The sequence below is a fragment of the Tachypleus tridentatus genome, chromosome 3, assembly GCF_004210375.1.
Source record: "Tachypleus tridentatus isolate NWPU-2018 chromosome 3, ASM421037v1, whole genome shotgun sequence".
Lineage (NCBI taxonomy): Eukaryota > Metazoa > Arthropoda > Merostomata > Xiphosura > Limulidae > Tachypleus > Tachypleus tridentatus.
In genome coordinates, this window is record NC_134827.1 from 86,098,833 (window position 1) to 86,237,569 (window position 138,737).

The 138,737-nt window shown below is 33.8% G+C and overlaps 2 protein-coding genes across 8 annotated transcripts; both read left to right on the forward strand.

Annotated features, from left to right (window-relative positions):
• The first annotated feature begins 7,774 nt into the window (after nucleotides 1-7,774).
• Nucleotides 7,775-48,393, forward strand: LOC143247398 (uncharacterized). 2 transcript variants are annotated; one of them, XM_076495410.1, is made up of 8 exons: nucleotides 7,775-8,043; nucleotides 11,433-11,502; nucleotides 21,238-21,707; nucleotides 23,668-23,820; nucleotides 27,340-27,504; nucleotides 31,224-31,359; nucleotides 43,641-43,744; nucleotides 45,663-48,393. In XM_076495410.1, exons 3-8 carry the CDS (start codon nucleotides 21,243-21,245, stop codon nucleotides 45,852-45,854), a joined length of 1,215 nt encoding a protein of 404 aa, XP_076351525.1. In that variant the 5' UTR covers nucleotides 7,775-8,043; nucleotides 11,433-11,502; nucleotides 21,238-21,242; the 3' UTR covers nucleotides 45,855-48,393. The 2 variants fall into 2 exon arrangements, with proteins under 2 accessions (XP_076351525.1, XP_076351524.1); XM_076495409.1 differs by lacking the exon at nucleotides 11,433-11,502 and having other exon boundaries at nucleotides 7,777-8,043.
• A 16,763-nt stretch (nucleotides 48,394-65,156) lies between these two features.
• Nucleotides 65,157-103,569, forward strand: LOC143247399 (FYVE, RhoGEF and PH domain-containing protein 4-like). 6 transcript variants are annotated; one of them, XM_076495412.1, is made up of 7 exons: nucleotides 65,157-65,249; nucleotides 65,989-66,080; nucleotides 71,254-71,396; nucleotides 80,197-80,403; nucleotides 82,127-82,209; nucleotides 88,575-88,646; nucleotides 93,338-93,503. In XM_076495412.1, the coding sequence occupies exons 1-6, from the start codon at nucleotides 65,218-65,220 to the stop codon at nucleotides 88,630-88,632; spliced, it is 615 nt and encodes a 204-aa protein (XP_076351527.1). In that variant the 5' UTR covers nucleotides 65,157-65,217; the 3' UTR covers nucleotides 88,633-88,646; nucleotides 93,338-93,503. The 6 variants fall into 6 exon arrangements, with proteins under 6 accessions (XP_076351527.1, XP_076351529.1, XP_076351526.1 ...); XM_076495414.1 differs by having other exon boundaries at nucleotides 65,225-65,271; XM_076495411.1 differs by lacking the exon at nucleotides 65,157-65,249 and adding an exon at nucleotides 65,458-65,644.
• Nucleotides 103,570-138,737: the final 35,168 nt, after the last annotated feature.

The following is a 138,737-nucleotide window of genomic DNA, read 5'->3' on the forward strand; positions in this document are numbered from 1 at the left end:
TCTTCTCTTCTGATACTGAATTCGTTTCAAATTTACATAAAACATTATGTATTGAAAAACAAACTTTCGTGAAATAGTTCACCGGTTTTACAATAAAAGTGTAAAGAGAATATCAATCGTTCTTATTATGCCTGGAGAGGTTTGTTTGTTTGTTTTTCAGTTTCGCGCGAAGCTACACGTGGGCTATTTGTGCTAGCCGTTCCTAATTTAGCAGTGTAAGACTAGATGGAAGGCAGCTAGTTATCACCACACACGGCCACTCTTGGGCTGCTTTTTTATTAACAAATAGTGGGATTGACCGTAACATTACAACGCCCCACGGCTGAAAGGGTGAGCATGTTTGATGTGACGGGATTTCGACCCTGCGACTTTCAGATTACGAATCGAGTGCCTTATTCAATCATCTGGCCATGCCGGGCCTGCTAAAGATGTCGCTGTTTGGTTTAGTAGAACTCTGCTTTATTTAATCACAAAAGGAGAAGAGAAAGGATCTGTAGAGATATCTCTTAAACTGTGAAGTGATTAACAAAACTAGTAAACCTGTGCAATGAATAACAAAACTAGTAAAACTGTGTGGTGATTAAAAAAACTGGTAAAACTGTGTAGTGATTAATAAAACTAGTAAAACTATGTAGTGATTAACAAAACTAGAAAACCTGTGAAGTGATTAACAAAACTAGTAAACCTGTGTAGTGATTAACAAAACTAGTAAACCTGTGTAGTGATTAACAAAACTAGTAAACCTGTGTAGTGATTAACAAAACTAGTAAACCTGTGAAGTGATTAACAAAACTAGTAAACCTGTGTAGTGATTAACAAAACTAGTAAACCTGTGTAGTGATTAACAAAACTAGTAAACCTGTGTAGTGATTAACAAAACTGGTAAAACTGTGTGGTGATTAAAAAAAACTGGTAAAACTGTGTAGTGATTAATAAAACTAGTAAACCTGTGTAGTGATTAACAAAACTAGTAAACCTGTGAAGTGATTAACAAAACTAGTAAACCTGTGTAGTGATTAACAAAACTAGTAAACCTGTGTAGTGATTAACAAAACTAGTAAACCTGTGTAGTGATTAACAAAACTAGTAAACCTGTGTAGTGATTAACAAAACTAGTAAAACTGTGCAATGAATAACAAAACTAGTAAAACTGTGCAATGAATAACAAAACTAGTAAAACTGTGTGGTGATTATAAAAACTGGTAAAACTGTGTGGTGATTAAAAAAAACTAGTAAAACTATGTAGTGATTAACAAAACTAGTAAACCTGTGAAGTGATTAACAAAACTAGTAAACCTGTGTAGTGATTAACAAAACTAGTAAACCTGTGTAGTGATTAACAAAACTAGTAAACCTGTGTAGTGATTAACAAAACTAGTAAACCTGTGTAGTGATTAACAAAACTAGTAAAACTGTGTAGTGATTAACAAATTGTCGTATTCACCAAATCATCCTGAACTGAGAAAAAAAATAGTGCTTTGCGGAAAAACAAATAGGTCAGGTCCATTACAATAAAAACAGAAACAAATGTAAATTAAATATGTTATATAAAAAACTAAATAAATAGCAGCTTAGTTTCTCGAGAAATAAAAAATCACCTAGAAGATGTTTTCTGTCGCATATTAAGAGATTAAAATATAAAGATAAACGCATTGCATTCACACAACACACATATATAACATACATATATAAAGAGAGTGAGAGATGTGTATGTTTACGTCTCTTCAAAGTCCAGATAATACTGAGAGAATTATTATATTAATAGCCACTTCTAAATTCGTTAGAGGTGTAATGTTATTTGTTACATAGGGTGATATGAACACGGTGGACTGGTACTTAACAAACTGTAAAACATTGAAGTTTACAGTTGAAAATACTCATTATGAAAACCTACATCTACCATTTTATGAATCATGGTTTTCATATTTATCGATATTTCAATATTATAACGTTTTCTTATGTACTTCACTTAGGCATGTATGTTTATTCTACTTTCCATAAACCAACAAATAAAATTGAAAGCTGACGTGCTATCCAATGGAAAATAACTATTTTATTTTATATGAGGCATGATTTTTATTAATAGATTTATATATTCTCAATAGGTTGTTTCAATCACTGAAGTTAGTTTGGAAGATAAGTAACAGATATAATTTTCCAGTTTGGTTAAGCATGATGTGATTAGTTTAATGTAATTTTTCATGCATAGTTGAGTAACGAGAAAGTGAAATAAACGAGTAGGTTTGTATACTCAAGTTGTTTGTATACGAAATAGAAAAACGTTTGTAAAGCTCAACTAATTGTCTAATGCTTAAAGTTTTGTTTTGTTAATCACTACACAGTTTTACTAGTTTTGTTAATCACTACACAGTTTTACTAGTTTTGTTAATCACTTCACAGTTTTCTAGTTTTGTTAAAGGAGACGAAATACATGATTTAAATTGCAAGATTTTTGAAGTAAATTTTAGAAAACGAAATTAGATACTTTATCAATGCCTGAGAAAACCTAGATTTATTCAGCAGGATGATAAAGTCAATAGTTTCAACCCGAGCATACAGGAAGACGACAGTGGCGGCGCATATAAGAGGGTTGGGGATACTTGGCTTCTCAAATACACAGCACCTCACGTAGAATTAACCTCACTAACTCTAGAAGCATTATATGTAGAAAGAGAGAGTATATGTGGGAGAAGATGAAAAGAGTTTATTCGTTTAAAACCACGAACTGATTCTTCCCAATTATGCAACCCTCCACACGTCAAAGAACAAAAACTCAGTCGCCCTCTATGGAAGACAATGAATCACGAAAACATTTTAACGACCTATCTATATAATAAGAATACTTACATGAAGTTATACATTCACGGCGACGTCTCAAACTAATTAAATAAATGAAGACATTCACGAAGTTACAGATTACGGATTCAATAATAAGTTTGTTTTGTTAAAAGAAACGTCATTAGGTTTCACAAAATACAGGTTTCTTCTTTCTACTACAGATAAGACACAGTAAGTTTATACAGGTTTCTTCTTTCTACTACAGATAAGACACAGTAAGTTGAAGCTTAAAAACCTTGAAGCATGCTTGTTATCATATCATGAAATACTGCGGCAAGTGCAGAGTGAAATTTAAATACAACATAAGAAATATTAATCACGACCTAAAAAATATCCATATTAAGATGATGAGTCATTTTATTGTCAGTACTACCCAACAATGTCACTGACAACAAATCAGAGAGCAAAATTATAGTGAAATTAGTCTAAATCGTTAAGATAATTTTTCATCTGAGAAGTAATGTGAATGTTTATTTGTGCTATTGTGTGTTTACCAAAAACAAATATTGTACTAATGAAAACAATTTTGTCAATGTTAGTACCGCCTTGCTCATTTATTTGAGAAACTGCTGAAACTGTCTTCCTCTTGTAGACGTTTCTTGAAGCAAAATGCCCAGCCGTGGGGGCGTTATAATGTGACGGTCAATCCCACTATTCGTTGGTAAAAGAGTAGCCCAAGAGTTGGTGGTGGGTGGTGTAACTAGCTGCCTTCCCTCTAGTCTTACACTGCTAAATTAGGAACGGCTAGCGCAGATAGCCCTTGAGTAACTTTGCGCGAAATTAAAAACAACAAATCTTTGAAACAAAATATTGATTAGGCCAGGATTCATGAATTAATCAAGTTAGTACACTAAATGAATAAACTAATATTAAGAGTTATATCATATAAACTATTTGTTTCATACGAACTACATTTTACAGATGATTATAAAAGAGTCCGACTCATAATGACACGAAACACTTGAAATAAAAATGTGTCTAAGGATGGCTGGTATAGATATTAACACTTTTACTAAAATAAAGCAGGGAACAATGTTTCAATCTTCTTAGGTCATATTCAGGTTTCTTAATGTTGTTCTCTGCTTTATGTTGGTGTTAATACCCGTAACAGCCATCCTGAGAGTAAAACTATAATAATGAAAAAGAACAAAAGACATGACGTATAGTTAAAAATAAGCTACTGTTAACGTCTTGATACTCTTCAGACTGTCGGTATACGACAGCAATAAGATACAAATCAGGAGCTATGTAAGTGTTACATTCTGGTACTGTTCAGTCTATCGGTGTGTTTCAACAATAAGATACAAATCAGGAGCTATGTAAGTGTTACATTCTAGTACTGTTCAGTCTGTCGGTGTGTTTCAACAATAAGATACAAATCAGGAGCTATGTAAGTGTTACATTCTGGTACTGTTCAGTCTGTCGGTGTGTTTCAACAATAAGATACAAATCAGGAGCTATGTAAGTGTTACATTCTGGTACTGTTCAGTCTATCGGTGTGTTTCAACAATAAGATACAAATCAGGAGCTATGTAAGTGTTACATTCTGGTACTGTTCAGTCTATCGGTGTGTTTCAACAATAAGATACAAATCAGGAGCTATGTAAGTGTTACATTCTAGTACTGTTCAGTCTGTCGGTGTATGTCAACAATAAGATACAAATAAATAATTATATAAGCGTTACATTCTAGTACTGTTCAGTCTGTCGGTGTATGTCAACAATAAGATACAAATCAGGAGCTATGTAAGTGTTACATTCTAGTACTGTTCAGTCTGTCGGTGTATGTCAACAATAAGAAAAAAAATCAGGAGTTATGTAAGTGTTACATTCTGGTACTGTTCAGTCTATCGGTGTGTTTCAACAATAAGATACAAATCAGGAGCTATGTAAGTGTTGCATTCTGGTACTGTTCAGTCTGTCGGTGTGTTTCAACAATAAGATACAAATCAGGAGCTATGTAAGTGTTACATTCTAGTACTGTTCAGTCTGTCGGTGTGTTTCAACAATAAGATACAAATCAGGAGCTATGTAAGTGTTACATTCTGGTACTGTTCAGTCTATTGGTGTATGTCAACAATAAGATACAAATAAATAATTATATAAGCGTTACATTCTAGTACTGTTAAGTCTGTCGGTGTATGTCAACAACAAGATACAAATAAATAATTATATAAGCGTTACATTCTAGTACTTTTCAGTCTGTCGGTGTATGTCAACAATAAGATACAAATCAGGAGCTATGTAAGTGTTACATTCTGGTACTGTTCAGTCTGTCGGTGTATGTCAACAATAAGATACAAATCAGTAGCTGTATAAGTGTTACATTCTGGTACTGTTCAGTCTGTCGGTGTATGTCAACAATAAGATACAAATCAATAATTATGTAAGTGTTACCTTCTGGTACTGTTCAGTCTGTCGGTGTATGTCAACAATAAGATACAAATCAATAATTATGTAAGTGTTACCTTCTGGTACTGTTCAGTCTGTCGGTGTATGTCAACAATAAGATACAAGTCAGTAGCTGTATAAGTGTTACTTTTTGGTACTCTTCAGTCTGTCAGTGTATCTCAACAATAAGATACAAACCAATAATTATGTAAGTGTTACCTTCTGCTACTGTTCAGTCTGTCGGGGTATAACGACAATAAGAAACAAATCAGGAGTTATGTAAGTGTTGCATTCTAGTACAGTTCAGTCTGTCGGTGTATGTCAACAATAAGAAACAAATCAGGAGTTATGTAAGTGTTGCATTCTAGTATTATTCAGTCTGTCGGTGTATGTCAACAATAAGAAAAAAAATCAGGAGTTATGTAAGTGTTACATTCTGGTACAGTTCAGTCTGTAGGTGTTGTCGGTCTTGTATAGTGACCTGGTGGATTGTGGAGAGCGTGTATGATTGGTTGGATTATCACTGTTTCTGATTGGAGGAGAGATTTCCTGCAGATTCAACCAATGTCAGCTATAGGTTACTCACCTCTAATCCGGAATCTCTGTTTTGTGAAGGTTTAATAGTGTTAATATAAAATGATTCTTTGATTTTTGTTGTCTTCCAGAATGTGTCTGTGTCGATGATTCTAGTTTTGTCCCAGTTATTCTATGTCCAATTAACGTGGCATTCTCTGCAATGGCTAAATTTTGTGTTTTCATGGGTTTTGTACTATCTTTCTGTTCTTTTATTTTTGTCGTGAGTTTTATTCCTGTTTCTTCAATGTGTGTATCATTAGAGGAACACGGAATTTCATAGATGACGTTTTTGATATTCTCTTCAGTAAATTGCCGTTTGTTTTTTACCAGAATGGACCTTAAGGTATTGTAGGATTTCCACCAGACTTCTATGTTGAATTTCTTGGCTATGTGTTTGAGTTTTTCACTGAAATTTTGTAGATATGGTAGGTAAATGGTAGTAGGGGTAGTGACTTTATGATCTTTTCTTTCTGTCATGGTCTTCAAGGAGTTTTTGATGAAGGAGGAGGTGTAACCTTTATGTTTAAAACTCTCTATGATCTTTTGGCATTCTGCTTTGATGGATGTCTTATCACAAATGTTTTCTGCTCTCTTGTTTAGGCATTGGATTATACCATGTTTTATCTAAGTTGTATGATAGGACTGGAAGTGTAGGTATCTGCCCGTGTGGGTGGGTTTTCTGTATACAGTTGTGGTGATTTGTCTTGCTTGTTTGCTGATGAGTATTTCAAGAAACGCTAGACTGTTTTGTTTCTCTATTTCCATAGTGAAGTGGATTCTTTTGTCAACAAAATTGAGATGTTCTAAGAAAACTGGTAAGTTTTCATGACCGTGGTGCCAAATAACAAAGGTGTCGTCAACATAACGTCTGTAGAAACTTGGTTTTTTCGGTGTGGATAAAAGGTCTCTTTCTTCAAAGTCTTCCATGAAAATGTCTGCTAGGATTGGAGAAAGTGGTCATCCCATGGCTAGACCATCTGTTTGTTCGTAGAAATCCTCGTTGATTGGAAATTAGGTTGATTGTAGGCAAATGGTTGTTAGTTTCATTATGGCATCTATTTTCATATCTGTTCTATGTAAGTGTTACTTTCTGGTACTGTTCAGTCTGTCGGTGTATGTCAATAGTAAGATACAAATAAATAATTATGTGTGTGTTACATTATGGTACTGTTCAATCTGTCGGTGTATGTCAATAGTAAGATACAAATAAATAATTATGTATGTGTTACATTATGATACTGTTCAATCTGTCGGTGTATGCTAACAATAAGCTACAAATCAGAAACTAAATAGACAGAAGACGTGAATCGATTTGTGATTGCTCATAATTTTGTTTTAACACATTAAACTTCTAAAACTTATACTAGATTTCAAGTAGATTGTTGAAATTTGATCACATTCTTTCATCTGGTTCATTATCAAGTCCTCATGTCTGGTAGTTATCTCTCAAAATCAGAGTATTTCGAAAACCCAGTACAAAAGCATTGTTGTGTCTCATGTCGAAGGCTAAGATAGCTTCTGTTTGACTTAAAAAAGAAGATAAAACACAAATCTACTTGTGTTTAAAACACAACTATAACTGATCTACTTAGAGCAGGAATACTGTATTTGTGAATTATTTCAGTTTTCGTTTCCTTAATCGAGGAATATTCTGGCCTAGTTATTCAAGTATTTGGAAAATCAGTGCTGAAACCCGTTCAGATTATAAGTTATTTTCCCTGTTTGTTTGACAAGAGTTGCCATAGTAACTCTTAGACAATCTCCACAACATTTCTTTCCAAACACACATGCATATATGTATACATATGTTGATTTCCTACGTACATTCAGTACGTACATACATAAATAAAAGCTCACCAAGGTACACACATACATATATATTGATTAATACTGCTAGGGAACCAAGGGAACGGGTCAGCAAGCCACTCAACAAATGTTAGACCACACTTACTATCGCTACAACGCCGGTACACCAACATGTCACGTTACGATACACTAACACGAGAGGTCGTACGTCAAAGGAACGCAGTCCAGTTCGTTGCCATGGGTAACTAAACGCAGAGGACGTAACAATCAACAGACTTTTTCCGGGGCAACCAGTTACCAACTGAGGTTAAACCGTTACAGGGAGAGAAGCATAGAAAGTTTAAACAGCAGATTTCCTGTCCAGAACTTTTCTGTTTGTCTCTTTTAGTTTCTCCTTATTTTGTGACAGACACAGTTAAACGAGGTCAGACAGGTAAAACATTATTATGCTAATCAGTAATCGTATAACATGTGTATACGTTTTTTTTTAATTCATGCTAATATTTAGGGCTTTGAAAATATTACTTTACGCGTGCTGTATTATCTTGCTAAATTAACTTTAAGATAAAATGAAAAAGTCTATAGTTTTTGTAAAAATTAAATTTCTTATAGATGAAACTGTAAAAATCACATATATATTGAGAAACGTCTGAAAAATGCAATAAGAGTTACTTAATTTTTCATATATATATATAATTAATAAGATGACATTCGTGCAACATTTGAAGACGTAAAACTATTCAATCTAATATTTCTGTTTCATTTTTCTTTCTATAATTCATAGAAAGAAAGATGCATTATATGCACCTATATGCATTATACGTATTTTGAAGTAGCGAGCTTCAATCATATCATGAGAAACGCTAAGCGCGATTTCACGACATATGGAATTATGTAATAGTCCGGTAATCAGTATTTTTTACACACAAAAAAGAAAGAGATAAATTGTAGCATCCAGATTTTGGTGTTTTTTTCATACTTGACTTTATATCACTGTTGTACCTACTAACTATTTAACTTTCTCCTCAGCTACCTTGTTGACAAGTGATGAGATTATTATTCTAAGATTATTCTTTCATTTAAATGTTGTCAAGCCATTCGTCGTTGTACATTATTAATTCTGGGGTTCTTTTTCCCAGTAAAGGTATCAGTGACATGTATAATGACGACATAATGTTAAACATCTTTCGTAGATTAAATTAAGGTAGAAGAAAGGATGAGTAGAAACCCATTAATATACTTAATGTCACGATTCTGAAACTTTACCGTTTAACAGCCTTGTTTGCATGACTTGTCTGTTACTTCGATTTGCGCTTTAATTATCTACACAAGTAAGACACTTGCTTTAATCTGACAGGAACTATCTCAATCGAACTCTACAAATCTCACATCGTTATCAAAGCCTTTGGCCGAGGAGTCCTGATTCCATATTTGCTTTATAATTTAAACTAACCTTACGCGTTTTATTGCTTCGTTAAACTTTTCAGTGCAACGAGAATGGCATATGATGACACAATGTCGTTGTTGTCACAAGATGCTTGTTATCGATTTCAAATTTAAATTTTATTCGCAAAATATTTCACACAAACAACGCCTATCCCGCGTCAAACTTAATGCAACTGCTATGGGTTTTCTCGACTGAGTTAGGTCTAAAATACGCATGCTCACTTCATTCAAAGCCACATGTTTATCGCGCTGCATTCAGACGTTTCTGCATATTCAGCTAATTTTACCTTCATTATAACATTAGATTTACTTTACTTTGCAGTAATTTATCTTCAGGTCTTTTCATAGACTGATATAAATACCTCTTAACTACTTTTATCTTTACTGCAAATTATATTCATTTATTTTGTGAGTTTCTTTGTTTCAACAAAAACCTGAACGCTCTTAAATATTTTATACTCTGTACGCTATTATAAGTACCTTTATTGCTTATTTACCTAGTAATTTTATTTAAAAAAGCAACGTGCGTGTAGTTATATTAAATAAAGTTACATCTACATAAGTTTGTTTATATTATCGTGTAAAGTTTTTTTTTAAATAGGCTAGGAGTTAACGATCTAGCACGTAATGCCTACATGAAAGTATAGCTTAATGTGTTTTAAAAGCAGTTACTATGTTTAAAAAAATAGGCCGTAGGCGAGCAAACACTTCTAGATTCAGAGTAGCATTATAGAGAAATTATATTTCTTTTGGATTGTTTCGTTTACAGTCATTCTGCAGGTGATTCCACCTTTTCATTAAAAAATTCAGCACAAAGTTTTGTAGAATACTTTTTATAGAATGAAGAGTACAATCAAGTTTATCTTACACTCGATGTTTTATGTCATTAATTTTTAACATATCTGATATATAAACATACAGGGGCCGGCATGACCAGGTGGGTTAAGGCGTTCGACTCGTAATCCGAAGGTCGCGGGTTCGTATTCCTGTCGCACCAAACATGCTCGCTCTTTCAGCCGTTGTGGCATTATGATGTGACGGTTAATCCCACTATTCGTTGGTAAAAGAGTAGCCCAAGAGTTGGCAGTGGATGGTGATGACTAGCTGCCTTCCCTCTAGTCTTACACTGCTAAATTAGGAACGGCTAGCGCAGATAGCCCTTGAGTAACTTTGCGCGAAATTCAAAAAACAAACAAATAATAAACACTCAGTCAATATGATTAATAATAAAAATAACATTATAAGACAAGTCTATAAAGAATAACCAACAGATGGCGTTTCAAAGACGATCTTTGTAATGTTCAGATACATTTTCAGATTTTTTTTTTACTGTTAATTTGTTCACTTCTGTAATGTTTTTCTGTTTGACATTCACGCCATCTACTTTTAAAATTTTGTCTCTACATTCATCAATCCAGAAAAAAAAAGGCATGATTTCAAGATAATCACGTTTCAGATCGCTTTAATTAATTTAAATCCTTTTTGAATCAAATTATCTCATTTTCATTAATTATTCAACAATTACGGATGAGAAAAAGTGTTGTTGTTGTTCTTTTTCCATAATACACCTCAGCATTTTATAGAGGTTAGGATTTGTCAAATTGACAACTTAATGTTTAAAACAAATAAACCATAAAAGTCATTATGGCCTGGCATGGCCGAGCGCGTAAGGCGTGCGACTCATAATTCGCGGATTCGCGCTCACGTCGCGCTAAACATGCTCGCCCTCCCAGCCGTGGGGGCGTTATAATGTTTCGATCAATCCCACTATTCGTTGGTAAAAGAGTAGCCCAAGAGTTGGCGGTGGGTAGTGATGACTTAGCTACCTTTCCTCTGGTTTTACACTGCTAAATTAGGGACGGCTAGCGCAGATAGCCCTCGAGTAGCTTCGTGCGAAATTCCAAAACAATAAAAGTCATTACACTGATTTTTTTTGTAAATTTTGTTTAATTATTTTTGGCATAAAAAACAGTAGCAACACACTGAGAGCTTTTTTTCCGTACCTGAAAAACGTATTAAAGCAAAATCAATGAATATTAATAAGACATGCGGAGAAACGAGTTATAACTGTAAATGTAACTATGTAAATGTCTTCTCATAGGCTTTGTTTTATGACTGTTATGACTATTTGTTTTTTTTAGGGTATTGCTAACTTATGGGGATCCACATACTATAAAATATCGAATAATTTTATCTTTTTGCCTGATAAAAGTGTTAAGAGGACCTGTTGTAATCTAGAATAGTGAGTAAAAAATCTGATAAACACAATAATTAATTTTAAAATAAACCAACCAATACAGTGGGTTAAGTTCTAAATTCTTGTAATTACATCATATCGATTTTTTTAATTAACCTTTGTCCTTTTTTTATTTTAAGGAAAGGGTAACTGGTATTTGGCATAAAAGTGACAGTCAATCACGGTATTTGGTTCCAGGAGATAGATAAAGTAAGTGCTACCGAGTGACTGGTCAGTTGTTTAAAATTAGGAACGGCTAACTAGTTTCACATCGATCCAGAGAATGTTTGAATTAACCTTTTCTTTGTACCATTATAATAGCCGGTATAATTTTGTTTTCCACATAATGAATTAATTTGAAAATAATTAATCGAACACATAATACTTTCATCTTTGGTTAGATATGCACACACGAAATGTAATAATAAACAAAATGTACTTGAGCAATGTCCCCCCAAAAAGGGTTCTGTTTCAAAAGTAAATAAAACAAAAATGGTGAGTAACAAATATTTTTATATATTGCTTTTCAAGTTCATATGTCATACTGTGTTGCAGTCTACAAATTGTATAATTCTTCTCGTATGTGCACCTTTTATTCACGTCACAACGTTAAGCGCCCCTTTGTGACATCATTTTAGTGTCTACTAACTGACTGGCAGTATATTGATGCGAATTGTTAAAACGTGATTTCTCCAGGCTGTCTTCGGCTCCCTTTTCATGTGGATAAGAAGTTGCTTACCATTGAAGTTTCTGATTCTGCCATGAGCTATAAACAAAATTCCAAATGATTTTTATGGGAAGACTTCCTGACCTCCACTACTTGTGAGCCATCCTCACTAATCACAAGCATTTGACCCTAAACGTTATCAGTGTGGGGCATGATAGTATCCTCTGATTTGAGGTGACTGAATTGTAGTTTGATACTTCATGTGGAAACAATAAATGTCGTGAATGTAGATATTATTGTTTCTCTTCTATACTAACATGAACTAAAAATTTAAAATATTCAATTAATTTTACGCCACACTGATGATAGTAACAAACATTAAAATTACAACACGGTTGTTGTTAAAAGAAATTCCACAAACCTAAATGATATATTAACTCCATACAAGTAAAACTTTGGTATGAAATAGACATTCCGAATGTTAAGTTCGAAATCACTGATTATCCAAAAGGCATGATAAATGATCAAACATATTGCATTATTTATATATTTGAAAAGTACGTTACTTTAAAACAGATCTTTAATAATATTAAACTTTAACATTACTTTACGCTTATTATCTTCTAATAAGATAAGCCAGCAGTACTGAGTGGTTAGCGTGCACGGTTACGGGTCATAGTGTTCGAAGTTCTAACCCCATTTCAGCTAAACACAGTCCCTACTTTCAGCTGTGCTTGCGTTATAAGAGTGACAGTCGGTCGTGTTATTTGGTTCCAGAAGACAGATAAAGGTTCTTATGTTAGTTGGTGCTGCTGAGTGGCTGGTAAATTGTTTAAAATTAGAAACAACTGACTGGTCTCTGACTTGCCATTTAGCCAGAGTATTTGTTTTGTTTTGAATTTCACGCAAAGCTACACGAGGGCTATCTGCGCTAGCAGTCCCTAATTGTAAGACTATAGAGAAGGCTGTTGTGAGACTATAATCATCACCACCCACCACCAACTCTTGAGCTACTCTTTTACCAACGAATAATGCGATTGACCATTACATTATAACACTCCCACGGCTGTAAGGACGAGCATGTTTGGTGTGATAAGGATTCGAACCTGAGAAGTCGAGCGCCTTAAACACCTGGCCATGCCAGGCCTATCCCAAGTGAGCATACGATACCTATCAGGTTGAATATATCAGTATGGATTTACCGAGAGACTTTTCAAAAAGGTTTAAAAACTTGAAGACTCTCAGCGTTTATTCGGAAAAACAATATTTATGTGTGAGTGTATGGCAGCTTGAAATGAAACCTAAACCAACCATATTAAATGTATATTAAACGTTCAAGTTAATCCAGACAGTCTCATTAAAAATGTTGTCTCAGATCATTGGTTCTTTGTAAAAGACCATTGAAATAATAGTAGATCCACTTTGTGAATAAAATAACTACTACTGTTTTCTGTTTTCAAAATTAGAGCACACATTATTTCTCAAAACTTGTTATTCATGTAACATTCTACAAGTAGAAAATCTCAAATATAAACTAAAACTTATAGGTGACACGAACTTGTTTTTTACAGACAGTGCTAGAACTCGGAATTTAATCCCAACTGCAGACTCTGTACTTTATTGCCTAGCTTTGCTTTGAAGTTCAAAAAATAGGTCTACTATTTTGTTATCTATCCCTCACTAGTACAGCGGTAAGTCTACGGATTTACAACGCTAAAATCAGGGCCTCGATTCCTCTCGGTGGACTCAGCGCATAGGCCCATGTGGCTTTGCTATATGAAAACACACACACACATTTTATCTGAAAACATCAAATTATTTATTGTTTATACAAATGGCGTGCGAAAATCTCATTTAATATGAAACTTGTGTTTATTTGTTCTTGAGATATTGGGATATTTATGTTATTTATGGACATATCTATATAAACTGTACGAAAGGTCAAAACCATCCCAACCTAACATATATATAGTGATCCTAACACTCTATACGTATGGATTTCAAAAACGTGAAATAATATTTTTTTCGGTTATTTTTCTCGATTAAACTTTCATCAAAAATTATTACCAAATGACATTATTTGCTAAAATAACACAAATAACACTAGTAACACAAATTTTGTTCCTGGATAGTATGTGTTATTTCTTAATTGCTTATGTTGTAAAAGTACAGAATATGGCCATTATTCCCTTCAAACTTTGCTTTTGTGACCTGGATAATGAAATTTAGAAATTAACCTATTTTCTATGTAAAAATGGGCAGATTTGCACATTTTCATTTACATGAGGTCTGAATAAAACAACATATGAATAAAGATTTACATATATTTATACTACATTTTTCTAAAGTTATACAAAAATGTTTAGAAGTGAGTAGTTTTTCGAGATTTATGACTGTAATGTAAATAACTTTCACATGTCAACTCCCAAATATAATCTCCCATCATGTTTTCGTTATATGCTTCCATGTCACAAAAGCAAGGTTTGAATAAAAAATAGTTTTTTTTTCATTTATTTTAAGCATAAGCAGTTGGGAAATCACACTTTCTACCCAGGAACAAAAAAAAAAGTAAAATTTTGTTACATTGTGTTAATGGCATTATGCTGTTAAATGTATTAACATTAAACTTCACGTATGCTAAATTAATTAAAAGAGTTTTGTTCTTTATCATTAAACTAGTTCAAAACTTAAGAATATCGATGGAAAGTATGAAATTTCACCTGCCTCGTGTTACCAAAGAAGATTTTAAAATACAATATCAGAAAACGCGCTAAGCCAATTACCACCACAATAGCAAGTCAATAGGTATATTTTTACAAACTTACTGCTGATATACCAGGGAACATTTACTAGCAAGTAAATAAATATTTTTTTTAATTGCCTTACTGCTGATTTACAATGGAACATTCAATTTACCATTGTTACAACCCAAAGATACTAATGCCATATAGGAAACTTTTGTTGTTGTTTTGAATTAAGCACAAAGCTACACACTGGGCTATCTGTGCTCTGCCCACCACGGGTATTGAAACCCGGATTTTAGCGTTGTAAGTCCGCAGACATACCGCTGAGCCACTGGGGGCGTATACAGGAAACATATTACTCAGTTTAAGAATTATATCATACTTTGTTTTAAGCCCACAAGGTTGAGATGCAAGCAATTAAATGATTCACACTTTATCCACTTTATGCGATAAAATAAAATAACGACTGAATTAAGGCATACATCCTGTTTAATGAAGTCTAACACTTAGAGCATTTTGTTAATGATGTACGTTTTCACAGGAGCAATTCATAGAGAACGAACTACAGCAAGAGTGTGGAAGTTTCTCCATCAATATCCACAGCACATAGTGTTTAATATAGATACTTCGTTTTGCTCAAAATAGTTGTATTCGTGTTCTGGAAGGATCATGCGACATTTGTAGTTCAGGTCCAGTAATTAGATCACGATAAGAATGAATGTTGAATGACAAAAAACTTGGACTTACAGAAAATAAATCAAGATATGATAACGTAAAAATGGTTGAACATATAAAGAACGATTATTTTTATATCCTTTAGAACTTTATTTAATCTTACGTTAATACACCCAAATAATTCCAGAATGAAACTTTCTTAAAGGTGAATTTTACAGAAAAATTAACACTTTGCAGTAAAAATAACTACTCATACTGATTAATTTTGCAGGTTCATATTTTTTTATAAAAATATGTGCTAATAAATGAAACATAGAACTTGGTGCAGAAAGAGCCCTTTCCGAGCGGCAATCCAACGTTTCAGTTTTTACGTTTGCCGCGAAGAAAAGTACTGTGTCGTAATAGTTGCCAAACAAACAGCCAACGCCGACGCGTTGAATGTAAATAAACGTGACCAATGCATACAGAGAAACAGAGGCGGAGTCTGTTTTGACTTTGTGTTCTGAACAGTGTCGAGTAGTGCCATGTCAATTCAAACCTACTCTGAACGAACCTAGAACAGTTACTTTTGACACAGATCTGACAAGTTCTAGTGATGGGGACAGTTCCACAAGCGAGAGTAGCGGAACTGTGGGTGATACTGATAGCGCCCAGGCCGGTTGCGAGTTGGTCTTACCTCCAGTGGAAGAATAGTAAGCCCAAGTCATGACAAAAAATATGGTCTGTAATATTTCACGTGCAATTTTAAGCATCTCAAAACCTCTCTGGTGTTTATAAGTTATTGGTATCACAGACTGGGTTTTATTTGTTTATACTTTGCAGACTATGGTAACTAATACTCGGCCCTTCCACAATAAATACCGGGTATTTATGACTCGTAACAAAATGAATTTCAATTATACGTCATAATTATGTCTATAAAATCAAACTAGATGTAGCAGTCTGAATAGTTAATATTTACCATAAATATATAATTTATGTGACATATTCCGTATGTTTGTGCAAGGTGTAGGTGTGGTTTATGCGAGCAGATGCCAACCAGGAGAGAGTGCGTTTGTTGCCGCTCATATGACAAGGTGTCAAAACAATTAAAAGATGAAGAGTGCATTACCCAGACACGAGACTTTGATGGAAATTGCCTGAATATCGATGTCTTGTAAGCATCATACTATGGATTTGTTGACTTGAATGATGAGGAGCCAAGTCACGAGTATGTATTTTTCAAGATGCAGTTAAACCTAAAACAGTATATTTGAGGTCAACCTACAATTAAAGATACTGTTTATCCAAAACTATGATCCTACTTAGTCATCTCAAATCATCTAAAACAGCGGGATCCGACACAAAACATGAGCGTTCAAAGTGATTTTGACAAAGCTTTGCATGGTGTGAAGGAGTCCAGTTCTTCCTATTGACCATTTGCACCCAGTCGCCACCTTGCCGGTTCCTTCTCCTTGCACGAAAACAAAAAGAAGCTTTTGCTCGATGTTTTTACAACCATAAGCAACGCAGTAAACTCTGTTATCATAACACAAACATAAAATAGCAATATCGAGACAAAAGATAGTCTCACAAAGTATGTAATCCGAAAAAATCACCGATTGATTTACATAAAACACCAACACTGAAAGGAACAAAATGATCGGAGCGCAAGGAAGCGTGTTTGGCAACTATTACGTCATAGTTGTAAAACGTCACGGAAACAGCCAAACGATCGAGAGGAACTTGAGTTCAAGAACCCGCATATTTTGTTTCATTTTTACTCAAAAACTAAAGGGTTTAAAAATATAGCAACCACACAGGAATTATACTCTACCAAAGTACAGTTTCTAGGGCAATTATTAAATTTGTTGAAAATTCACCTTTAATGGATAAGCGATTTCCCAACATGCCGATCGAATGAAATATCTCTCTGTTTTTAAAGTTGAATTTTGGGAATTTAACTTAAAAAACAGGTCATCAGATAATATTCGAAAATATTATATGAAAATAACACTTAAAACACAAACTGAAAATTTGCTCTAAACAGATGTTTACCACCTTCAGAAACAAAATCAAATATTTAATATTTCATTAATTTTATTTCACACGAAGCAGATGCCCAATGGATACTAGGATATTTATAAGTTACTAAAAGAATACATTTTCTATGTTCCAAAGTAGAATTCTTATGACAACGATAAATCAAGTGTGGTTAGTCGTCCTACAGAAAATCAATCCACAACTTGTACGTGGTTTCTCTGCATGTAAACGTTCATATATTCATGACTATCACGATTTAAATTCAAAGAAAACGTCATAACTAAACGAAGCACGACATGTAAAAGTTTCCTATTAATCATAAAGGGATTTGCACAAAAATTTAACACTGCAAAACCTGTCCGCTTCAAACTTTCATCTACCATAGTACATCTGGACACAACTTATCATTTTCGTATATGAAAAGTGTATTTAAACGCTTTAAAATTAGATTTTATATTCTAAGGATTTATTGTTTCCGTAGAAACGAAAACAGTATTCATGTTCCAATAATTATATATATATATATATCTTGCTTTAGTGAGTGTACATAGTTATTATAGATTTGATTTTATTTTTTTTTTTTTTCCCTGTTTGCCTGTTTGTAGACTGAAAACTGAACATCAGGTTTTTATATTATCTCATTTGTTCATCAACTATAAATTATAGTTCTTTATTAGTTAATTTTTAATTATTGTTTGTTTCTTTGTTTAGAATTAAGCACAAAGCTACTCAATGGGCTATCTGTGCTCTGCCCACCACGGGTATCGAAACCCGGTTTTTAGTGTGTAAGTCCGCAGACATACCACTGTGCCACTGGTGGGCATTTTTTTAAATTATGGATGTAAGAATAGGCCAATAAACTTTGTAATAGTTCTCGTCACACCAAATATGCTCGCCATTTCAACCATGGAAGCGTTATAATGTGACTGTCAAACCCATCCCTGCCATCCCTCTAGTTTTACACTGCTTAATTAAAGACGGCTAACGCAGATAATCCTCATGTAGCTTTGCGCGAAATTCAAAACAAACTAAACTATAATAACCCTATACATATAAATTTGCTTACCAGTTGAATTACAATTCTGGAGCTTCCTGGTGTCACTGCGGCATGTTTGCGTATACTTAATTCTGAACAAACAGTTCTGGAACACAATAACTGAAGATAATATTAAATAACGGTTATTAAATGTATATGTTGTTTATTTACTTTGTGGCTTTGCGGATTAAATAGCGTTATTTATTTGAAAATTAATAACTAATCGGAGAGGAGAATTTGCTAAAATCTTTAACTTTCTCTAAGTTAGCGTTTTTAATTAAGTCTATTTGTTTTACAGACAACTCAATTTTTGTTTAACTTACATGTAAATGTACAAGTTAATATTCTACATTATCTTAAAGGAAGGTGCATTGAAGAGCAGGAGTACAATTATTGTTTCAAATTCAGTTTAGATTAGAAAAGATTAATAATGAGCTATTCCTACATTCATCATTTACATAATTTGAAACAAACACACAGTTAACTGTCTAAAATATTAATGCATTCACTGTCAAAATAGCATTTGATGTAAGGATGACTTGCGGACACTGTCGAATGCCTTCTTACAGCAAATACTTGTAAGCTTCCACAAAAAGAAAAAGGTCCTAAGTGTGGATTTCATTGTTTTGTATATTTACACAAAGCTAAACGAAGGCTATCTGCTCTAGCTGTCCCTTATTTTTAATTGAAATCCTATACGTAAGTCGCTAGTCAGCATCACCCAAGGTCAGTTTTTGAGGTAATTTCTCCCGACTGAATAGTAAGATCTGAACCATGGCCCCAAAGCAAAGAATAGTTAACGTCATATTCTCACAGAATATACAATTCATTTGCTTCTCTTTGTTTCTTTCAGAATTTTAGCACAAAAATATATAAGTATTATCCCTGATTTTAAGTTAACAGACAAGAAAGACAGCTAGCTCACAAGCCCAACCGCCAACCTGCAGACTACTTTTATTAAATAGCGAAATTTGGCAGGCACTCTCACAACGCACCCACAGCCTCAAAATGAGGACCTCGCTTAGTTTTGCGATGGCTGGACACGAACCAAAAACCCTCGAATCCACAGTTTGTCATGCTAACCAATTACAGAGCCTGTACTTGTAATAATTCTGTCTTTTTAACTTAGAAAAACAATTAAGTAAAGACCAGATTTAAATACACGCAATCGGAATAAAAGTAATTAATTCAGAAAAAGTCATAGTTACAGATAACAATAGTATATGGAAAAATTTGGTGGAAATAGTGAGAACTTTCATCAAATAGGTTATTACCATGCCGATCACCAGAGATATGGTGAAATGTTCTGTCTATAAAACAAAAAACGTCTGTAAAAAATTAAAAGTACTGGAAATTTTATAAAGTCTTTAGGAACTTAACATTCCCATGAGGTTTCTTATGAAAACCAGCTTAGACCGTCAAAATTTTGCCCACGTAGTTAAGGCCCTAGAATCGTAATCCTAGGGTCGCGGGTTCGAATGCCCGTCACACCAAACATGCTTGCCCTTTCAGCCGTGAGGGCGTTATACAGTCATGATCAATCCCACTATTCTTTAGTAAAGGAGTAGCTCAAGAGTTGGCGGTGAGTGATGATGAGGGTTGCCTTCCCTCTAGTATTACACTACTAAATTAGGGAAGGCTAGCGCAAATATCCTTCGTGTAGCTTTGCGCGAAACTCAAAAACAAACAAACAAACCGTCAAAATTGTTGTGAAAACAGAAAAACGTGGGCTTTGGGTAAAATCTGTCCTCGGTGACTTACCCAAACACTCAAATGAAAAATCTTTAAAGCAAGTATAGAGATGTAAAGTTCAAATGTTACCTTTACCTTGCAAGAACAGATGTTGCTCAACCATGAATTTCATATAATCAAAGCTCTAAAATGCAAGACGAGAATCCTACAAATAAGTCTACTTTTCTTGTGTTCAAGTTTGTTGATATTTGCTGTCAGCAGATGTTTGTGGGGTACACTGTACCTTCCTATGAAAGAACGTCCAACCATACCATGAATGTATTTTACTTGATAACAGCGCCATCTTTTCTTAGATTGCTACTGATAACGTACTTCACATGATAAAGGGTCGCGCATTATTCATATTTTCAAACCTAAACTTACTTTATATCTGTTCTCATATCCATTAATGATACGAATATGTAAGTCTCGACTGTTTAAGCTAATATTCCTTGATAGTAAAATTATTTTTTAATCCACCAAGATCCATAACTGTTGAAGCTAATATTTCTTGTTAATAAAGTTATTTATTAATCCACCAAAACCTTTTACTATTGAAGCTAGTATTCCTTGTTAATAAAGTTATTTGTTAATCCACCAAGATCCACAATTATTGAAGCTAATGTTCGTTTTTAGCATAATTACGATATTTTAATAAATATAGGTTGCATCTTGACAAGCGGTGTTCTTTATTCCAATAGTAAAATAATGATAGGATTTTCTTCATTTTATATCATACAATATGCAAAATATCACATTCAGGTTTGCCCTGTTATCAAACAGCGATAGAAAAGTTTCGAAAAATGAAAGTAATTATGGTGATTTTCAGTACTCAACGTTGAAACTAAGCCATTACTTAAATATATCATAAATTTGTTGAGTATACTTCAGTAAACTGTCTGTAACTAATTAAAAGTAAACATTTATTTGTTAATGGTATTCAAAGTTTATTTGATCAAACGTTAGACAACAGATATGGTGCAAACTGCATGCATTGATTACTGTTAAGTCTTAAATTTGTTCTGTAACATTACAAGTTATTAAAATAAATTCCATTTTTCTGTTGAAAGTTACCATGGGATGTGGTCAGTCCAAGGATATGCACCCTTCTGCAGCCAAGGGTTATTTATTGGAAAAGATAGTGGAACACAAAGAAGGAATCAACTGCATGGCTCTCAGCGAGGACGGTTCGCTGCTTGTTACTGGGAGTGAGGATAAGACTGCTAAGATGTGGAGCACCCAGTCTAATCCCATCGAACTCCTCGGGACCTTGGAAGGCCATACTGGCTACATCACGTGCTGTGCTGTCCACGAGCAGTTTGTGGTCACCGGTTCCTCGGACAACACCCTCAGGAAGTGGTCAATAGCGACAAGCGAGTGTCTCTACGTTTATGAGGGGCATGAGTCACGAATAAGTCGAGTAATATGCACAGGAGATTTTATATTCTCTACGTCTTATGACAAGACTGCTCGATCCTGGCTATTTGACATCAACGATATAGGCGATGGTCAGAACGATGCTTGTATTAAAGTCTTTGAAGTAAGTATAAGGACACACATCAGGACCTTAGATAGATACTGGATGCTTCCAAGCTATTATTTACAAGACTGACTTTGATAAACTATTTACGTCTTTCATCCTGCACTTCTAGAATGTGCGTGTGATAAGCACTCAGCTTCGTAACGTAATTATTCCAACATTATTCTAAATAAAATTTTCTCAGTATTTCAACATAAAATAAATTAGCAAAACTTGATTCCAAGTTTTTTAAGAATTCGCCATTTTTAGCATATATGCGTGGTTCAGAGAAATGTCTTAAGGTTCACAATGCTAAAAATCGGGTTTCGATATTCGTAGTGTGCAAAGCACAGAGAGCTCGTTATGTAGCTTTGTGCTTAACCGAACTAATAAACAACGCATAATATAATCTGTGACGTCAACCTTAATTATTTTGAGCTGGCGAATACGTTGGTTTTTGTATCAATAGCCTTATGTGACCCTTTGTTTAAGATAATGGTAAATTTGTAGAATTAACTTAAATTCTTTTTTTTGCCAGTGCAAATGTCCATAATCACATGATTTACATATTCTTCCTGAATTGGTTAAACATTGTTTAAAAATCGTGTTTAATGAAACTTCATTTGCAACACAACTGGAATACATGTGACAATTTTTTTATAAGTCATTCTATTATAACACGAACATAATTCGATTTCAGTCACAGGTATTGATTGTATCATACACTTCTGTATCATGTTTATCAGCTAGACATCCATATACTCTTTTCCATATTTTGTTGGTAGTTCATAAGAACAATTATTCAAAACACTGTTCACTTTTTCTTTTATCAAATTGTTGTATAAGGTTATTGTATCTTGTTTTCTTACTGATGGTTCTGCTTTAATAGATGCACCCCCGGAACGATGAGCAGTATGTTTCAGTTATCTTGTAATAACAGTCACTAACGAACAGTGTGTTTAAGTTGCGTTGTGACCACAGTCACTAACGATCAATGTGTTTCAGTTGCGTTGTGACCACAGTCACTAACGATCAATGTGTTTCAGTTATGTTGTAATAACAGTCACCAACGAGTAATGTGTTTCAGTTATCTTGTAATAACAGTCACTAACGAGCAACGTGTTTCACTTATGTTGTAATAACAGTCACCAACGAGTAATGTGTTTCAGTTATCTTGTAATAACAGTCACTAACGAGCAACGTGTTTCACTTATGTTGTAATAACAGTCACTAACGAACAGTGTGTTTAAGTTGCGTTGTGACCACAGTCACTAACGATCAATGTGTTTCAGTTGCGTTGTAACCACAGTCACTAACGATCAATGTGTTTCAGTTGCGTTGTAACCACAGTCACTAACGATCAATGTGTTTAGTTGTGTTGTAATAAAATTGATTTGTTTCCTCTATGTGTTGTATACTTTAGTGTAATACTACCTTGGTTTAGACAGTCATATCCGGTGAAGATCGAGTTACAAATCGGTGTCATGTACTGTTTATAAAAACAAGTGTTTGAAAAATCAAATTTCAGTGAACCTTACTTCAACAATTACTTTTATTCTAGATTTGCCTTGAAGGTGTTTTTAAGTAAGTTTAGTTGTTTGTTTGGAAATACAGGACCTCAGCAGTGTGTCCGTATTCAACATGTTATTTTATAGAGTCCAAGTTCGTGTTCAACTTGTGGAGTGAGTATTCTACAGACTAATCCAGCCTCTTATCTTGGTTTCGAGATCAGTTTAAGGATATATAGCGCAAACTCGAAACATCATCTGGAAACCAGGAAAAGCACAGGAGAAGACTATAGATAACTCAGTCCACATGTTTAATTTTGCAGTGTTTAAATTTATATTTTCATGTAAAGTAAATATTGATAAAATGTTAATAAATACATCAACATTTTCTTAACAGTGTAAATAATTTATTTCTATAGATATTTGTACACTAAAAGTTTATCTACTGAAAAGTATATCGAAAAATCTTTCAGGGTCACAATAGAGGCGTCTATCCTATTATATTCATCCCTGCCGAAGACAACCCACTTGTCGGACAAAGTATCTGTGTCGGAGACATCTTAATAACTGGTTCCGCAGACTGCACTGCTCGATCATGGTCCTTTGATACTGGAACCTGTCTTCAGGTATGTAGAACTTTAAAAACACTAAGGAATAGTTTGCCATTCAACCACACTATTTATGTAATCGCCCACAGTTTCTCACCCCCCCCCCCCAATCCGTTGGAACATTAAATTAAAAAGTACATTGAACTTGTCAGCGAGTTATGTTAGAATACCTTCATCAGGTATGTTATAATGATACATTGTTTTCATCCTGTTTGTTATCCTTTCCAACTTTCCCATCTCAAACGAGCTTCTTTAGAAAATTATTTAAAATTCTTATTAACTGCTCATCAGAACAAACTACCTACATACAGCAGAACTAAAATTCAACCTACTAATAATTATAGGTAATTAACAATGCTAATCTTACGTTTTTACTAACACAAATATTGGAATGTTTTGTTTCATTAACTGGTAACCTTTTTTCAGCGATATTTTCAGCCTTAATCCCATTAATATCTTGCGAGATGACCTGCTTAGGAAATTTAGGCTAGTTCTAAATCCATATGCAAAGCTGAATGTACAAAATAATCTTTATAACAAAAATATAGTTATAACAGATAATAAAATTATATGCATTAAGCATTTTAGTCAATGTTGTGAATGAATTACAGTAAGTTACATGAAGAAAATAATACAAATTACAGGCGAAACATATAAGTAGTTCTAAAACAGCTCACGTGTTTTAAATTGAATTATGACACTGTTGGATAAAAGAGGCCCTGAAACTGAAAATAACTCAGAAGAAATATTTTATAAATAAGCTAAACATCATATGGTATATCATATAAAATATGTGACCTTCAAAAGTACCGCGGCTCCTCTAACTTTATAATACATATAAAGGGTAGTTTAGCATGTGAAGAGATACGTAGCAGTTTCAGCTTTTGTAGAACTGTACCGTGTAATGTATCCTGAGATGTGTAAGTGTTACCTATAAAATTAACTAACATCATAAAATTAGTTGTTATAGAGTACCAAAAATACTAACACATTTTGGTGTTGGTGTTCTTTCCTTAGTAAAGAGTTACTCAAGTATTATCATTAAGGCTTTATGGTTCGCGTCCCAGTGTTGTCAAGTCGCGATCCGCTCTTTCATTTTTTGCGGGTGTGGGTACGTTATAAGAGCGACAGTGAAATCGTACTGTTCGATCAGAGTAGCCCAATAGTTGACAAAAGGTGTTGTTGTTAGCTGCCTTCCCTCTAGTCTGAGCTGGAATTCCATTACCCGTTCAGCTCTGAGAGTGCTATAATGTGTGTCGGTCAGTCCCACTTTGGGTTTGTAAAAGAGCAACCCAAGAGTTGGTGGTGGATGGTGTTAACTAGCTGCCTTCCCTCTATCATTCAAGTAGCTTTGCGCGAAATTCACAAAACAGCACCTCCTGTCTATCAATTCAAAATTAAGGATGGCTATAGCGCAGGCAGCTCATGCAGAGCTAGTTTTGTGCGATTATCTGAAAACAAAACAAGCTTGTGAGTACTGTTACAAAAACTGAACTTAACATACGCCGTACCTGCCATTGGCATATGAAATTATTCTCAGCTGTAAAATAGGGTTAAGAGTAAACTTTGTACAAGTTTATTCAGTGATGATACCAAACTTGTTAATACACAACACCTATAGGCCTATCTCTATTGTGAACTTGTATTTCATGAAAAGGCATATTGAATCTTAATTATTTTCTGGTCTTTCAGAAGGAAAAAAAAATGTTTGTTTTGCCGGTAACTTACTATTGTAAATGCACTGAAGTCAGATGCATCACATAAAAACAAAATCGACGTCATTTATTCAAGTTTACAGATACCTAACGAGCCTGAAAATTTCAATTTACAGACTTTTTAGAAAAACGATACTTTAATTTAGGATATAATTACAAGTCTTCCTATCTTTAAATCAATTATTAATATAGTGCGCTGCTTAATATAGGAAACATGTCCTTTTATTTTTAATTCATTTTATGCAAGAATTCAGAGCCTTCTGAAAAAAAAACTACTGTAATTATTTTTAAAACTTCTATTACCATAATTATGCGACATAATTTTATAAAAAGATAAAAACATTGCATCAATCACCTAAACACAACACTGACTCAAGATTAGAAACCAGACTTTGATTCCAATAGAGGAAAACACAAGCTAACATTAAGTTTACTAATAATTACTTTTAATCGATTTACAGAAAATACAAGCTAACATTAAGTCTACTAATAATTACTTTTATCGATTTACAGAAAACACGAGCTAACCTTACTTCTGGTCCTACATGGCCAGGTGGTTGAGGCAATTGGCTCGTAATCGGAGGGTCGCGAGTTCGAATCCCAGTCACACCAAATATGCTCGCTCTTTCAGTCGGGAGGGGTGTTATAATGTGACGGTCAATCACAATATTCGTTGGTAAGAGTAGTCCAAGAGTTGGCGGGGGCTGATGATGACCAGCTGCCTTCCCTTTAATCTTACACTGCTAAATTAGGGACGCCTAGCGCAAATAGTCCTCGAGTAGCTTTGCCCGAAATTCAGAACAAACAAATATCACTTCTACTGATTACAGATTTGCATGATACATTACTTCTAATGACAGTGGTTTCTACAGATTTACATGATACATTACTTCTAATGACAGTAGTTTCTACAGATTTACATGATACATTACTTCTAATGACAGTGGTTTCTACAGATTTACATGATACATTACTTCTAATGACAGTAGTTTCTACAGATTTACATGATACATTACTTCTAATGACAGTGGTTTTGCCAGTTTACATGATACGCAAGCTGTTTAGTGATATTCTCCCTTTTTGATTACAATAAATGTTTTCCTACTGATTATCTACTATTTATATTTGTTTATAAGAAGCAGAATCTACATTATTTTTAAAGATATTTTCATTTGTTGTTTTATAGATAATACAAACTAGCATTATGTTACTTATATTTTCACGGGTTGATTTACACAACACAAGTTAACATTAATTTTACGGACACTATCATATTTATAGAAAAACAATTGAACATTATTTTAGCTGAAATAGTCACTGTTTTTTGTTGTTGTTTTTTTCGTGGAAGCACGAGCTATCATTTTCCCAAAAGACAGCTGAAAGTCGTCTGGAGGGGTAACCAGTTTTTACCACTCGCTCCCTATTCAGTAGTGTATTGTCTGTCTGTCAATCATTCAATACACAGTAAAATGACGTCACATAAGTGACATCTACAATTGCAATTTGTCAGTAAAGCGTGCGTATGCCATGAATCTCGTGAAGATTATGGATTCCGTAGGCTACAACACAGAATGGAATATGAACTTTAAAAACAAGAAACAAAAATATTTGTTACTCTTAATTTTGATTCTATTTCTTCTTGAAACAGAACGCTTTCGGAGACCCTGCGGAAGTACATGTTATTTATACTTTAAATTATTTCTGTTGGTTACCAAGAAACAAGTGAAAATTATTTTTACTAGTGACGTCCTCAATCCGCTACCGTTCATTGATTAAAATGAGGCCTCGCTATTTAATTCTATAAAATATTATGTATTTCAAGGTTTTCAAGGGACATAAGCTGCCAGTCAACGCTTTGGTCACAGATACAAATGCTAAATGTCTCTACACTGGTGGCGGAGATGGTATGATATGTTGCTGGAGCATTTCAACAGGGGAACTACTGCAGGAATTGAGGGGACATGAAGGCCCGATTTTCAGCCTGCTGGTAAGTACATATTATCCACTAACTTGCTTTATCATAAGTACATGGTAGTGCATTATTAAGTATTGTCTTGTTTTGCTTACCTCAACAGAATGAAGAAAAGGGGGGTAGTGCTAAATATTTTCTGTCCTCCCCTTCGCTTCCTGAACTTTGTCCCTGCTTTTATTTCTTCAGCTAAAAATTGTTCAAACAATGAAAAAGTAACACTTTAATCAACAAAAGAACTGACTTCAACTCTTACAGTCTCATACTGCAAATTAGATAATTTATAATTCACGCCCCGTTGCTCTGGAAACAAGTCCTCACTCAAGGGTGTTGGGGGCTTTATCAAGACTCACCTCTTCTGCCAAATAAGAATAACCCCAAAGTTGAGGTGAGTACTGTTGACCAAAATTGTCTTCCCTAATTCAAACCGATATATCATTGGAAATACTGTTGTTGTTTGTTAAGCACAAAGCTACACAAAGAGCTGTGTTCTGTTCAACACGGATATCGAAACCAGATTTCTAGTAACATCAGTCCGCAGACATATCACTGTGCCACTGGGGAATGGGGTTAGAAGGAATGTAACTGCTAACTAGCTGTTTTCAGTCTAGTCCATCAATTGCAAATTAGAAGGAGCTAAGTGCAAATAGGCCTTGTGTAGCTTTGGGCGAAAGTTTTAATGCAAATAAACAAGTAACTTTCAAAAATAATTAATTTAACTTTATTTGCACTGCGTTCTGTTACAAAAAAACTCTTACTGTTTGTTTATTCTTCAACAGCTTTTATCTCTCTTTTAATTCTTACTGAAGGATGTATTGCCTAACAAAAATAACCAGTTTAAGAACACAGGTGAGAACAAATAAGGACAAAAACATACATTATAAATACGAAGGGGGAAAGTAAGGTAAGACGGTCCATTTCGATAAAACAGACACCCGTGTATGTCATTACTTATGACATACTGTCATCTAGAGAAAACTGTATGTAGCTATTTTGATTTATGAAAAAATATACTAGTGGACAGGCAAAAATGTGAATAATGAAAGAGCAGTGTGTTTTATCTTCTTTTCAACAACTTTAATATAAGGTAATGAATTAGTAAATTGTTCAGAGAATCGCACTTTTTATATTTTGAACAATGAAATTATAAATAATGAAATATTCCCTGACAGATCACTTAGGGCGAAACACACAGACATACATCTATATAGAGACGTCTCACTCAGCATCAGTGTAGTATATTTCCAACAAACGCTTCGTAACTGTCCGTCATCAATATGATGGCACTTAGTCTTCTCAATCACTGCAAGAGACCATTAAATAATGATTTAAAATATTTAGACGCAGTTGCCGAATGCAACATTTATTTCCAACTGAAGTTGTTGTCAGTTCGATTGGGCCATTTTACTCCATCTTAGGAGGCTGTTTTTTTCAACCATATTAATAAAACGTACCTGAAACAGAAGAAGTGCATTTTTCAATATCTAAAACGGTTTGTGTACAACTTTTGCTTCAGCTAAAAATGACTTTTTAATAAATACGTTTCTGTTGAAAACCTTTAAGTTTTCATTAAAATGTGGTAAAAAACCACATTCAAAGTTAATGTGACTTTTATGCTACCTTTCCCATCAGCCAGTGACTCACGCCCGCGTTAGGAATAAATATCATTCCTTTCTATTTTTCTCGATACGAGTATACACTAAATAGCACTTTTAAACCTTCATACTGCCGAGACGAGTATTCACCAAGACTAAATTAGCACTCGTACTGCCATACGCTTTACATAGATTAATAAATAAAGAATTTGAGAACTTCTATGCTGCACCAACATTATTATTTTTTATACATTTACAGGTCTTCGATAATAATAGTTACAACTTGTACAGTATATCCTGTTAATAGCAGAGTGCCCGTCGCATCAAACATGCTCGCCCTTTCAGCCGTGGGTGGGTTATAACGTGACGTCAATCTCACTATTCGTTGGCAAAAGCGTAGCCCAAGAGTTGGCGGTGGGTGGTGATGACTACCTGCCTTCCCTCTAGTCTTGCACTACTCAATTAGGTATGGCTAGCGCAGATAACTCTCGAAATTCAAAAACAACAAACAACTTTCCAAGTGTTAGGAGTAAGTATTTATTTTCCATTGTACTCTTAGTGTAATCAAGTGTATTGGTGTTCGTACAGAAGTATCAGTACACGTAGCATCCTGTACACGTGTACAGGATTTTGACTGATGTAATAAACATTTTCAAGTACAGTTAAATAAATAAATTTCATTAAAATAATTAATTTCTACCATATTCCAGATTGTCATAACTGTTTACTGAGTGTAACTGGCGCAGGAACATATTTTGTTACCTGAAAAAGTAGACCAGGATGGTCTAAGTTGGCGTAAGAAACCCTAAATTATCAGCTCCGGAACTTAAAAGTGAGAACAAAGAATAGTTTGTGGTATGCCAACTTCACACATCTGACATCTAAGGGCCAGACGGTTGGGGCCCTCGAGACGCAGTCCGAGCGTCGCATGTTCGAATCCCCGTCACAACAAATGTGCTCGTCCTTTCAGTTTGGGAGCGCTATAATGTGATGGTCAATCCTCTATTCGTTGGTAAAAGAGTACCCCAAGGTGGGTAGTGATGATTAGCTGCCTTGCTCCTACTCTTACACTGCTAAATTAAAGACGGTTAACGCAGATAGCCCTCGAATAGCTTTGCGCGAAATTTTAAAAAACACGACAAAACTGGCATCTACAGAGCTGATGAAGCCTTTCGGCAGATGCCATCACTTCACCTTTTGTGCTTTATTAATATTTCATTAATTTTGTAAAATAATCAGTGAAAGATAATTATAATCACAGTTTCTTTTAGCCTTAAATTAACACACAGTTTTGTATATCGTCCGATACAAATGATATTTCTTTTAGTTTCAGTAAAATGTTGAAAAAGGAAGAACATAATTTGTTAGAAATTAAAACAACATGAAAGAGACTCATTACCGAATATTAATATTTAATTCAGAAATAATATTATAATAATATTCGGTTCGCTGGAAATATATAGAACTTAGAATTTACGTAGGATTTTAATTTATTTGTCTGTTTTTCGTTTTTTTTTTGTATTTTCATGAAACATTTGATGATAATACACTTTGCGACCGGGATTCGAACACGCGACCCTCGGATTACGAGTCGAACGTCTTAACCCACCTGGCTATGCCCGGGCCCAAGTCTGATGGAAGCCAAAAAAGCGATTTTGTCTGTTATTGTAAATAAATAAATATATAATAGATTTTATCATGTTTTAACATTTAACATTCAGCAAATATGATAATTAACGTATAACATTCTGTGAAAATGACAATTTAGAGTTTCATTTCTTTAGACATTAAACAATGTTTCTTAGTCACTTTTACAAACGAAAGAAATACATTTACTCTGCTTTCACTTGATAATAAATTAATTCACTAATTACTTTTTCTTCTTGCATATGTGATCGTTTTCGTAGAATGTTATTAGCATTATAATATTTTACTCTGTCACGTGGCCTGATAATTCATAAGATTTTGTATTTAGTGACATCTGTAGGAAAAAAAAATAGCAACAATATTTATCCATAAATACTGTTCATCTTTAAGTTACTATGGCTGTTTTTGATTGAATACATGCAAAATGTTAAAAACCAGCCATCTTTAAATGGTTTAACGTAAATACACATTAAATGTTTTACTTTGTTTTTACAGGTTCATAATCGAATGATGTACTCGTGCAGTTCGGATCAAACTGCGCGTGCGTGGGTAATGGAGTTTGGAGAGTGCACCAGGATATACCGCAATCACAAACACACAGTATCAAGTATCCGCTACCTAGACGGAATATGTGAGTCATTTAGTATGTGTGTTTGTGTGTGTGTGTTTTCTTATAGCAAAGCCACATGGGGCTATCTGCTGAGCCCACCGAGGGGAATCGAACCCTGATTTTGCGTTGTAAATCCGAAGACATACCGCTGTACGTCATTTAGTATATAGAAATGTCAAATATTTTAGTATCTGCCGCCATAGCTAACTAATGGAATATGTGAGTCAGTTAGTAGATAGCAATGTGATATTTTAAGTTTCTGAAACCCTAGCAAGCTTATGGAATATGTTAGTGTCCTAACAGGTGTGATATTCGATAGCTTCTAAAGTAGATGATGGAAGGTGTAATTATTGTAACATGTACTAGTGTGTGATTTTAAGTATCCGATAATTTAATAGAACATGTAAATAACCTCTGTGTTAGTAAGTATTCAGTGTCTGATTTATGGTGTACACATTTCAGTAGACAGTAATTTTCAGTATTTGGTATCTAGTATTCCGATGCGTTGCATAAATATCCTATGAACACAACGATGTTAGGTGTCCAGTACTTTAATGGAATGGCTAAATATTCCAGTCGATACAATGATAAAAACTGAGTTGTTGTTGGCTATTCTTTTTATTTTTGCTTTCGTTAGAGGGAGTTCTGACGTCCCGTTCTGAGCGCTATCTCTACGTTTGGAATGTTCTTGAAAGTTTAATTAAGAAATGATTTGAAACTATGCAAAGTATATCGTTTAACCAGTTAGTACTGGTATGTACTATGTTATGTTATGTTCAGTACTGTAAATGTATGCGTATGTTGAATATGTGTTTTCGACGAAACAGCAGAGATACGACAAATACAATTATTTATATATATATACATACAAGAAAATTAGCGAAAACGTGAAACTTCTGCTGGTACATTACTTGTTAGACACATAAAAGTTGCACTTATAAAACTTCTAGCCAGATAAATAGACCACTTTTGTTCTCATTACTAATTGGCTTTCAATTATCTTTCTTACTGAATAATCTAAACAGAACTTGTCCAATGACAGAAAGTGTTACACCAAAGGAGAGCGACCCGACATAACCAGGTGGTTAAGGCACTCGACTTGCAATCCGTGAGTCGCGTGTTCGAATCCCAGTCACACAAAACGTGCTCGCCCTTTCAACCATGGTAGCGTTATAACGTGACGGTCAATCCCACTATTCGTTGATAAAAAGTAGCCCAGAAGTTGGCGGTGGGTGGTGATGACTAGCTGCCTTCTATCTAGTCTTACACTACTAAATTAGGGACGGCTAGCGCAGATAGCCCTCGAGTAGCTTTGCGCGAAATTCAAAACAAACCAAAGGAAAGCACCAGATTTCGAAATCCTAATAAACACTGGAAATGGGTAAAAAAACAGGCGAATTCCGTTATTTTTTATAACGAGTTACAATAAACTGTGAATAAATATATTATTGTATCCAGAACCGAAGGAGCAGGGTTTCTGAATTCAGGTATAAAAATTACGAAGAAGCAAAACAAAAACTATTTATTGATCAAATATTCCAATTGAACTCTTATCTTTTGAACCATGCTAAAGATGTCACGAGTATGAAATATTTAACATCTAACTACGTGTCTACTGAGTATATAATATGTGCTTTTCATAAAATGTTATTAAGTTCTACTCTAAGCATAAACGAGTATATTTGTTGAAAACAATGTATCAGGTTGGTTGAAAGACTGTAAATGCTAAAAGATAGTAAACTGAATCCCAAAAGTCAGATAACCTGTCTCTGGAATAATATTCTTTTTTTATTCACATTTTTATTTAATTAAATAAACAAGTTAATAATATATGTTTCTATGAACATTTTTGTTGTTCTTTGTATTTTTAAAACCTGGTCATGTGTTTCTTGTCCCTTCAGTGGCACAGCAATGTCTGCGGAATCACGCCGCAAGAAATTGGGTTTCGATATCTGTGGGGGACAGAGCAAAGATAGCCCATTGAGTTGTTTTGTGCTCAATTTAAATCAATCACTCAGTTGTGTTTCTTGTAAGGTAACCAAAACTTGAGAGTTGTATTTTTGGGATTATTGCCAAAATTTTCGATAACAACCTAAATGATGAATCAATATCTTCTAATCATAATAACCTTGTATTTTTTATCACATGACATGCTCTTGTTCAGTCATATGTACAGATGAATGCATTATCTATTAAATTTTTATTTCGTTTTCTTATATGTAGTTACATATACTACTGATAACACACACCTTCAAATTTATAATTTCAAATTCATAAAAGTTGTTTTGGTTTTAGTAACGAATTTTTTATAAATCAGCTGCATATATTTCGAAAATAATATTTTTTTCATCTAACACGTATTCTTTTTACAAATCTGGAAGAAAACTCTTACTTAGATCAAATTTACAACAAAGTTGCCACAAACAGAACAGAATATGTCTGAGTCAATTACACTAACTCTTGCTGTCATAACGACAGATAAATTATAATCAAAAGAAAAAATAATGTCAAAGTCCACGGACAAGCAATCTCTATCTAGAAATAACGCATCATATTACCTGTTGTGATAGTTTATATCACTTTATAAACTAGTGATGTATTTCTCCTGGGTTCTAGAACAATCGATAAGACTTTTAGGTCGCGATTGGTCAAGAGAAATCTATAGCCAATGGTTGTCAACATTTTAAGAATCACAAAATGTAACCCGAATTCAGTGAAAATGATTTACTTATGTAAAAGTACACATGGCAAGTGATGTAGAAAATGGACATTATTTTCGGATTCAGTGTTCAGAAATTACTGTAGAATATGCAAAAATTCAATACAACTAAACCGTATAGGCCTGTGTTATTAGAAGTCACATCTTCTGTAAGAATAAGTCTAATGTAACTAAGTGTATACTTTGTTTGAAAAGATCAAATATCTTATGGCCAACATTTATCCATTTTGTGTATAACGTGTTCAAAATTCCAAACGATACCGCCATCAAGTTGATATTTGAATTCCTCAATGAAAAAGGAAAATTGACTGTTAATTGTTCAAATAAACAAAACATTGTAAAAAGAATGTTAATTTCAATATATTGTTTCTTCAAGATATAAACAACGCAATTTCCCGTTGTGAGAATTTATGCTTAAAAACAGAAAAAAAAAACAGTTATATCACAATAAGAAAAAATCCACATTGTATCGCGGGTATGTATTTAATTTAACGAAAGTTGTTGCCACGAATTTATTAATAGGCACTTACCTCACGACCTACAGATAGGGTTTTAAGCATTACCGGGGAAATGAACCTATTCAATTTTGTATCGGTTAAGTGCAGGAGTCTTTGATTGCTCCAAAATCATTTTCTGCTCCCCACCCACATCACCAAAAACAAATTAAAAAAAAAAACATTAATGAGAAAAATTAGTTTCAAAATGTAAAGCACTTAACACAGAAGTATTTCCGTCCTCTCTAAAACAACAAAATAAGAAAATTCAGATCTTCTCTGAACCAACACAAACTGAGAACTTAGTTACTCTCTGAACCAACACAACCTAAAAACTCAGTTCCTTTCTGAAACAACACAGCCTAAGAACTCAGTTCCTCTCTTAACCAGTACCCTCTGTGTGGAATGCTGTACGTAGAGAGGGGACCTCCCAGGGAAGGTTTTGTGCTTTCAGTTTACCTCCTCTGTGATCTAAACATCCATCCACGTCTTTGCCGTGCGTGGTGACCCGTGAAGGAGAGGGAGGATCCTGGTGGTTGAAGGGTCCAACCCTAACACACCACTTTGGTCTATAATGGTATAGGTATAGTGCTCACGATACCCTGGCGTTGATGCAGTGTTCTTGGTTGGCATTGTAGTGCATCCCCTCGTAGGGTTCCATGATGGTCAGTGGGCACCGAAATATTCCTTTTTTATTATGGATCTTCCAAATAAAAACTTTTTTAAATAAAATAAAATAATGAAAAACTGTCCATAGGTAAACGAGCACGTCTTGAAGATTCTGAGCAGCAATCTTCAACATCTGTAACACATTTTATACCTCATTTTCTGATACAGCATTCTCTTTCAGACAAACCTTTAAGGCAGATGACTCCCTTTTTCATTCAGAAGAGACTAGAGGGACTTGTTGACTCTCCAAAGTCAGTAAAGAAGCTTCGCCCTGGTGACATATTAGTGAAAACATCCACATCTCAACACATTTAATTCCTCTTGCATTCAAAGGCGATTGGGGATATATTTATTGAGGTTACACCTCAAGCTACTTTGAATTCATCACGAGAAGCTATTGTTGAGAGAAATTTGAAGAACATCCCCGAGTCAGAGATTCTTCCTGGTTTCTCCCCCCAAGGATTTTCTGCAGTGAGGCGTATTCCCACTCGCAAAGATGGAATTATGTTGCCGACCAATGTCGTCATTCTGACATTTGCATCACCACGTCCACCTGCTTTGATGACTGAACCGCAGACACTGGAAGACATCATATCGTGGTTCCTCAATGTGTGAAACAGTCCTTCATTGCGTCAATTGCAATGACTCTCACCCGTCCTACTTTTGTTCTAGCCCTAAATGGTTGGAATAAAAAGAGGTGCTGCGTTTGAAAACGATTTAAACATTACTTACCCTGAGGCTCGAAAGTTACTGTCCACCACTTCATCTCAGACATATGCTGTTGCACTTTGTTCCAATACTACAGTGGGAGCGCAGACGGATCTCTCTGTACCTCCAAAAGAATTGTTCTCAAACCAAATGAAAAGTATTTTGACCTCCATGGTTAAAAAAGTTGATAAATCAACTTCAACACCCATCTCTGTCTCTAACACACATTCCAGCAAATTCCGAAATCCACATCCTTTGGTTCCGGATATAGCATTTCCTTGGGTACATCTTCTTCTCCCACTCCAAGATGCAAAACGATCATTCGTTTACGTCCTCAGTCACTGGAATCCTCTTCCAACAGCAAAGATCTGCCCAATTGACCAAGGACAGGATCCATGGAGGTCGATAGACCTCCCTCGAATAAAGGCAGTAAAGAGAAACATGGTTGTAAACAGAAGGGCTCTCCACCCAATTCGCCTACACATTAATAAAAATGGTCACATCCATACAATGGAACTGTCGAGGTTTACGTTCTAATGTGGATGACATTAAAGCACTGATTACTTCCTACCATCCTGTATGTCTTTCCTTAAAGGCAACACTTCTGAAATCTTTGTACAGAAATGACAGGTTGTTTGAAGGACGAGTGCATTGAGGGGTGGCATTGCTGGTCGATCACCTTGTGCCCACTCTGTCTTTGCCACTTGACACACCATTGGAGGCCGTAGCCATCCGTGTTTCATTGGGTCATACTATCACTATTTGTCTCTCTACCTACTGTCTGAAGGAACCTGTGATCAATCAGCCTTTGATGCTTTTATTGAACAGTTGCCATTTCCCTTTTTTAATCCTGGGGGACTTTAATGAACATCATCCACTCTGGGGAAGTGCTGATATTGATAGTAGGGGTCGCTCTGTAGAGCGTATGCTCTCTAATGACAACCTTTCTCTTTTCAATACTGGTTTTCTACTTATTTTCATGCACCTAGTCAGTCCTTTACTGCTATTGATCTCTCAATTTGATCCCCTTCACTATTTTCCCATTTTTCATGGAAGGTTGACAATAGTTTACAAGGTAGTGATCATTTTCCTATAATTTTGAGAGAGACTGGCCGTGGTCGATGCCATCCGACACGCGTGCCCCAGTCGAAGCTGGATCAAGCAAACTGGTCCTCTTTCACTGCTCCTGCAGAACTTGATCCTACATCGTCTGCAAGCCATCAATAGACGACTGTGTGGTAGCAGTAACTGACTGTATTATACAGGCAACTGCTCAATGTATTCCTAAAATCTCGATACGTTTTCTACGATATCCTCGTTCGTAGTGGAATCCTGCCTGCTACATGACACGGAAAGCTCAAAACGGGCCTGGGATTCTTTTCGTAGGCATCCCACACTCTCACAACGCATCGCTTTCGAGCAGGCCCATGCACATGCTCGGTTGGTAAGATGTCAAAACCAGAAGAAATCTTGGATTAAGTTCACAACCAGCATACCTTCTTTCACCAGCTCCAAAGTCATACGGGACAAGATTCTGCTCCCCTCTGATGGCAAGGAAGTAGCTTAACTCAGGGCATCGCCAGTACTCTAGGTGAAAGCTGTTGTCGGGTATCTAGCACTTCTGCTTCTTCCACCACCTTCTTCGACATCAAGGATCGAGCAGAGCGATCACCTTTTTCCTTTCAAGCTGATTGTCTCTATTACTATAATCGTCTCTTTACACTGGTGGAACTCAAACTGGCCCTTCATCAGTCGGACCTGATAATGTACACTACGAAATGCTGCGCCATCTATCTCCAACTTCTCTTGCTATTCTTCTGATTGTTTTTACCAGATCTGGCAGGAGATTGTTTTTCCTGATGCTTGATGCCAGGCTATTGTTCCACCTTTCTCTAAGCCTAGAAAGGATCTTGATGAGCTGTCTCTGTAAGACCTTCGAGAGAATGGTTAATGCTCGTCTTTTTTGGTTCCTCGAATCAAACAACCTTCTCTCACCCATCCGACTTGAAACGTTAATCAGAAAAGCTTTTCTCAAATGACAACATCTTATATCAATAATCTTTTACATTGAGAAGGCTTATGATACAACATGGAGGTATGGCATTTTGTAAGACCTGCATATATATGGGTTACGTGACCATTTGCCCATTTTCATTAAAATTCTTAAATGGACAGGCGATTCCAAGTTCATGTGGGCTTGAAACTTTCCCGTTCTCTTCTACAGGAACTTGGAGTCCCTCAGGGCTGTGTTTTGAGTATCACGCTTTTCATTTTAAAGATTAATGCCATCACTGAACAACTCCCTCTTACTGTTTCAAATGGGCTCTATGTGGACGACTTTTACATCTCATGTCAGTCGTCGAACATGAGGTATATTGAGCGACCGCTACAGACTGTTTTCAATCATTTACTGAAGTGGACCACAGCGAATGGCTTTAACTTCTTTCTCTCGAAAACCATTTGCATGCACTTTTGCCGCCAACGTAGTATTCGTCTTGACCCTGAACTCCGTATTGGTGAAGTTGTGCTGCCTGTTGTCCCTGAGACAAATATCTTAGGACTTATGTTTGACCGTAAGCTGAACTTTATACCACCCATCAAGCAGCTACGGGTCAAATGTACAAGAGCATTGAACATCCTCTGTGTCCTTTTTTCCACCACTTGGGAAGCGGATCGATGTTCTGAGCTAAAGATGTATTGTGCTCTCATTCGATCAAAACTAGACTATGGATCACTCTGGTCTATGGCTCTGCCTGGACCTCGGTTTTGAAAATGCTGGACCCCATTCATCATCAGAGACTTTGGCTCTAAACAAGGGCCTTTTGCACTTCCCCAGTCCATGGTTTGGACACCTAGTATCACGAACCTCATCTACACCTTTGCCGTTTGCAGCTGTTTTTATTGTATGCTTCGAAACTTTCTTCCTTACCAAAGCATCCCACCTGGGGTTGAATTATCCTTCCTCGGTGAGCCATACTTTTTTAAAACAGATGATCAGCCATTGCTCCTTTTGGCCTTCATATCCAGGCTCATTTGGATGAATTGGGTTTGTCCTTGGATAACATTGCTGTATCCACTGGTCAGCCCATCCCACGATGGCTTCTTACAGTACCCAAATGTGACCTATCTTTAAGTCATCTGAGAAAAGCAGACATTGCTGATTGGAAATACTGTCTGTTATTTGCTGAACATCTTTCGAACGATTCCTATTTACACATATGGTTCGAAGTCAGGTGACTGTGTGGGCTCTGCCATGGTTTGTTGTGGGTCGATGGTTGCGTGCAGAATCCCCTCTACAGCTTCTGTGTTCACTGCTGAACTGTACGCCATTTCTCTTGCCCTGGATCACATAGAAGCTAAGCAGTACTCAAACTGCACTATTTATACTGACTCGCTTAGTTCTCTACTGGCCCTGGAATCGCTTAACATTAGTTCTCACCGATATTCAAAACAAACTGGCCCATTTTTATTTAACATCTACTTTTTTCCAGTTTTTCTGTATACCGGGCCACTTTGGTATTCGCGGGAACAAGCTCGGCGACACCGCAGCTAAATCTATCTGCTCTGGCACTATCACTGCTGTGACTGTTCCATACGTGGACTATGGGGCTGTATTCAAGGCTCGGCTCCGTACCAGTTGGCAGTCGACTCAGAGTGAGCAACGTGAAAACAAGCTTTTCCAGATAAAACCCTCTATTGGACTTTGACCATCTTGCTTCCGTCAAGATCAGAAAGAGGAAGCTGTTCTAGCTAGACTACGCATTAGTCACAGTTTTTCAACTCGTCGTTTTCATTTATTTGAGACTGATACACGAATGTGTTGTCTGTATAACACTCAGGTCACAATAAGCCACATTTTATTGTCTTGCCGTCGTTATGACTCTCAACAACGGCACCATTTTAAACATGTTCTGTCCCAAGGTTTGTCCATAACATTAGACTGTTATTTGTGATGGTGACATTTTTCACCTTGGAAATGTTTTCAGTTTCTTAAAGGCCATTAATCTTTTTAATGCTATTTAAGTTTTTTTTAATTTATACATTAGACCTTTTTTAATGGGATTCCCTTTTAAGAATCAAAGTCCATCTAGTTCGATTTGAAATTAGAAAATGACTGCAAGGTCCAATAACTCTAAACCAGCACTGGAAAGACCAACTTCTTGTGACTAACGCTACTGTTTGAATAACCCGTTAGTCATCCTGGCAGGTTGTAATTAAAATTTTGCCACAAATCTTTTAAAACTTTTATTACTTTATTTTCTTAAACTATCCATAACGTCAAATAATTCGGAATCAGGACTGGAAAAGCCAACTTCAGGCGACTAACGGTAGTTTTTGAACTTACCTGGCGAGTTATGATAATTACAATTATGCTACAGAAAGTCCTTTACAACTTGTATTACTGTAGTTTTTCTCTTACTGCTGTTGACTAGATGTAAAAATTGGTTTCAATGCTATTTATGTTTTTCTTTTAATTCAAAAATTAAACTTTTTTTACCTTAATTTTCTTTTACGAATTTTACTTTAATTTTAACTTTTTACCGGATATTTGGCGCAGATAGCCTAGTTACTTTGCGCCATAAAATACTCTTAACCAACACAACCCAAGAACTCAGTTCCTCTCTGAATTAACACAACCCAAGAACTCAGTTCCCTTCTGAATTAACACAACTTAAGAACTTAGTTCCTCCCTGAACAAACACAACCTAAGAACTTAGTTTCTCTCTGAATTAACACAACCCAAGAACTCAGTTCCTCTCTGAATTAACACAACCTAAGAACTTAGTTTCTCTCTGAATTAACACAACCCAGGAACTCAGTTCCTCTCTGAATTAACACAACCTAAGAACTTAGTTCCTCCCTGAACAAACACAACCTGAGAACTCACTTTCCTATCCATATCGATCGATATCATTGGAAACTATTACGATGTATTGAGGTTTTGTCTTGTTCGATTTTAATTGTCTAAAGACGGAATGGTAAAATATTTTAAAGCTAAGTCAAGAATCCAAGTGTTACATATTAAAATTTGTTTCGAACGAGTCTCCGATTTATTATGTTACATACTTAACGTATTACTATTTTAAAACCCGGAAAGTTTAGCTTCTGTGTCTTTTCTTATAGCAAAGCGATATCGGGCTATCTTTTCAGCCTACAGAAATGAACCGAACCCCTTATTTTAGCGTTGTAGATCCGTAGACTTACCGCTGTATCAGCGAGGGACATTTGAATTTGAATTTAGAGGTTAATTTGATGTAAATATGTATCCTATAGCACACTGACTGTAGTTGACCAATAATAATACATAACTGTCTCTCGATACGGTGGCCTTATATACCATTCACGCGAGATTCTCGAGCTTTCAACAATATTCGAAAATACATAAACTACACCTTGTTGATTCTTGCTCTCGAGATTCTTCTACAGATTTAGAGAACAAGTGGGCGTTGCGCAGTACATGTCCAACAATACACGTCACATGCATCAAACTAAAACACACGTAGGTATTTAGATAAACATATAACTGTAACTCCGGTACACTAAGCAATTATTTGAAAGAAAATAAACAACTGGATTATAGATTAACCAATTCAACTCTTGCTAAGCTATCCCATTGCATTTTGTTTCTTATTCATGATATATAGCAAAAAAAAACGTTCAGAAACACAAAGAAAAGGCGCTTTTACATTTCTGAAAACAGCTGTGTAATTTCTAAAGCTACATCAAATGATCTTTCATGTAAAAATAGCATACACGTCAAAAGCCGTTTCTTCTTTGTTTCAATAACTTTTTCTAGAAATACCAACCTTTATTTGCGCCTTAAATTAAAAATAAAAATGAAACACCTTATTTCAAAACCGGGCTTTACGTGCTTGTAGATTAGCTGGTCAGCCTAGTCCAAAATTGTTGAATTGAAGCTTGCTGATTTATTGTCTTTAACAAAGATAATACTCAATAAAATAATGCTAATTATTCATCGCTGTAGGACTGACTACCTGACAATTAGCATAATATATAAATAACTAGTAGTAAATTAGAAATACATTCAGCTTCCCTGCTTAACTCAAAACCAAGAAATTGGATGTCAGTCAGGATTGTTTGTTTGTTTTCGAATTTCGCACAAAGCTACTCGAGGGCTATCTGCGCTAGCCATCCCTAATTTAGCAGTGTAAGGTTAGAGGGAAGGCAGATAGTCATCATCACCCACTGTCAAATCTTGGACTACTCTTTTACCAACGATTGGTGAAACTGACCACTTTGGTTTCTCATGCCGTATATTTTAGTGTGTGTAAACTTCACGTGGCTTATTTATCATAGACATATTTGATTTTAAATTACTTCCTGGTTCGAAATTAACATTAGAAGACTAGCAGACTGTTGGTTAGTATTTTACGTTTGTTAGTAAAACATAGGAAGCTTTAGAGGAGCTTTATTTTTAGTGTGCATTTCAAAAATAATATTTTTATGTTCTTAATGTTGAGAATCAATAAACCCGTGATATACAAATTTCAGTTATATGTATTTTTATATATACTATAAAATTACGCAGCCTTTTTCTGCATTAGTTTGTTGTATAAAGAAATTTCCAAACCACGATATGATCAACAGATTTCTTAAGAGAACAAGTATTATAATCTCTCAATTTCATATTAAGTCATGTTTCTTTGATGCGCTAGTTCAGATAAATATTCTTTCAATCAACGTATTATCCTACTATATGTATTACAACTGCAATAACCAAGGTTGTTTCACTTGTCATGTCAATCTGCGATTCCCGATGGCGCTGCATAACATATCCAGGTTTACGTATCAGGAAAAATAGATAACAAAACCTCGGATTCAACCTTGGGAAATAACACATGGGCCAATCAGTTGGGCTTGCACCTGTCTCTGCAGAACAACTTTGTTGGTAGCTTGGTCAGACATACTTTGTTCAGGTGGTTGTTGTTGGAAGCCCTGATATAATATTATATTAATTAAACTGCAAATGTGTTTTTTTTAATTACTTTTCTTCTAATTTGTCAAAGATTAACACAAACGGGTATTCTCTTTCAGGATTTAAATTGTAGTCTCTGTGGTACTGTACACCTCGGCGATCCAGGAACTAGACGCCTATATACACCAGTTTTACACCCAAACGAGTATCTTTTCAACTTTCATGAAAGAGTTGAAAGTTACAATACTGTTAGGTGTAATTTAAAATAAGTTTTAGTGTTTGAAAGGAAAACACAACATAAAAGTTATACATATAAATAAGGTATAAACATACCTATTTACATATAGTGCATGAAATGGTTAATTATGATATAGTTAAAACAAATGACTAAAAAATAATGCTCTTGCAATGAGCAACCCTAAATTTGCTTTGGAAAAAAAATAACTAGGAAGCTAGCAACCATGTGCTAATGCCATCAAAAATTAAGGTTGAAGCCAATACGTTTTGACTCTATGTTTGACATACTACTGCTCAGACTATTCCGATGAATTATTTCCTGTTATTTCATACGCAGGTTCTCAGAATTAATTAATAATGCTCAGACTATTCCAAGAAATTGTTTCCTCTGTTATTTCATACGCAGGTTCTCAGAATTGTCTAATAATACTCAGACTATTCTGGTAAATCGTTTCCATACATTTATGTTTTATTTACCATTATATGGAAATCTTTCTCGTTAGTTTTAACTAGGGTTTATTTATTCTTGTCTTTGCAGTGTACACTGGATGTGGAGACAAGCTGGCCAGAATGTTTGAGGCTAAATCAGGCACGTTAAAGCGCACATTCCGTGGACACATACACGCGATCATGTGCATGGAAGTGAGTTATGTTTATTTTATATATTACATTCAGCAGAATGAGTGGGATAAATACAGTGGTTGTTTTGAATCGTAGAATATACATGAGAAGAAACGAAAGTTATGGGAAAACTGTATCACACAAGAACAGTGAGTGTGTTTTGAATAACAAGAGTAGCACGTTTGAAGAAAGCTATTCAACGCTACCAAAAAAAAATCCATAAGATACGAAAGCAGAAAAACATTTAGTGGAAATACATCAGGACAATTCTGTGTTTGTTGTTGTTGTCAGTGTGACGGTGTCTTCAAAATACGACTATGGACGACATACTTTAACAGATGATAGGTTCAAGCACTGAAAAATGTTTCCAGTTAATTATTACACGATTTGTAAAAAAGAAATGTACTTCTGATATTTTCAGTGTTGTTTTTTAAACCAAGAACTTTGTTAAATATACAAACCTATCGATTTAATTAACATACAAACGTAATTAAAAATAATTAATTCTCCAATACGAAACTTGATAAACAGTTTAAAACTCAGATATGCTACTTTATATCTTTTTGAAAGAAAGCACGACCGTATGTTTACCATTATGTTTTATAACAGTATCAAAATGTTATACCAAAAACACAGAGATGTTTGAAAAAATGCCCGGCGTGGCCAGGTGGATAAGGCGCTCGACTCGTAATCTGAGGGTTACACGTTCTAATCTCCGTCGCACCAAACATGATCGCCCTTTCAGCCGTAGGAGAGTTAGTATGGTACGATTAATTTCACTATTCGTTGGTAAAAAGTAGCATAAAATTGGCGGTGAGTGGTGATGACTAGCTGCCTTCCCTCTAGTCTTACACTGCTAAATTAGGAACGGCTCGCGCAGATAGCCCTCATGTAACTTTGCACGAAATCCAAAAACAAACAAACAAAACTTATAAAAAAACATAGATATACTGAAAATTTACCTAACTCGAACAAAAGACAGTTTCATTAATGTTTAATAGGTATGTCAATAAGTGTTCTTAATAGTCAATGTATTATATTAAATTGAAATGCATCGATATTACTGTTGGTAACGCATAATGAAGATTTGATATTATTCTATTGAAAAACAAACAACACTATCTCTAGAAACCTGTGTTGAGCTTTCTAATGTCTAAAGTTTCGTTTTAATACCCCCCCCCGAAAATCCATCTTATTACACATACATACAGTCGAAAATGGTTTAATCATAAAACTTAATATATTAAATTGAGATCATTCATGAAATTTTAAGGCAAAAGTCACTTGATTATGTAAATACAGGATAAGGCTAAAGAGAAATAACGTTATATAGTTTTGAATAAAGAGAAACTATATCAAAACACGAGATCCGTAGAGCTTTTGTTTGTGTGTATATATATATATGTTTTTCGCTTGTCTGTAATTAACCCCGCAAAGCTAGTAATATAATCTAATTTTTTCCGCAAAATAAATTCAAAGTTAAAAGGGTCCTCGGGTTACTAAAAATGAGAATCGCTGGTCTGGGAAGTAACGGATAAAATATTCGTTTTCTCTTTTGTGGACAGAATATTATAACGAGTTTCGATAACTGTAGTATGCAAAGCACACGTAACCCATTGTGTAGCTTTGTGTTTAACTACAAACAACCAGAGATTCAGGATACGATTTGGGATCTTCCATTAATAAACACCGATTAATATGTGAGCACTAAGCCTTTTTTCCAGTTATAATGACGGCAAACTAAAAAGAATGAATATCTTTTACGGATCTGGATGAAGATCATAATTATGTCGGAAGTTTTGACAGTAACTGATAAATATTCGTGAGTTTCGGGATATGATAGTAATTATAGCTGGTTTATTGATAACCGAAGACAAATTTTCTCTAACTTAGAATAACCATGAGATAAAACTGTTTATGGTTTGTTTGTTTTTTTCAGGTAATAAAGGGTAAGCTGTTTACTGGCTCATATGACGGAACTATTCGGGTATGGGACACGACCGGTGTGAAGGATGAGACAGTTTTTGGAGCTGACTACGATGAAAATGATACAATTGAACCACAAATCGAAGATGACAGCGAAGATATACAAAATGCCATGAAATCTTTAGATCCATATATCCGTGAATGAGGTTCGTGATTTTTACAGCTATGTTCTGTAAAATACAAAGACACTAACCATTATTTATCAATAATTTCAGTTGAACAAACTCTAGAAATATAGTAACTTAAGCGAACTAAGTTAAACATAGTTTATAACGTTTTTTTTCATGGAAATGGACGTAATAATAAAAAAGTCAAATGTTGTTAAATTTCACCAACTTGACCAATGTAAACAAATTATAAATCATCCTCTCGTTGTTATGGAAACATTTATAGTTAATATTCGTTAATTTTTTTAGAAAATATAATTACAGTTTTCAACAAAAAAAAACGAGAGAAAAGCAATCTTACTATTGCGTGATAGCATTTCATGACATAAAATTATTTTCTTGCTCAATATTTAATTTGTAATGGGCCCTGAAGATGGTAGTATAAACAAATAATAATCAGTGGAAACAAAAATCTGAAAATTGAGAAAAATTCTTTAACAAACATGTGGTAAGTTTGAAAATATTTGTAAACTAACATCCTCGGAGAAGGAAGTTAATGGCTATAAATGTCATAAAAAATATTACAAGTTTCTGTAATTATGTTTTATGATTTTATCTAACTGTAAAAATAATCAATTATGAATATTATTAAGTCGCTTAATAAGTATTTGTGATAAATGTTTATGAAAAATATTGCTTGTTTAAATTGTTAAATAGTGAACTATTTGTGAAGTTATAATGTGTTATTCAGTAAATAATGTTACATTTATAACCCAACACATTTTAATAAGAAGCTATAAAAATTATGACGCATTTTGTATTTTTAATTTGCTTTCCAAAGTGTTTTTACTTTTGTTTACTTACATATTATTAGATCATAAGTTACTTATTTTCGTGTAAAACGATATAAATAGTTCTTGTGCCTATTTTGTACATTATTTGTTTGAACATAACAATAGTAAGTGCACCAAGTACTTACTAAGTTCTTGTACATAAATTTATCTTTTGAAATCGGAAATTGCCACAGAGCGTCATTAAATAGTAACTGTAGTTTCTCCTGGACAACTTGAGCTTGATTTCAAGTATAAAATTTTGAGTTTTAATTGAGATTATTACAGTTTCTTTTGTTTTCATGTGTGTGCTTACAGATGACGCTGTGTGACAATAGAAATGATTTTACTTTATTTAAAATCGAACAAGTTTCACACAAACGTATCGAATACTCGTGTTGCTTTCTCATCTATCCTGTGTGAGATATAGAACATACTTGGTGAAAGCTAAGTATAGGTCAGAAATAGTAAGCTTATGTTTTAGAGAATTATTGTAATTACAAAATACCCTAAATGTTTTAGGACTTATCCTGTACTGTGTTCTGTTGTAGGCACAGGTGGATGTACACGTGTGATCGCACAGCTTGATATCAGAACCCCATGATCTTTGTATTGGAGCTTTTCGGACAAATTTGATGAATATAAAAAAAAAGTAAAAACCTCCATAGATGTTTTGGTATGCAGCGCCAGTAAAACTTTCCCCTGGTGCGACACCAGTAACTTTACGAACTAAAATACGGTGTTCGATTCCCCGCATTAGACACAACAAAGAACCCAATATGGCTCTAAAACCAGTGAAGCTATTGCCACACAAAACAAACTATACGCTCAAAGTTCATAGGGTTTTGTAGGAAGATGTTGGCTTGGTTTGTACACTCCACTGCACCACGTGAGGGCGCTAAGAGCCGCGCGGCATTCACCTACAAGTGCCTCGATGGATTGGACGTAAAACTGAAAGCTTCTTAAAATTTCTGAATAGATAATTCCAACCAGACATAAAAAAGTGACATAGTGCCTTAGCAAAGTAATTATTGCTGTTTTCTTATAAAACACGGTGTGAATTGTTTTACTGTTTGTTTGCACAGAGTGAAATTTATAAGGTATTACAATCATTTCTTTTAACCTAAAATGAGACGTGTTTTACTATAACGACAGCGCTCGACAAGATAGAAAAGCGTTCACTTTAAAGACGGCATTTAAAATTAGGTATATATTTGAACTAAGATGTCGCTTTGTTGCTTTTTCCGTAGCGTGTAAAACTGTAGTAATTTTATCTTTCTGACTGTAAGTACAATTTATAGTATTATAAGCGGAAATTATCATAGCTGGCAAACGTTCTTTTGCCAAGTGTTTAGTTGCTTAAGGATCGGGTACTGTTAAACAGATACATATAAGGTTTTTGCTGGACCAAGGTAAGTCGAAGGGTTATCTCTCGATCCTCGCGGTTGTGAATTTGGTTCTTTAAACAAAGCAGGCTTCCTCCACTTCCCCGAGAGGTTTCGAGATTAACCTTTGTGAGTGTTTAAATAATTGCATGTTTCTATATATCGATGTACGTGAAATCTGTTTCACGTAACTGGAGTAAGACGTTGGTGACATGTAAAACGTATTTTTAATCGTTTCTAGAGTTTATTCACAAAGGTTTTATCTGAGTGCTTTTATGTAAAAACATATATATATGCATTATTAGTATTAAAAACAGATTGATGTGTTTGAAAACGTGTGTAAATAAAGCGTCGTTTCAGAAGCAATCTGATAGTTGTGTTTTGTTTTACATGTGGACAAATTTATTTTCGGTCTTACAAAAATATTGACTTGTTAGGATAACACTGAAATAGGAACATTTGGTAAATAAAACAAAAAATGGATTAATTTCTTTTTATACCAACGAACAGATTCTGTGACGGGGAAGTTAAATGCTAATATTTTATTTAAATAGTAGTATTTAAAACAAGTTGAAGGAGATTCCTGACTATTATAACATTGACCGAAAAAAGTAAAGGAATTTATACAATTCACTTAAAAATGCAGGTGAACCATTTGTCGCGGATTTCAGTATGGGAAAAAGTGGGTTTTTTGTACATTAAATGCTTGGAAATTAAATACTTAAGACTGTAAATCAAATAACGCAAAATAAATAATTTAGAACTCTGATAAAGTGTGGTTCAATTCTGTTGAATAACAAATCGTGTTCACATTTATTTTTTATGTGTTTCTTATTAGTTTTTGTTGTTGTTTTTCTGAAATACATCGCTTTCTTCGAAAAAATATGTCATTACTACAAAAGTTACAGAATCTTTGTAGATGTAATTATTATTTACTGTTTAGTTAATTACTTTTGAAACTTCACATAAAATTACTATTTTGTCCAACATTTTTTGAAAGATTGATAAAAATATATCATTTGATGAACCTAAAAATAAAACCATTATAGAATAAAATATCACGTCAGAACACGCGCTCGTCACAGGTTGTCATTGTCACCTTTTTTTTTTTTACCTAACAAGATAGTTTCTTAGCTGAATAATTACATATCTTTCAAAAACCTACGATCCCGAAAATGATGAATAATGGAAATATATTTCCATTCTGTTGGTTAGAGATTTCATATTAGGTTCGTAACGATTTATAATTATCGCTTGAGGAAAGAAGCCAGCTTTGTTTGCTCGACATACATTAAGGAGCTCTTGTAGGCATGATTGTAGGGCTGCTGCTATTGGCAATCAGCCAATAAACTCGGATATTGCTTTAGCTGTGGACATTCGTTTCGGGCTAAAAGAAAGACAGCAAGGAATAAATGAGCGATAAAACACAACTAAAATTTTTATTCGGATAATACACATAAACAGAGGATATTCTCTTTTTTTTCGTAATTAAAATCATCGATACGTAGTTTAAACAAATTATTACATAATATAATTTATTCCGGACGAATCTCCGTTATATATCACGATTCATCCCTGACGAGGTACCAGTTTATTATGTTACTTATTATAATTTATCCCGGACAAACCTCCAGTTTCTTATGTTAGGTATTAAAATTTGAAATAACTTAAGTCAGTTAAATTGTAATTTTAAAGTTAATTAAATGTAGAGATATTTCAAGGTTGTGATATGTGCCAGCAAGATTGACACACACAGTTTTCTTTCTTAATACAAATACATTTTAAAATAGAGACAACAATACAATTTATAATAACGATTATTACAAATAATGATTTGTATACAAAGGTTTCACAAATTTATAAGCAATATTGAGTCTTTTATTTGATCCAGAACTTCCTTGATATCCTATTGATTGTTCACGATGATTGAATTAATTTCGAGTTGATATCGGTACATTTCACTTAACGGGAGCTAGCTAGCTCTTCACTGATCACCGCTGAAGTTATCTAATGTTTTCGTAGTGATACTAACGTCCGATACTAATTTACTGAAGTTGAATGGTTCGTAATGTTCGAAATCTATAAACGTTCCTGGTCACATGTCTAGTAGTTTCCTGATTAATAAGCATTTATCGCAGTTATAAACTGTCTTTCGGCGCGTCTGTTTGTAAACGTTAAGGCGGAGTTCTAGAAATTTCAGTTATCTCAATAATACGCTAGTGCTTTCGGAAAACATATATTGTTGATTCTTAAACTCGAGAATCTTCTACAATACACATTTAACAGTATAAAGTACATGTATTTCTAAATATAAATTTAACTTATACAACGTCAGTATTAACATGAATATATAATAATAAATCCTTCATATAATTCACCCTTTCTAGAATATATTCCCATTTTTTCTTAATTAAGTTATTAATTAAAGTTATCAGTATTAAGTTTAAACTAATTTATCCTTTTTTAGATCACCCGTTTATTGCAAGAGTCAAAACAATAAATTCTAGAACAAAGAAAAAGTAACTAAAAGTTTTTAAAAGTAAAATTTTCTTTCATGAGTCTATTACTGTATCTACAAAGACGAAATGCGTGTTTGTTTGCACCCTAACTCTTCCAACCCTATTGGGCCAATCTAAACCAAATTTTTTATGTAAGCACTATGAATTATGGGGAAATATTCTAAGAGGTAAAACTGAATTATACCTATTTCTGTTTTGTAAAGCCTGTTGATTAATTGCTAACAGTCTCTTGAGTCAATTTCAAACAGTCTTGGAAAGTTGACGCTTTAGACAACGTTAAATATTCTAAAGGTATTCAGGTTCAAAGTATAAAAGTTTCTGGAGTGTTTTTCAAATAACCTTGTTTTTCCCATGACCAATGATATGTAAGGTGAATACATATATATATATGTATTCCGTGGGAATACCTCAAAATCTTTTTTTTTTTTTTTTGTTGTAGATGGAAAGCAAACTGTAAGTGTTGTTTATAAAAACGTTTTATTAAAATATTGACACCTTAAGACATTTCCCACAGTCCGTAATATTTACATACAAATTTTGGTTCAGGTTGGTCCAATATGCTCAGAGGAGTTAGGGTGCAAACAAACACACATTTCGCCTTTATAGATTCAAACTGCATGCCATTAGAAGCCACACACATATCAATTCTTGGCATACTGTGTCAGCAATATAATTTCTTTCCTGAAATATGTACAACTGGCAATATAAATGTGTTAGTTTAACTTTAAGAATATAACGTCTATTTTCCCTACGGATCCAGACTCCTTGAACAGCCAATTCATTATAATTAAAATGTAAGAGATGTTCCAATCACTGTGACAACAAACTTAATAAATCTTTATTCAGTTCACACACTGCTAAAAACAAAAACAAGTTAGTTGTGGGGGAGTTTAAGGGTAAGTTAATTCAAAACTATTTTATGAAATAAATTCACAGAGTACGCATTCACAAGTTTTTATCAGTGTGCTTACATTGCATATAAAATTTCAGTATAAATTTAATCGTTTTCTATAAAATTAAAATAACTGCCTGAAAGTCCTGTTTTGTTTATTTTGTTGTTGTTGTTTTTCTGAAGAATCGTGTTATGATGCAAACAACTTTATCTAAGAAAGCAAATTGCTCTTTACACAGAAAAGTAACAACTTTATCTAATAAAACAACTCTTTCACACCAAAGAGTAACACCTTTTTCTAAGAAAACAAATAACTCTTCCACACAGAAAAGTAACAGCTTTGTCGTCGAAAGTTGTACAGTAAGTGTAGAAAACTGTGGTGAGTATAGTACAAAATAAAAAAATGTCATTAGAGTTGAAAAAGAAATGGCCCGGCATGGCCAGGTTGGTTGAGGTGTTTGGCTCGTAATCTGAGCGTCGCGGATTCAAATCCCCATCGCCCCAAACATGCTCGCCCTTTCAGCCGTGGGGGCGTTATAATGTCACGGTCAGTCCCACTATTCGTTGGTAAAAGAGTAGCCCAAGAGTTGGCGGTGAGTGATGATGACTACCTGCCTTCCCTGTAGTCTTACACTGCTAAATTAGGGACGGCTAGCGCAGATAGCCCTCGTGTAGCTTTATGTAAAATTCAACAAACAGATTAAAAATAATTTTTCATTGGTAATGTGAACGCTTCAGATAATTGTTACGAAAGGTACGTTTTTGTGCTGTGTTTCACCTTTTTAAATGCATATTTTAACACTATTTAAGTGACATTTTAAACTTTATGCAGCCATAAAGCCATCCTGAATAGGTTTAGTGCTTAATATATTAAGAGGCATGTTTTTAATCATCTGGTGGTACAGTGGTAAGTCTACGGAGTTGCAACCCTAAAATTTGGGATTTGATTCAGCACAGTGGACATGGAAGATACTCCTACGTGGCTTTTCTCTCAAACAAACCCAACCACAAAACAGAATTAGTTTGTTATGTTAAAAATAATCGAATGCATCTCATATTTAGTTTTGATGGTATAGACACTTACCTGATTGGTAAATTTTTTTTATCTATCACAAACGAACGCACTGTGAAATGTTTAAAGCTACTAACATTAATTGAAATACTTTTTTGAAATAATCACATTTCATAATTACTTACCACTAGAGGGTTTGTCCTAGGTTATCAGCTGTATAACCTATGTTTAACGTCCAGAAATCCTCAACTGAGCTCGAGATGTGTGCAGATCATCTCGTGACTTCCGAAGCCCTGAGAGTATTAAAGTTGGATTAAATTTCTTCAGTCTTGTGTCTAAAACCCACTAGACTGACAAGCATATGAGTGGGCCCTTGAACTATACAATTATTCTTTTATTAGATTCATTGAATACCCGTTGTATAGAACAAGGTTAGCGCATTTGTTGCCTCTAGCTACAGTTACGACAGAAAGTATTTGTACCCCTGTGTCCTGAGTAGTTTTTTGCTTATAACTTAAAAAGTATCACGATTAGGCTAATAAACATATTGTGTATTATAAATATTATACTGACACACATCTACATAAATTTTTATGTAATTTAAACGACAAATAAACTGCTTATAAACAAATAACTAAAAATAGGAGAGCAGAAAGTGTTCGTACAGTTCAGAACGTGTGAAAAACTGATATTCCCGTAAAGATTTTGTTTAGTTTGGCGAATAAACTACATTACACCATTCCAGAACTAGACACTGTGTTCATAATTATTGGAATTTAGCCAGCAAACAAATGTACTTCAGGCAATTTAGCGCCGTCTCCGTCATTATCTGATTGGTCATCATGGCGATGGCGAACAGGAAACAACTGTCCAATGATTTAAAAAACCGAATTATTGTAAAATACAAGTCTCATGTGTCTCTTTTCGGTATTGCTAAACAACTTAATGTGCTGAAATATACTGTTCAAAGCATAATTGCCAAGTTTAAGTTTACAGGATCAACTGCTAACTTCCCTCGCTCCGGACGCCCCACCAAAATTCCAGAGAAAACCAACAGGAAGGTTCTCAGAGAAGTTAGTAGGACCCCTCGTTTAACACATAATGACATACAGAAACTGGTAAGGGAAACTGGGTTTGAAGTAAGCACCTCTACAGTTACGAACAAGTTACGCTCTTTTGGGTTCAAAGCATGCCGTCCTAGTAGAACTCCATATTTAAAGCCTATTCATGTAGAAGCACGATTCAGGTATGCAAGAAAGCATGTATATAAGCCCTTTACCTATTGGAAGAGTATTCTTTGGTCAGACAAGAATAAAACGAGCTTTTCGGCCACAATGATGTTCGCTATATTTTCCGTAAGAAGGGGAACGAAATCGTCCAAAGAATACCGTCCCTACAGTTAAACACAGAGATGTCTCGATCTTGCTATGGGGTTCCTTCAGCTCTTCTGGTGTAAGTAGCCTTCACCGCGTCAAAGGAATCATGAAAAAAAGGGTGCGTTGATATATTAGGCACTTATATCAAGAATGATGCTCGGAAATTGCGGCTTGGGCGTCGTTGAATCTTCCAGCACGACAATGACCCCAAGCACACATCGAAATATGTGCAATCTTGGTTTCAGAGGAACCATATAAGCGTTCTGGAGTGGCTATCGCAGTCACCCGATCTCAACCCAACTGAAAACGTTTGGCATGAGCTGAAGCCCAGGGTTCATCAGCGTCATCCGAAAAATGTGCAAGAGTTGGAGGTATTTTGTAAAGAAGAATGGAAGAAAATACCAGTTGAGTACTGTCAAACGATCATGGAAAGCTATGAGGAGAGAGTGAGTCAAGTAATTCAGCTGAAAGGCTGCACAACTGACCATTAAAGTAGACGCACGAACACTTTCTGCCCCTCCTATGTTTGGTTATTTGTTTATAAACAGTTTATTTATCTTTCAATTTACATAAAAATTTATGTAGATGTGTGTTAGTATAATATTTACAATATACAATGCTTTCATTATCCTAATCATGATACTTTTTTTAAGTTATGAGGGAAAACAACTCACGACGCAGGGGTACGAACACTTTCTGTCGTAACTGTATATTTAATAGGAAAATAAGCAACATATGTTTAAATCTTTTCAACTAGATAATGTGTAATTGTTATTCAAAACCTTCTTAGTGGACCACAAGTAAATGGATTAGATGAATTGATTTTTTTCGGTTTAGTAAAGTAACAAGCAGTCTTACTGCCTACCTTGAAACTGTACTGAAGGGTTCGGCACTTCGTAAAAACAAACAATGCCTAAACATAACTTACAAGACATATCGAATCATCCCCACTCCTCGTTTTATTATTATGCAAATTACACATCTAATGATAAACATTCACATATCTGAAATACAAGTGATTGGCTGCTTAGCCTGTGCTATGTATATATTTATGTATATAGTGATATAACAAAATCATATTATGTCATTTTAAGGTGAATCACAAAGCTCAAAGTGAGTCGTGGGATCGAAACCCGTCGCTAAGTGTGTTCCCTCTTTTAGTCGTGAGAGCGTTATGACATAACGATCAGTTCCCACTATTCGTTGGTAAAAAGAGTTGCCCAAGAGCTGACGGTGATGACTAGCTGCCTTCTCTTTAGTTTATCACTGCTACGTCAGGGACGGCAAACCTCGAGCAAACAAACTCGTACCTCTGATCATGGTTGTCCACATTCCAACGATCCTGGGATCATACCCTGTCTTTACGTAAACATGCTTCTCTTCAACCAATTGATGTGTTTATTTTTCACGGCTTGCTTTCTTTTCAACTGGTACCCTGTCGTGATTGCGTTTTCATCTATTGCACTGGTAGCACATCGCAGATTTTGTTCTACTTGTACCTTGCACTTGTAAGTAAGCTTTACATTTGACATTATCCTCACAGCCATGTGCAATCTTAAGATGAAAATCACAGCTGAGGTTTATCTTTACAGTTCCCGATTATTTTTCGCTTCGCGAAAACCTTTAAATATATTTGTATAATCAATAACACCATAACCTAAGGTAAAGTTTAGTTTAAAAAATATATTCGACATCTTCCAAAAGAGTAAAATATTGTATTTTGTATACAGTTCTTTGTCTTTATATAAAAAATCTCCAGTTTTCTCCAGCTTTTAGTTTGAAGATTGACGAATTTGTTACACGACAGATTATATCCTGTAAAACTTGCAAGAGCATTGAGGAAATATTGAGTGTGCGCCTCCTGAAGGTGAAATATAATACATGATCTCGTTGACTCGGGGATTCGTTGTCAGAATAATTTGTTAATAATCGCATCCACATAATTTTGAAAAACAATATAAGAGTTGACAAACTAGTATTACTCTTATTATGTTTAAATCATCGTATAAATGACAATTTAAGATTAGTTTTAGATCAGAAAATTCTAAAATTGTAAACTAATTCGTATTGATATTGACCTCAATATAGAGGAATATATGAAACTAAATAGCTATTTATCATAGAAATGAATTGGGTTGTTTGTTCTGAATTTCGCGCAAAGGTACACGAGGGATGTCTGTCTCTAATTTAGCAGTGATAGACAAGTGAGAAGAGAGCTAGTGAACACCGAACTCTTGTGCTACATTTTTACTAACGAATTACTATTGGATTCATCGACATATTATAATGTCCTCATGTTTGGTAAGACAGGGATTCGAACTCGCAGACTGCGAGTCTAACGCCTCAAACCCTAACCTGTGCAGTCTGAAAATAAATAAAGCTGCATTGGTTATGCATTTCTTTTATATTATTCATATTATGTTACACACTGAATGTATGATTTTACCTCATTTATATTGTGTTTTACACTGAATGTATATTTTTTTGCAAGTAATAAACGATATTGTTATGTATAAATATTGAAATCAACCAAATGGGTAGCATCATCCACTCTTCTTTCATCCCCGTTGCGCCAAACATGCTCGCCCTTTCAGCTGTGGGGGCGTTATAATGTGACGGTCTATCCCACGATTTGTTGGTAAAAGAGTAGCCCAAGAGTTTGCGGTGGGTGGTCTTACACTGCTAAATTAGGGACGGCTAGCACAGATAGCCCTCGAGTAGCTTTGTGCGAAATTCAAAAACAAACAAACAACCAGTAATCTTAAAAATTAAAAAAAATCTTTTTATACATCAATTTGGTCCGGCATGGCCAGGTGGGTTAAGGCGTTCGATTCGTAATCCGAGGGTCGCGGGTTCGAATCCCAAACACACCCAACATGTTCTCCCTTTCAGTTGTGGAGGCTTTATAATGTAACGGTCAATCCCACTATTCGTTGGTAAAAGAGTAGCCCAAGAATTGGCGGTGGGTGGTGATGACTAGCTGCCTTCCCTCTAGCCTTAGACTACTAAATTAGGGACAGCTAGCGTAAATGGCGCACTTGTAGTTTTGCGCAAAATTTAAAACAAACAAAAGTAAGTGAACCAACTACAGAATACATTTAAAACACATACAGATCCAGATATAAATGCTTATTTTTACAACAAAGTCACAAAATATATAGTAAACAACACAGAACAATTTGAACCAATTTTCTCAACAAGTATATCAGAGGCAAATACAAGACACATAACAAGCTACGAAGACGTGATGCAAACGAAAGAAATATCTATACATGAACTTCATGAAACAATAAAAGACACAAAAAACAAATCTCTGGGTGAAGATGAGACACAAGCCATCCTCCTAAAAAAAGGGCACTCCGAAATTGTTTGACCATCTAAAAGCACTTTTAACTTATCACTATCCTCAGGACACATACTAGTTTCTTGGAAGCTTGCTAACATATTAATGTTCCACAAGGAAAAAAAAAGCCAGCAAATAAATCTAATAGCTACCGACCAATCAGCCTAACCAGCTGTGTAGGCAAAATTTTAGAATGCATTATTAGCAATAGACCCTCCACATATTTGGAAATAACCTCTAAACTGCCAAAAAACAAAATGGCTTCAGAAAATTTAGACAAACAACTGACCACTTAGTCAGACTAACTGAAGAGTTTTAACAAAAAACAATACACTCTCTCCTGCTTTCTTGACATTGAGAAAGCATTTGACACTGTATGGTACGATGGTCTACGGTTCCGTACGTACAAAATTGGACTACCACGTGGAATTATTCGCTGGTTATCTAACTTTTTGGAAAACAGTGTAGAATAAATGTAAAAGGAACCTTTTCTGAGTACTTTACTCCAGAAGCTGGTGTCCCTCAGAGAGGGGTGGTTAGCTCTATACTCTTCATTATGTATGTAAACAATTTGCCATTGAAGTATCCTAATCATGGATTCTCCTCACAGTTCGCTGATGATGTGGCAGTCTGGAAAGGTGCTCCAACACCAGCAATGGCAGCCACAAACATACAACCACAATTAAATAGAATACGTGAATACTGTCACAAATACAGAATAAAAGTAAATACGGCGAAAACACAACTTGTCGTCTTAACCAAGCTGACAAAACACAAAAATCTACAGTCTGAAATATATATGACTGGAACATTACTTCAAACTGCCTCATTCGCAAAATTTCTAGATCTAACCTATGACTCAAAATGAGCATAATTAACCTTCTAAATGAAATTAAAAGTAAAGTCTGGCGAAGAACCAACTATGCTTGGAGACTAACTAGCAAGAATAGTGGAGCATCAACAGACAACATAATAAAAATTTACAAAACATATATTAGACCAGTACATAGCTATGCAACTCCAGCATGGATAACTGTAAGTAACAAGACAAGTGAAACGAAGTTACAGACAATCCAAAACACTCCTCACAACAGCATACAGAGTTCCCAGAGTAACATCATCTAAATTCATACACAAATATTCAAACATACTGATGATACCAGATAGACTCCGACATAGTACAATAAAGTATTTTGATAAAAATTGGATGGAAAATGAATTATTATGCGAACTAGAGAGGTATCTCATACATTATGAAGATAGTCCTAAACACTTCTACCCGATCAACATATATTTTAAATATAAAATAAATAAATAAATAATATTTATTTTATATATATTATTATATATAAAAGGGAGGGAAAAAGCCACCATCAAATTAGACTTCCTACTGATAACGCAAATAATATCTATAAATGTATGAAACCAGTACATGGGCATTGCCCTGAAAAAAGTCGGAGGAACTCAGACCACTCTGACCCTAAAGCAGTAGCCATTCCAACCAACACTGCATGATCATATAAGGAAAGGAAGGAGGAAAAGGTCAAAGCGCACCTGACCCTCCAGAGTACATAAGATTACCCAAATCCCGAAAGAGAGAACGATTCTTCAAAGTGTATAGTTACCAAACAATGGCAGTATAGAAATGTCTCTCTCTAAAGTGTATAATTACCAAACAATGGAAGTATCAAACAGCGTTACTAGTTGATGCTTCAGTGCAATACGTGTATAAGTCTTAATACACTTTTTTGCTGTATATGTAATTGCAACACAACACGTAGCAAGTATGTTGCTTACTTTAAAACAAAGTCTTTTAACTCGATATTTTTTCTTAATTAGATCATAAGAATTATCGTGTTGTTGTTGTTCTTGTTACTATTTTAAAATAGCAAAAGATGAAGCCATACAGTAATTTTACACCTCGAGGCACTATAATGGTTTCTCAAAATATCAGGCCCTACTAACCTTATTAATGACGCATAGAAGTTTGAAACTATATAAGCTAAAACCTGCATATAACAAACCCAAGCTCTCGTGTGTATATGCGTTGTCTCCTATACTAGATTAAATCTTTTTTGTCCTGAAAGTGCTTTACTGCATAATAAGCTACCTTTCAAATAGGATATTAGAAAACAAAATAAAGATGAGCCATACCATAATCAAACAGAAAACATCTGATGTTTCAGATGATGCCAACTGCGCCCGAGAAGATCTTGGCAAAGATGGCGGTCCACGTCAAGCCTTAGAAATACCATTAGATGAACACTGGATGAATCAGTTTTCTCTTCTTCGGAAAATGTCTGTGGATTCTGTTGCCTTTTACGTTCAACCTAACGTGAAGAAAAGCTCTGTTAATGCTACAAAACGTGGATCAGCAGTCTGCTTATAATTCTCCAAGAAGCAGTTAGCTTTATAGATTTCTTGAAGGTGTCGTTTTCTTAAGATTACTCAATTTTTTTCCAAAATGAAACTAACTTTCGTATTCCGATTGTCTTGTTCCCCAAGATAGGATTTACTTCTATACTATTGTTCCACTTCTTGAGATAGAAATTACTTCTGTATTATTGCTTCATTCTCCAAGGTATAAGTTACTTCTATATTTTTGTCCGTTCTCCAAGATAGAACTTACTTTTTGTATTATTGTTCCATTCCCCAATATAGATTTTATTTCTGTACTCTTTGTTTGTTTTGGTTATCAAGAGTTGCAAAAAAGAAAGATTTGTAAAGATGTTGGAAGTGTTAGGACAGCGCAGAAGCCTTATAAAATCCAATTTATCCATCTAAATATGATTTAGACGAACAGAACGTGCAACAAATATTTATAACTAGTTGGTGCTTACGCAAGGTGAGAAGAAACCAATAGGAGGTCAAGAATTAACACTGCTTTTTTCAGACAACATTTTCTTTGTTTAGTACAGAGATGTACTCTTTTGAAAAACTGTTACACATATAGAACAAACACTTCAATACCTTAAGTAAAGAATATTGATGAAGATCTCGTGTAATACGACGAGTATTAAAGTTTCGCAAAACTTACAGCGTTCTGTTACATGTACTACAGGTGGATGGTCAGCCACGTTGTGTTATAGTCATTACCTGCTCGATAATACCAATAGAAATAAATTATCAAAATTAACATGTAGTATTTAAGGTTAATATAGCAACTTTGAATTAACGAGACCTAGAAGTAATAATTCTCATTATAAATAACAACTAACATAGATACATATCCTTGCTGCCACTGCCTGAACATTGATCTACATAAGAAATTCTGAATGAAATTTGGCAGTGGGCTTAATCTGTTTTGAATATGGTAAATATCCTTTATAATGTGTTTTATGGATATTTTGACGTCGTAAATATTCTTTATGATGGATTCGAAGTGTGTTATTTTAGCATAGTAACTAGTTTCTATGAGTTTGAAGTACGTTTTGAGCTTGATAAATATCCTTTAATTTAATCAATACTTTGCAGTAATAGTTATTCAGAGTGGTATTTTATAAATAGACGAAGTTCTAGAAAAACGTTTACTGACAAGGTTAGTTTTATATGAATGCAATTAAAATCGGATAAACGGTCAGTGAAGGAACCTTTACAGGTAATGAAACGAAGCCTAAATAATCCTCGCTTTAGTTTGAATATTTGATCATATTTAACATATTGTAAAAGTGACAAGTTAATGTAAAGTTTAAGCTTTTTGAATCTCTTCATTATTATGCATTATTATCTTCATATATCCATATACTGTAAATGAGAAGTTAGATCACTAGAAATGATTTAACTTCTCGTTTCGCAGTATATAGATGTACAAAATAATTTGAAAACGTTACTTAAGGCCGTAGAAAATTTGTCATTCTTGTAATAGAATGCTTGCTAATAAGTGATGCAAGATTTTTAATGTTATTCATTTTTACAATATTGTTTCATTTTACTGTGTACAAAAATTAATGAAATCGAAAATTTTATGATATCTCAAAATTGTGAGCCAAAGTGTTTATTATTATTACTGCAAGAAATTAAAATTCCAATACATTATTAATATTATACATATTTTACAAATATAAGGTTAAATAATAAATAAAATATTTAATCACTAAGAAAATATTATTAATGTATCTATCTAAGTTCTTTCTTATTTTATTTTAGACAAAGGGATAATGGTGGGAGAACAAAAATTGTAATTCATATTTTTCCTGCTGTTTTGCGTTCACTATTCAAATAAAACTTTGGATCACGATAATATAAAACAGGTTGATTATAACAGTAATTGGAACCATTAGTTGTGAAATATTTTATTCTATCTGCAAGTAATTAAGTTAGGTTTTAAGATGTTACATGAGATTCCTCTACACGATATTATTTTAAATAAATGTAAAAGTTATCTTCCTTCTAATATAACCATATAAAATATTTTAAATACGGCAAAATGAATGAATTTCTTGAAATATGTATAATATAGCCCTTTTTGAAGGTGAGGAAATTATTAAATCAAATAAAATTGCTTTGTGTTATACAAAAATACTGTTGTAGTCAAATATTGTACTTCATTTTTGGCAAATATAAAAACAAAACTAAGACGTGAAACGCAAGTTCTTACGAAGTTCTGACTATCTGTTCAAATCTTATTGTATCGTTTGTTGTATCTCATATAATATTTATTTTGAAGCAGAATTTTCATTTTGTATTCGACATCATAAAGTAACATTTTATTCTACTTTTCATAGATTACGTGACGTAATTATGTAAGTCCTCCTAAATACTCATAACAAATAATGTATTCTTCGTAAATATTCTAATTTATTTCCACGAAACGCAATTCTTCTAACCCTAATGTAATATAGTTACTATGTGAGAATAGATTATTAATAATTTATCGTAGATTTGCATGTGCTATCTAGCTTAAACCTCAGGTTACGTAACAATTAATTGCAATTTGCATGTGGTAGCATTATATATTTAAAAATTTGAAAAGACAGACGCATATAATAAACAGCAATAATGATCATGTATGTATTAGGGATAGGTACGGACTTGAATGATAGAAGCATTGAAATACATAACATAGACAGAATTTAATTGCACGTGAAAGAATTAACTATATTTTCTTCCTTGAAGTTACTGTCGCAAACGAGGGCTTGAGTTTGATACCAAGATCAGCTCTTTCCATTCTTTCTTCAAAAGAAAAATTTAGTTTCTTTATATAACATAGCCTTTCCATCCTGTAATCACACTAGTAATTTAACTCTGAACTTCCACTACATCATTATCAGTTTTCTTTAAAGATCAAAGCTGTACACATTATTCTAAATGAAGCCTAACTAGTGATTTGAATAATATGTCTATAAATACATCATAAGGTTATATTAATTTCAATACTAACAACAAAGCACTTCTTCGAAGGTCTAACATCTTCAGTCACGCTATAAAAGAGGTTCCCATCTATATTAAAAAGTGTGATCCAAATCATAATAACACAAATTCATTATCTTACACTTATTATAATCAAATTTCATTAGCCAGATATTCGTCTGAATTACTAATCAATCCAAATCTTTCTATAATGTCACAACATCCTCATTACAGTTACAAATACCCAAAAGTTTAATGTTGTTAACAAAAAAGTTAAAAAACGTAATTAATTGTCCTTATCATTATCATAAATAAGAAAACACCGAACCTTGAAGTAATCGGCCACTAGTAAGGGTCCAGTATGAATGGACTCTATTAATCTCAACTTTTTGTTTTATCTCATCCAACTACCCTACAGTCCAATTAGTCAGTGTTTTCCAAACGCCTATCATTATTGGTTAGTTAAATTTCTGAATAGCAATTTATCAACAGCTTTTTGAACATCTAAGTACAAGCCTATATCTTTTCCATCCTCGAAAAAAATAAATGATTGGTTAAGGCAGTATTTCCCTTTGGTAAATCCCTGTCGACTTTCATGATATCCTGCTTCGCTAAATGACATTCTTAACAAAGTAATAAGTTGGTAAAGCAAGAACTCTCTTTACTAAATCACTTTTGACTTTCATTATATCATATCATATTGAATAATTTAATAAAGTTTCTTTTATAGAACTCTAGAATTCTTCCCACTACACAACAACAAATAACTGGCCCTTAATTTTTAGGACAACCTATATTAGTTATTTTAAAATGGGAATAACATTAAAAAGTAGCCGATCTTCAAGTACCTGCCCGCTTCTTGTTAAACTAAAAGATGAAAGACTGAGATTCGGATATTTTTTATATCTGACTTTAAGCCCTGGGTAAAACCTTGTCTGGTCCTGGTTCTTCAGCTATTTTTAACTTCTCAATCTCTCTACTTACAACCAACGCCTAAGTTATTTTAAGTTATTAGTGATCATTAAAGGACGTTACATCTAAACCAAATTGATTACGTTTGTTTGTTTGTTTTTGAATTTCGCACAAAGCTACTCGAGGGCTATCTGTGCTAGCCATCCCTAATTTAGCAGTGTAAGACTAGAGGAAAGGCAGCTAGTCATCACCACCCACCGCCAACTCTTGGGCTACTCTTTTACCAACGAATAGTGGGATTGATCGTAACATTATAACACCCCCACGGCTGAAAGGGCGAGCATGTTTGGCGCGACGGGGATGCGAACCCGCGACCCTCAGATTACGAGTCGCACGCCTTAACACGCTTGGCCATGCCGGACCTTCAAATTGATTACATTTCGTTACTAGATAAATCGATCGATTTGTCATTCTTGATCAGACCATTCTGCTCAAAGTGTCTTTTGCTTAGTTTAATAGAAATGGCTTCATCTTGTGCAGAAGATCTAGAAACTAAAGTAAATGGAATTTTGGAAATACTTCAGAAGGGTGTAATGCTTCTAAGACTAATTCTAGCCACTGAAGTGATGGAAAAATTGAAGTGTCTGATTACCTCCTTGTAACAGATAACACAAACTACTGCCAGAATGCTGCAGCAGAATGTGTCAAAACCTCACTTCAAGAAAAAGGAACAGAGAAAATGTTTAGCAAGACATGCGATAAATCAGTAGCAAACAAAAATAAAGGATGGTAAGATATAATCAAATTTAATACTGGTATACAGATTTATGACGAATGAAAAATATAACACTTTTACAACAATATTCTATACTTACAGTTAAATGTCATTGAGCAAAAAGATACACAATGGTCTAGTTATGTGCTCATTACAAGCATCAAATCCCGAATTTTAATGTTATAAGCACTTAAGTTTCCCGCAAAGATAACAGGGGCACATACTTCTAGAGAGAAGTCGCTTTTCAAGAGAGGAGCTAGAAGTTTTCTCAGTATTGAACTTAATATAAGAACTCGATTTTTTAATGTTCTGTAAGAACTTAAAAATGACCATAATAATGCTGCATTCAGGAAAAACATTCTTACAGATATTAGAATAGTTAGTTAGTTATCACCATTAGATTCCACCAAGAAACATAGGGCTTGCGAATTCTTCAACAGGTATTTTAAGTGAGTAGGTTGTTAGCCCGTTGCACCGAGCCGTCCCTAATTTAGTAGTGTAAGACAAGAGGGAAGACAGCTAGTCATCACCACCCACCGCCAACTCTTGGGCTACTCTTGTACCAACGAATAGTGGGATTGACCGTCACATTATAACGCCTCCATGGCTGGGAGGGCGAGCATGTTTAGCGCGTCGCGAGCGCGAACCCGCGACCCTCGGATTACAAGTCGCACGCCTTACGCGCTTGGCCATGCCAGGCCCAGATATTAGAATAGTACTAACTATCACCATAATTGAATCCTAAACATTTTAAAATTGTCATATAATTTACTGTTTACATTTTATTTCATATATTACAATATTAGATGACAGAAAATGGACAGAATAAATGAAAATAATTATGGTTGATTGCTTACGTATTTATATATTTTTGTATATAACGTAAAGAAATGAAATAAATAATAAAAACATTAATAAACCGTCAATTGTCATACATCTAACGTCAACTCTGTAGGGGAGAACGTTTTATATGTTTAAGCGTACATATAGAGCAGGGGGCGCCTTCACATGAATCAAAATTTAAATTGCACTAAGACTGTGTAAGAGGCGTGTTTTACCAGAGTAAAATATTGTTATCAAATTAATAAGCTAGCATGATGTATATTTAATTGTATTTTAAACCAACTGTTTTACAGAATTCTCTGTTATAATATTTTAAATTTAATTTAATGTGTTTTTAATCGTTAATTTACTAAGGTTTTTGCTGATCGTTACCTATTACTATTAGTCTAGTTACGTTACTAAATCTAGATTATTATATTACGTCACCTGTGATTTTCAAATTAGTAATGTTATTATATTATATTAATTTAAGCAACAACTACTGGAATGATTCAACTAATCAGCACAGTTGGTTTAGCATGTCACTAAATTATGTAATAAATTATGGTGTTCTTTGGACATTGTGGATGTTAGGTATAATTTTTTATAACTTGTAAGTTAAATCTTTGAAATATAAATTGGTATAAAATATATTATTTTGAAGCAGAACTATCATGATGATTTATATTTACACTCTCTCACCCCAAGTTGATTTTATTGAATTATTATGACAAGTAATTTACATAAATATTAAAAGATTCTTATGTAATATAATAGATGAGAAATGAAATTTCTTTCTCGCAACTTGCCCAAACCTTTAAAATTAAAAGTTTGCATTAATCTTATACAAGCAACATTTTTTACAATTATGAGTTAAATGTAAGAGAAACATGTTAAATAATGTTTGTGAATTGAAATTGTATTTTCTTTCTTTTCTTTTTAATATTTACAATATAGATTGCCAGTGATACTCTGTAAAATGAATTTTGCACCAGTTACCAAACCCATGGCTGAAGAAAAAGTTCTTACCACACGAACAAAAATGCGTAGTACGTTTCATACTGAAGTGAGAAATGAAATCACAGTTTTTTTCTCCCATTAAGTTTCACAGAATATTTTAAAAAGTAGTATATAATAAGAGTATTTAGCCAATATATAGCTATATATTTGTAATAGTTATAATGGATATACTTTGTTGTTTTTTTTGAAACAGGGATTCATGCAAAAAAGGAACTAATGTGGTAATTTAAACTTAATATTTGATAATCAAGTTATGGAAAACTATGGAAATTGCACTTAATTTTCATGTGGTAACATGGTGCTATTTGGTCAGTCTTAAGCTATTTCTTTTTACACCACACTACTACAAACTCTAACAACTCCTTTTTCTATCACTATAGGTTCAAATCCACATCCCTCCAAAAATGCTCACCCTTTTATCCATGGAACACATTATAATGTAACAGTCAATTCCACTCTTCATTGGTAAAAGAGTAGTCTAAGAGTTGGTGGTGAGTGCTGATGGCTAGCTGCCTTCACTGGTAAATTAGGGTCAGCTAGTGAAAATAGCCTTCATATAGCTTTGTGCAAAATTCAAAACAAACTAAACCTATCACCACATTATTACAACTACATATACTCTGTTTCTAACCCTTCTTTCCAAGATATCCATCCAATTACCTAAAATATTTCAGCTTCTACCACATTTGAAGGCAAATTGTGTTAGAAAAGTAACAAAGTTTAATTAAAGTTTATTTTGGTTCTATATATCTTAAACATCTGCCATCTGGTCTTACTTCTTGCAAAAGTTGAATTTCTATATTCCAAAGCTCTTTGAAAAGAAACGGGAGTGAGTCATGTTCCTTCTTTAAGCCCTTCTCTCTAGCAAACATTTGTTTAGAAACTTCAGTTTATCTCTGTATAATATGGAAAATATTGGCTTGAATCATATAGATATACATGGGTGTCCAGAGGAAGGAGAAAGAGTGGTCATTTGTCTCCCTTACATGTATTATGATGTGAACTTAACATCGTAGTTGAACTAAATATTTCTAGCAATTTTTGTTACAGTTGTAAATTTGTGTTTTGAATTTGAGCACAAATAACACATTCTTTTAGTCTTTTAACTTACACTGTAAAAGCTGATCCTATACATAAGTTTTACTGCTCCTTGAAAATATTTCTGTGGGTGCCCATCTAATAAACATATCTTGGTGATGAAAGAGGTTAAAAGACCAAACGTAAGTGAAGCACCAATGTTTTACGGCATGTTAAAGCTGCTGCTTTCTCTTTGACTTAAGTTCGTTTACAGACAGTAGTCAAATGCTTGAGAATTGTTAATATTGCTTCTTTTTTATAAAGTAGATAAGTTACCTCACCCCTAGAAATTGTAAATTAGTTAGTTAGAGCTGGACAGTTAGTGAAATTTACTAATTGGTTAAGTATCTAATTATTTAACTGGTTACATTTAATTAATTAGTTATTCTTTAAAGATGACCATAACCCTGCTGAAACAGCAATAAGGCTACAGATTTACCACACTAAAATCTGAGGCTCATTTACATGCAGAATACACAGCAGATAGTCCAATGTGGCTTTGCTATAAGGAAAATGCACAGACACTCAAGATGACTAGGACAAAGTTATAGCACCACAAATTTGGTTTTGATACTTTAAACAAACTACTTGAATAAACCAAAAATAATAATGAAAATCATGATTGCAATATTTCTATTAATCAGTTGCTAGAATAATTTAAAACACTTCTTTTTTTTATTGATTTTGTGAAATTACTAGATTTAACTTTAATTCTACTTAACTGATTATTAACTGTTTTCAGTTAGTTTTACTTCTGTAGTGTGAAAAATTATAGTGTCTGATAGAAACAGTTTTACAAAACCTTATGAAGTATAAAAGAAACTCAATATAAATTTAGTAAAAGGAATTTTTCTCATACATGTTAATTTTATTTAGGATTTTATATGTTTTGTGAATTGTGATAAGTATGGGTACTTGGTTTACTTAAATTTTCAGAAAGCTTCTGATAGTGTGCAAAGAAAATATTAACTAATAAAATCAACACCATCATAAGTTAGGGAGAGACCAGTAAGTTGTTCTGCAGGTAGCTTAGATGAGATAAAAAATGTAATTGTTATTAAGTCCAGTCAAAGTAGTTTACTTTCTTTGGGATCACTGCTTGACATGGATAGATACACACTCAAATAATTAAATGAATTAGTGGAATTTATTAATGACACAACAAACTATTGAGTATATCAAACTGTCTCACAGTTATTTATGTATTACAGAATGACATCAGTCAGTTGGACAAATATTTGACAGATGGCTTTTAACTATAGTATTTGGATTATCATAATGGGGATCACACATTTCATATAGATGAAACCCTCTGTACATCTGACTAAAGAAAGAATCTTATCAGGTGGAGATTAATGTACTGACTATAGCTGTTCTAAACAAAGGCAGGGTTTTTGCAAACTATACATTATATGTGGCATACTTGCATTCAACTGCCAGAAGTGTACTGCACCATATAAATTGAATCAAGTTTTACTGATGAAGATTCCTTGTTTTGAGTAGTTGCTAAATAGAAACAAGATAATGACATCAATTCTGAGATTATTAAGAAAAAATTGGAAAATTTAAAGAATAGTAAAGCCTCAGAAGTCTGATTATATTTCCTCAAGAGTTCTGAAGGAAACCAGGGATTGGATGTGTAAGCCACTTGCTACTTTTTAGTGAGATTTAAATTGGATTGAAATTTAACTGTTACTTCTCTTTTTCCAGGGAAACGATAGTGTCTAGATAATTATAGTTGTATTGTATTAGTCTTACATCAGCAGTGGGAAAAGTTTTTGAAAATCTAATAAAAAATACTTTGCAAAGCTTTTCACAAAGTTTAAAATTTTGTTAGATAGCCAACATGGCTTCACTATGGGAAAATCTTGCCTTGTTAGTTTTTTGACATTTCTTGAATGGGTTACTACTTATATACTTGAAGGTAAAGGAATGGATTTAGTGCATCTGACTTTTCAGAAAACATATATCAAGGTATTACAAAAATCTTATTATTATCTTTCTAGAAGTGTGTAAGGTAAATTGTCTTCTTTGTTATGAAAGTTGCTGTATAGAAGAAAGCATAGAGAATCCAGTGAAACTGGATTAATGACACAAATGGGGTACATTGGGGTCCATTGTTAGGACGTTGGATCATTTTTTATTTTCCTTAATTGCATAAATAAATACATTTATCAATAAGTCACTTAAATTTACTGATATTAAGGTCTTGTGTGTTGCTGGCTATGAAGAGGATGAAACTCCAATGAATGCACTGTTTTTAGTAACAATTTTAAATTTATGTAATTTTGTTGATAATTATGAAAGAATCCCATGCATCAACCTAATGAAAAGTTGTATATAACTCTCCAATTCTTGCAATTATTCTGAATTTTCATAATATCTGGATTTGTAACTGGCAAAAAATGCCAATTCCTTTTATTGCCATACTAAAGATCCAGGATTCAATTCTCCTCTGTGGACACTACAGATAGCCTGATGTGGCTTTGCTATAAGAAAAGCATGCCACCACTAATACAAGTCCTGGAATACCAATTTAAAACTTACTTCTGAAAAAGAAAAGTTTTATGATGAAACTGTTGTATGAAATCTAGTAAACTATCTTTTTCTTGTCCAAATAATTTGTATCGTTTTATGTGTTTTCTAAAACTAAAAAGACAACCTTTTATTTGCAATGTTTACTTGTAGTCTTGAAATTTCTACAATTGAAATAGAGAAATGAATTTAAAAAAACTTTGGTACAATTTTGCATGCTAAGTTGTAAAGAGTTTTTTCAAATCTTTTGTAGGATAGTGTAAAATTAAACAAATTAATTAGTTTTAAAAAAAGTGTATGCTGCTTGACAACAATATCATGCACCCTTAAAACCAATAAAGTTATCTGCACCACTATAACAATCTTCCTGAGAAAAATCTGTATTATTCTCCCTAAGAAAAAATTTCCTCACAATTTACATTAAGTATTTGTTCCATATAAGGAAAGGAAACCTTCCTATGTAATTTCCTTAAAATTCAACACTTTAATAACAAACTTTGATTTCAAACAGAAAGTTAAGGATTAAAATGTCTAGTAATTGAATATTCAGAACCAATATTATTTCTAGTAATATATATATGCACACATGAAGTATTTTATATAAATTTGTTTAAAAAATTAGATGTTTTTGTCGTGTAAAAATAAATATTCATATACTGGCTAGAATTCAGAGTAAACTTACAAGCTGCATAAGTGTATTTACCTTTATTTCTCACTTAGTGTAAAGTGTGTATGATATATGATAGTGCACTTTTTAAAGTAATACAGTACATGTTATTTTTATTCTGGAAATTAAAATAACCTACTTAGTGTATTCTGTTGTTGGAAAAAAACTTGAAAAGGTTTGTTTATAAAAGATTTGAAACTAGGAGCAAAAAGGCTATTGTAATCTGGTATAAGACTAATTAGACCTATTAGGGTATTGTGGTTTAGCGATGGTCTTCCTAATGTGAGAACTTACTGAGGTGTGGGAGAGAATATAAACAGAACATAGGAGAGAGACTAAAGCTTTTCCTTTGTGTGTGTGTGTGTGTGTGTGGAAACATTAGAGGTGGTTTAATGGCATAAGTAGAATATTTAACAAAGGTTTTAGTTTTTTATCTCTTGGCTAACATATAAAGCATGGCTTGGTCATGTTATAGACATTAAATGTAAGTATTGGTAGTCTGGACTCATATTTGTATATTGTATCCAATCATTCCTATACATGTTTCTGATAACCTGCTGTATGCTTAATGTTACTGTACACATACATAGGTACAGGAGGTTGTAGATAGTACAGTTTGTTTTTGTCATGTTATTTGAAAACCACAGATTAAATAATGTTCTGTTTTCTTCCATTTTTGGACTGAATGTTCAAATTTTTTAATGTATTGTTATTTCGTTAATAACTTGAATATGTCCACTAAAACTCAGGTTTTTGTATATATTTTGTGTGATGGGTACATACATTTGTGTTTATGAGCAACTGATAAAACAATAAAAATGACCCTCATTTCTGCTCTTAATAAATTTCTTATTATGGCTTCTACTTACACATTATATGCATCAGAGTTTAATGTATCTTCTGTTTTTTTTTTCATTTATCAGTTTTAGCAGCCCTTAGTTCAAGAAATGGATCACCTAAACGGTCACAAGACAAAACTTCGGAAATAAGCATGGCTTTACAACAGTGTATTAGTACTGAAGATGAACATATCAAAAAACTAGATGCCTTGTTGCAGAAACTTGAGGCAAGCACAGATTTATTTTACAACTCGGTAAACTCTAATGAGTTTCAAAGAGCCCTAAGAAATGTTTAATTACCCAATTTTGGTGTTTAATGTTTTTCTAAAACAAGTTCACATATTCTTCACATTAATAATTTTTCAAGCAAGAGGAAGAAAAATTGATATGAAAATGAAAAGAATTCTACATTAAAATGAAATTGTCTTTGTGGGAAGATTGTTGTAAGTTTAAAAAAAAAACTTGTGGGAAAGCTGTGACAAGTTATGTTACTGTGTAATACAAGGTAATATAAAGATAAAGTGAAAAGGTTTATTTTCAGGCTTTTCCTTCAGTAACAGACTAACAAAAGCATTTATTAATTCATAGTATAAAACTTAATGTGCAGTTGTATCACAAATTCTGTATTTAAACAAGTCCATTAAGTACCAGTAGTTAGTGAAATAATCAAATATTCCATGATATAATACTCCAGAAAGGAAGTTTCTTGCTTTTTGAGTATGAAAGATTGTTGTTCATTGAGAATGAGGATCTAATGTAAATCAAAGCTAAACTGAAACTCTTTTCATTATGTTTTAAATTTATGAAGGAGTAAATAACAATTCACTTAATTATTTTCTTTGAGAATTCAGTGTAATTTAGTGCTAAAGTTGAATTTTTTTTTAAGTTTACAAAGAATTAAGCATTGTTTCACTCACCTCTTTTCTACTTCTTTTTATATCATTACAAAATATGATGATCAGTCCCTCTTTTTGTTGGTAATCAGTAGCTCAAGAGTTTATTATGGGTGGATTTGACTAACTACCTTTCCTCTAGTCTGTCACTTCCAAATTAAGCTAGCACAAATAGCCCTCAAATAACTTTGCACAAAAGTCAATTAAACAAAGCACACTTGACAAAACTTATATTTCCATTTTTAATTATTTAATTAAAGGCTCAGTACCTGGGACCAATCTCCTAACCATTTTCTGCTCATAGTTTTCATTCTGTAACTTTTAATATCAATCTTTTATTATTATTAAATCTTAAGGTTTGTTAAGTAATGTTTTTCATCCATTTTTTTTTTTTGCATTTTGTCTATCCAACATCCAGAGTAATTTTCATTTCAAAACTAAAAATACTTTTATGCATTAGAAAATTTTGAAATTTCACATTCAAAATTTTTATAACATTCAGATAGTTATATTTTATCTGTTATTTTCACTAATAAACCTCTGTACAGGTTTAGTTGATTTAACTTGTAACCACCATAATAAAAATTAGGAGATAAATATAATTTATTCTTTAGGTTACTGTTGTAACTTGCAGGAACTACAGGACGTGTAGTTCTAGTATAACTACAGACTGTAACAAGAAAACATGAATGTTTAGATTAAATAGTTTAAATCTTATAACATTATATATTAATATATATTTATTATATTGATACTTCACCCGTGTTTGGCTAATAATACAGAAGTTACAGAGATGTGCCACACGTACACTCATGTTACTTTGTTCAGTAATATAAAACTGACCTTTAGTCTTTACAAAGTGACCTGTCTTGGTTGTGTTTTAGTGGACTAGTATTTTGTAAAATACAGTCACATTTCCATTATTATATATGTATAGAGATTATTACTATTTACAAATAAGTTCTTAAAACACAGAATAGTAAATAAAGAAGTAGAACAAACACTTATCATTTTTTAGGTACGACTTGTTTGCTATTTGTCATAGGTTGCTAAGCTTTATAAAATTTCACATGTAGAGTATATGAAAATAAATGTTTTTTTAGGTTTTATACCTTTGAAATAACCAAAACATTCATAACTACTCTATCAATACCACAGATCTCCACTATAATTTATGAAACTTAGTAACTAAGCTGTATTTGAGTCTAAAAAATACAAAATTTTGAGCAGACCCAAGACTCAACTTACCAGCTTCAAGTTTTGCATTGAAAGAACGAAATGATGTAATACTTAAAAATGGCTGAGAAAGCCAAAATGGGGACATTCTGAGCTTTTGATTGGTTATTCATATGTCATTGACAAAAGTAAGGGTATATAAGGAAAAGTTTCCAAAAATAGAAAGGTGAATAGAGCTGGTTGTTTCATTCAGTACACGAACAATATTTCAGCAAATGTAAAATATAGGATATTTTTGTTTTATATTTTCTTTCCAATATTGATAATTTGAGTTCCTAATTTGTATGAAACTATAGATTTCATATTTTGGCATTGCAAACATCTGACTTGAACCAGTACTGCATTGAACATACCGTGTGACACAGAAATTTTTTTTTTTAATATTTCCTTTAAAATTAAATAATATACGATACCAAACTTTGAAGTATTTTAATGGTTGATACCAATATATTTAAGTTCATAAAATTAGTTCAATAAAGTTTTAAATGCAAGTCAAAAAACATGATGACATGGCCTTTGACCTGTGGCCTATGTGAAGAGGGTTAATTCAAATATTGCAATTTTAGCTTCATTTTCATATTTAAGTAAAATATGCTAATATAATTATCATAGCCTTTTGTTTCTTTTATATTGCTATATAATTGATGGTGCTTTACAATAAAATTAATTTAAAGGGTATTATTTTCAATTTCTCTTCACTGTTTATGGATACTAAATGCACTTTTAATACTAGAAATAGAGAATTATATCAAGTTTCAGTTGAATAATGGAAAAATAGGAGAGAAAAATTAGTTATATTGAGATTACAATTTTATTTATACAGGAACTTGTGGTAGTATTATATGTACTTTTTTGTAAATTTTGATTTTAATCAGGTAGACTTGCCTTTCAAATATTTAGTGGCCTTCCTTGTTGAGTTTGAACTCATGCTATCAACAAAATGTGTGACTAAAAATTTCTTAATGTCTTTTATGCATTGCAAAGCATACATTACCTTCCCATAATTCTCACTCTCATACTTTCCACATGACTTATTGCACAAGCCTCGAGGGATAGTACAGAAGATCTGCCTTTCCATCATAAATTAGGTTTTCTTGTTGATAGAGTTAATGTTCACTTTACTATGATGTTGTCCCAGACAAAATTGTACCCTCCTTGCAGGAGCTTTGTGAAAGTATGTTACCTTGTAGAAATTTACAGAGGCTGCCATCTTGGGCCAGGTGGTTAAGGCACTCAACACGTAATCTGAGGGTTGCAGGTTCAAATCCCTGTCACACCAAACATGCTCACCCTTTCAGCTGTTGGAGCATTATAATGTGATGGTCAGTCCCACTATTAGCCCAATAGTTGGCAGTGAGTGGTAATGACTTGCTGCCTTCCCACTAGTCTTACATTGCTAAATTCAGGATGGCTAGTGCAGATAGCCCTGGTGTAGCTTTGCACAAAATTCAAAACAAACCAAACCTGACATCTTGTGGCTGATGATGCCTTAGTGGATACCTTTCCCACCTCCACATGCACATTCTTGTGTGACATTAGAGATGTCAGAAATAGGAACTACTGTTGTAGCAAGAATTCCATTCAGGATGTGGATCATCTAGGTTTATATATTTTTTACATTGTTTTGATTTTTATTTTTCATTTACATTGTTGATCTCTTCTTTGGAAACTACTTTTGTCTTTGGTTCTCCATGAGCACCCACTGATTACACCAGTTGTGTACCTCACTTGATATGGATGAAAAGGGACGATAACCTCTGAAGCATGTTATTTCATAATAAGTTTCTAGGCTGTTCCACAAAGAACCTTCCACTGCAGGAGCAGGATATGGTATTTTTCCTACCTGTTTATACCATCCCTGTATCCCACTGCTCACTTCATGGGTTCTGTACACCCTTACTGTTCATAAAACTGACCTTTGCCTGAACTAAAGGGCTTTATGGACAAAGAGAAGTTCCATGCTGTGAAGAAAGCATTTTTCCTGAATGTCATTTAAGTTTAGTCTTTTTAATATAGCCAATATGCTCCACTAATTTGTTTTTGAATCAGATTATTTTCTGTTTCTGCAGTCTTCTCAAACTCTACTTGGCTATGTTTCTCTTGTAACCTAGATTATTAATGCCCCCCTATCCTTTATAGTTTTATATTTCAGTTTCTTTTCATGTTAGTTTGCTCCCACTTCCTTTACAGTGTCTGTCAGGATTTCAGAAGTTAGTCTACCTAATTTGAATTTGGTGTTTGGAACATGTGCATACTTGTCAAGTATCTTCTTTCCCCACAACTGAAGTTTTCAATGAAATCTAAATTATGAATAGAAAATGGAGCTTATGTCTTTGGCAGAAAGGTGGGAGAGTGAAGAAGTAATGACAGATGATACATGCTCTACAATAAGTAAAGGATATTCATAATTCTGTAATTTTTCATCACTTTTTTTTAAAACATGAGTTTAAACTCAACAAGGAAAGGCTTTCACTGTTTCTGTGGTTATAGTACTAGTTATTAACATAAATACATTTGAAGGTTTTAGTGTTATATTTATATACAATTATCTGTAAACTGTGAAATAAATTAATTTTAGTTAAATCAATAAATATTGTGTAGCTAGATTGCTGAAAGAGAACTGAGCATAGCAAAATTTTGCTGTGATTAGAGGCTGTACCGGAATAAGTGTAGTGGAATTTATTTAATGCAGTAGGTGACTCTCAGGAATGGGTCATATTTGAGAAATGTGGGCTTGATTGCAGATTTTAGAAAGTTCATAAAAATGAAGTACATTTCAGTTGCATAGATTATTTGAAATAATTGTTGAGACAGCTTTGAGAAAGATTGTTATATTAGAGATGTAGAATAACAAATGAAGAGCAGAATTAAAGGAAACAAGTCAGGAAAGGGATGAGAGCCTTAGAGGTAGGGGAAAATGGAAGTACTCAATTTACAAAGGTGTGCACTATTAGAACTTGATGCTACAGAGTTAGATTCAGTTAGCATTTAGGTACCAGTCCCTAATAGGTTTGAAATTTGTTGCTTGTAATCACGAAAAAGATTATTAAGAGACATACATACTGGAAAATCTCAATAAATATACTGAAAGATATTCATGGTGGAGGTGTGGAATGTCTACAACTAGAAACTGCTAAGTTCTAAACTAGAAAACATTAAAGAGTATGTTCACAGTTTAGTTGCTGGTATCGAGAAGCAAACACTTTTTGTGCTTCTAAAAGTGTCATGATATAAAAGAACTGTTTAATATAGATATTAGTTTATTTTGTGAATGAATGCTTTATGTTTAAGTTTGCTGTTGTTGTTTTTTTTACTTTAAGAAAGTTAAAAGCATACTCTTCCAGGAAGTTGTGTTTGTAACTCATTGATGTTGAGAGTATAGCAAGCAAGTGATTTAGAAATAAAGATATACATAGTATGAGATGAACAGGAAAATCAGATGGGCAGGTACAGACAGTAGCAGAAGATAGTAAAGTCATGGTCAGGGAAAAGTTGAACAAGTGGAGTGCATGATGTTAATTTATCATTGAATTTATCATCAACAAATCACAGACACATACTGTAGAAAAACCCTAAGCCCAACAATACAGTATGCACTGCTGGCCAAAATCTTAAGGCCAATGAACATAAAGAAAAAATCTGCATTTTGTATTGTTAGACTCAACCACTTATTTGAATAGAGCTTCAAAAGATGAAAATAAGAAAAGGGAAAATAAAAATAAAAATCATTTTAACCATTTAATAGGGAAAATGTAAACACTATGAAATTAGCCTAAATACTAGCTTGTCAAAAGTTTAAGACCATACCAAAAAGAAGTCCTAAACAGGGTAGGAAATGCCCAACAAGAAGTCTCAGTAGTGAGTTACATGGCTGTTATTGCGAATAACTTCAAACATTCACTTTGGCATGGTCGATATAAGCGTTTGCAGAAGGCTGGCTGGAATGTTATTCCAAGTGGTGAAAATGGCTTCACAAAGATCATGCACTGTTTGGAATTGATGTCCATTTTTACAGACTTTCCTTGCCATCCACCCTCAAACGTTTTCAATGGGGTTCAGTTTAGGCAAACACACTGGATGGTCCAAAAGAATCACGTTACTGGCCATTAAAAAGTCCTTTGTCCTGCAGGCATTGTGGATTGCAGCATTGTCCTGCTGAAAGATCCAGTCATTTCCACACAAGCGAGGGCTTTTAGTCAATAAGGATGCTCTTTCCAACATGCCAGTGTAGCCAGTTGCTGTTTGATGCTCCTGTATAACCTGAAGTTCCATTGTTCGATGGAAGGAGAAAGCACCCCAGATCATGATGAAACCTCCTTCACTGCGTCATATAGAAAATTTCTCCAGTGGGATATCCTTATGGTGCCAGTAATGTTGAAAGCCATCTGGACCATCCAGGTTAAATTTTTTCTCATCAGAGCAAAACCTTTTTCCACTTTTCTGCATCCCATGTTTGGTGCTTCTCAGCAAAGTTTTAACCGAGCTGTTTTGTGATGTGGAAGGAGACGTGGCCTTTGAAGACGTTTACGGTTTTTAAAGCCTTTCTCTCGTAGATGTCGTCTTATTGTTCTTGAGCTGCATTCTGCATCCGTAAGGGCCTTAATCTGGTTCGACGAACAGCTGGTGTCTTGTCAACAACCCATCGAATCCTCCTGCTCAACGCCAGCAAAAGTTTTTGGGTACAACCACTTGAAATTCTCGTTTCCTATCCTTCAGGGTCTTTTAAAAAATTTGCAACAGCAGTTTCATCATGCCCAATCTCACCAATGATGGCACATTGATAGAGAGCTTGCTTTTGCAGCTCGACAATTCTGCCATGTTCAAACTCTCTCAACTTTTTAGCCCTTGCCATGTTTTTACCCAATGTAACATAGGAGATGTCAGTGGGAGATGTTGAAAACACTAAAACACTAATGACTAAATTTCATTACATGTTTACCGATTAAAGCTTCGTTTCAGTATTGTCTTAAACTTTTGACCAACTAATATTTAGGCTAATTTCATAGTGCATGAGGATTGGAATTCATTCCTGTTGTAATGAGAAAATTCTATAGATTATGATAAAAGAAGCTCAAAATCTTTTAATGAAATGTTATATAGTAAGAAAATGAACATGGATTCATTTAAGGGAAGCGTTATCTTGCTAGTATATTGACATTTTTGAAGACGTTACTTTTTATCTGGATTATGTAAAGCATGTGGACTTTGCACTTAAACTTTTAAAAGACTTTTGATAAGTTTTCACAAAGATGATTAGGAAGGAAAAATCACAAGTATTGGGGAAGACTGGTTAATTGAATTGTACTGTGGCTGGATGAGACAGAAAAAAATTGTTAAAAATGGAATCCAGTGAAACTATACCTTTGTTACTAATGGTTTACCTAAGAGGTCAGTGATTGTGGTTTTGTTTTTCTTACCTATATTAATTGTATTGGTTGTCATAATTTGTGAATTATTAATGTTTGATGACTTTAAACTCTAGGGGTATTTCTGGCTGTATTAGGTGTGCTGCAGTATTACAGAATGACATGGGTCACTTAGTAAGTTAAACAAATATTTGACAAATGAACTGTAATTATAGTAAGTGTGAGATAATGTGTTTATAATATGATTTGGACCACACATTTAATGTAGATGAGAACCCACTCAGCATTGGGACTGAAGAAAATAATCTTGGCATATTGGTAGAGAAATTGTTCATTTTATTGTTAATGGTGAAAAGCTAATTAAATTTTAGGATTTAATTATTTATTTATAGACACCAGTTAGCCCTCACTTCAACTATTCTATATAGTTTCTTTCTGACAAAGGATATTGATTTATTGGAGAAGACTCGGAGGATTGCTACTAACATTCAGAGAACAGAAGGATTTCTTTGAGGACTGGTTAAAATGTCTTAACTTATTTTATTTAGACAAAAGAATAGTTATAGGAGATCTTATTTAAGTATGCAAGATTTTCTGGTGATAGGATAAGAGTCTAATTTCTTTGTACTGAATCCTGAAGATGTTAGGATGGAGGGACCAAACTTCAATAAGTTTGGCTAGGTGCAGTTAATACAGTTTTTTATAACAGGTTAATTCGCTTATGAAATGAGTTGCCGTCAGTAGTAATGAAGGTCAGCATGCTATGAAAATAGATAAAAAAAATCTTAGGTCTATAGGTGTTTCATTTTTGAGCTACAATACAGTTGTGTAACTTACATTGCTCAGAGTAGTGAGTAGCAGTTGCTTCTCTGTGTGACAGTATTGTTTTTCATTTAATTTATAAATCCTGACTGGACTTGAGTCAGCATTTCAAAGTAAATACTAACCTAAGACTTCAATCAAAGTGTAATTTGATTGTATTTTGATCTGAATTGTTTAGTTGATACATTTATTAATGTTATTTAAGTCTGTAGTTTGTAACTTTGTAATAACTTGAATATTTTACTTTTTTCATTGAATCCTACATATAGAAAAAGTTATATGTCTAGTCTTGTTCAGAACTTCAGTATGGTCAACTATTCCAGACTATTTCATGTAAAAATACAGTTAATTCAGAATGGCACCATGAAGATGGTGTATTTCACTGAAGTATTTCAACTTGTAACAGTGACAAATTTATCAGTCACCCTGGAGGGATAATTTGGTGGAAAACATGAGGGTTTGTAATACTGAAAATCAGTTTTAGTTATCATAGGTAGGCAAAGCATTGACATCTTTTTATGTAGCTTTGTGTTTAACAACAAACAGAAAAAACAAAAGAAATGAATGTATAGCTATTTTACTTAAATGTTAAAAGATGGCTTTTTTACACTTTTGTTACTTAGTTGAGCTCAGGTCCCTTGTGGACAAAGGATTATTTTTACCTTAAGAATTCATGCTAAAACATTATATAACTGTTGTTTAACAAGCAGGTCTTGAAGTCAGAAACAGGGAATTTAGAGGAAGTTTATTTGACCCTTAACCAACTGTGTAATTTCCACAAGAATCTCTTAAACCAGCTGGAGAGATGTGGTTCTCAGTTAGCAGATATTGGAGCTGTTTTCCTGAAATATGCTCCAGAATTCCAAGTCTATATTCAGTGGGCCAAACGTTGGCAAGAAGCTACTATATTCATGAAGGTAAGGACTCTGAATAAATCAAAAGTAAAAGGATTTTCACATTCTAGTCAATTAATGATATGTTATGACCAAACCACAAAAATGGTAAAGTCTGGTGCATGGAAATGGGAAACATTGAGATTAGGATAGATGTAAACCCAAATTCATTAACATGTTTTATATACTTCACAAAAGGTCACCAACTGATAGGGTACCTTAACAATGACCAATATATGCATGAATGACAGTGTTATAAGATGCCAATGAAAATTATGGATTTTTATTGCTTACAAACTACATTAGTGACAATAACAATGCATTAGTGTTTCAAAAGTGAACCATTGTTAAAATTCTGGATACATATGTATGGATGTGTACACACTCATGAACAATAATTTAAGATGGCTACACACATGCAGACAGTAGTCCAAAGATGGCACTGGATGTACGTACACATTCATGCAGCAGTCCAAGATGGTATAGGATATCTATATATGCTCATTAAAATAGTCCAAGATGGCTATGGATATACATACATATATACACATTCATAAACAGTAGTCCGAGATTACTGTATAAACACACACACACACACACACACACACACACACACTTGTAAAAAGTAGATCAGAGTGGTATGGAAAGATAGCATGTGTGAAAATAATATGTAGTTTAAATAAAAATTTTCGCATAAAAGTATCTCAAAACTACTGGAAAAAGAAGAGTCAAAAGTCTTTTTGTTGTCTGGTTTACAGTATGGACCAATAGATTTTGAGTTAAAAGCAGCTGAAGGTACTGAAAACAAGAGCTGCAGTATAACCTCAAAACAGAATGAATGTTATGACCATTGGCAGTTATAGAAATAATTAATGCAATGTAGGCAAGTAAGAACTGTAAGGGTCATCAAGTGTTACTGTCACATCAGTGAATCTTAAATTGATATCAACCATATTGCACATACAACTGTGTGTCAAAAAATAAAAGTAGAAAAGTGAATATTTTGTTTGTAGAAGGCTACGTTATTACTGTTTAATGCCATAGGCTGTCAGTAAAAAAACAAAAAAGAAACCTCGTGTAGATGCATTTACCTCCTGACAGAGGCTTTGAGAAGGAGTACTTTTGTAAGTTCATGAAACCTAAATATGTCAGTGTCTATATAGCTTTTTAATGAAGGTAACATATTTTCATATTACTGTTCTGTATAATATCCAGTCAGTTTAGATGAAGTAAAAGGAAAACAATATGAAGTGTCTACATATAACATCATCGTTATTCTTGTAACACCTCTTATTTCTGAAGCATCTAAACTCTACCAAATAAATGTATAATTTTTCAATCATTTTAGATTATTCACATAACGTGTTGTTAGTTTTGAAGTCGTACATCTATATCTAAAAGTAATGATATTCTATTTCTGTTACATCTATATCTAAAAGTAAGGATATTCTATTTCTGTTACATCTATATCTAAAAGTAATATTATATTTCTGTATAACTGCCAGTGTAAAGTAAATCAGAAAACTCAGTAACATTAACTCATTAGGCTAAGTTGCAGTTCCAATACTGAGAATATTCAAAATAAAGCTCACCTCATTCTTTTAAAATACTCCTTCATTCATAGTTAAGTGTAGTATCTTAGTTAAGTGTCAAGAAAGTAACTTTGCATGTTCTTATTGTAGTTGAGCTTTAAGTGGCTGTTTTCAAGAGTGAAAAGGTTTTATAAAACTAATGACTTATTTTTCAGCAACAAGCAGAATTTCAAACAACAAAAGGAGCTGATTGTACATCTCTAAAAGATCTTCAGAATTTGTCACTGAATATTGATAGGTATGTTCAGGTAAAAGACGTGCTTGTTCTTACTGTTATGTGGTAACAGGTAAGTTTAGATCAGTAATGTTATATTTGTGTTGTGATAATTCGGTTCTTACTGAACAGCTAAATTTAAATTTGAAAATATATTATTATTATACATAATAGAGCTGACAGTGGCATACATACACTGAAATATTTTACACTATTTTAATTACTTGATTTTCAAGGACACTTCAAACTTTTATAAACATTTTCATTTTGGTGATATAATTAAACTGAAGATGACCCTACCAACTCCTAATTTATTCCTTCCTTTTTGTGATTTACATAGTTTTTGAATAAGCCTCAGTTCTTAATCAACACTTTCTACCAATTTTAGTAAGAATGCCTTTTAGATAGCCTTTCAAGTGAAATATTTTTGGAAATTGCTTGTCAGACTGCAGTAAGTATTGGAAGGTTAAGTTGTTCATGCAGGTCAAGGTCATAAGTCATGTTTCTTTTGTTGCTTTTTTTATATAATTTTTATGCAAAGTGTGTTTAAAGATGAACAGTGAAGATCATGTGGTCTTTCCCCTCATTTTGGATTCCTTTACGTGGTGAGGGGACCTCTCAGAGAAGGTTTTGTTCTTTCAGTTTATCTTTTCTGGGATCTAAACATCCACCCTCATATTTGCTGTGCATGGCAACCCATGAAGGAGAGATCCGACTCTAACACACCACTTTGGCCTTGAATTCCTGTAGATGGGCAGCCTTGGGGTGCCCTCCCAGGGTCATTCAGCTGGGCCATTTGAACTAAGGTCGACCAAGTACCTGTGTTGGACATTCTCAACAACTATTGTGGACATTGTGTCTGTTGTTGGTATTTGGGTATAGTGCTCACAAAGCCTTTGTGTTGCTGCATTGTCTTTGTTTGTCATTGTAATGTATACCCTTATATGGCTCCATGGAGGGTGGAGTCACTGGCACCCCAATATTCTTTCTTTATTATGGATCCCCCAAATAAAAATCAAAATAAAATAGTGAAAAAGCAGACCATTGATAAATGACCTCGTCTTGAAGATTCTGAGCAGCAATCTTCAACTTCTTCAACACCTGTACCTTATTTTCTTATATTACATTCTCTTTCAGACAAATCTTTAGGGCAAATGTCTACCTTTTTTTATTCAGAAGGGACTAGAAGGACTAGCTGGCTGTCCTAAGTCAATCAAAGAGCTTTGTTCTGGTGACATATTGGTGGAAATGTCCATTCCTAAACACAGTGAACACCTCCTGCATTCAAAGACCATTGGAGATATACACTTTGTGGTTACTCCCCATGCTACTTTGAATTCATCACAAGGAATTATTGTTGAGAGGGGTTTGAAGAACATCCTAGAGTCTGTGATCCTTGCTGGTTTCTACACCTAAGGAGTTTCTGCAATGAAGCATATCTCCATTTGCAAAGATGGAATTATGATGCCAACCAATGTCCTAATTTTGATGCTTACTTCACCATGTCCACTTGCCACCATCAGGGCAGGTTATCTAAATTGCAAGGTATAGCCATATGTTCCAAACTCTCAGATATTTCCAGTGTCAACAGTTCAGTCACTCAAAAACATCATGTTATGGTTCCTTGATGTGTGTTTCTTGTGGTGGCAGGGATCACAGTGTTAATGAGTGTGAAATAGACCCTTATTTTGTTAATTTTAGTGGCTCTCATCCATCTTACTTTCATGCTCTAGATGAGTAGAAGGAAAAGAGGTATGGTGTTTGAAAAGGGTTCACAACATTTCTTACTCTGAGGCTCAAAAGTTAATGGCCACCACTCCATCTCGGATATATGCTGCTGCACTTTGTTCCACTGCTAAAGTGGCAGTGCAAATGGATCTCTTTGTGCCTCTGAAGAAATTGTTCTCAAACCACATGAAAAATCTTTTGCCTTCCATGGTTAAGAAAGTTAATGAATCAGTGTCAACACTCATCTCTGTCCTTACCATTCCTTCCAGTAGATCCCCGGATCCACTTCCTTTGGTTTCAGGTTTGAGCATTTCCTTGGGTCCACATTCTTCGAGATGCAGAACAATCATTTGTTCACGCTCTCAGCCACTGGAATCTTCTGAGGACACAGACCTGCCCAATCAACCCAGAGCAGGATCCATGGAGGTCAACATACCTCCTTCGAGTAAAGAAAAAACTAGTTGAAAACAGAAGGGCTCTCCACCCAATTTGCCCATACATAAGTAAAAATGGCCACTTTGATACAGTAGAACTGTGAAGGTTTACATTCTAATCTGGATGGCATCAAAGTGCTGATAGCTTCTTACCATCCCCTGTGTCTTTTCTTACAGGAAACATTTCTGAAACCTGCCTATACAGTCATACAGAAATGGCAGGCTGTGGGATGAACGAGCATAGAGGGGTGGCATTGCTGATTGATCAGCTTGTATCCACCCTGTCTTTGCCTCTTGACTCACCCTTAGAGGCCATAGCCATCTGTGTTTCTTTTGGTTATACCATCACTGTTTATTCTCTCTACCTGTTTCCTGGAGAGACTTATGATCAATCAGACCTTGATGCTCCCATTGAACAGTTGCCATCTCCTTTTTAATCATGGGGGACTTTAATGGACATCATCCCACCTGGGTAAGTGCTGATATTGATAGGAGGGGTCATTCTGTAGAGTGTATGCTCTCTGATGACAACCTTTCTCTTTCAGTACTGGTTTTCTACTTATTTTCATACACCTATTCAATCCTTTACTGCTATAGATCTCTCAATTTGCTTCCCCTCACTATTCTCTTATTTTTTATGGAGGGTTGACAATAATCCACAATGAAGTGATCATTTTCCTGTAAGTTTGAGAGAGACTGACTGTGGTTGATGCCAACCTACCCGTGTGCTTTGGTGGAAGCTGGATTAAGCAAACTAACCCTCTTTCACTGCTCTTGCAGAACTTGATCCTGCCATCGTCTGTAAACCATCAATAGACAACTATGTGGCAGCAATGACTGACTGTATTGTACAGGTAGCTGCTCAATATATTCCTAAAACCTCGACACATTTTCCATGATATCCTTCTCCTCAGTGGAATCCTGCCTGCCACATGGTACGGAAGGCTCAAAAACATTTCTTTGATATCCCACACACTCACACCGCATCGCTTTCTACGAGGCCCGTGCACATGCTTGATGGGTAAGATGTCAAAGCCAGAATAAGTTTACAACTAGCATATTTCTACCACCAGTTCCAAAGTCATATCGGACAAGATTCAAAAGGTCAGTGGGCAATATAATTCTGTTCCCCTCTGATGACAAGGAAGTAGCTGATACCCAGGACATTACCAATACTCTAGGTGAATGCTTTTGTTGGGTATCTAGCCCTTCTACTTCTTCCTCCACCTCCTTAACCATCAAGACTCGGGCAGAGCGATCACCTCATTCTTTTTGGACTGATTGTCTCTATGACTGTAATTGTCCCTTAACACTGGTGGAACTTAAACTGGCCCTTCATCTGTCTGGCAATACATTGGTTGGACCTGATGATGTACACTATGAAATGCTGCACCATCTATCTCCTGCTTGTCTTGCTATTCTTCTGATTATTTTTAACCAGATCTGGCAGGAGAATGGTTTTCCTGTTCCCTGGCACTGGGCTATCATTCTACCTTCCTCTAAGCCTGGGAAGGATCCCAAGATTCCTTCAAGTATCATCCAATTGCTCTGATGAGCTGTCTCTGTAAGACCTTAGAGAGGATGGTTAATGCTCATCTTTTTTGGTTTCTTGAACCAAACAATCTCCTCTTGCTCACCCAGTGTGGGTTCTGACTACAGTGCTCCACCATGGACCACCTGATTCAACTTGAAACATCAATCAGAGAAGCCTTTCTCAAACAATACACATGTTATATCAATATTCTTTGATATTGAGAAGGCTAATGATACAACGTGGAGGTATGGCATTTTGCGAGACCTCCATATATATGGGTTACATGGCCATTTGCCCATTTTTATTAAAACGTTTTTAATGGGCAGGTGATTCCAAGTTCGTGTGGGTTTGACACTTTCCCGTTCTTTTCTACAGGAACTTGGAGTCCATGTCTCATGTCAGTCGTTGAACATGAGGTATTTTGAGCAGCAGCTACAGACTGCCCTCAATCGTTTGCTGAAGTGAACCCCAGCAAAAGGTTTTAACTTTTCTCTTTCTAAAACCGTTTGCATGCACTTTTGCTGCCAATGGGGTATTCACCCTGATCCTGAACTCCATATTGGTGAAGTTGTGCTGCCTGTGGTCCCTGAGACAAAGTTCTTGTGGCCTATCTTTGACCATAAGCTGACCTTTATACCACACATGAAGAAGCTACGGGTCAAATGTACAAGAGCACTGAACATCCTCCATGTCCTCTCTTCCATCGCTTGGGGAGCAAATCGATGTTCTATGTTAAAGATATATCATACTTTCATTCAATTGAAACTGGACTATGGGTCTCTGGTCTGTAGCTCTGTTCATCTTGCAAATGTTTTCAGTTTTTTAAAGACCATTGGTTATTTTAATGCTACTTAAGTATTTAATTAAAGACTTTGTTTTGGTTTAACATGATTCCTTTTTATGAATTTTAATAATTTTACTTTTAATTTTTTTTACCAGTTGTTTGCCACAGATAGCTTAGTTGCTTTGCACCATAAAACACCAAACAACCAACCATATAGTCTTTATTAATTTATTGCTAATGTATGTGAAACAAAATTTGGATACTCTAGATTTGCATAAAACTTAGTATAACCCCCACCAAAGTTTGTTGTTTTTCTATTGTTAAAATTGAAGTAATTGACTTTAGAACAATGGTTGTGTGCAATACATGTATAAACAGTCAATATACTATATGGACACAAAAGAGCACATGCCAGCCTAATATTTGTAAGTAGTTTGTCTTCTCTGTTCAACATACACTAACCAGTTGCATGTCTTTCAGCATCAATTTGTCTTCATTTCATTTCTTCAGCAGCTTCATTCAACCATGTCAGTTGTTTTTCTTCTACCTTGTTTATACAGTTTTTTACTGTTTTCTTGATTGTGTTGTTCCATCCATCTATTTTCTCTCTTTTCCTAAACAATCTTTTTATTGATATGTTTCTGAATTATATTTTGTTTTTTGTGATGACAAGAAACCCACTTGAAGTAAAATTGTATTCTCAAGATAGCTAGTATGGGTGTTGAAACTTTACTTAAAGTACAGAACAATGTTTCAACCTTATTAGGTCATCTTCAGGTTAACAAGAAAAAGCCTATATCTACTGTCCTAAGAATATATTTTTAGTTTTATTCATAATTCTAGTTTAGAATTTGATTTGTAGGTGATGTTAGAAATATTCAACTGAAAGGAAAAGCTGAGGTGACTTCATTCTGTAAACATTCCATCTTAAAAGTCAGACTTTAACCAATACCTCAAATCCTGATTTAATCTATAATGCTATTTAAAGAGCTTGCTGTAAATATGATTATTTGAAACTATTAACATAAAATCCCAATTAACTGGGATTTGAATGTGAGACATCTACTTGAGAGTCAAACATCATACCCACTAAGCCACTTTGACACCCAGTTTTTGAAAATCATTGTTAACTATTGATTTAAATATCACAGTATGAATGTTTTTCCAGATACTGAAAGAACATGCTCTAAGCATAATCACTAACCAATAAAATAAAACTATTTAAAATTCTATTTGCACTAATATTTGAACACAAGACTTGAGGTTCAGGCACTGTGATCACTGAGGCAGTTTGAGCATTACCAACAAACAGTGGCTTTTATATTTGTCATGATATTTTCAGTATGTTTGTTTTTTATAGATATTTGTTAGCTGTAATATTTTAAAGTAGGATAGTCAAAATGAATAGAATGAAATTGAACTGTTCCACAACTATACGTCTTTTAACATACCTTAAGTATTTGTGGATATGTTTGAACATATGTAAGTTGATACTTGTACATAGTCTGCTGTTTAAATGTTTTTCATGTTAACTTTAAGGAAAGAGGGAAAATGTTTATGTTCTGTTGAAGATTCTTTATTTTAAACAAGAAAATTAATGATTACTTCTTACCAGCATTGATTGTACGTGTAATGTTTTTAATGGAAAAAGACATTTTAACTTTAAATAATTTAGATAAATTTTTGTGTGTATGTGGGTGTTGAAAATGTTTGTCATTTTAGTAAGACAAGATCAGAGAGGAAAAGTGGTAAAGACATTGATATTTGAGCATTAATCTTATCAGACTTAAACTGTTCCTGCAATTCTTTTAATTGTAAGATCACACTAGTTTTTTGTTTAAATTTTTTGTGCCAGAGTGTGCTAAGTCAATTATAAGTACTAAGTTATTTTCTTTTCTTGCCTACACAGATACAAGTGCTTGCTGAAAAGTCTTTTTACAGCTGTGCCCAGAAAATTCCATTATTGAAAAGGATATTAGAGGTTAGTAAATGTGTGATATTCAGGTGCACTAATATCTATCTACTACAGCAGGTTCAGGAATTGTTATGGAGAGTATAAGATGAACACAAACAGTAATAGAAAAAAGCATGTTTTATGTGCAAATAAAACAAAATTATGTTCATATAATATGGACTTTATCATTATTGGCTGGATTTTATATTCATTGTATAAATTCTAGCTGCTGTGGCAGTTGGGAGAATTTATTAAATCTGCACAAGAGAGATAAAATAAGATGTTTACTACATGTTAAATGCAGACAAAAATAATTATGCAGTATCCCACAATTCCAGGTTACCTGTGTAGGTGATAACTTCCATTATACATCTCTTTGTATCACCACTTGAAATAAATAAACATCACTCCATTAGGACACTACACAGAAGCAATTATAAGAATTACTGATCTCTAGTTATGGTTGTAACCTTTGTCTATTCTACAGGATTGGTAAAAGTTTACTTTCTACATCTGATTTATAAGGCACCACATAACTATGTACAACTTTCCAGTTTGAAAATATGGAAAAGTTAATTATATGAAAGTAAAGCTGTATTTTTCTAAATATGAAAGGGTGAATTTCATAGTTCTTTCAACTTTAATATTTAGTCACATTAATGAAAAGCTTGCTTACAGTTTGGACAAAAGTAATGTAGTCATTACTAGACTATTTATTGCGGGTTTTAACTTAGTAGGGCCCTTATTATTCAATATCTTCCTTGCTTCCTATATGTGTGTGTGTGTGTGTATCCAATATTTTCAACATTTCTTGCCTTAGCACAATATTACAGTGAGTATGTTACCAGATTTGTTATTTTGTGATCGTATTTAAAATAATTTAATCTAATTAATCTAGTCTTTGTATCTGATAATTTGAATAACAATGGAGTTTTGTAATATTATCAATTTTTCTCTCTCTTTTTAATGAATAAAACATGACTTATGGATAATTGTGGTAAAATATAGGTATTTGTCAAATATCTCTTGGTAGTCAAGTGGGTACAATCATAGTTAGAAGATATTGTCACATTTGGTTAAAGTAAAATACAGACACACACGTGTACATATATATCATTCATTTGCAGAAGCTAACAGTTTCAGTTCATTCATATGCTACAAGAATAAGCAGATGATGCTCCACTTCATCCTAAGCTCTTGTTAAAGAAGTTAAATTATGCCTAAGCATTCTATATGTAGTCTGCATGATATGTATTGAAAGAAGAGTTCCACATCTGTATTGAAATAATAAAATTGAAACTAAACTTATTATTTCCAGCCATCAGTTTCTGTAATGAAACTGCTGATTTTATCATGTTTTGTTTAGGTTTTTACTATTGAATATTAGATAAAATCTTCATTAAAATTATTTTCTTTTTTCCCCCATATGTTTTAAGTTATAACTGACATCAGCTATTTCTTGTTTAATTGTGACTGGATCTTGAGAATAGCTGCTGACTCCATTGCTGTATTGGTCAGTTCTCTTGCTGGTAGACCACCTTTTATATCAGACTAATAAAGCATAAAAGATATGTGGTTGCTTCTCTTCAGACTAAAGAATGCTGTTTTTAGCAGCATTGTTTTTATTAGCATTGATCTATTTAAGTACACTGAAACGAAAGATACCACTTACTGTTCATACAAAAATTATGGTAATATTATTATCTGTGTCTTTAGATTTACAAGAGATTTATAATGAAGATCTGGTCCTATGATAGAGCTCTAGATATTATAAGCTTAGTTTAAATTCATGTGACACCACAAAGTATTCCCTGCACTTTACACTGTAGATGCATAATAAGAGTGACAGTCAATCCCTGAGTTTATTTGGCAGGGTGCTGCTAATTGGCTACCTTTTCACTGATCAGTAGATCAAGATTATGGACATTAGCAAATAACCTTAGTAGTTCTGCTAGTAATAAAAGTACTTCATTAGATTGTATTTTTTAATCATTTTAACTACAATTTGGTATTATTTGTTTTCGTTTCTCGTTTATGCATAGTATGCTTTAATAATCATATGGTCAAAGTTACAATGAATAAAACGCATTCAAAAGTTTTTCAACATAAATACTTATTACTTTGGTTTATCTTGTGTGTCAATCCTAAAACTAGTATTACAAAAGATAAAAGGAGCATTAGAATGCTGTACAACTACTCTGGAATGAAATAAAGATTATATTAGAATACTTTGAAATGAACTCAGACTTTTTAATTTTTATTCATAAAATAATATTTTGTCAGCACTGTTGAGTGGAAAGTTTAGATAGGAAGCTCACATAAAACATTTAACTAGATATGACTTGATATATACCAGATGAATCACCTGTTGGCGTGGAGTAGGTATGTAATGTTGAAAATGCACTGACTTGTGTTGTCTGAAACTTTTGGTTAGACGTACAATATGTTAAAACACAAGCTTTGGAATACGATTTTATTAACTGAAATTTGCTCTCTTGAGAAAAATCATGAAATGAAAACAAAGATAACATAAAATTTATGGATAATATGGAACCTTTCTGGTCCATCAACTAAAAATAACTTTAGAAAGAAAACCTAAGACTGTACTTATCATTTGAAATATCTATCAAGCCTTTCCTCAAACTCCATTAACTTTAGTATATCTACAACTTCTAAAGGCAACTCATTCCAAAGACCAAGCAGCCTAGTATTGTAATTTTTTTAATTTTATATTCGTGTCTCCTAGTTTTACCATTCTCACTGTTAAGTATGAAAAAAGATGATGCCTCAACACTATCAATCTTTTCGCAATATTAAACTCCTCAATCAGATACCTTCTAACTCTTTCAAGAGAAAACAAGTTTAGACATCTTAACCTCTCCTTGTATGATATGACAACATTTTCAGTCTGGGACCCCAAAACTGAATTCAATATTTTAAATTTAGCCTAACCAATGATATTATAACTTCTTTAGACTTTTATCTAATCTTTCTTTACATACAACTTAAAAATTATACTTGTCCTGTCTCTAGCAGTAACACATTACTGATCAACCAGAATAGTAAGATTGTTTTCTTCCATAACACTGTTAAAGATATTGGCATCAAACTTGTAATCTGAACTGTACAAATGCATTCATTACCTTACATTATTATAATTGAAAACCATCTGCTATTTATTCTCCCATCTCACCAAATAATCCAAATTACTTTCCAAAGCAACAGCATCCTTGCATCCACAAATAACCAAAAACTTTACCATCAAGAAATATAACTAATATATTCACCATTTCTTCACCAATGTCACTGATGTAAATTAATAGACCCAAGGTTCTAACACTGAGGCATCCCACTTGTGACATTAATTCAGTGTTGCTGAACTCCATTTATAACACCCTTCTGCTTCCTTCCATCCAATTTTTTTATCCAATAAACTAACTTTATCTCACACACCTATTGAGATCATTTTTAACAAGTAAGCCTTTTATGCAGCACCTTCTCAGAAGCTTCCTGAAAATCCAGATACACCAAATTCATTCCTATACCCTCATCATACAAAAAGTTAACTATGCCCACTATCCAACAAAGTTTTAAACTATGTAAAAGAGTTTTGTAAGTCGTCTTTCCTTGAACTTTCAAAAACTTTTCTCTACCACTAATATAAGATTAATAGGCCTATAATTACATGGACAACTTTTTGTCAGCTCTCTTGAGAAGAGGAGCTACATTAACCAACTTCCAACCATCTGGTACTTGCCCATTATTTAAAGACTTACAAAAAATGGTAGTAAGTGGCCCACACATACAATCTTTAACCTCCTTCAAAACCCTGGGATATCTTATCTAGCCAATACCCTTATTTTTTTAAACTTCCCAATTTTTATTAAATTCAGAATTAATGTGCAGATTTTATTTCCATCTAGTAGCTGCTTAAAACAAAGAATTGCATATTGCTTAAATTTGCATTAGTAAAAATTAAAGAAATAAATCAGGTTTAATAGTCCAGTCATTTCATATCATATGTACAGCCTTCTCATCCCTCAAAGGCCCTACTTCAACCCAAACATATGTTATCCTTTATTGTATTTAAAGAGGTCCTTACTGTTTATTTTTTACACTTTCAGAAAGTTTTTTTGATAAATCTCTTTTGATTTCCTAATTTCCTGTTTGACCAACTCTCTTGATTTTCTACAATCCTGTACATCTTCCATCAAAGCAATCTATTTAAATTTCTGAAATATATAATGCTTTTATTTTATTTTTCTCTCTTACACATTTTGTGAACCAACATGATTTTTATATTTACTTGCAGTTGCTAATTTCTTTTCATAAAGAAAATGCTTATCTTAAATATTTAAAATTTTTAATTTTTTGCCCCATATTTTATCTGTATCTAATTAATTTAACTGCCCCATCATCAACACCTAAACCCTATTTCATCCTATCAAAATTTGTTTATTTGAATTTTGTAAGCAAAATTTCATTATTACTGATCTACCTGTACATCCAAGTATTTGGAAGCACTACATAACTTTTGTTGTAGCTTTGAAAAATGTGGTTCTAAGCACACAAGTTTTGAATTTTGTGCTACCATGAAGTAAGATCATTTCCTTTCAGACTTTAACATAAGTGTTTAAATATTTACTCATTCTTTTCATTTGTTTGTGTGTATCTTAAAATCTGATTTTATATAGCTTATGTTTGTTTTTATATAACAGCTGCATTATTGGAAATAAGCAAAATAAGTGGAGAAGTGACTCAATTTCTTGGGGTGCAGGAAAACATCCAAAAGATGTTACAGCTGCAGAAGCGTTTAGTGGACAAGCAGCCACGTTTAATTCACCCCAACAGGCGGTTCATAAAGGAAGGTTTACTGATGAAGGTTTGTTCATATATTTCTTATTTTCAAGTAGTGAAAGATTAAGTTTATAGGATTATATTTCAGATGCTACTTCAACTTGAGAGAAACATTTATCTGTGTAAAAAGTCTAGCAATGTAATATACAGAGGTGTTGCACTGATGCCAAAAAGGTGCATGGTCTACATTCATTATGAATGTCAAGTTCTTACATACATTTTACATCAAAAATTAAAATTTTGTTCTCATATGATTGTGTGATTTGATGCTGGAAATCATCTCTGTGATGTGTGTGCAAAAGATCTGCTGGGAAACTAAATAGATGTAAACATTTGAATCAAAATCTTGTACCAAATGTGATCTTTATACCATTGACATCAGGTAAAATGTTACCAAAACTTGAACTGATATGGCGAGAAGGGAATGTTGACATCCGATATCAGTGTTGAATATAGCAGAACGTTTTGTGATGACGTGCAAAATCCTGATAGAATACGAGAGTGTCTACTTTCTCCTTAAGGTATTAGCATATAATACTGCCATACCCATTAATCTTATCATGAAAGTGGCTCTTTTGACAGTCTGAATTATCAGATAATAAAACTGAAGAAAAAAATAGCACAGTGATATGTTACAAAAATTAACAAACCCAATTACTTCCGTGAGTAAAGCATTCTGAACATTATATATGTTACCTTGCCTGTCAAAATCTCTCATTTTGTTTTAAAAATCTTATTATTTTAAGATTGCTGAGCTGAGGAATAAATATAGTTCTTTACTTAATTTTAATTTTTTTATTTAAATCTTGAAAAAGAAAGACAATTAAGTATGCAAGTTATGCTTAATTGCTAAAGACTTGGTTTATGTTCAAGTAAACCTCTTAATGTGGCTTAACCTTGTGAGATATTGAGCTGAATCTGAAAGCATTGTTCACAGATTTAGTGCCTTCTAATTCTAACAGACCATAGTTTTATTGTGTATTGATTTATGATAGAGTATCTACAGGGAATTTGTTTTAGACGTTTCTTCATTTCTCTCCAATAATTTATTTCCTGTGGTCATACTCGAATAATTTTGTACAGTAAGAATTAAATATTGATTCTCTTTAATACCACTCCTTAATTCATTTGATCAAAAGTACTTGCAAGTTCAAATTATTATGGACAAACTATTAGAAACAGAGTTTATATGCCTCCTGGTAGCTCTACAGATATAATGCTGAAAAATAGGTTATTGTACTCATGATGGTTATAACATAGATAATCCATTATGTAGCTTTGTATTTAATACAAAAACAATTTATATAAAGCTTATGTTTTTTCAGTATGATTCTTTAGCTCAAGAATTTACACTTTAGAATTCAATTTCAGATTTTTTATTCTATAAAAACATAACTCTATTAATTACTGTTAGTTAGTTAACTGGCTGATATGTTTAATTTTGATAACTGTCAAAAAAAGAAACTAAATTACTTAAAGTGTAGATATAATGCTGTAAATAAACTATTGGAATGAATGAAGTATCAAATCAGTGCTGATGCTCCCAAGATCAGCTGCCAGCAGAATTGGATTTTGACGATCTATATTTTTGTGTTTCACACATCTGAATATCTCTAATGTCTATAATGCTAGTGGTGTGCATTAAGTTTCAATATCCACCTTCAAATAAATCGTGCATTTATCAGACAAAAAAATGAGCAAGTTTCCATTAGCATAAAAAAGCAAATATATACTAGATGAAGAACCCTTCCTTTTACATTTATATTTCTGTAAACAAGTCCTCATTTTGGGATGCATTGCACACACAAAGGTGCCTAAACATATGGTATATTTTCGTAGGTAAAGAAACATACCAATTGAATCTTCTCAAAAATTGGATAAAAAACTTTGGAGAATTCTTCAGATAGGATTAGTATTGATGGCCAATACAGAGATTAGTCACAGACTTAACTATATATATTTAAATCAAATTATCAGACTCCATTATTAAAAGAAGAACAGAAAACCTATAGGGCTTTTGTAAAAGTTGAAAATATACACATGCGTGCCATTTTTTCGCTGAAACGCGGTTTTCAAACGGCCAACGATCACCCATGAGATTCGTGTAAATTCGAAGAGAAAATATGAGCGATTTGGGGGCTGGGTAGGTGGTTTTTGAGGAGAAATCGTATTTTTTCAATGTTTATTGCAGAAAAAAAAAATTGACCGCCATCTTGGAGGCAGTCTCGTTTCGTCTTGTTGCAGGTCTCGTGGTCTGGTATCGTGTGCATACCAGACAATAAAATATTCTCTACGCTCCAAAGAAACAACAGCAATTGAAATGTTTAAAAGGAAAGATGTTCATTTTGATCCTGTAGACAAGAGAATGTGTAAGGACATTAGATCAGCAGCTTCAAAGTATACCTCAAAGCTGAGGGAGAATCAAAAGAAAAGGGCAGAAAAGCTTGAGGCCTATGGTTCTGTGAAATCTGGCCCAGCCACCTTGGCTAAAGAAAAAGTCCAGAAAGCTGCAGAGGCACAGAGAGCTGCCCATTCAGAGAAGGAGAGAAAAAAAGCTCGGAAGAGAGCACTGGAAACCCTTGTCTCGAAAAAGAGGAAAGTAGCCAAGATTGATTAAAGGAAATTAAGTGATTTGAAATTTGACTGTAATTTATGCAGCAGAGCAGAAGTTGATATCAGTGACTGAAAAACATTTTATTATTATCTGCAGCATACAGTGCCAGTGGTTTATTTTAAAGCATATCATTAATTTTATTTTGAAGCAATGTCAAAGCTTTCCTTGATTTGCTGTTTCAGTTTGTATTGTGAAAGAATGAAAAATATACTGATATTGAGGTACCAGTAATTTACTGACAAGATTGTATGGATGAACAAGTTTTACTGTAGGTAGTCATGTAGAGTAATTTTAAGTAATTTGAAATTTTAATGGAATACATGCAGCAGAGCAGTAGTTGTTGATGTCAGTGACTGTACAAAATTTAATTTCTGAGGCATATCACTGCTATCAGTAGTTTAATATTGAACCATATCAGTAGTTGAATTTTTAAGCAATGTCATAGCTTTCCTTCATATGCTGTTTTAGTTTGTATTGTCAATTTGTGAAAGAATGGAAAATTCACTGACATTAAGGTACCAGTAGTATAATGACAAGATTGCATAGATGAACAATTTGAACTGTAGGTAGTCATGATTAGTCAAAAGAGTAATTTTATGTAATTTGAAAATTGTATGGAATATACGCAGCAGAGAAGTAGTTATTGGCAATGACTGTAAAACATTTAATTGGCAGCATACCAGTAGTTGATGATGATGATGTTATTGATGACAAAAAGGATAATAACGAAATGATTTGTATTTGAAATATTTACCGAGTTATTTTGGCTTTATTAACTCATATTACTAATATATTTTGATTTAGAAAAAAATTAAACTGAATAAATAGCAAATAAACAATCTTAAATTTCATTTATTTACTTTGTATTTTATTTGTTAATTTTAGATATTTTGATATATCTTCTAAAAAATGAATGCAAATTAAAAGAATAAATCAATCTGCTAAAAACTGTAAATGAAAGTTAGTTTTATTAGTTTGATTTAGTCTTTTAATTTTCTTTTGTTATTTTATATGATATATATTGTGTACTTTTCCAACATTGCAATGTCAAAAAATATAAAGAAATTATGTCCCAGATTGCACCAAATCACACCAAATAGCATCCATTTTTTTTAAATTTCCCAGGGCATGCCCCTGGACCCCCCTAGTCAGGCGCGCCTCTGGCACCAGACTATATACCTTTTCCTCTTTTTTTCATAAATGACATTGGCATGTCTGTATACACTACACATCAGACATTTTCAGTGTATTTTAATGTATGCAACAACAGTTGTGTTTTTTAAATAATGTTAGGTAACATGTAAATATGTTCAGTGTTAAAGACATTGGCATACAATTTAACATAATAAAAGATTGTCAGTTGATGACAAAAGTAATCAAATAATTAATGTGTGGTTTAATTTCTATTTTCTTTTGACTGCTAGCAGTATAAATTAAGGTTGGTATATTAGTGTTTATTACTGTACTGTTTTCATTTTAACCTGATGTGAAACTTGCCTGTGTAATTGTAGAGAACATGTTTTAACACAGATACAATGATTGTTTATTAATTTCATCAAAAAGCTAGTTTTATTTTAAAGAACTTGTATGAAGAAAAACAACAGCAATATAATGGAAAAGCTGTGTTAATCAGCTGTTAGATATTGTAGAAAGTAAATCTTTCTTAAGCCACCTCCACCCAGTAAGTAAATATAGTCCTAAAGCTCCAGTGTAATACTCATAGTCTTTGAAGTAAACTTGTATTTTTCTTATTTTAGGTAAACCAAAAAGGAGATAGTTCACATGAACGACAATTTTTTCTGTTTAGTGACATGCTGATGTACTGTAAGCCAGTTCAAAAATCTCATTTGTCAAATAAACCTCCCTCTTTGCAGTGTTGTGGAATTCTGCCTCTTCAACAAAGCATTGTTGAAGTATTGTTTGGTGCTGGAGGAAAAGATGCCACTCTTTTCAGGGTGAGAATGTTTCTTCTATGTACTCATCAAGAGTAAAACACTTTCATTGGCTCAGAGTTAAAAGTCAACATCTAATTGATTCTTGTAAAGTAATGTGCTAAAATGTTCTTGAAAGAATTTGTTCATAATAATGGAAATTTGCGATGACCTGTAACTAATTGAAAATTTGTTTTATTAAATAGTACATTTCAATTCTGTGAAATTATGGAGTTTAAAAATATTTCTGTTGGATGTGTACTGAATTGAAACGTATGATTTAGGTTTATGTGTAGATTATCTTTTCCTAAAAATGATTATTAGTTGTATGTAGAGTTGATTAATTTGTATTTCCATTAGATTAAGAACAGTTTGAAAATTTTTAATGAAATCGTAATGACTGCATATAGCTGCTTTAATTAATAATTAATGTGAAGCAGACAGAGAAACATAAATGTAAATACATTCCAGTGTATCTTAAGCCGTTATAGAATTATATGAATAATTTTCATTTCCTTTGTAAATGCAGATATAAATTTGTTAGTTTTCCAATTGATCCAAAGTATGTAGGGAGATCAAACAAAATAACTGTTTATAGCAGGGAGTAGAAAGGCATCAATTTGATTTTATTGATTTTGTATGTAAGTTAAATATTAAAACAAAAAAAAATATTTTTTTCTAAATACTGAACATTCAGGTATCATAACTCTCTCAATGCTTCTAGAGATAAAAACAAAGAATGTGTTACTCAGTTATTCTGACTACAAATAAAGTTAGCATAATGTTTTTTAATTAAATTTACAAATTTAGGTTTCTGCAAAAGAACAGATGCTAATGCTATACTCTAAACAGCCAGGAGAAAGTGAAAATTGGATCAGTGCTCTGAAACAGGCTATCGAGTAAGTTTTTATAATGGGAATAAAAAGAAATTCTTTAACTTCTCTTCCAAAATCAGAATATACAAGCTTTTATGATAAGATGATACTCAGTGTTTCCACAAGGGAAACAGGATGAGTCCTGCAAATGGCTGTCCTTGAACAGTAAACTATAATATTTTTTCAATATATTTTAAGTGGTCTGAAGTATCTTCCCATAACTGGTCAAGTACTAAATATAAAGGACCTTTCTGTACATTTAGGCTTTGAAACTTGTACTCTGTTTCTTGTGTTTGACATTATTATCAAACTGCTAAATGGCAATTTTAAATACTTTTAGTTCAGGGCTAAGTACACTAAAGCATTTTCCAAAAGAAGATAAGCTATTTTAAAGATATATTTCATAAAAAAAGAAAGGTGTATGTTTCAAATATAACCTTTTTGTTTGAATTATAATGATTCTAAACTTTTAATTTGACATTTTACAAATTTGTTTAATAAACTTTTATTGCTGAACAGAAAAGTTTTATTGAACTGGTATGTCAAACTGGTTAGATGTGTTATAAAAATATATCCATTATTTGGTTTGAAGAGCCAAAAACCAAAACCTTGTTGTGGCAAGTGTTGCTTATCTGGCTGTGTTTCTCTGATCACTAGTTTAAAATTAGGAACAGGTATGTCTGAACCATAGGCATCCTAGCTGTTTTGCACATCTGCACATATGGTGCAACTTAGATTGAAAACTCTAGTTCCTGTGCTACCTGAATCAAGGAAGCTTTGATGGTGATTTTATATCTTGTTCCAGTAGAAAGATTTACTTTAATTGAAAATCTGACTTCCATTGTAACAAGAAGTTCTCAAGTTTCATCCAATTGTTATGATACTGTTAGAAAGTTCCTTAGGTTGTAGCTAATGCAAGTCTTGAAATTGAGTCAATATATTCTTCCAGTTTGGTGGCTAAGCCTTATTTTAACCATATTCCCTCCAGTTTCCTTTCATTTTTTTTTCAAATGTTGAATACAAATATAATTAAGTGTAACTTTTTTCTTACTAGAAACAAACCCATACAACAAATATTATTGATCAGTTCTCACTGATTCATTAAGAAGTATTTCAAGACAAGCAGATCACTGCCATATCATATTTCTTCTTTTCAGAGAATGTTCTTCATTGAGAATGTGAGGTGTTACTCAGTGTACTGTGGAGATATACTTGTAGCACAAATGCTACTTCAATATATTTAAGCAATGGGAAATTTTGCATACATTTTTAAATAAAGAATAATACATACAAACTTAGATTTTTTTCAGTACCTAATCAGTCAAGGAAACAGATAGGTGTCATTCCATACACCTACAGTAGGCATTAGTTTGTTTTTTTTATCAAACCACCTAACTTGTTCCACCATTAATATTTTCTCTGATGTTAGATATTATATATTGTTAATCAGTGTTAGACAAAAATCTGTTAATCCTGCAATTTGCAAGATTTAGGTGATGATAAGAAACTATAACAAAGTCAAATTTGACTGAAAATGGTTGTTGATTATCAGTGTGTTTATTTAATCCAGGGAATTGCCCGACCATAAGGTGCTAGCTAAAGAAAATAGTCGACCTCACTTGAAAAGGAAACCGAGATTGTATGGAAAAAGAACAGAACAGCCTCTTTCAAAAAAGCAAGCGGTGCAAGAAAACGTAAGAACAAACTAAGAGCTATTTCACATGTATGCACCTCAGTAGCAGAATAAATCAAATATTATTAGGCAGTGGTAGCCCACCTTTAATCACTGAAATTAAGAGAAAGATCCTTATCTCCTGACATGAAAACTTTACAGGAATGAGTATATTTCAACATTTTTTGTTACAAATGCTTTGAACAAATTGTCATTTTGATACTGCTTCAGTAAATATTTAAATAAGAGTTATGTTTCTTTCCATTGTTTGATTTACCTAAGGTTTTAAATCTTTGTAAGAGTCTGTAACTGTTATATTACAAGAAAGTCCCAAGTGACAAAGTACCATGAAAAACCAAGAAATATATATTGCAGTGGTGAATTTGTGTTTGTGTGTGTGTATGTGTCTGTGTTTTAATATATGAATTTATCACTTCCAAAATATCTTGCTATGGTTTATAACTATACCCTATTTTTTGTTCTGTCTTCACATTTTATTTAAATCAAACATGTAGCTGTAATAGTTATAAAAAGAAAATAACAAAGCAGATTTTATGTACAATTCTTAAACAAAACCTCAGTGATGAGAATGGACTAATTTATCATGTAGATAAACATCTGCTATCTGAACTTTGTCTAAAACCCAATAATCTCATGAGATTTAGTTAGCTAAGTAGATTTAGGTTAGTTGTAAATCTAAATACTAAACCAACAGTGCAAAATAACAATAAATATAGCAAAAGTAATAGTAAATAAATGTATTAGATAATAGAAATGTAGTCAATACTGTTAATATATCTAACATTAAAGAAAGAGCAGAACATAACCTACTTACAAAACGTTGACTTATCTCTGTTTTCATGCACTACCATCAATTCTCTAGTTTGAAAAAGTGTAACAACAATAGTAAAAACATTTCACTCTGGGCAACAAATAACATGAACAATAAAGGTCGAATTCGGTATTACGTTTGTATTTAACATTTGATGTTTCATTGTATTTCAAAAGAGTTTCATAATTTCTTTTAATGATATAACTTACTCATTAAAATCAAAAGGTAATTTTGTTTACTGCAGTAGGAACTATATACATTTTCACTTATTATCTGATGAACAAAGGAAAAACTTGTTTGCAAAAGACTAACTTTTATGTTTGGACAGACAGAAAGAAGAGATTTAGTTGTTTTGGAAATACTGTATTGGCCCATTTTTTAGCAATCTCACATATAAATTGGCTTCAAGTTTTAGAAACTGTGGTAAACAAGAAAAAATTGAGTGTTGTAGCATCCTTCTTTAGGTCTGCAATATTAATACTATAACTGAATAGCCCAAAGGTGGATTAGTTGCAAGAATTAGTAATAACCTTGAGCATGCATGTGTAGACAGTTGCTATCTGAGCATTCAGGAACATGACAGACTAGAGTAGAGGGAAGGTGCCTGTGGTCAGCCATGATTATAAGATGACTGTCAATTGTACAACCTAGTTATTAATTTAAAAAACAAAAAATATGGTCTTATAACTGGGCTAATATGGAAATAGAATATGTAAGGGAATAGTTCATGTGTTGGGACAAAGGATTGTTTACACTGTTGTATGTATATTATTGCTATAACTCTTGGTAATGTACAAACTTAGCTTTTTGTTTTTCCCCATAGACAAATGAAACCAAGTCCAGAAGAAGAAATCCTGAAAGTAGTTCATGCTATAGAGACCTGTTGGTTGCTGGATTATGTAGTGGTGTTAATAATGAATGAATTATGAAAAGAGAATTTGAACACTAAAATTGTTAAACCAATTCCTATGATACATGTCTTTGTGTAATTTTCTTTAACTTGTATCAATTATAATGTATTACTGCCACTGGTGGCAGGACCTTGAAATAATGCTCTTTTATGTAAAAGTTTTTTTGAAATCTCTATGAAAAAAAGGTGATTTAAAAATTTGTCATAATTGAAGCTGTGTATCTGATTAGTGGTAAAGTTATTGAACCAGCTTTTTGGACTTTTTATTGAGAGTTATCTATAGTAGTTTAGAGTTGATTGTCTTTCTCTTTCAAAATATTAGAAACTTTATTGCACCATATGATCTATAGAAATTATAGACTGTACATAAAAGTTTTCAAACAACATGAAAAAAGTTGTATTATGTAAATACCATCAACTTTTACATCAAAAATATAAATTGTAAATATAGAACCATTTGATCCCTTCATCTCTGTGTATCTAACAAGTTGATTCTCATCTTACATTTATTAGTCTTGTATTTTCCCATTTTACTGTTTTATCTTTCCAGGTGTCAAATACTTGCACAGGGTTTTATCATTTCCAATATAAGCTCAACATCGAAAACTAGAAATGTTTTTTCTTGTATTTTAAGATCATATAAATACAATTCTTATTCATAAATTACAATTTTCTAAGCTGTGTACATGTAATAAGTAGAAAACTGGGTGATTTATTGACCATTCCTGTTCGTCATTTCTTACATTATCTGGTCTGTGTTAGGTACATTTTTGGACAAAAAAAAAAATCAAAGATTTTCCTTTTAAGATTTTTTTGTATAAAATCCTCAACATCACTGGATTTATTTCATTCATTTTCGTTTTTGTCTTTTAATATCTTGCTAGATTTGATAGTGGTGAATACATCTTTCTAACCTGTTGTGATTCCTTTTTCACATTTTATACCACTTGTTTTGGTCATTTTCTAGCTGTATGTCTAAGATATTAATATGAATACTTACTTTATTATATCTCTTTAACAAGTACTTCTTCCAGCAATTAATGTTTCTCTTAAAAACTTCTTTAGAATATCTAATGTGTATAGCAATTACTTTGATGTCATCTACAACCTTTGTTTGTGTTGCAGTAGTGAAAATGTACTTGACTGTGTTTGTGTTTAATATTAAATGTAGCATTAATCATAGTTAATAATTTCTATTAGAAAGTCTATTGACATTCATTATATTTTAGCTATTGGAAAAATAAAAATCATAATGTCTATTTTTGAATGTATTTATTTATTTTGAAAACACCAAGTGAAATTTAAATGCTTGTTTTAATTAACTGTTTTTCTGTCAGAAAGAATTTGTTTCTCAATTCATCAATATTTTAGAAAATCAAAACTTTTGAGTTTCTGCAAGTTTAAAAAATTCATACTGACATTGACTGTCATTGTGTGTAAATTGTACTGAGGGTTAATCACAGTTTATAAGAACAATGTTTAATGTCCTGTGTTGCCTTAAAACAAATTCTCCATAACTAATCATGTTCAATCTGATGTGTGTAATTAAACTATATTGTATGAAACCACAATTTCTGTAGTAGTATGCTAAACATGGCCAAGTGGTTAGAATGCTGGACAATGGATCCATCATTTGTGTCTCATCACCAAGAAATACAGTTTAAATGTGTTTGGTAATAGTTAAATCCCACTATGTGGTCAAACAAGAGTTCATGATAGGTGCTCTGACTTAGCTACCTTTCCTTTAATCTATCAGTCAAGATTAGAGACAGTTAACAAAGGTAGCTCTTCAACAGCTTTGAGATAATATTTAAAAAAAAACCTATTCTAAAAAACTTCTGTGAAATATAATGAGTTTAATTTTAAATCTCATTTCTTGATGAACTTCCCACAATCCTTTTACTATATGTTGATATTAGTTTCCAGGAAAACATTTAAACATGCCAAAAGCATTTTTGACATTACATTGCCAAATAGTCAGAAATTTGCTGTGATAAACAATGTAACTTTTGGTAATGTTTTAAAAGACGAGAATTTTAAACAACTTGGTTCAGTAATAGCCTAATAACTTATACATCTTTACAGAGGCCACATAATTTGGTAGAACCTGACTGAAATAATATAAATGAAAGATTCAGTATAATGACATCAAACTGTGAATGCAAACCTACTGAAGAAATTGAACATTTAACCAGGTTATCAGTAACACCCATTCTCCAGCACTTCATATTTACAAAACTTCCAAAAATGGCTAAAACTGCAGTGGATCATTTCAGAAGATACCCCATAATGCTTCAAGTGAACAATACCTTTGTCATCCTTGCACCATTTACTTAAAGATATTTTAATCAACCACTTAGAAAGGTGAATTATATATTTCTATTATCTTCTGATAAAAGTAAGCTACTCACTTGGAGAAAACTAAAAATCAACTTTGTACTGAGTATAGCTAATTGTCAAGTTTTATATGGTCAAATTCTTTACAGTAGATTAAGTGTCTGTGACTTGTTGGCAACAAATTTAAACAGTAAACAGACAGCATGCATTCCACTTGCTTTAAAATAATATATTTAAAAAAAGTCAAACATACATACAAAAATTAACTGCATTGTTGATTATTACAGTTGTACCCAGAACCCTTTTGTTGAAGTCCACACAGGTGGGCTTAATTACCTCAGAACACCCTTTTAACAAGACAAATTATTTTCCTCTGCTGTGTTGTGATAATACAAGGCTGTGACACTCACTTTAAAATCACCAATGTAACTGTTGGTTATCACAGCTGTATGCAAAGCTTTAACTAATTCTCTCCTTTTTTCAAAGTCCACACAGGTGAGTTCACTTTAGTATTTATATTACCTGATTGAAGCCTAGAACTTTGTACGACTAGGAGACTTCATGATGTAACAATACTCAATTAAAGCATTGAAAAAAAATTCATAAAGTTACAGTAGTATGGTATTAATTCACAAAAATTGAACTGTTTAAAATATTGTTCCTGAACAGTTAAATAATCTAATCTGCAATAAACTATAGCTTCTAAAAATACTAAATTATAACACTTCCACTTTACAGTTATTTAACTCAAAAGTCAAATTTAAAAATGAAATAGTTGTGTATATCTAACAAGAAAAATATTTACAGTATTTTTTACATTACATAAAAGCACTGTTTTCAATTCATGCACAAGGTCTACTTGTATAATCTGCACCAACATTTGCAGTTCTCTTGATAGTCTCTTATTGCAAAGGAAATCTGGAATATTTCATCTTTGCTGGATCCCTGATCATTATCTCAATTCAATATTTCATAAGATCTGTCTGTGAAGACATCTATGCACTGGCACAGTAGCACCTGTAGGTCTTTCTCTTGCTTGGCAGTTAGTTCTTCACTTGTGTTGGTATTGTTGTATATCTCATCTCCACCCAGTAGTCTTAGGTCTTCATCTTCTTTGACAAAATCACCGTCTTCTAATATTGCATCTATGATATCCTCAACTGCAGCTTCTACCTGTGCCTCAATAGCTGCACCCATTATGTCTTCTTTCCTTCTTAAAGTACCACTTCAACAGATTGGCAGCCCTACATAGCCAGGTGGTGAAGGCACTCAACTTAATCTGAGGTTTGCAGGTTGCAATCCCCATCACACCAAACATGTTCTCTTTTTTTCAGCCATGGGGACATTAACATATCATGGTCAATCCCACTATTTGTTGGTAAAAGAGTTTGGCAATGACTAGCAAGCTGCCTTCCCTCTTGTCTTACATTCCTAAATTAGGGACAGCTAGCACATATAGTCCTCATGTAGCTTTGCACAAAATTCAAAAACAAACTAAATTAACAGTAGATTTTGATCTACTCATCCACTTTCACCTTGTAGTTCATTCTGTTGAGTATTCCTGCACTTCAAAAGGCCCTTTTGACTGCAGAGTGACTTTGTTGTTGTCTACAGGTAACAGAACTAATACCTTCTGTTCAGCCTTGAAATGTCAATCCTTAGCCTTCTTGCCATAGAAATACTTATGACTTTCTTAAGCTGCATGCAAAATCTCTCAAACAAGTTGACAGGTCTCCTCCAGTGTGTTTAAGAGGTCTAACATGTACTAGTATACATTCAACGCTTCTGATTCTTCTTTTCCTATCCACAGCTCTTTCAGTACCTGTATTAGACTATGTACTGTCTTTTCGTACAGTAACTCAAAGTGTGAAAATCCTTGTTTATAGAACTTCTTGATAAGCAAATTGTACTGCCTGCAAATACCTATTCCAGTAACGTGGTCTCTCTTGACACTTCTTCAGCATAATATTTAAAACTTGGTTGACTTCCACAAAGTCCATTACATCCAGAGTTGTATGAGGGGATAAGGGGTGCCTAGCACCATGTCTGCACCCTCTTGCATCAGTACTGGGGATCTCCGTCATGCAGGACTTAATTTAGAAAGTCTACCTACAGAATGTTTCTAGGAGAGTTTCTGAAACTTCCTTGGTCTCTACCTTTGGCAATGCTATGACTTCTGGGTAATGTGTTGCAGAGTCGACAACTGTCAGGATATACCAGTTGCCTTTGTCAGATACAGGTGCTAGTGGTTCAATCAACTCCACAACTGCTCTGCTGAATGGCTCTTTGATGAGACATTTATGCAGTGACACCTTTGTTACATACCCTGTAGGTATTATTCTTTTGCATGTGTCACATAACCTAAAGAATCTGATTACCTCTGACCAATGGAAGTTGCTGATGATTCTGTTTGCCGTCTCTGCACCTGTATGTCTTCCTACAATCAACTCATGAGCCAGCTTCATCACTTGAGTCTGGTATTCTGTTGGTACTATGATCTCTTTGATTTCTCTGATATAACTTACTGTCTTAATATATTGAGTGCAAAACTCTTCGAATTTTTTATTCTGTAAGTCTCTTTCCTTTTGTCTTGTACTCTATCTTTTCATGAGTACCATCCAAAAACTCTGCAATGGTCTTTATTCAGTTCCCATAATTCAGTATTTGGGATGTCACCTTTCGAGACTTGTAGAAGCTTGACATCTTGCTTGCTTTTCTATTTTTGAGGTTTAATAGTGACAGAACATGCTCAAACAGTCTCCTTTCTGTCTGGCTTCTCGAGACTTCTTCTGCCTGATTTATTTCCAGTCACCAAAATGTATATGGGTGCCTTCATGCATATGGCTTCAATATCTTCCATGTAGTATGGAGGGTTACCTTTATTCTTGCTATGGGAAACTTTCTCACTGATTCATTAATTAACACACAGTGTACTTTGCCTGTCATCTGATCATCAAATTCTAAACTGATTCTCACTGCTGCACCTAGTGTCTTGTAGGATTTTCAATTTCTTGCCCTCAACTAGCTTTCATCTATTAACGTGTTGTGAGTTTTGACGCCTCTCGATGTTTGTCACGTATTCCAATCACCACTGGTAATATTGGGCCATTTGCTCACTTGAGCTGACCATCACTCGTACATTTTTAATCATAGAGATAGAAGTTTCTTCTTGTGGTGAATTTAATGAGTTGTCTCTTCTGTTTACTCTGGTAGTAACATACATGTATGTAATTATAGTCATTTTTCATATATGTTGCTAGCACCATCTTTGTAGTAGCTCAGCTGCTTTACTTTGTGCTGTTAGTGGTTGGTGAGAGATTTTAGCAATGTATTCCATTTTATAACAAGCGTAGCATCCCTTCTCTCTCTTGTCTGTTAAGTTATTGTCACCTGTGGTGGTATTCTGTTTTGTTCGCCATCCCTTGTGTCGACTTTAACTAGTTATTCTTCAACTTGCTAGTTATACCCTTTCCAATGGCTTTCATATACTGTTATGCCAGCTTGATCATCTCATTCACATTTTTATTGCTTTCTCCTATAGAAACAGTGGCATGTCAGTTGAGCACGTGATCGTGAACTGTTCATGTATTAATAGATATGCCAGACCTTCAAAACGATTTTTACCGTGGTCATGTCAGTCCATCTTTGGAATACTATCGTATATGTGCCACAAACTGAAATGCAGGTTTCCCAGTGTCGGGTCTGAACTTCCAACTGGGCGAATCTTTCACATCTCTTCAAGAATGCGTCTATGTGGTCTTTCTGTTCGTCAAGTTTGAGTAATTTGGTTTGGCTGGTCCCTTGGCCATTCTCGGGTCCTTCCTTTTTTTCTTAATTTGTTCTCTTATTCTCTATATTTACAGTCTCTACCTTTCTTCTCTCAGTCTTTCTTCCCCTCTTCTTTTCCTACACTCTCCTCTCTCTAATTCTTGTTGTTTAACAGACACTAGCAGAACGCTTTCTTTCAGGTCAGGTCACTCACACCTTTATTCATTTATAAAAATTAGTCGATATGGTTATATGGTTTGCTTGTAATCTCAACATTATTTCGGCCCGGCATGACCAGGTGAGTTAAGGCTTTCGACTCGTAATCTGAGGGTCGCGGCTTCGAATCCTCGTCACCAAACATGCTCGCCCTTTCAGCTGTGTGAGCGCTATAATGTTACGGTCAATCCCACTATTCGTTGGTAAAAGAGTAGCCTAAGAGTTGGCGATGAGTGATGATGATTCCCACTAGTCTTACAGTGATAAAGTAGAGATAATTAACGCAGATAGCCCTCGTGTAGCTTTGCGCGAAATTCCCAAAAACGAACTCAACACTATTTACGGCATCACTACAATTGTCCTTATATAAGCCTATTTCTGCTCATGTTATGGTGTAATAATTTTCGCTTAAAGCAACAAGAAAAATTCAGAAGATTAGAGTAGCAAAAGTCAATTCACAACAACTGAACTGCGAAACAAATTATCAGTAAAAAAATTACATAATCAAACCTGCGATAAATTATTGCTTCTGAAAAATAGTAAATTTAACAATCGCGTTTTATAAATATCTAAATCATAACTCATGTTAAGTTTTAAATATGTTTTTGTTGAGGTCAGGTATTAGTAACCTGACCCTCCATCTCCAGTATTGATGAAAAGGCTTTATACCCTGTGAAGTCTTACAAACAAGGTGTAATTGGAATATGTGCCTTATTCAATAGTTTACAATGAGGAAGTAAAAAGCAAATTATTAAGAAACATATTCAGCCTTGTAGTATTTCTGTATAGAAAGGCTTCTGAAAAGTACCGCCATGTCGCAGGATCTCTATGACTAAACATTTGAACTAGTGATGAAATTCTAATTATATACTTCAAATCCCGGTTTCTAATTCCGTGAGCTTACCGCTAGTTCACCGAGAGGCAGATCAAGACCTAAAAATAGGTTCAGAGCCAGTACTCTACAGACCTTGTACATCATTTTATATGACGTGTATGTTTAGGCCCGAAAATTTCTAAACGGTTTAACAAATCATGATACATGCATATTATAACAAAAGTACGCATTTTATTTTGTTTCATGTTGTTATGAATTTACCGTTGTGCATTTATTTTAGTGCTTGCGCTTCTTTCAGTACAGTTTTCTCTTTTGCTATACATTCTTAACTATGTATCGCGCAAGTCTCGCCTGTTCTCGAAACTTGTAAAGAATTATTAAATGAGGATCAACAATGTACTTTGTGTGTAAATAATATTAGTGATTGACAGTATTGTCGCAAACTTTAGTGAAGGTTCTAGACTCTCTCATGACTTGTATTAAATCAGCCAGCCAAGAGACAGTATGGAGAGTATTATTGGAAAGCTACAGTCAGTGCGCTATAGACTTAGAAAGCTATAATTGAGATTAACTGAATTACTTCGAACTTTATTGTTTCTACAAGGACATCAAGTACCTTCTTCAGTAAGAAACGAACTTCTAAGCGATGTGAGGCCAGTCAAGAAGTGACATCTTGATAGCTCGAGTGACAATGTCAATTCAGAATTAATTTGCTTGTGGTGTACTTGGATGAACGATAAAATATTCAGTTCTAAACCGGAAATAAGACTCAGTATAGTTTGTAAGTTTGAAGACCTCTTGTATATAAACCATCATTTATAATAATTATTAGTAATAACCGTTATTATAAATTGTATTGTTTTTATGTTTGTATATTAAAATATATTTATGTTGAAAAAGGAAATTGTGTGAATCAATCTTGTTGCAAATAACATAAACTTCGCACATATTAACAGTTAATTAACTACTAAATTAAAATCCAAATGTTCGGTTACTTGAAATCGTAATACGTTAACATACATAATATAATAAATTGGAGACTCGTCCGAAATAAAATTATAATACGAAACAAAATGTTTATAATGTTTATTTCATACGTACTAAGCAAAAAGTATCAGGATGTTCACATTTTGTAAGAAAGAAAAGGCATGTGTACTCTGGTCGGTCAATTATAAGTTATGAACTTAGAACGTTAAAATGTAAGTTTAATTCATTGCGTTGAACAAGACGCAGGTCGCCCATTGTGTAGCCTTGCGCTGAAACCAAATGAAAAGCTTGTTTTAAAATAAATCAAAGGGAATATTCTCATGAATTCAAATGAAAAGCTTGAAAATATTTTTAGAAGAGCGAACAAACCTGCCGTGTGAACCTGACGAACCGAAGAAGGTCGAAACGTTGTTCGCTCTTCTATGTAAAATATTCTCATGAATTCAACCTCATAACAATAAAGAACATTATGTCTTATTGCTGTTATTTCGGTGGAAAAAACTATTGTGCATCATATTTTATTTTTGTAGGATAAACAGAAAGTTTATATAAATATGTATGATATATATAAATCTAAAAATTGACGTTGTATATAAAACAAGAAAAGAAAAAGCATGAACTGTCTTGACTTGTACTAATAATGTTTTTACATGTCGTGTATAGCTTGGCCTTGGTGGTTAAGCTATACCTTAGATGCGTTATAAGGGTGATGATCAAATCCCACTATTCGGCAAAATTTAGCAATGAATTCTGTTACCTAGTTTCTTTTCGTCTTGGACCCGACATGGCCAGGTGGGTTAAGGCGTTGGACTTGTAGTGTGAGGGTCGCGGGTTCGAATCCCCGTCGCACTAAACATGCTCGCCCTTTCAGCCGTGGGGGCGTTATAATGAGACGGTAAATCCTACTGTTCGTTGGTAAAAGAGTTGGCGGTGAGTAGTGATGAGTAGCTGCCTTTCCTCTAGTCTTGCACTGCTAAATTCGGAATGGCCAGTGCAGATTGTCCTCATGTAGATTTGCGCGAAATTTTAAAACAAAACAATCTTTTTGTCTTCAGCTGTCAGTTCAAAATTATGAATGGCTAACTCAGGTAATACTCGAGTAGCTTAGTGTGAATATGTGGAAAATAAAAAAGAAATTATATATCACTTTTTAAAACATTTGCTTGTCTTACCATAAATGAAGTTTCTTGACAAAAAGTATTGCTATATGCAAATTACACTTTCCCTAAAATGAGAATTTTAGTCTGTTCTTTTTATGTCGCATAAGATAAATTATCAGCACATATAAATACAAAATTGCAATTATGTTAGTCGGTCAGCAAAATTCCGTAGAGGAGAATGGTGCGAAGTGCAGCACAATGATAAGAACAGATTGTCACAAATCATTATTTAAGCAAGCTTACTGTTCAAAAGTAGATCAATCAAGATCCCACGAATGAGTGAATAAATGTTACATATAAATTACGAAGGAATAAAATCAGCTTTTATCGTATGTTATTTTGTATACTTATATTTCAAGTACGAACTTTTGAGTGTTGTACATTTTTAATTCGATCATTTTCAATTAAAGGAATTGTTGATAGTGACTATGTGACACTCTTTTTGAGAGATTCACGTGAATAGAAGTTTTTATTTACAAATTATTCATGGACCAAGTTATTTTTAGCTATACAAAAAGCACTAATTGGCACTACTGGGTTTTAAAAATTGGCTATTTATACGTTAAGGTTTTTAACGCCAAGAGCCGGTCAAACAATGAAACTATTAGACCAAATAATAGCGATAAAAATCAGACTGGAGTGCAGATGTTCTTTGTTGTTTTATTTATTCTTACATTCTTGTTAATTAGTATATTTAGAGGTTTTTAATTAGAGACCTATAAAAATGGCATTTTTAAATCTGTGTTATGTCTGCTACAACTGGTTCGGAAAGGTTTTTATGTTAGAAAATTACTTAAATAGATATCATTGTACACTAAAGCAACTAATAGAAGTTGTGAAATGTTTAATCAGTGACGTCGAGAAACCCACTTGTAGAGAAATGTATATGTAAAAACGACTCGTTTGGGTTGAGAAAATGTTTTACGTAGAGGAGTTATTCAGACCGACGTTTCGCACACTGTAAATATTTGTTATAATTTTTAAAGTATCCATGCTAGCAAACGTTTTGAAACAGTCAAGTGCGAATTAGGCTATTATTAAAAAAAAATAGAAGGGTAGAGACTGCTTCTTAAGCGAAAATTATTAACGCTATAAACACTGGATATACCATGTACTTCCAATACAGTAAACACTATATAAAGAGAACTTGAAAACTGAAGCAAACAGCACTGTATCAACTTAAATTTTGGAACAATTTATGAAACCACTAAAACACTTGAAACGCTTAATTCATCCAAAGAAAACCTCGTAGATTCAGCATTTGCATATAAGTATCTAATATTATTGTTTTATTACCGTGCAATTCGAAGAAGTTGCGAGCGAAAATAAACAAATATACGCAATTATATGTCAACCACTCGAAACCTACCAAGTATAGCAAAAGGAAATCAAAGTTCATTGATTCGTACATTACCAGTATCAGTAGAATTATACTATTATTAAAAAGTCTGTTTGTGGTTCACGCTATTGTTAAATATATATTTTCATCTTTCGTATATATATAATTATAATAATAACTTAATGTTAAGCTTCGAAAGGAACATCTTGGCTTCATGCAAGTAATTAAAATCATAATTATTTTTATCGATCAGCGAGATACAACAGCGGCTAGTTAAAGTGTCAAACTCCATGACTTTCTAAATACCATCTACTCTGAAATTAGATACCATGTGATGTATATCAAAAGGGTATTGTATTTACATTTTACATTAAATGAACAGTTGCTGCTCTTAACACGAAACTATGTAGTCAGTTTTATTTTTGGATCTTAGCAAATAGTTATAATATACAATATCCTAAAAAAATAATTAAAATGTGTGCGTTTATAACTGTATAATTTAAACTAAATAGCATAATTCCTATTGACACTTAATATAGATATACCGTACGTGCTATTTATTTGTTCCAGTCATGATAAGAAGTGATGAAAATTGAGACGTTTTCACGGTTATTTTTAGAGCCAAGCATGGTATGATCGTGATTTGGATTAAATCGTAAATCCGAGAGTTTCAGGTTTGGTTTGATTTGTTTTGAATTTCGCGCAAAGCTACACTAGGCCTATCTGCGCTAGCCGTCCTTAATTTAGCAGTGTAAGACCAGAGGGAAGGCAGCCTGTCATCACCACCTATCGACAACTCTTGGGCTACTCTTTTACCAACCAGTAGTGGGATTGACCGTCTCATTGTAACGCCCGAACGGCTGAAAGGGCGAGTATATTTGGTATGACGGGTATTCAAACCTGCGACCCTCGGATTATGAATCAAGTGCCTTAACAACCTGGCCATGCCGGGTCGAGAGTTTTAGTTTCGCGCCCAATTAGCGACAAAATGTGATTCACAATTTGAAGGTATCATGTACCAAAAAATTAACGGACAAATCCCTTTATTCAATCAAATAAGTGTAGTTAGTTAAACAGTTGACAGTGGATGTTAACTTATCGCTTTCTCCTTATTATATCAGTTAAAAGTTACAAACGTCTATCATCACTTGGTCTTGGAGTAGCTTTGCACAGAACAAACAATATATTCATATATATGTAAAAACGGCTCGTTTGGGTTGAGAAAATTTTTTACGTAGAGGAGTGAACAACGTTTCGACCTTCTTCGGTCATCGTCAGGTTCACAAAGAAAAGAGAGGTAACTGACCGGAAACTTGTTTGAAAGGGATTGTGTAATGAGTGTCGGAATGTAGAGGGCAGGCTTAGATGTTTGAATATACAATTTTATATTATTTATTTTTTATTATTATTTATCATATTATATTTTAATATAGATATAAATGTGTTCCTTTGTATTGGTTTATTTTGGGCTTAAGTTGTTGTATAAGTAAAGCTTCTTTAATTTTGCGTTTGTTTATGTTTGTTTCTTTATTTAGTATTTGGGTGTTTTCTATGGTTATGTTGTGTTATTTGACTTGCAGTGTTCGAAAACGTGTGAAGGTGACAGGTCAGTTACCTCTCTCTTTCTTTATGAACCTGGCGATGACCGAAGAAGGTCGAAACGTTGTTCACTCCTCTACGTAAAAAACTTTCTCAACCCAAACGAGCCGTTTTTACATATATATTTCTCTATAAGTGGGTTTTCTCGACATCACTGAAACAATATATTCATTTTTAATTTGTAAAAAGAAGTTCGACCGCAGTGGTACAGCGGTATGTCTACGGACCCACACTATTACAAATCGGGTTTTGATACCCGTGGTGGGCAGAGTACAGCTAGCCCATCCTATAGTTTTGTGCTTAATTATAAACAAATTCTTATTTGATGACACTGATGACAGCATCTCATTTTAAACTGTTAGGGTATCCAAGAATCTTGAAGAGCTGAAGGAATTTTTAAAATAGAATAAAAAATAAGGAAAAATTATCTCAAGACTGGAAAAAATAGTGGAAATTGTGCCCCTTTACTCTTTATTTCAGTAACTCAGTAACTTCACGCGTGCACAAGCCATATTGCTTAGCTATGCCAATTACTAGTATATCTTAAATGCAACCCGTTCAATTTCTTTGTGTTCCTTATTTGATTATAATTATGTAATTCATAATATTTTATGATAGGTTATGTCAAGTGTACCTTTATAACTTGTCTGGTTTTAATTCTTCATAGTAGGTGTCTGTGATTTGTTGGCGATATATATCAATTATAAACGTACAGCAAACAATCCACTTGTTTTAAAATAATATACATTCGAAACAAGTCAAATGCGCATACAAAAACTTGTTACGTCACTGGTTATCACAGTTGTATTCAGAACTTTAATAATTGTCAGAGAATACATAGATGGGTTCAATTAATTCAGAACATGTTTTGACACAGCAAGTTATTCTTCTCTCTCTCTGTTGTTACAAAGAAAGCTGTGATCCTTTCACTTCAAAAACCGCTACTATTCCCTCTTTATAGGTAAACTGACAATCACGCAGTCCATTTTCACCTTTAATGCTTTTCTTTTCACTGATTTTTACCTACTTTAACTTGAGGAAATCACTCTTTAGATAATAAAAGTTTTGAGACGGCTTGACTGCATAATATTTGTTTTGTTTTGATTTCACGCAAAGCTACACGACGGCTATGTGCGCTAGCCGTCGCTAATTTACTAGTGTAAGACTATAAGAAAGACAGCTAGTCATCACCATCCACTACCATCTCTTGGGATACTTTTTTACTAAAGAATAGTGGGATTGACTGTCACCTTAATAACTCCCCCACGGCTGAAAGGGCGAGCATGTTTGGTGTGACGGGGATTCGAACCCGCGACTTTTGGATCACGAGTCAATTGCCTTAACCGAAAAACTATATTATTAATGTACCAGCCGTAAAATCAAGATCTGTACTCCAGAACCAACCTACGCTCCAGAAACTCTCGCTAGCTTTTTGTCTAACTTTATATTGTCAATAAAAACTTTGGAAAGATGAAAATTACATATAATATGTGAACTGTAGTCGTTATTAATGTTTGTCAAATTGCATATAGAATGCGAATTCTGTTCGTGTTCAACTTTTCCTTAAGTGATATTGGAACATTAATTACTTTTTCTCTTGTGCGCCATCTGCCGGTTATCAAACCTAACCCGATCAATATTAATAATTAAGATTTCGAGCTATTTCTAAAACGATGTGTTAACTGTCAAACTGTTGATCATTTTCATCAAATTTTATCTCATCCGAATCTAAATTTGTTGGGTGAAATAACATATAATATTTTATAACTGTTTACTCTGTCAAACGTGACCCGGCATGGCCAGGTGGGTTAAGGCGTTCGACTCGTAATCTGAGGGTCGCGGGTTCGAATCCCCGTCACAACAAACATGATCGCCATTTCAGCCTTGGGGCGTTATAATGTGACGGTCAATCCCACTATTCGTTGGTAAAAGAGTGCTCAAAAGTTGACGGTGGGTGGTGATGACTAGTTGCCTTCCCTCTAATCTTACATTCTATATTATAGACGATTAGCACAGGTAGCCCTCGTCTAGCTCTGCGCAAAATTCGAAAACAAACAAACAAAAGACTACTGTGACTACTGCAAACAAGATTTTTCGAAGAAGAATTTGAATTGTGCATGAAAGTCTAGATAGGTACACTCCTGGTGGTTCAGCGATAAGCTTGAGGGTTTATAACTCTAAAATGTGGGTTTCAGTCCCTTTGGTGGGTAGAGCGTAGATTGTTTGCTGTTAATTTACTATGAATAATTTACTTAAAATGGTTCTCTTTGTTAGATTTTTACAAAATAGCAATAAATTGTACTTGAATAAAACCTAAAAAAGCTAAAGACTGATCCATATAAATAGAAAAGGGCCAGCAGATGGATCCAAAGTTTCAGGATTCGAGGTGTGATGCCGCCGAACACACTCCATACGTTTATCTTTGGGTGCGTTATAAAAATGATAGTCAGTCCAATTATTCGATTCAGAGAGTTAGACAAACCTCTTGTGTTGCTAACTGGCTGTCTTTACTCTGGTCAGTATGAGAAGGCTCTGACCTGACCGATTAGTTTTATTCAGACTGTAATCTGACGGTGACAAATTTCCTTTTTGTTTGTTTGTACTTAAGATGAGACCGCGACAGGAGTCGTTACAAATAGCCATTAATAATATAAAAAGATATTTATATATCATTGTCATAGGCAATAACTTATACAATCATTTCAGTCTCTTTGTTAATTAATTACTGTTCTTTCTTAATTGCTAGAAGCTAAGATCAAGAAGGAAGAAATCATCAATAGACACCCAGAACAATTCATAACGAATAAAATGAAGAAGGTAAGTACCAATAAGAAGGAGGAAGAAGGTTACAGACCCACAGAAAACTCTCTAAAGACGCACAAATGAAGGCAAACAGCATAAAGTTTAGAAAATTACAGCAGTATTCAGAAGTCACAATGTAATAAAATTGTGGTTTATCCACACCAAACCAATTATACACCATCAACAGCATTCTTGTGAATGCAGACCTCAGTATTCTGTGGAAACAAAACAATCAAGAAAAGGTAGAATCCGGGAGTTTAACGGCTTTTCAAGACAATGATGTGTCTATAATATCCCATCGTTCCAGAGAAAGCATTACGGTAATTTGGAAAAAACATTAAAATAATAGGATATATACCACACGTGAGAAAAAGAATCCTGAAAGAAACCTTCTACACCCATTTAACTGATAACACACTAGGCAACCTAACATAAAAGTCAAATAAACCTAAATACCCTTCTTGAAAACATTCAGATAAGCTAGTTGAGTCAGGTCCTAACAGGACAGATTCTAAATGTGTAGATAACAGTCTGAAACACAGAATCAAAACCTAGCAACAAACATAGCTCGTTTAACAGAGATTGAAGCAGATCATCAGCTAAAGCGTAAGATAAAAGCTAGTTAATAATTAGTGTCTAAAATTTCAAAAATAAACTAATTAATAGTTAGACTTAGGGAATTTTATAACTCACTAACTACGAGCACGAATGATGTCTGAACGCCACCAAATTATCTTAGCATGTAATTTGTTCCACTTCTTTACAGTAAATTTCATAACAAGTAAACACACAAAATTACTCAATTTGATACAATGTATGGACCAAACCGATAACAGATGATGTACAAAACAGCTCTTTAAAGAGGAAATTTGGTTTGATTTAAGGTTACGTTACTAACTGTTTAACGAATTAAAAGTCGGATTCGTTTGTGATACTTATTTTGTGTACCCTAGTGACATACGAGTATGTCTGCGGGCATATACTTCTAGAAACCGGATCTCTATATCCGTAGTGGGTAGAACAAAGTTAGCTCTTTGTGTAGCTTTGTACTTAATATTTTTATCAAACAATATTTATTATGCATCCACCTGTCCAGAGAGTAAATGCTATTTACAATTAGTAGATGGCGCTACATATCAACTTTGTAAACCTTCAAAAGAAACTATTGTATCGTCAATCGTCACTAACGGTTATTTCCTTTGTTTGCTAATATTTCAAAATATCAAATTTATAAATTAAGTTTTATTTATATTGGTGCACATTAAGGTCGTCTATTTGTTTAAAACTGCCATCTTATTTTCCATGGGCCATCTCGTAACCTGAGTGTCGCAGGTTCGAATTCCTGTCACACCATTCTCGTTCTTTCAGCTGTGGGAGGAATGTAATGTCACGGCGAACCTCACTATTCGTTGGTAAAAGAGTAACCCAACAGTTGGCGATGGGTGGTGATGATTATCTAGCTGCCTTCCATCTCGTCGACCCAACAAGGCTAGGTGGTTAAGGCACTCGACTCCTAATCTGAGGGTCGCGAGTTCGAATCCCCGTCACAACAAACATGCTCGCCCTTTCAGCAGTGGGAGCATTATAATGTTACAGTCAATCCCACTATTCGTTGGTAAAAGTGTAGCCCAAGAATTGGCGGTGGGTGATGAAGACTAGCTGCCTTCCCTAGTCTTACACTACTAAATTAGGGATGACCAGCGCAGATAGACCTCGTGCAGCTTTGCGCGAAATTCACAATAAACAAACAAACTTTATAACTGTATTTATAACGAGAAATTGTGTAGTTTTTCTTTTTTTTTCAATTTCTGAAACAGTGCAGCAGGAAAATGTAGCATTCACTGTGTCTAGTTTTAGCAGCAGTATTCCTAGACTTGTTCTAAGGATATAAACTTTTCAATTTCTTTCAATTTATTGAATTGCAAACACTAAGGAAGAATCTTTTTGGTTTCTTTCCAAAACTGCCTTTTTTTTTTTTGCTTTCCTTTTCCGATATAGAATATCAGAAAGATTGTGCTTTCCATCAATCACTTTTTTATCAGTGTCTTGCCTGTAATTTCTGTAGATATTTTCTACCTTTTGGAAATGTATGTAGTTTCATTTTCTCAATCCCGTTTAGTTTTCTGAACTCATGCTTCGTTTGTTTACTACAATGACCTACTTTTCAGAACTCATTTTTTACGGCATTTATTGAAACATTTCTCGTGTGTAGCGGGGAAAGTAAATGCTCTGTTTCTGGCTGTTCGCAGCAGATGTGCTTAACTAGGGACAACATAACAAGAGATGTGATATTATAAACGTTGAGGGACTTTAAAAAGGGACTCATCAGTAAAATGTCTGTTCTTCTGCCATAGACAGTTGCTTACTTTGGTTATCGATAACGACTTTTCTATTTTTACACCAACACTCTTTCAACATCTATGATGGTAACCTTAGCTCACAAGGCAAATATGATGGCTAACTTTTGCAATGGACGATTTCTTAGAAGTTGCAAAATGTGTATGTTTTTGTTGTTGTTGTTTTTTTTAACATGAAATTATTGAAACAATAAAATTCAACAAGATGTATTTCAACTCTTCTGGGTATGTAGTTGTAACTGTCCAAGCTTGAATAAACTTTTTGGATTTCTGTTAATACACTGAAGTTAAATATTGTAATATTAGTCTTTTATTAAATGATATACAAATGTTTGTTGTTTTTTACTGTGTTGATTGGAGCAAAAATAAACCATAACTTTTAGACTTTAATGGAACATATTCATCAAAAATACATATATTTTTTCACAGATCAAGCGTATTTTTATTGAACAAACATTTAGCAACCTTTGCCTTCTAAAAGAGAGTAAAGAAAATATTTATTATGAAAACGACTAAAAGCTCAAAGTGTATATTTCGAATGTAACAAAAATATAAGAAACATACAGTATTGGGGAGATGAATGAAATGGGTAAGAAATGCAAACATTACAGAATTATTTCCCTTCTATTGTACAAGAATAACCTGCATCAATGTGCGGTCACATGTTGAAAGCTTACACTGTTACTGGATGTCATTTACCTAATCAAAACGTGCCACATCAGCATAAATCCTACACAGGCAAAATATCCAGCAATAATCTGGTGAATGCTAATATAGTTCCTAGAATAGAAATGCATGTGAAAAACATGTAGATATTAAAGTGTTGGCTAATAAGAGCAAATTAAGCAATATTTCTCTTTCGATAAGAGACTATGAAAACTCAGAAGAAGGTGTGTGAAACTAGTAGTTTTGATAAGTGGTCGAGGTAGAAAGCACAAACTATTGAAAAGTAATATTATTAAGTAAGTATGTGATTCTTAACACTTCAGCAAAGATCTTCCTAATGATCTTGCTGTAAGTACAGATATGCGAATCGTAAGATACACATTAACACAGAGTGTTCTCAACAGATAATTAACTACAATAAAGTCACTTATTAGGAAAGGTAACCAAAGTATAGGTCTGAAATGAGCATCAAACATGAAATATTGAGATCAGCAAAGCTGAATAATGAAGTATTTGTAGATGAATAGAAAATGTATAGTAACAATAAACGTCAGTTCCTTCGATGTTATCTCTGCTAATGTGGAAGATCTGCAGTGAGAAATATTAAGGGACCAATACAAATGTTGTGAGCTGCACCTCAGCAGATGATTGGATATCTGCACAAAACTAATTGCACCCTGATTGCTGAAATCGTCATTCGCTCAGAAGCGAAACATATTAGGCAAGAATTCATCTTCCAGGAAGAGAGTGATACTAAACACGCAGAAAGTGTGATTAAGTGATACCTGGTGGAGAAAGAGATAAAGTGAATACTCACAGCCGCACAGTCCTAGTCAGAATATTATTAATGATTTATCTGTAGATACTGAGATGGTCAACCAGGAACCAAATATCTTGTCTGAAATGTGGAGAGTAATATAGGTTATTTGGAACAATATTGTACAATTTTAAGCTATTTGCAATCACTCATTGTTTATGACTCTTTTGTGTGTATCACCTGTGTCTTTCATTAATTATTTCCAATGCTGTAGGTAATAACGTTATGTTGATATTACACGAAGAAAAACTTCATAATATAATGTTAATCTGAAAAGATGCATTTGGTAACAAAACTGTTGCAATAAACGCAATTTCTCAGCAAAGTTTATTTTTTATTAGGTTTCGGCCAACAGTTCTTTCTTTAATCAAGTTTCGCGTAGGTGGAAATAGTACTAGACAGTTTGAGGCATGTAGATATTGTTGTCAATAACTAACTATTTAGTATAAACTGAGGTAATGTTACGAGCAGTTTGAGATATATTGAAATTGTTACTGAATTGAAGTAACAGTTGAGCCAATTTGGGATATATATTAATATTGTTTTTGAACTGAGGTAATAAATATTTCAGATAGTTTGAGACATGTAGATGTTGTTGTCAATAGTTAACCGTCAACCTGAATTGAAGTGATGTCTCAGTCAGTTTGAAATATATAGATGTTTTTTTGTCAAGAGCCAACAATTAGGCTTAACTAAGGTAACAACCGCATTATATTGTCCAGTGTTCTGTATTCGTGGCAGTTTTGAGATTGAGAAATATTGCTTGTTGTTTGCCAAACGTTCGGTAAACCGGGAAGACGAAGATGGTCATAGTTTGAAATGAATGTAATGTTTCAATCATTTCTTGTTAAACTTTGTCAATTAGCAGATTATCTGAAGACCTTTTGAAGTTTTGTTTCGAAGACGTTATGAGAAAATAATTATAAAACGTATTTTTATTTTATTTTTTTAATTTCACTTATGATAATCGATAAAATTATTCTGTTCAAATATTTGTGAATGTAGTACGTTTTGCCACAAAATATCGTATGTTACAGTTTGTTTTGTTTCAGAACGAAGCTACATTTCGCTGTCATCTTTGTCAATCATAGATAGTTGAACCTCGGATTATCACGTTGTAAGTCTGTTAACTTACCGCTATCCAATCGGGGGACCGTACTGCTTTTACAATTTTTCTCAGTGATTGGTTGATCCTTTATTCCATTTTATATCTGAAAAATAAATTTATCATAGAAAAGAGTGTGTCTCTAACATACGCTGACCAATGTGATGGTACTTTCTATTATATCAAACCTGTGGAAGAGCAGAACCCGTGGGGATTGGCTTAATGTAACAGTATGTCTAAACATAATTAATAGATAAATTAATTAATTCGCTACTACAGCATTTGGATAGTGAGAATGCGTTACCTTTGAAAAACTTTACAGCAGATGTTGTGAAAGACTACCGATATATTATTTCAGTAAGACGAGTTTGTGTTTTCTCCTGTACACAAAATGAAAAACTTTATCTTGAAGTTAGGATTATAGATTACTATAGCTGTTACATCCAAATAATGTATCTAGGTTGTTAAAGATTTTGTAAATTCACGATTAATTCAATCGTGTGCATCATAATCTATTATTTACTTCATTTTTAATCTTCGCGATGTGAAATTTTGTCTCACAAATAAATAAATTAACATCTTTATAAGCAAACTTCAGTTTTATTGATATGAAATACCCAACAGACATCTAGCAAGTGACATCTATTAGCACTTATTTCAAAACTTTGCAAAGTTAAAAAAACAAGTATTTAGTTATATTGTTTCTATCAGCACTTGTTTCAAAACTTTGCAAAGTTAAAAAAACAAGTATTCAGTTATATTGTTTCTATCAGCACTTGTTTCAAAACGAATTTAAAAATCTTAAGTGTATAAAACAAAACAAAATACTTTACACAACATGTTTGTTTCTTTCAAATTTCCACGCAGAGTTAGACATTAGTTTTCTGCGCATAATCGTTCTCAATGTTCAACAGTCTACAACGTCCACTGCTAACTATTCGGTCTGGTTGTATAGATAGATTTAGTTGTCATTCTTTAACTGTGTCACGGACTCAAAGTGCGGAATGTGTTTTTGCGGCAACAAGACGAGACTCATTAACCTTCAGGTTAGCATTTCAGGCACGGTAACCATTAGGCCACTTCCTGTCCTTCACACCGGGATAAATACAGTTAAAATATTTTCTCTTTCTGCCATACTAATACTACATCTACCACTACCTTATACTACAAGTGAAATACTGCTTCTAAACGCCTCTTTATGACCTAGTATGAAACCGTTGATTAGCTCGCAGGTGTAAGAGTCATTTAACAGAATTTTTATAGCTTTGATAACGATGTGATATCACAAAAACCAAATAGGTGTAGATAATCGAGATTTTGTTACTTTTGATAAAAAAAGAAATAACAATGGTGGGATAAGAGATCGTAAACGCTGTATTTTATTGCCATTTGTTTTATGTATCATTTTCTTACAAAGCTAAGTTCTCTACGGACTTACAATGCTAAAATTGAGTGCTCGATTCTCCTCGGTGGACACAACAGACAGGCCGCTGTGACTTTGCTATAAAAAAAATAAAAACGCACATACTGTTTGATTTTACCCCCTCCCCAATGACACATAGATATGTCTGCGAACTTACAATGCCAAAAACTGGGTTTTGATACCTTCGTGGTGGCTAGAGCACAGATAGCCCTTCGCGTAGGTTTGTGCTTTACTACACGCAAACAAACAAAATCCAAAGCTGCATAAGAACTACCTGCACTTTTCTAATTCTAAACAGGTAGACTAGAGTAAGGGTAGTTAGCCAATAGCGCCTACCGCTAACGTTTGGCTATTCTGAAAAGTCTAAAGAGAATAATAGATTGCTGTTATTCTTATTACACATCCAAAGTGAATTTTTTGCTGTAACAGAACGTGGGCATTAAAATCTTCAGACTCACAGCTCAGGCACGCTAATCATTTGGTTATGCCCTGACGTCGTCCAACACAGTTTCTAAGATAACTTGATTTGATACTGTGCTCATATACAAATAAAACAGATACTTAGTTCATGAACTAAAGTTTGTCACTAAAGTGATGACATACGAAACCAAAGGGCGAGAAAAAGAACCCAAATCAAATTCTAGCCACTTCAAGCAAACAAACAGCACTTAATACAAACAAATCTGTGGATTACTGCTGTTTACTAGTTTCACTGGATTGCAGGCCAAATGTTCCACCTAGATCACAATAAGAGGAAACATGTGCAGACTGTTGACAGCGGAAACGTATGTGTCCCCTTATCTTACGCTCCTTCTGATGCAATATTCACCTGGCAGGCTTACTAAGTTTTGAAATATATATATTAAAAAAAAACTGTTGCCAATAAACCATGTGTTATTTATGTATACAGAACACGTATTTTTGTAACAATTAAAACACATCCACATATGTCACAGAATTTTGTGATATCCACGGTCTGATATCATAAATAGATACGATTGCCCACTCGCTAGCTGAATTACCTGGTTTCTATCTCAGAAAACAAAACGTATACATTTTTAATAAACTTTTCCGTTACCCATTCTTATTTAAACTTTTATTATCCGGTTTCTGTTTATGCAAAGTAAAATCACAATTTAATTATTAACTGTTTATGTTTACAGCAGTTTTAACTTTCTTTAATGTGTGTTGAGCTAACTACGTAAGTATGTTAATAGAATGTTTAACTTGTAGGAACATCTTAACTTCGACAGCTTAAATACATGAGAAACAAAAAGTAGCTACGTTAGACTATTTATTTTAGATTGCATTTCTATGTGTAGAAATTTGTTGTAGCGTGGGTTTTGCTTGATAATAAGATCAGGTTTTCTTAGGTCCTCTAGTGTTTTTAAAAACATGTTGTTTTTTTTTCTATTCTGATAATCACATAAATCATTTAAATTCTTTATACATTTTACGTTATTTTCAGCTTCATTTGTGATTTAAAGATACAAAATTTTCAACCACTTAATATTGAAAAATAAAAGTTTTATTTCTCTTACAACAACTTTTTCAGTTAACTTGCTGTCACTGATAGGCCTAAGTTCACAGTAGACGGTTAACACAAGTTTACTTGGTTAATAATCTTTCCGTTCTCACTTACTTTCCTTATTATTTTTATGTCGAAGCACAAACTCGATATTCACAGCATTGAACTAAGTAATTAGTAGTGTTAGACAAACTAACAAGTTTGCTTACTCAATATACAATCATCATTGTACCTGCGTTACAAATCTGCTATAATATATTCTAGTCTAACTTCTGTTTTATACTGTTCAAATTGTTCCTTAAATTTCAAGTAGGTTTTAGTCATTAATTATTTTAAATATGCTTAAAATTAACAATAATGTTTTTGAAAAGTTATATTTTTGTTTTGTTAGTTTCGATGTTTATATCGTTGTTGGTAAGAGAAGAGCTTGATTTTATATCATTAAGCCACACCCTTTCTGTTTCTCACATTGTGTGTACTTGATAAGTTTCGTGCGGATAAATACGAAACTTATTCGCCTGTTGATCTTTCACAAGGTGTAAAATGAAGGAGAATGTTTTGTTATTTGAAAGAAAATTGGCAAATTTTAACCCAGTAAACGTTACACGAAAGTAGCTATTTTTTTTCACCTTAAAATGAAACACTATGCATTGCAGCTTTTCGTGTAAATCCATTCTCTTTTATTAAATATATATGTGTGTATTTACTCAGAGTGCACATTAAATGTTATTTCAAGAGCAGCTGAAAAACTGTATTTTCTCATCATAGCAAGAGTCAAACATATCTTTGATCCTCAGACTATTTCGCATCCTAATCCTCGGATAGATATACCTCATGGAAAGAACTGCTGACAAAAAGAAGTTTTATGTCTTGGATCCTTTGAATATTTTACTAGTTAATCGAAACTTAACCCTTCAAGGACGTTAGGTGCGTTCGTGTCATATAGATTTTTTTTAGCATATATTGTTGAATTAGTTTTATTGACGCGAAAAAATCGCCGATTCAAACATAAATGGGTTACGTGATTCCAGAGCTTGTATTATTATTATTACTGTAATACCTTAAAACCGATAATTTGGCCCGGGACCTTAAGGAACTTACAGACCCGGAAAACTAAGTTGCTTGAGGCTCAACGAGTTCGAATCACTAGTAAAACAATGCATGTGTAATTAGGTGGTGTAGAATGTAGAAACGTGTGTTTGTGTTAGAAGAACGCGAGAAAGCGAAGCAGACGAACCAACGCCAACCGGTTTAAGTTCGACTTCAGATCGACTATAGAACCGCAGAAAATCCTTATCCTTCATTTTGGGTTCTACTCACAGATTTAGGATGTTCTACTAGTGTAAAAAAAAAAAATAAATCTTAACGCATCCCAAAGACAGCAACGTTTGTGAAGAACATTTTAGTAGTGACAAAAAATCACGTTTAACTACATGTGTAAACTGTATATATTAATCAATATATTAATCATTAGAAATTAACAAATGTTGCCTAGACATCGAAAGGATGTTGTCCTATATTTAATACAACTATGTTTTCAATTTGTCGTCCTGCGTTTGATAAAAGCTACATTTTCAGTTTGTTGTCCTACATCTGGTAAGGCCATGTTTTCATTTTGTTATCCTATGTCTGATAAGACTACGTTTTTTAGTTTGTTGTCTTACATCTGATAAAACCATGTTTTCAGTTTGTACTCCTACTCCTAATAAGGCTATATTTTCAAATTATTGTTCTGCATTTAATAAGGCTATGTTTACAGTTTGTTTGCTTTGTGAATCATTGAAGGCTAGAACTAATACTTTTATTGTTAATACAACCAACACGAAATTTACTGAAGTTATTCTTTATTATTGCTTCATGTAAAAAGGAAAAACAGCAGTAAAATTCAAATAATAACTACTGTCTATAAGAAAAATTTGTTTTGTGAGAACACTTGGAGAGCTTTCATGAAACTTGGTATAATGATAGCGCGAAATTATGTTATATACACGTGAATTACAGTCATTAAAAATGTTCGATATTCGATGGATGTAGAAAATTTTAAATCATACACAATACCGTGAAAGTTACCATTAAACATTGCCGCTGTTAGTGTCATTTGGTTTGTATTTAATAACCAAATGTGACTTTCATTAGATTATTGTGGTTGTGGGTTGTTTAAAACACATATCAATAGATAGGTATAATATATAATCATTTTAAATATAGGATTTCCTCTGCCATTAGGCCCGGTATGGTCAAGCGTGTTAAGGCGTGCGACTCGTAATCTGAGGGTCGCGGGGTCGCATCCCCGTCGCGCCAAACATGCTCGCCCTTTCAGCCATGGGACGTTATAATGTGACGGTCAATCCCACTATTCGTTGGTAGCCCAAGAGTTGGCGGTGGGTGGTGATGACTAGCTGCCTTCCCTCTAGTCTTACACTGCTAAATTAGGGACGGCTAGCACAGATAGCCCTCGAGTAGCTTTGTGCGATATTCAAAAACAAACAAACAATCCTCTGCCATTACGTTGCATATATTGTTGTTGGTAAACACAAAGCTACGAGTTAACTGTGCTCGTGACACCGCGACTATTGAAACCAAGTTGTTAGTGTTATGATCCTCCAAATACTATAAAAATTTAGTTTGTTATATTTAGCCTTTTTGTTTTTTAAGTACATGCAGTCGTATGTCTTGATCTGCCTCATTACGGATTCACTAGTAAAACACATTGAACATTTCTGTTAGAAGATATTAAGAGATTTTACAAAGAATCTCACAAAAACTACACTTTTATTTTGTGCTTTAAAAGTAACACAACCTTTATGACCTGGATAACCACTTAAGATTATCAAAACATAATTGCAAATTTATGAATGTTATTTATTTTCTGTTCACCACCAAACTAATTGGAGACCCGTCTACCTTTCTCAATCAGTGTTTATTGTGTTAGGTTGGTTTGTCATCAGCGCTTTCACATCTAATGTGCCCAATTTTTTTACGAGTGCAAAAATGAATCCGACGACTCACTGTAAACGTAAGGATTTATAATGCTACAATATGGGGTTGTAACCACGTGGTGAACGCATTATAGGTAACCAACTACAGATATGAATTTAACAACAAAACAAACAGAAACAATTGAACAATGAAAATATGTAATAATTAAAACAATTATCTTTGGAATGCTTTACTAAAAGTTTATTACATTCAGAAAAAGAAAGAAAGTAATGTCAACGATGGGTTAAATAAAAATATGAAAATTCAGCTTCAACTTTAATAAATTTTAATTATTTCAACGGTGACATTTTTTTGCTCTGTTGTTTGTTTGTTTTTTAAGTTCAGATGTCTCTCTTGATCTAAAACGTTTAAAACTAACGACTAAGAACAGACCAGGGTGAAATATTTATTTATGAAATATATGCACTATCTTTATATTCACTGCAAGAAGTTTAGGAAATGTAACTTTTATGTATATTCGTGAAGTAGTAAATTCAGACAACAGATGACAGCAGTGTAAGACCACTCGCCCACCTCGCTTCCTCTCGTTATCTTCTTACCACCATCTTGCTTATTCCGTATCTGAATTGTTTGTTTGTTTTGTTGAATTTCGCCCAAGGCTACCCAAATGCTGTCTGCACTAGCAACCCCTAATTTTGAAGTGATATACTAGGGTGGAAAGTAGTTATTCAACACAACCCGTCCTTAACTCATGTGTTGCATTAATCGAATAGTGGTATTAACCATAACTTTATATCTCTCCCCTTCCCCCACGGTTGAAAAGGTGAGCATGTTCTTGATGAGGTTCGTGTTCGCGACCCTTAACTTGTGAGTCAAGTGCCCTAACCACCAGACCATCCCAGGTTATCCTTATCTAAAGGAATTTTTTCTGAAGAAAAATCTGAGTAATGTAATAAGAAGTTTTCGTTTAAATAAACATCCTCATCTTAATACTATCAGTGATAAACTAAATACAATGAAACAATAACAAACAATTCCTAATTGTTTCACTGCAGTTTTTCATGATCATCTTAATATCCATTATACAAAATTTACTCTTTTGTCATACACGAAACAATTCTCTACGGATTTGTCTGTGAATTAAAAGTAACCATCAACTGGAAAATCCTCCCAAATGTACATGATGTATGCCATAGTTCACTTATTTCATTACCTGGGACTACTCTACATGCGGTGCGCATCTACTAAACAAAATATAGATGAGCCACTTAGGTAAATAATTTCAGCCTTTATTAGATGCAGACAGTTATAACGTCTGTATAGGTTCAATGGTTACGGTGCATTGTCTTTCACAACGTACTTAATTATATTTGTTTATTTGTTTGGGTTTAAACTCAAAGCTTCAGAGTGGACTATCTTCACTGTGTCCACTGTAGATGTCGAACCCTAATTTTTAATACTAGAAGCCCTTAAGCTCACTACTAACCTACCGTAGGAGGAGGATGGGGGGAGCATTCTCTCTGAATACGGTTCGTCATTCGCCCTTTATAAATCAACTTCTATTGTTAGCCTAAAACTAGCCAGTGAAGATTAAGTTGTAAAACCTGGTGATAACTTCAAGAGAATAGCTTTTTCTTCTTCATTTTCTGTCTCGTCCGTCCTCTCTTATTATAAACTACCCGTTAAAACTGCTTTTCAGTTGTTGATTGTTTATGCAATGAGAAAATCATTTCGAGGTCAATGGGCACACGCACCATAGCAGGCAACATTTGTTCCTCATTCATAAAAAATTTTCTTACATTATTTTTACAGTATATTGGAGTAACAAAATATTTACCTCTATTTTTGAATTGAAATCACACGCTATAATTTACTCACAGGAAATTGAAATAAATTGTTTTTTTTTCTACAATAAAATGTATTGTCGTAAGTTTCAATAGTTTTATTTTATTTATCTTGAACGTAAGTCGGTGAAGACATAAGACTGATTAGAATTTGTTTTCTAATTAATTACTGAAAAACGTTTTTGTAAACGCATTTTTTCTAAATTACTCCCTAAATTATTTGTGAGTTAATTACGTTGTTGTACTCCCTCCCAGTGGTTTAGCGATAAGTCGGAAGGCTTATAATGCTAAAAATCGAGTTATGATACCCATAGCGAGCACAACATTGATAGCCCATGATGTAGGTTTGTGTTTCATAATAAAACAAATTCACAAACAAAGAATAATGTATATGAAAATATAATTAATCCTGCAGTCAGACTCGTTAGTAACTACCTAGGTTTACGTGTAAAATTTAGTAGTTTCATTTTCGCTTCTCTTAGTTAGCTCTCAACACTGAATGCAAACAACGGTAGCGAACGGTATAAAAAAAGTCGGGAATTTAAGAGTTAATTCTTTCATAAAACTGGTTGTTCTCCTAATCTTTATAAATGCTGTTCACAGCCACATTTTATAAGTTACAAAATTCGTTCCCAGCTCTTTGTCTCGAAACGAATAATTTGCCATGAGCTGCATTAAGTTGTCAACACTCGAGCCACGTGTTTTTATATATTCGGTTGTAATTGATTCCCTTAGCTTGGATGGCTTTTTTCAACAAGGCTTCTGAACTAGATTTGAATTGACACTTGTATCGTTATTTCAAGTCGGGGGGTAGGGGAGGTAGAGTACTGACCTACAAAGCAAGAAAAACATCAAGAAGTTTCCATAACAACCACATACCTACAAGAATAGAGATTACATGTACGAGATGCTCTGATGGCTTCTTTCATCAGTAAAGGTTCCTGTTCGTGATCTGTTTCCAATTTGACAGAAATGTGGGATGTGTGTCATCGTGTTCATTATGAAATGACCGCTTACCTTATACAACAAAATAGGTTTAGTGACCAGTTTATTAAAGGACTATTTATGTGCTACTCTTCTCGTCACAAAATACACATCTCAGTGAAATCCGTCACAATGATATCTTAAATAATGTGGGATAAAAAGGACAGGAGCATGGGGTATTATAATCATAACACTTTTTCTTATTAAAATAGATTTCATCACCTCTAAAACATATGTCATTAGTTGTTTCAAAAGGCAATTGAGTAACGTTTTTAAAAACCCATTCAGAACACGAAAAATGCCAATGAAATAGTAGTACATCACACAGTGGTGTGTTATGGGAAGTCATCTTTTTTGCATTTTATATATCATATTTATTAACAGAAAATGTTTTTTGCTTCATTCGGATTGTACGCTTGCAAGAATAGAACAATAACGTACAAATGTGATTTGTCATAAATACGTCTCCGACCGGAGGGTCGCGGGTTTGAATCCCGGTCGCACCAAACATGCTTGCCCTTTCAGCCGTAGGGGCGTTATAATGTGACAGTCAATCCCACTATTTGTTGGTAAAAAAGTAGCCCAAGAGTTGGGGGTGGGTGGTGATGACTAGCTGACTTCCCTCTAGTCTTACACTGCTGAATTAGGGACGACTAGTGCAGATAGCCCTCGAGTAGCTTTGCGCGAAATACAAAAACAAACAAATAAACATTTTGAAATATCTACACGTTATTTTTTTGGATCACTATAATAAAAGTGAATTACTAACGAGTTTCAGGAGTAAGTATTATGTGTATTTCTATAAAACTTAGTGCACCAGGAATTTAGAAGCAGGGTTAAAGTACCATCTGAACGTGTTGGGCCGGGCATGGTTCGCGTTTCGTTGCTGCAAAAGCGCGATACGCATTTTGGGGCCGTGGTTGCATTATAAGAGTGACAGTTAAATCACAATATTTGTCAAAGCAAGAGTAGCCCAACAGGTGGCGGTGGATGCTGTTGACTAGTTTCATTCCCTCTTGTCTATCATTTAAAAATATATGGATGACAATTTATGTTGGTTATTGACAAAATTTTGAAAACACAAACAACTAACAATTACTTTGTTAGTTAATAAAACCGTTTAACGCCATTCATGATTGTTAACCTGAAGACGACCTAAGAAGGTCGAAACGTTGTTCTCTACTTTATTAGTAAAAGTATTAATACCATACCAGCCGTCTTGAGATACATCAGACGTCATGTTTTAATTAAAGATTCTCAAATATATGTCGAAATAGTGTTGAAATCGTGTATTGTGTAATATCAACGCTCTAAAATAGTTTTATTTTTACAGTGCAAGCAAGACCCATATTTTAAGTTCCTCTTAGGTCTGGCGTTAAATTTGAAGTTTTCTGACGCTAAGTTCGAGGATCTCTCCTTGAGGTAGGCAAAGCGCAGATAACCCTTTCTGTAGCTTTACGTTTGTACGTTCAAAAATAAGCGAAACTGTTTTTAATATTTTTTTTGCATGGTCCAATTTCTCTCGATAAAGGTCGAACTACAGGAAACTCGGTGTTCTATAGTATTGAGTCGGACTTTAAAATGTATGAGTTACTAATGAGAGTATAGGGCCTTAAATATTAAACCATAAAATGTAAATATTAGTTATTTTAATTCATCATGAACTTCATGTCATCAATTACTGAATACAATCATGTCTACAATTCTGCTTCTGCTCCGTTTCACTGTTCTTATAGGCCTGCCTTGTAATCTGAGGGTCACGAGTACAATCCTGGCCCCACCAAACATGCTCACCTTTTCACCCGTGGGGCGCTATAATGTTAGGACAATCCTACTATTCGTTGGCAAAAGAGTAGCCCAAAAGTTGTGGTAATGACTAGCTGCCTTCTGTCTAGTTTTTCACTGCTAAGTTAGAGACGGTTAAAGCAGATAGCCCTCGCGTAACTTTATGCGAAATTTAAAGCCAACCAAACTTGCTCCAATGAGGTTTGAAAGCGTATAATTTCTGGGGATTATTGTGACGAAAATTGCATGTCCTCCTCCTTCCACCCCCAAGTGCATTAGCTGTAATCCTGAGAGCTTATGACTCTAAAACTTTGAAATGTATCGCTTCCAGCATTAATTGCCGATCTTGAATGAATATTTTCCCTTAACAAGAATACAAACTTAATAACAAATATGTTTAGTATCCTAACTACTTCCAGCGACCCCCATTACATGATTGATAATTATGACAATTAAAAGACGACAAAAACACCTCTGCGGGAGTATCATAAAACAATAATTATGTTTGAGGTTACAAGTATAAAGTATCTATCGTCTGTGTTATGTTTAAATTAATAATATATATTAACTCCGCGGGAATACCTGATCAATGAAATAAAGATTGTTTGTTTTGAATTTCGCATAAAGCTACACGAGGGCTATCTGCGCTAGCCGTCCCTAATTCAGCAGTGTAAGACTGGAGGGAAGGCAACTAGTTATCATCACCCACCGCCAACTCTTGGGCTACTCTTTTACCAACGAATAGTGGAATTGATCGTCACATTATAACGCTCCCACGGCTGAAAAGGCGAGCATGTTTGGTGCGACTGTGATTCGAACCCGCGACCCTCAGATTAGGAGTGGAACGCCTTAACCCACCTGGCCATGCAGGGCTTGAAATAAAGACTACACATGTCGTTATGCATTTAAATTGATATATATTTAAAATATTTGATAAAATATATCTGTAAAAATAAGAAATCCTAAATTGATGGTACGTTTGCGACATTGGACACAAATAATTTTATTCTCTATACCAGTTATCTAGGCTGAACTGAAAAAAATTATCATATTCAGCAAATTTTAATTTGTTTGATCGATAACCATTAACTCAGCTACAAAAGGAAAACCTTTAGTGCTGCGTAGAGTGAAAAATAGGAAATATGTAGTGATATTTGGTCACTATCTTTGCTGACAATAAGGTTAAAATAGGGAGGAAAATGACATGAGACACTATGTTGTTATACAATGTAAATTGATGGAGATGGTATAGTGGTGTGAGGAACGTTGCAGGGATGATTCCTTTTTATTATTTTAGAATAACACAGAATATATTTTAAAGTCGCTGAAACTTCACTTTGGTATAATAACGCTTATGAGAATATAATGGAATAATTCACCTTTCTCATACTGTCTGAATTTGGCTCCAGGAGTATGTCAGTGACTTCACTCCTCTTCCTCAGATCGCCCAAGCATCAACTTTTCATTGAGCATAAACGCAAATATCTCAGTCCACTGCGAATATCTGTGAATTAATTGCATACCAGATTCCTTGAATGTAAGCTGCTATCGAACAAGCCAATCTTTTGGAAGCTATGGCTCACGCAGAATCCAGTTTAATATTACAGCAAAAGTCACTCCAACCTGTCAGAAAGGGATGCTAATGAAGTGATAATCGTTGTTCATGTACATCAAAATTCAAAAGGAATCCTTGTTGACTGGTTCTGGTCAGGAATTCAAAAGTAGGAACGGCGACAGATAGGAGTCTTAGTAGCGTTGCCGTAAATACAAATATAAGAAATGTTGCATTTTTGCACCTGAAAATATTTATATTTGCAACTATGTTCTCATTCTGAATATGGTAGATTTTTCTAGCCTTTTCAATTTTTTTGTCAGGTTTTGAATATTGTTTTGACACTTAGACGCTATGAACTTGTTAAATTATTTAACTCGTCTATAGTTCGCAAGGTTTTCACACCTCACTAGGTTGAAAAGTTCCCAGTTCATAAATAATCAGAAAAAAAATCAGGGCAAGAAACGAACTGTCTAGACGTAGTTGGAAAGCACGTGAGACGTTTCCAGCTTCGTCATCAACATCATTACCGCTATCGGTCACAAAAAACCGCGATTCCCTGAAGCATTTCTATTCGGTCTATCTTTATCTCCACTAACGTCGCACTGGCGTGATTTGGCAGAACTTGGTTCAAATCCTAGCAGATGATTAACGGTTATATCTTTGACAAAACAAAAAAATAAATAAAGAGTAGCAAGTTATTTTTGTTAACTAGGACAACAGAAACAGGTTCCGTACGTTATCCCTAAGTGTTTGTGATTACTCTAGTGACTGTTACTGTTTCAAATACATCAGTTAGAACCTTTTTTTATCAGTCATAGGTAAAGAATCCAGTACAGTTAGTGTGTTTATTTTTCTGTGGTGTCACGAATGCTAAAATAATTAAACATTAATTCATATTCCTGTTAAACTGGTGTATTTTTATTATTCACCCTCTAATAATTTTCTTACAGTTCGATATGAAAAAAAAACACTAGTCTCGAAACAATTAAAAAGTTACTTTAAATAAGCTGTCTTTCATAATCAGAAGGAAAAATTATGAGACTTCAGCAGCATAAACCTACCTCAGGAAACGGAAATAGCACCTTTCACAGGGAACTACCACCAGTGCATGGTAAAAGTTCCCAACGTAGTGAACTCTGAACCGTTGTACTAAGATCTGAGTAAGATATTAAAGATTATGTTATTCCAGTATAAAGAGCTTGTACCACCTGCATAGACCAAACACTTCTTCAACACTATAACCACACTTCAACGAATACGAGAAGTTTTCCTTTGGCGGGAAACCTTTCCAGCTTCTACATGTTTTATTGCTTGAAGAAATAGCATGGTCTTCAAAACTAAAATAGAGTTATTTGATAAATGTATACGTTATGAACGAGGAGTGCAATCATTTAAGTAATCTTGATTGTTTCTTGTTAAGCTGCACAATGAGCTATCTGTGTTGTGCCCACAGTTGACATCGATACTCGGTTTTTAGCGTGATAACCCTACAGACTTACCGCTGAGCTACTCTTGGTGGATGTTCAAATTTATAAAATGCTGATAATGAAGCTGCAGGTATCTAAATAATTAAATAAGTAAATTTGTGAATGACCACCGGTAGCTCAGCAGCACATCTTAATGACCCTGGCAGCTCAGCGATAACTTTGAATGCTTATCACCCTAAAAATCGGATTTAGATACCCGCGGTGGTCACCACACAGATAGCCAGTCAACTGTCCTTAACATCAAATAAAGAAATCTTTATAAACATTAGCAAATAACGGTCTGTTACATTTTTGTAACATTACATCTGTTACATTTTTGTGTTATTCGAATTTTTCACATAAACATCTGTGCTTTTTCTAAAATGCTTTTTGTTCAAATATTCAAATCTTGCTACGTATTACATAAAATTGGGTTGGAGTTTCTGCTTAAGAGATATCTTAAAACATTTTGATATTTAAAACAGTTACTAATTAAACTTTTAATGAGTTTCCACTACTACGAATTATAATTAATCTCGGATGATTTATTATCTTATGTACACAGGTGTCATTTTAATTTTGAAGTTATTTGAATTTCGATACGTGTTAAACTTATGATAACAAGATTAATACACACGGTTTTCTTTCTGAACACAACTGTATTTTAATATAGGAAAAATATAACTTACACTAATGGTTATTACAAATGGTTAATACAAATAATTATTTATATTCAAAGATTTTACAAACTCACAAATACTATTCAGTCTTCTATCTGGTCTGGAACTTAATATTTTATTGACGGTTCAGGCCACGAAGCGTTTATAATGTTTATGTTGATACACAGGTATATTTCGCTTGACGGCTAGCTACCTTGAAGCACCCGTAAGTTTTTACCGACGACAATATCTAAAGTCCTCGTAGAAATACTAACGTCCGAAGTTAATTCACCAAAGTTAAACGATTTATAATGTTCGAAACCTATAAAAGTTCCTGATACAATTCTGTGGTTTCCCGATTAATAAGCGTTAATCATAGTTATAGCTTCCGAGACTTATAGTATACTGACTGTAACTAAACAATAATATTATCTCTTGACGTCTCTTGATGGCTTGCTTTTATATATTCACGCGAGATTCTTTAACCATCAGCAATGTTTGAAGACACGCTGATATTTTCTTAAACCTCATATTGTTGATTCTTTCTCTCGAGAATCTTCTATACATTTGGAGAATAGGTGGGACTTGCCAATACGCATCCAACAGTGCGCGCCACATTCATAAAAAAATATACTGAAATAAGCATAGATATTAAAATAATATAATAGTGTATCTGTTACTCACTTTATAAATTTTAATTAACTTGTATAAATCTATACTTGCAAACTTGGTAGTTTCGTTACACTTCGATTCAAAATAACTTATTAATATATTTGTATATGCAAATTTTTGAACAGCTACAGATAATATATAATAATACAGTGAAAGACGTTTAAAATTGTTAGGCTACATTGGCCATTTCAACATGCCGCGAAAGGTCATATTCCAGAGTTCACGGATAATTTCTTTAATCATTACAGTCCGTCCTTAATTTCTGTCGACTTACAAATTCGTTTCGTGCATGTTTAAGTTCTAATGAAAAGCTTTAAACGCTGTTAGCTTATAACAAGTGTTGTTTTTTCTTTCTATGCGTGTATAAAAAGGCCAGCTGTAGGCTGTTGTCGGAACATACTTATAGTATTAAAAGAGGAATTAAATACATATAATGGGAATCATTTTAAAAATTAGGGATAACTAGCATAAATAGACCACGAACAGTTTTGCACGAAATTCACAAACAATAACTGTTGTATTAAATATTGAAATAAAACATATAATCTCCATATATATTGTGTTAATTATTGAAATGAAATACATATAATTTGCATATGCATTGTGTTAGATATTGATATAAAATACATATAATCTACTTATGTATGTTATTAAATACTGAAATAAACATGTATATTCTTTACAAGTTGAAACAGTTCAAACTGCGTAGTTTTCTGTGATCACTTTTTAAATTTTCAACCGTATTACTGACTAAGGGATAATCATTCACTGGGAGGCCCGTCATGGCCACGTGGGTTAAGGCGTTCGACTCATAATCTGAGGATCGCGGGTTCGAATCCTCATTGTACTAAACATGCTCGCCCTTATAGCCGTAAAGACGTTATAATATGATGGTCAATCCCACTCTTCGTTGGTAAAAGAGTAGTCCAAAAATTGGCGGTGGGTGGTGATGACTAACTGCCTTCTTATAATGCTAAATTAGGGACGGTTAACGCAGATAGCTCGTGAGTAGCTTTGCGCGAAATTAAAAAAAAAAAGAAGTAGTGTCGGTATAATCCATTTATAATTTCTGAATATTTATTTTTGCGTATTACTCGGGTTTAGAGTTAGTAACGTAACAATATTCGTCATTAGAAGATTTAACATTGGTTCACATATGAAAATTTAGAAAACACATGTGGATAAATCAACAACAAATGCTTTCACCATCACAACTGTCGTCTTCGAATACTCCTTACACGCAATATGTTGCCAATATTCAATGTTGCCAATTTGCTTCTCATTTTTGTTTACATCTAGAATTTTTTTTGCACCATGACACCTTGTGATGTCAGTCTTAATTGTGCACTCGGTGTTAGATTTACGTCTGGTCTTTTTTACTGTCGTTGGATTAGCTCTCTTCCCAGTACCTGCATAAAAATGCGTCTCTTATGAAATCTGCATCTATTCAAAATATTTGTACGTTATCATATTTTTCTTTGTTTACCTTTCAACTTCAATATCCAACATTATCGAATTCAAGTCAGCTGAAGATGTCTGTAGCTTGTTATTTCTTATGTAAAAATTGCTTTATTATTGCCCCA

What these genes read in the sequence shown, in the direction of transcription:
- LOC143247398 (XM_076495410.1), top strand. Translation starts at nt 21,243, where the DNA reads ATGGGATGTGGTCAGTCCAAGGATATGCACCCTTCTGCAGCCAAGGGT. An exon ending in GCCCGATTTTCAGCCTGCTG is followed by an intron (nt 27,505 to 31,223) that starts GTAAGTACATAT and finishes TTGTTTTTACAG; the next exon opens with GTTCATAATCGAATGATGTA. An exon ending in ACGCGATCATGTGCATGGAA is followed by an intron (nt 43,745 to 45,662) that starts GTGAGTTATGTT and finishes TGTTTTTTTCAG; the next exon opens with GTAATAAAGGGTAAGCTGTT.
- LOC143247399 (XM_076495411.1), top strand. Translation starts at nt 65,499, where the DNA reads ATGTTATTATATTATATTAATTTAAGCAACAACTACTGGAATGATTCA. An exon ending in CCTTGTTGCAGAAACTTGAG is followed by an intron (nt 71,397 to 80,196) that starts GCAAGCACAGAT and finishes TTTAACAAGCAG; the next exon opens with GTCTTGAAGTCAGAAACAGG. An exon ending in AAGCTACTATATTCATGAAG is followed by an intron (nt 80,404 to 82,126) that starts GTAAGGACTCTG and finishes CTTATTTTTCAG; the next exon opens with CAACAAGCAGAATTTCAAAC.